Below are 111899 nucleotides of genomic sequence, written 5' to 3'. Positions count from 1 at the left end.
AATAATAATCCTCTTTATTTGTTTTTTTTTTTTTCCCTTTAAAAAGTGACGAGTATTTGTAGGGTCGATCTTGGTTTTGGATTCGAAGGTCTTATATATCCAAAAGAATCGGAACCGAACGTTTTATTTCAGTTATGATTTTGGGTAAATATATGAAACAGTACCAAACGATCCGTTGACACGTAAGCCTACCATGATCTCGTTTTGTATACAAATCTGATGTTGTGTGTATTGTAGTACACAGGATCATATACTCTTATTGGAGCGAGTGATACGGAGATGAGAGTGGTTATGGAGAAAGCTTGAAAGTCAGGTCGACTTCTACGGCTCTCCTCTCCTAACCGAAAAACAACACACAAGAGAGAGAGACAGAGAGAGAAAGAGGAGAGAGAGAGAGAGAGAGAGAGAATCCACCTCCACCAAACCACCACATCTGGTTGGCGGCGAACGACACGAAGAACCAACTCAGAAATATCTACTCTTCAATACCTTCCAAAAAATAGAAAAAAAGAAAGAAAGAAAGAAAGAAACCCCAAAATTTTAAAGCTATAAGCCTGCATCACCATCGTCATCTCTCTTTCTCTCTCTCTTTCAGTTCTTCGACGTTGGTGTTTGCAGGTAATAAATAATTTTTATTTTATCTTATTTATTTATATATAATTTTTATATGCAGTAGTAGGTCAAATCCGTCATCGAATCAGACGGTGTAGATTCCATCACAGAAGATGCAGCACAATATATTTGCTACGATGCGTAGTTTGAAGCTTGTTGATGGATGCAAAAGTTCTCAAGTTTACGCACTCAATACTTCCCCCGCCACCGCTGCTGGTGGTGCTTGTGGTGGTTGTGGTGGAGGCGGTAGTGAAGATAAGCTCCACAATGATCACCATCGAACCAATTCAATTCGATCCAAATCGATTCAATTGAACTCTGTAATGGAAATTCTTCTCCCTTATGGACTACCTTCAGTGGATCTCATAGAGCCTCCAATCGAACCCTATCTCAAATCCCTTAATTTCATTGAAACCCTAGCGGATTTGCATTGTCGCCTCGAGAATTCACCTGAATTTGAGAAATCGGGAATTTATCTCGAGCAAGGTTCGTTCTTTCGTGGTTTATCGGATCCAAAATTGCTTAGACGGAGTCTTCGCTTTGCTCGACAACATGCGGTTGATGTTAATTCTAAGGTTGTTCTCTCGGCTTGGCTGAGATTTGAGAGGAGAGAGGATGAGCTTGTCGGGTCGTGTGCTATGGATTGTGGTGGTGGCCGCGTGATTGAATGTCCCAAGGCCAGTTTGGTACATGGGTATGATCCGGATTCGGTCTATGATACTTGCCAATGTCGTCAAAACCCTTCGAACATGGAGGGCATGTTCTCGATTGAACAAGAATTAGAAAGAGAAGTGTGTTCAACGTCGGATGAAGATGGGGATATTTCTTTCTGCATTGGTGATGATGAGGTTAGATGCATTCGATACAACATTGCAAATCTTTCCATGCCATTGAAAACATTGCTTTATGGTGGATTTACAGAGTCATGGAGGGAGAAGATAAATTTCTCGCAAAATGAGATATCAACAAAGGGAATGAGAGCGGTTGAGGTATTTAGTCGGACTAGGAAAGTAGACTTATTTCCACCCCAAATTGTCTTGGAGCTTCTCTCTTTTGCAAACAAGTATTGTTGCGAGGAGATGAAATCGGCTTGTGATGCACATTTGGCCTCACTTGTGTCTAATATCGAGGATGCATTGATACTTATTGAGTACGGGTTGGAGGAGACAGCATACCTTTTGGTGGCGTCGTGTTTGCAGGTGTTCTTGAGAGAGCTTCCGAGGTCGATGTACAATTCCAACGTGATGAGATTGTTCTGTGGGTCGGAAGCTAGGGAGAGATTGGAAATGGTGGGGCACGGATCGTTTACATTGTATTACTTCTTGAGCCAGGTGGCTATGGAGGAAGACATGAAATCAAACACGACTGTTATGTTGTTGGAGAGATTGGGCGAGTGTGCAACAGTAGGTTGGCAAAAGGAGCTCGCTTTGCACCAATTAGGTTGTGTGATGCTCGAAAGAAAGGAGTACAAGGATGCCCAACATTGGTTTGAGGCCGCAGCTGAGGCAGGACATGCTTATTCTTTGGCGGGAGTCGCGAGGGCCAAGTACAAGAGGGGTCACAAGTATTTGGCATACAAGCAGACGAATGCCCTCATTTCTGAATATAAACCAATTGGGTGGATGTACCAGGAACGATCCTTGTATTGTATTGGGAAGGAGAAAATGACGGATTTGAACAAGGCCACTGAGTTGGATCCCACACTTTCATATCCGTACAAGTATAGAGCCGTTGCGATGGTGGGGGAGAACAAAATTGGGGCAGCCATCTCAGAGATTAACAAGATAATCGGGTTCAAGGTTTCTCCAGACTGCCTTGAACTACGTGCTTGGTTCTCTATTTCTCTTGAGGATTACGATGGGGCTTTGAGAGACACCAGGGCACTGTTGACTTTGGACCCAAATTACTTGATGTTCCATGGGAAGGTGCAAGGGGAACAATTGGTTGAGCTCCTTCGGAAACACGCTCAGCAATGGAGTCAGGCAGACTGTTGGATGCAACTTTATGATCGGTGGTCTTCTGTAGATGATATTGGCTCTCTGGCTGTTGTACACCAAATGCTGGCAAATGACCCCGGGAAGAGTCTTCTACGGTTTCGGCAATCCCTCCTCCTTTTACGGTATCATCTCTTGTACATAATTTTGTTATTGCTTCAACCAACTGTAATCTTCAAATGCTGTTTTTATCATTTCTCATGCGTAATGTTGTTGTCAAGATCATAAGCTTGCTTGTTTTCTAGATTATTAATTTATATCCATTGATGGTGGGATTCAGTAAATTGTGAAGTAAAACCTTACGCATTTTTAAGTGATTTGTGTATCAATTGGTAGATTTCTGTCCCATAAAGGTGTTCCAATCTGTCAATGTTGTGTCTGTTGGGGTTTCAATCCCCTGTCTTATCCTAACCACTCAAGGGAGATAGGGAAAAAAGAAATCTACGGTGCAATTTGGAAGTGATATAGATATGAGTATAAGAAAATCACAGTTGTATCCAACTATACTTATGCAGGTATAGACCCTAAATTTTTTACTAACAGTAAATCCACAAAAAAGGGTAACCAATTCTAGATTTTTGAGTCAGAGATCCAAGATCACCTCTACTTAACCATCACATAACACCAATTCTAGTTTTTCTTTACCTGCACATTATAGAGGGGTACACTAATAGCCTAACCAGAACTGACTTGAGTACGCCCCCTACTGGGAGGAAGTTAGGTGATCGTTGTGCAACAATCCAAAATCCAAACCTAATTAGATGACTGTAACAATCTTTGATATTCACGTTCTGTGTGATGTAATGGGTAGTGGGTCACCAATACTTTTGACATCATCAATTGTTATGTCATCCCTATTTGGTGTTAGCATGAAGACGTGATTTAAACCATCTTTATATATTTGTGTCATGTCATTTCAATCTTTTTTATGTTTTTTTATTCCCCCATTGGAACTCGAATTGTCGTGTGCCAGACACAGACACCATTTTGTTGACTAGTTTGTATCTGTAGTATCATTTGTTACCCCAGACAGCATCATCCTGTCGTGGATGCTATGGTTTTTTCTTCTTTAGTAATGTTGATTTTGATTCAACATGAGCAGAATGAGGTGAGTGAGGCCCACTCAATCCTCAGACAAGAAGGCACACAGAAATCTTGGGGGTCAAAATGTCAAACCATATAGGACTATTACTAGATTAGACATACCCCTGTAAAGGCAAGCTTATTTATAACTCCATTTGCATTGAAAATCTGGATTGAGATGTAAAACTCCTCCCAATTTCCTCCAACGGCCTTTTGCTAACCTGAATATACTTGGAACTCAACATTTTAAAGCTTCATCTTCCCTCCAACCAACCAAAACAAGTTTCAACTATCCAATTGAAGTAGAAGTGGGACACTTCTCTTGTTCTTATCCTCTAGTATAAAAGCATCTGACATAAGATGTGAAGAAGGGACAATAGGAAAGGATTTTTTTTCTTTGACAAAAAGCAGACCATAAAAAAATATAATAATTTGACACATAGAAGCTATGAACTGCTATGACTGTTACTTTTATGTCTATTATGTGACCTCTAAAGACACTTTTTATTTGTTTAAGCTTGATTAACTATATTTCGTACTGAAAAATCAAACAATTTTTTTCAGCATGATGGGCCTACATCGAATCTACAGCCCAAAAAATTGAGATTTAGATCACCCCTTAATTTATATTAATGCATCCCAACTTAGATCAAAATGTTATTTTAAACACATGGTTCTACCCTGATATGTCCCAACTTATAGGTTGAATTGTCAAAAGGCTGCAATGCGCAGTTTGCGATTGGCTCGAAATCATTCTAGTTCTGAGCATGAAAGGCTTGTCTATGAAGGATGGATTTTGTATGATACCGGGCATCGTGAAGAGGCATTAGCTAAGGCTGAGGAGTCCATTTCTATTCAGAGGTCATTCGAAGCTTTTTTCCTCAAAGCATATGCTTTAGCAGATACAAGCCTGGATCCCGAGTCTTCAGCTTATGTTATCCAACTTCTTGAGGAAGCACTCAGATGCCCTTCTGATGGCCTTCGGAAAGGACAGGTACATAATATCTATAAAGAAGTTGCTAAAACAGCCCTACTAGATTGATGATGTGGGCCTGATGACTTCTTTTTTTGGGTGCATTTGTGATACTTTTCAGGCATTAAATAATCTAGGGAGTGTTTATGTAGACTGTGATAAGCTGGATCTTGCCGCAGACTGCTATGTGAATGCCCTTAACATCAGGCACACAAGAGCACATCAAGGCCTGGCACGTGTTTACCATCTCAAGAATCAAAGAAAAGCTGCTTACGATGAGATGACAAAGCTGATAGAGAAGGCACGGAACAATGCATCGGCATATGAGAAACGCTCAGAGTATTGTGACCGTGACATGGCAAAGACTGATCTCACTACAGCAACACAATTAGATCCATTAAGGACTTACCCCTACAGATACAGAGCAGCAGGTAAGTTCGATGTTCATTTTAGGTTTGTCTTTTGTAATTTTAATTCTAATGGTAAGTCATTGTTATTGGTCAAAGTTTTATGTTTAATGGTTATCAAGAAATAGTATGTTTTAATCCGTTGACTGCAAACCTGTAGGTTATCTACCATTGTATATAGTCTATGTAAATTAGAAAAGCGAATCAAGTGATCCATCTAGTTGTTTGATTATCTCGTCTTTTGTGCCTAGCTGAAGAACTTCAATGTGTCAGTCTTATTTCAAGTTCCTTCTGTCAAGCTTGATGTATACAAGGCTATTCCAGTGGCCCATCTTTGGAGAGTAAGATTTTGCAAGTTATCTTGTGATGCTGTCTTACTGTCTATTCTCTTAATCAAATTTCTGTCTTCATTCTTAATCCTTCTTTTCCATTTTATATTCAAATCTCACTTTCAGCCTTTAGTACCTTAATTGAATCTTAAATCACCTTCCCGATCCAGAGCGAAGTTGATCATGATATTGTTTCTGCTAGTTGAATCATACATTATTGATGATTGATTGGTATTCAGATTATTCATTAATCCATTTGCATCCCATAATACCATTTTGCTTATCCCCAATTTTTTCCTATCATCAAGACCTTGTTGTTCTAACCCCACACTCTTTCCCCAGCTAAGGAAGTTGTGGGGTATGTAACCTTTCTTAGAGTAGAAACCTTCCTAGATGGAGAGAGGTTTTTTATATTGGAGTTTTGTAAACAAAAATTTCAAAATAGAAACATCATTTATATAGATATGCCCCTTGTTAATTTAGATTCTTGCACAAAAAAACACAAAAAGGAAGCCTCACCTGCTTGTTCTCATTTAAACTTTCAACATTCATATTTGTTTCTTTCAGTTTTCCTCCTCTCTTTTTTTTGGGTCTAATTTTAGATAATTATACTGGAGAAATTATAATTTACAATTGTTTTGGAAGGCAAGGAAGTGGGTCCGATTTACCTTCTGGTAATATGGTACAATGAAACTAGAAAGGGAGGAACTGCAAAACTAGTGGAGGGATACCTTAAAAACAAAGGGCTTTTAGATAAGTAGGGCTAAGACAGAATATATGCACCTTAACTTTAATAAGGAAACATTTTGTAGGAATTAGATTCAAGTTAAGATTGATGGGCAAGAAATATGCTAAAGTTATCACTTCTGTTATCTATGTTCATTTATCCATCAACTTGGATACTTTGGTGGATTGTGACCCATTTGATTAATGTTGGGTGTTGAAGTGGAGACACACTTTTGGAGTATTATGATCATCGATACTGCCGCCGTCCACGGAAAATCGAAGTCTTATACCAAAGTTGCATGGTCAGCTGTGACCAACACATACTGATCAAACCTAAGGGAAAAGTTACAGAACGATACTAAAACCACCATGCTTTATGAAGCTGACCATTGGTCAGTAAACCCTACCAGACTGATCTGCCTTAGGTCAGAGATGTCTTCCTCCCCGCTCTTTTTTAGATTAATCTTACCAAACAAGATGCTTATGTCTAGGAAAAAATTGGTGATGCCAGGGATTTCAGGATTGCTCAAGGTGCATTTGTGAAGGGAATAAAGATTTTAGATGGAGTTCTGATCACATATGCATGTATTTGATTCCAGGATAAAATATGGTGTGCAGGGGATTGCTTGTAAGATTGATCTTAAGAAATCCTACGACCATGTTAGCTGGAATTTCTTGAGATACATGTTAGGCAGAATGGGTTTCGGGGTGAAATGGATCAATTGGTTTAGGAGGTTTGGGTCTTGCCCCTCCTTCTTGGTCCTCATTAAAACTGTCTTCGGCTGGCTTCGTCAGAAGTTCTAGTGGTCTCCTGGGGACTTGTTGTACTAGATGGAGTGACTCTTCGACGTGAGCTAGTGGATTCATTTTCTAATTCAAACTTCAAATGTATGTTTGGTAAGCCCTAGCATCTTAGGGCTTAGGCTTTTACTGGAGGAATGGTAACGGTGGCATATCATTAGGTAGAACTTCTTAATTCTATCTGTAAGGAAGGAGAGGTTGAGGTTGGCCATAGAATTAAGGGAAAAATATGATACCAGCCATATATCTGGATTAGGATCTTGAGCAATGAAGTGGCAACATTGTGTATGTGTGCATACTTAGGCACCTACCTAAGTTTTTGGAATGGTTTGCCTCCTGCCAATTTGATTTGAGTTCTTTGGCCGTAGTCAGATATTTTTCCATTTTTGTTAGGGAACAGTTCGGTATGGACTGCAGGATAGCAGCAGGATAACAGATGGGTGAGAACCTGTGAGCAAGCTAACAGGATTCAATCCCTGGACATCCGTATCATGGTTGAGCAAAATAAACAGATCTATTTAAATCAAAAAAAAAAAAAAATTTGTATCCATTGAATCCCATAAGAATTTTTTTTTTTGTTTTGAAAACAATTAGTAAACTTCCAGTTCTACATGGTGTAAAATGAATGGATCCAGCAGAAGACTTAATGTGTTTCTCTGAGGAATATCAAGGTTCTTTTCACATTTTTATTTTTTATTTTGGAAAAAGTTAGAAATTATGGAGCAAGAAAAATAACAAATGTAAGGAGGAAAGTGTACCTTCTTTGTACATGAAATGGGCCTGATGTTTGTTATGTTGCATGAATGTTTTAAGTTGCTATTGTTTTTATATTTCTTGTTTGCTAATTAAGCATCAATATGTGGTCCTGATCATCAGCCATTATCATTAACAGTGGCATATCCTAATTATCTGACTTTCAACTTATTATCCGGCTAAATTCACAAATCTGAACTTGCACTTGTGATCTGAAATCTGAAACTTGTGACTAATACTTGATATTGGGTCCCAACAGTGTTGATGGATGACCACAGAGAAGCTGAAGCCATAGCAGAGCTCACAAAGGCCATAGCTTTCAAGCCTGACCTGCAGCTACTCCACCTTAGAGCAGCATTTTATGATTCTATGGGCGACTCGACTTCAACTCTCCAAGACTGTGAGGCAGCTCTTTGCCTTGATCCTAACCATGCAGACACACTTGAACTATATAATAAAGTGCGTGATCGAGCTCCTGAAGCACAACAAAAGAAGTAAAAGCCAGATTTATATTGCCCACCAAATCTCATGTGGGCAGACCCAATTGTTGCCTCTCTTTTTTCCCAATACAGGTGAAAGTAAAACTTGTCACCTCATACGTAGTTCTTCAGTTTTGGGTTCTGGACTTTGTCTTGTGAAGCATCCTGATGCAGACAACTGGTTGTGACCTTGAGAAGGATAAAGGGACAAAAAAAAAAAAGCGAGGAGGAGGAGAGTAATATGTATATATTGATACATTGGGGGTGGGTTATGAAATTGATGATGACGGTGGTGATAGTGCAGATACTGCTGTTGCCTGTTAGAAGGAATGTGTGTACACAATGAAGGGAAGCTTGTGATGGAGTTTGTCCAGTTGAAAGGTTTACCATCCTGTGTTTTTAACTTTTCCACAACTGTTTCTTGTAATGTTCTATTCCTCACAATTTCCCCTTTAGAGACACCAAGGTTTCATCTCTCTCTGAAAATCTCCTGGTAGTTGAATTATGATTTTGAATTATGGTCTCTCCTTTTTTATGTCTTAGATATTTTTCATGAAAAGGATATTTCTTAAATCACATTCTATCTCATAATAATTTAATAAGAATAATGTTGAAGTGACTTCAAGATTGTACCTCACGCCGTTGAAGTGTATAGGAACCATAGATGCTTTTTCACTCCAATATACGTGCAATGTGACGTACAATCTTGAGGTAAAAAACAGAACAAAAAATACTAAACTGACCCCCCCCCCCCCCCCCCCCCCCCCGCCCCTCCCAAAAAAAAAAAAAAAAAAAAAACATTAAAAATCTATGGTTCTATGTAATTTTCACGTCAGTTGAATGTATTTGAGTATTTTTTGAGTATTTTTTTTGAAGTCAAGTTAGCACAACTCATTAAAAAAAGAAGTCATACTCAAGTGAATGAGGAAAACGACCTTTTCCATTGGTAGATGAAATGATATATGCACAATTATCTATTATATTATGTTAGGAGAAAGCATTTACGATGCAATTAAGTGAAAAATTAGTAACAATAATTACCCCTCATGGACCCATTATTATACAATTTATATTTTCCCAAAAAAAAGGCTGATCAACCTTCAAGAAGTTTATATCTTTTAAAAAACTCTAAATATGAAGATATTTTGTTATGTTAAGGTGTAAGACTATTTTAATTAAAATTTAATGTTGCGTTAAGATGTAAAATAAAATAAAAATATGATGGCACTTTTGTAAATTAAATAAAATGAATGTGGATTTTCCTCAACCATGCCCACCCTTCTCTTATTATAATACTAGTAAAGTTGGAGAGTGAGACGTTCACTCTCAAAAAATTATTATACAAGTTATCCATGATAAACCGCTGTTTAAGCTATGAAATATATTTATTAAGTACAATAATGCTGAAGTGACCTTAGCCGGGAACCTCATCTTGAGCTTCTTGACTTGAAAGTGTATGAGAACGATAGATACTTTTCACCGAGATGTGAGTGAAAAACATCTATAGTTCCTATCCACTTTGACGTGAAGAAGTGCGCAATATGAGGTTTCAGCTTGAGGTCACTCTAGCACCACTCTCATAAGTATCTTTTAAGTCATCCAAAATTACAGTACTTCTAAACCATTACTTTAAGAGACCACATCCACCACTACATCTCTTCTTTAACCAAAATAGCTTCCATTTTTAAAGTTTTCAAAATTCTAAGAAATTTTAAAAATGATAATTTCTAATAATACTCTTTAAAACTGAGTTTATTTTTTAAATATCAACAATTGTTTATACAAAGTTTAATAAAATACCTACCCACTTTTAAAATAATAATTTCTATTGTTACTTTATTAATAGGAAATTTTATTTATAAAAAAAAAAAAAATCCTCAGATAGTTATATTTTCAGCTCACCATGCCAAATCAAATTAATAAAATCACAAAAAGAAAAAAAAAAAGGACCACATTTAGACTAGCTCTGGACTGCCTATAAGAGCAATGTATAACCACAGAATGGGTGACACAAGATGTCTTGAATGGTTCCAATCACCAATCAGTCCGTTGACATGGAGCCTATCGATGTTCATGACATGATCTTCCATCTAATCTGCCAGTTTTATCATAGTCAGACTAGAATTATGCCATTGATATTTTCTCGCAAGCACGTGCACAAGTAACCATCTCTTCAAGCTTTTGAACTGCACCCTCACCATAGAACTTAATAGCAGTAACAGTAGTAGCATATGCGACCTTGCAACGAAGTACAGGCAGTCACATTGAACAAACATTGAAACCCCTCCATTGCATCGAGGGCATCACATTCCAAACAGGTCATAACATATAAGAACAGAATTTAACCATTTTTATTATTCTTTCATGAACCAACACCACCTGACAGCCAAAAACGTCTGTTTTACGGCCTGCATCATCCATGTTTATGGCTATTTGGGTATTTGATCTGTATCTATGCAACATCGACCACCATGCCTTCCAAGAACTACAGATTTCCCATGTCCAAAGAAACATTGTGCTCATGGTAATGGAGACCCCAGGTGTTTATAATGCAAAAGGGTAGGCTAAGATGCTTAGTGATGGCATACTACCCAAAACAAAACAAAAAAAAGACGCTCAACAATGGAATCATAGTTATCAAATAGCCGAAAAAACTATCTAAAATGAAAGACTTGACGTGTCAATGTATGTCTGCCATAAATCCAGCACGAGTAAGTTTGATTATTATTTCAGCTTCTACAATGGAGAAGAGAAGCTAAACTGCACACCTGTCTTCCCACGGTCATACTCGAGTTGTTTCAGTATGTAACAGTAGTTAATCTGAAAACAAAACCGACTTTGTTAGAATAAACTCAAGAGTTGGTTATGTAGGAACGACAATCACATCAAAACATGCAGGGAACCACCATATTATGGATCTCCAAGTCAAAATTTTACTTCAGGATGAGTAGAACCTTCAGTCATTTTTCTCATTTTTTTCAGACTTATCATGATTTCGAAAAGAGAGCTTCTATTAACATGCCAACTTTCACTTAATTAACACACCAATGTTACGATGAAAATGATTCAATTTTCAATAGGATTGGTGCGTTGTACGTAAAATTTGGTGTGCCAATAGTATCTCTCTTTTAAAAATTCAACAGAACCGTTAGTGGATATTTAATCATCCAACTGGCTTAGTTCTATGGCCATGGGAAATTCAAGGTGAGATACTGAAGTAGAATGGTCCAGAATTCCTGCATGTATGCGGAATATGAAAGAAGGATCTGCTCCCATCCTGACCAAGTATTCCTGTCTTGCTAATTTAAAACAAATGTGTCAAGATAGATTACTAACCTCCATTCGAAACAGCTTTGTAGGGACAATAATCCCAACACCTGCAGAGCTTCGGAAGGACTCCCTGAATTTTCGAATTGAGAAATCACGAAACTCGTTCTCCGTTAATTTAGTGAGATTCCCAGCACTGGTAAACAGGTGTCCATGGATTCCAGCTTCTCTTAATACCTTCAATGGAAGATTGAACGAGAGATCTGCAAAAGCAGTAAGGGCAAGATCTCCTCCAAGGACATCCCTTCCAGGAGATGTATCTGAACTTCCATCGTCAGATTTATCAATAATCACCCTTCTCGGCTCAGTCGGACCTAGTCCCCGACACTTGAACCCCAACAATGTTGTTGGACCTCCCAACGTACATACAGGAGAAGAATGACCACCTAAGAAGAATCTATCAGGTAGAGGTGATGGTGTGTTCATAAATCCACTACCCCACGGAAAAATCACACCCATGGATATCCCAAAGTTGAGCGCTGCATTATAAAAACCCAATGGGAAAGCATAACGGAAATCGAACTCCTGTTCAGAATATAAAAGGAAAGCAGGTTCATTGAGCAATACTTGATTTTTAGGGAAAAATGAGTGGGGAGGGGAGGTGGAGAGAGAGAAGGTTGAATCAAAGAACATTTACAGGTATCACCCTCAAGATTAGGTTGTCACTACAAGGTGCATCGAAATTAATTGAACCAGTAAACAAGGATCTTTTTTTTATAGACAAAAAAAAAAAAAAATTGAATAGGATAGTAAACAAGGATCTTATACTACTTAATAAAGACCAGTCAATATTCCGTAATTGTAACAAATGCAAATCAACTTAGGAGTGCACCCACATGATAAAACCCAAGAAAACATTCTTTCCTCGGTTACTATGAGTGAAAAACAGGATTAAACCACTTTTTAACACTACAGGATAAATATTCAATATACTGAGGGATTTCCGAAGAACAGCAACACTTTGGGATGGACCCCCATTGATGCAGGACCATGCAAAATGTCTTAAGATGATGAATCTGAGATCATACTTAATCAAAATAGGCCATGCAAACATAAATCATGAATTCATGCAATCAAAAAGGCTCTGAGTACCTCTTCATCCTCTGGAACACTCTAAAGGGTGTGCTCGTGATGTCCAAATCACACACCTTTATGTACACTGTTGGAGAATGTGATGGAATCCTTCACATAATCCTAGATTTCTTCACTGATATTTTCCATTCTTAGATTTTGTCAATCGCCAACGCAGTTTGATTTGTCCAGACTTCTTCATATTAAGAATACACAGAAGCTGTAAATTTCCCTTTTTTTACTGCTCAATCCTTAATCCTATGTAGTTAGCCTAATCTTGTTCCTTAATTTTTACTCATCGGTGGAGCTAAATGGAGAACAATCCAGCCATGTTTAGCATTACCACCAAAAAACAGTTCATCTAACTTTTTTTTATATATGAAAAGTATACCTAATGGTTAATGCTATGGGTTAATTGGATAATCCGGATTGTTCAAATTCAAGCCAACTTTCATGTCATTAGTAACATGTGCACGGAGTGAAGGACTCCACACTACAGAGAGCACATTATGCTATTGGATTGCCCAACATGATACATCCATACAGACTCATTATCACTCGTGGTCAATTTTACATCTTGATATTTGAGTCAGAAATGGCTCAACCCCTATACTGAGCGATCCTTCCTGGAGTCCATTATTTGGTCCAAATCAATCTCTTCTAAAATCTCTTTTTTTGTTTGGTTGGCTTTCCTTGGGAAAATTCTTACGTTGAACAATTTGATTGTTCGAGGTTGAATCACAACTAATTGTTGTCCCCTTTGCTTGAAGGATGAGGAGTCTGTCGACCATATCTTAATACATTGGCCCTTTTCTTATAATATTTGATTGAATTTCCTTGGTCTTTTCCGTTTTCAATGGGTCTTTCCTCGTAATTTCTCCTCATTAATAGAAGGGTGGGCCAGTAATGCTTTCTCTCTTAGAAAATGATTCATTTAAGCTATACTTCCCACGGCTATTGCTTGGGGGATGTGGAACAAGAGAAATAACAGGGTGTTCAATAGTAAGTTGAGAAACTCGCAAGGCGTCTTCTTGGAAATCTTGGGTTTGATATACCTTTGGTTTAAACAGAACATAGAACTCACAGGGTTAACTTTTGATGACTTTGTTTTTAGATGGAACTCTTTATGTAATCATTGATGTTCTAGCTGTTCTTTGTTTTGTTGTTCTTTGAGAGACTTCCTCGGCCTCCTTGTACTTTGTTCTCCACCTTTTTTTGCAATATCTTATACTTAAAAAAAAAAAAAAGGTGATCTAATGAATTACCAAAAGGAGAAGTGGAAAACAATTGCATAGCAGCTAGGTCTTAGAACTAATTGATCATTCAGAAAGTTTTACCTAATAAATTGTGTCGAACAACCTAAAAAGGAATGAGAAATTTCCATCTGCACAAGCAGCCCATATTGGTTTTGTGAACAATATTTGGTACATGGAGGATGTCTGATTACTGCTTCAAGTATATTCTGAATGGTCTTTCAAGCAGAAAAAAATTATTCCAGGTCTTGCCATTGCAAGCACCCATTTACATGCAAAAAGTTCAATTTCCAAACAAAATATGAACATGCAACAACAAGCTATTTTCCAGGATGAAAATCTATTCAGTTTTCAGGATAAATTTGTGTTCACAAACAAACATGATAGCTGAAGCTATATATATATATATTCTTGAAAAGGATTGCGTTGTCTCAGAACTCTAGAGCTTTTGAAGGAAGTGGTTGGAGATCCGTTGACAAATGGAGAAAGAAGCTATTGAGAACTCAAGATGCCATGATCCAAGTCTTACATCTAGGTCCAAAAGCCCATTCTTGGTAAGTTTTTTTTTTTTTTTTTTTTTGCTTAGTTGTAAATCAAGAAACTCCAATTCACAAACCCATCAAAAAAGAAACTCAAATTCACATGGTCATAGGCCTTCGCTATGTCTATTTTTCACACGACTCTAGGGATCCTTGCCCTAAAACTCAAACCAATGCATCCATTAGTAATAAGAACCTCATAAAGCTCCCTCTTATGAAAGTCCCTTAAAATATGGAGATAGTTGAAGCCAATACAACTTTCATGATGGAAGCAAGAGCCTAAGAAATGATTGTTTTAAATCCCTCCAATCAGGCTTATCACCCAACTATCTTTAGAGGTATGTTCATATATTCTAAGGAATGAAGGTGATAAAGGTGGTGGTATGTTCATTCCTTAGAATATATGCAAAACCAAAGTCCTATAGCACATATTAGTTGATTCAATTACATAATTAAAGCATTGTAATAATAATAAAACAAAAACCTAAAAAGAACCTAATCCAGTCATTAAGAAAGAACTATAAAAAATCCAATTGAAGAGAAAATTGCACCTGGCGTATAAACCGTAAGCTCCGACTATCAGGAGCAAGGCCACCGATTTGAGATGTAGAAACAAAAGCATACCCTCGTGTTGGCCTCAGAGGTGAATCTCTCCGGTCAATCTTAAAAGTGTACTTTAAAGATGAGAGTAAACTATGTCCAAGTTGCGTCCTTATTGACCTGGAGGACATTTGTGATGGATCTGTCAGGGTACGCCATGTGAGATTGTAAGCCAAGTCATGATGCTTGGTTGAAATTAGGCCAACAGATAGTCCCAACAATCTCTCTTTGTAAGAGGAGAACTTCAACCAATCTTGGGAAAGTAGAGACATTCGAGCAGTTACCGGAGTTGCCAATCCTTTGAATCTGGGCAATAATACTCCTGCGCTTATCTCTGAAGTTTGGTCCCAACCATATGCCCCAGACCCATCCCAAATGTCACCATATCCAAACAAGTTTTTCAACTTGAGCGATCCTTCAAGTGACCAGGATCTAGCCTACAAAAACATGTATACAATTTTTTTTTTTTTTTTGATAAGTAAAAAATCATGTATACAATTTTGAACACCCATTGAGAGGTGATATGACGATACTCATAAACATTTCAAATAGAATATGCATCAGATAAAGAATGTTAAGAAGAAAATTTTCCTGCTTACCTACCGCTATGGATGTCATTGAATACAAATTTTTGTATACCTTTTTGGTAAGCACATTTGTACATGTATCTCAAATTTAGGAATTGGGTATGCCCTATAATTGTATGTACATGTCTCATCATACACGTTCATACATATCATTTCTTCACCAGAGGTTTATACGTATAAAATAGATGAAAGAATTTATGACTTTCTCAGTGATTCAACACACTTCTGTATTCCTCGACTTGCAAATATCTCTGTATGGAACTATTTAGCTCTCAGCATGTCTTCTATGGGTCTTTGTATGCCTCAAGAACACCACATATCACTTGTTCCGAGTTCAACAAATGATAAGTACATTTATCAATTTTAAAAAAAACATACATTGAAGAACTAGCAAGGTGAATGCAATTTGATCTTCTTCTTTTTTCTGAGTAACAAAACATTAATTGAGGGGAAGATTTATGAGAAAAGATCCAAGGAGGCCTATATTGATTTATGTACTTCAATACTTCAAAAGGATTGCCCTTAAGTCTCATAGCCCAGCCCGTTTCGATTCTATGCGTGACCTCTATATCGACACTCTGTTTGCTGTGCAAAACTTATCCTTTGAATGAAGAATTGGGAGTTTCATTACGAACTAAGACCCAACTCAGGGGCAGTGAGCAGAGAAATTTGTGGAATGGGGTTTTGAGGAGGAAGAGGAATGCAAGCTCCAAGCATCTCTTCCTTTTTTTTTCCTTCTATTTTTTCTGTAAATTTAAGTTCTACCCTTCCAAAAAGGAAACTTTTTTATCCCTCAAATCTCAAGAAATTTCCTTCCTCGTTCCAACTCGATAATTTTTTGACTGGTACCTAGAAGAAAATCTACACTCGTCAACAATAAGTTTCTCATCTCCACTTCAACGCATCTTTATAGAATCAAGCATTTACATACCCGATTCTACATTTCAATCTGCCTAATACCCAATTCAAAAACCTAAAATTAAACCGAAACCTAGCCAAACAACTCACAATACCCAATTCAAAAACCTAAAATTAAACCGAAACCTAGCCAAACAACTCACAATACCCAATTCAAAAACCTAAAATTGAACCGAAATCAAGAAAACCCATATCGTAGAATTAAAAAAAAAATTAACAATACCTCGGGCTTAGAGAAGATCCCAATGTCTCCAGTGAGAGGATTCTTAGTCTCGATGACATCAACAACGACATTCGCAGTGCCTGGTAACTCAGGTGGGCCCGAATCAAGCGTAATATTAACCGAATCAAAGATGTCGAGTCTCTGAAGACGAGCATTGACGATACTAGCTGCTTGAAGAAGCTCTTGCATGGTGGTTGCGTTCTTGAGGGCTTGGACCTCGGCTTCGATGAGTGATTCCTTGGTCTTGGAGTTTCCTTTGATGATGACATCGTGGACTCGAAGGGTAACTGGTTCTGTGGACAATCTACGGAGAAGATTGGTTAATTTGTTCCTCTCTGAAATCAATCTCGATTCTTCGGTTACTGGTTCTTGATCTTCTTCATCTTCGAAGTCTTCTTCTTCTTCGTCTTCTTCTTCGTTGTTTGATTCTTCTTCTGCATCTGTGATTGGGTCTTGTGTGATGACGGGTTTCTGCTTTTGTTGTTCTTCGTCTGAATCTGCCATAGTTTGAGAGAGAGAGAGAGAGACAAACAGACAGAGAGAGAGAGGGAGAGAAGAAGAAGAAGGAAATGCGAGGTGAAGTGAAACTTGGGAAATGGCCAAATGGGAGGGTAGCGAACTCTGAATAGTAGAGCTGTTAATTGGGCGGGCCTATTGGCCAGCTACCTTGTTCAGCCCGTTTGAAAAAAGTAGGGCCAGGTCCATAATTCTCAAACCCATTGAATCAGGGCCGGTCAAGGGCATATGGGATGTAAAAAACTAAAAGGGTCCGACTAGCCTTACTAACATAGTAAGATTTCAACTCTTATGTAGAGTCTTCGACCTATCTGATCCCACAATTATTTTTCACTGTTGAATTTTAATTTTAAATTTGAGAGTTCCGTGCAAGTTCAGTAGCCGTCTATTTTCAAAACCTTGGATCAAACCCAAAAAAAAAACATTTTTATTTTTATTTTTGTTTGGATTTGAGTTTTTACATGATTTCTAGAAGGTTGTCGTGTTCGATTGCCAATGCAGTAATCCATTTGGGCAAAAGGATCCTTAGTTAGGCTTAAAATCATACTAATATTTTGAAAATATATCGATAGAATTAATGAAATATTGATCAAGCTAACAAAGTTAAATTAGACAACTACAAAATGGGATGCCTACATTGCACCTACTTTGTGTGCTCAAGATCATGGTCCTATCACTGGCTTTTCTTCCATGGATGGATTGGGCTAGTAGACTAGTCCTCATGATTGACACTTATAGATGATCACCATCAACAACGGTGGGCTTGTAAAACAAATTGTATTGTTAGTCCTTTAATATGAGCATGGCACATGATTTTAAAACTCGTTTTGACGTATCATCTTGTCCATGAACAAGATCGAATCATCTCAAACAAATTTTCCAATATGTTTGAGTCGTCTCATTCCACCATAAGAAAAATGATGAGTAATGATTTTAAATCTCATCCAATACATTTGACTTGTCTATCCGTCTTGTTGGTGGAGGATACTGAAACGTATCAGATAAGTCATCTTGATCTCAGATGAGATTTAAAACCATGGCCTGGCATGAGCGTGGCAGAGAGATCATTCATTGGCTTCTCTTACGCATCTCAATGCATGTGGACAAGATCTAAAGAGATTATAAAAACAAAAAAAAACAATTGTTGTTTTACTCTCTTTTTTATTCATCTTCATCTTTATGTGTAATCCTCTTTGCCTTTTTCTCTTTAAACAAGTAAAGCATGAGTTAATAATAAATGAAGGAACTTTAATCCGGGTCCAACAACTAAAGATACTAACTCAATATACTACCCAAAATCATAATTTTGCAAAATTATGTGAAACAAAATTTTTCAAAATGATTCTTTGCAAAGGTTTGCAAGGAATTCTCCTACCATGATATTTTGTAAGAATGCAGGGAAAGGGTGGGGGTGCACAGAAAAATATGCTGATGTTTTGCTGTGGCAAAATTGTGAAGGGTTAACCAAGCACCAATAACAGTAAATTTTTGTTTCACATTTACTTATTAGTTTTTACAAAGTCAAGGTCAAATGATTCTGGGAGGATACTCGATCTATGAAATATTATGGTAGATCGCTATTGTTGTGGTTAGATCCCAAGTCACATATGAAAATCCAATTATCAAAATTAATCTCCTCCAACAATAAATTGATTAAAGTCAACAATCAAATTTCAAGAGTGTGTACAAAACAAGGACAAGTAACAATTAAGAAAGTAGTGAAATCAACATAATCACAACACAAGATATATATGGTTCACCTACAACAAGACTACATTCACGGACAAGTCTCCAAATACAAAATTACTTATTTCCAACACTTCAGTGAAATCCACAAAATCTTTATACCCAATTCTAGTAAGAACCCAGATAAGAAATTTCGATTTCACTCTCGTTTCACAAATTTATAATAACAATGTGACAATTACTTTCAAGAATCCTGAGTTTATAGGTTTTACAAGAGAATAAAAAGAAATAATGAGTCATAATGCTTTCTCGCACTCTTGACAAAAGAGGGAAAAAAAAAAACTCATTTTAACGAAAACCCTCTTATATGGACATTAACAACTATCTAAGAACCTATTTTTGTTTCTCATAAGTTAATGAAAGGAAAATACCAAAATACCTCACATCAGTAAAAAAGCTCATCAACCCATTGAAACAAAAAAGGTGGTGATTTTATATCACCAAACCCCAACAGTTACATCTCAGACATATTGAGTACGTAGCAATTAGACTAAAGATTTGATGTTAACAAATAATGATGTTAGAGTTGCTAAATCAACAACTTAACACATGTCCACACACACACACACACACACACACAAATCAAAACACTTAATCGACTCACTTTGTATATTTCCACATTTTCCTCTTACTTGAGAAACAATTTCATCTTTGAATAAGACACAAAAGCTTCTTGTTGATCTTAACAACTTAGCACCCTTATTTGCTGACAACAAATTCCCACTTTAGTGGCTACGATTTTGCTGAGTCTCACCAATAAACTTCTAAGGTTAAGTTTGACACATTTGGATGATCTTGTTTAAGAAAACTCAGTTAAAAAAAAAAAAAAAAAACAACAACAACAAAGTTTTGATGATCTCAATAGTCAGATCTACCTATATTTGTGGATTGCAATTTTAGAATATGCGAGCTGAGATGGTTTCAATTTTTCAAGATGTCTTGCTTGATTCAAATTGTTTCAATATTCCAAGATGTCTTACTTTCGTCTTACCATAGATTCTCCATGTCTGAACACCAAACAGGTGGCAAGTAAATGACCATATTCGCACCAGATCCGAGTATGTCTATATCTAGATCCAAATATTTTATCCTATTTCATATCTAAATCGGGTCCTATTAGTTAAAATCATATCCAAACCATTTTGCTTTCACCAAACCTATATCTGGATTTGACCCAACTGGATTACTTGATTCGGGTTTGTCAGGTTGGATAATTTTGAGTCGTTCAATATTTTTTTGATATATTTCTTTTTTAATTTCTATACCATTTTATTTTACTATTATCATGTCATATTAAAGTAGTAGAAGAAAAATATCTTGAAAAACATAAAAAATATAATTTTTAAAGTAATATATCATTTGAATCTAGACAAATATAAGGATGGACCCGCATCTTACCTAAATCCGACTCGGGTCAAGGGACATCAACCTATATTCGACTCATTTTCTTAGTCAAATATATTCCAATGAACAAAACTTGTTAAATTCAGATCACTAAAATTTTGAATAAGATCTGACCCATTTTATGCCCTGGTGACAAGCAAGAAAGTTGTCATATTTTATACTGATTAAAACATTTATTTAATTGGAAGCCGTTCATATACCCCTAATTAGTTTGAAAATTTTAGATACCCTTCGCTTCAATCTTTCATGAGACAATCCATAATCCAGCCATCACGAATAACATAAAATATCTTAGTTATATTTCTTTCAATCAAATATAGAATATTGTAATTTTAGGGGAAGTTAAAGATGATGAAATTTTTGTAAAAGAAAATACGAAATCACTGGTTATTGGTAGAAGGTTGGAAACAACGCGTTGAAAAGAGATTTCACTCCTATCAAAGGTTAAGGCAATGTTTTAAAAAAATCTTTGTCAAATCGATTAGATTGTAATTATCATTATTTTTAGATGAAAAAGAGAGTTCTTATAAAAGAACGAGGGTTCTTATATCACTCTACTTGCACCCACCATTTGTGTTCTATGTGTCCAGTTAAAGAGCCAAACAAACAAATAAATAAAAAATGGTGAAATAATCAAATTGATTCTAACCAAAACAAAAAAAAAAAAAAAAACTATCCACACCTATCTAAAAAAGACAAACTTTTCGTTCAGTAAGAAGTTATTGAAAATTTTCATTATAACTCGATAAGATCATATCAAATCCACTCAAAATGAAGTTGTTTGGAAATTTGCAATTGGGGTATTTATAGAAACATATTGAGTCCTTTCTTGTAGATTATGTAGAATTCTATTGAAACTCTTTTGAAAATTTTGATATTGGACTAACGAATGAAGTTTAATTTGATTTTTGTTGGGATTTCTAATACCTAGACCAAAAGTTGAGGTTTCCATGGCAATTTCAAATCTTTTTGTCTTTGCAAGTACTAAGGTTTTACTCTCCTGTATTGTGAAATCCATGTAGTTGCCAACAAGAAGAAGAAGAAACATCTGTGAACAAGAAAGAAAAAGAAGACCATCAAACAAGGTTCAACTGGGGTGGTGAGTGTAAAGAGTAACCAGAAAAGAAGGTAAGTGTGTTGAGATGGATGAATTTGAGGGAGGTGCAAAGAGTAAGTGGGTGTGAAAAGACTAAACAATGGATAAAAAATGATTTTAATATCTTTTGAAAACTACGTAGTCATATAAAATTCTCATAAAAATTGAATGGTATCTCAAATTACCCTAAAGTACGATGTGGCTAATTTTTAGTCCACTAACCCATCAATTTTTCACACATCCCATTTTTGGAGATGAGTCGCGACCCAGTACGATGTCTCATTCCTTTCCATGGGTATGATGTCTATGTGGCACATTTTGAGTGTAGAATAAACACATTGGACTACATGCACAACTTGATCAAGAGCCTGAGGTAATTTAAACTCCAATTAAAATGTGCCACACAATCATGGAAACAGCTCACTACAATGAAAGTATACCAAATAGGTGTTTGTTGATACCAAAATTTTTAGGACAAAAAATGCCCTGACATTTAAATTTAATCTTACTGTTATCAAGACTATTTTCGTCAAAAAAAAAAAAATGAACTTAGTTACAATCCTACAACTCTATAACTGCCTTAATTTTTTCTTTAAATTACAAAAATATTACAAAAATATAAAATTGAACCATCTACTTAAATTTTTTGAAATAAACTTTTAAAATAATTATAATTTTTTTAATGAGCATAAATCTTAATTTTTTTTTGGTAAATATGGGTTTGGCCTTTGCCACCTACCAGTATTTTTAAACCACAACCTTGATTCTTGAATTTGAGCATTTTCATCATGGGCTTTACTCAAGACATGGGCCCATTGATGAAAAATGGTCAAATCCATTTTTCTTAGATTCAGATGTGGGACCACCTTATGGGGAAATGAGCAGACAATCTTCGAACGTGTGAACGAGGAGAGATGATTTGAAATTGAAAATTTAGGGTTTCGAAGTCGGCGTTATCGGGCAGTACGGGCAGGCAAAATAGGCTGCCCGAGGTTGGTTTACTCGCCCGATGCACTCCCGCTTCTTCTACACATTCGAAAAACCAAAAAAAGAAAGGCAGCAGTGAGGCGGAAGGAATCTCTCTCATTTCATTTACGATTTGTCATCACGAGAGACACTGAAGCAGAGTGAAAACTAGGGTTCCTGAAGAGCCCCAAATTGTTACTTTTTTCTCTCTATTTCGATTCAACAAAACAAACCCTAGGTACTAAAATTCTCACTCTCTATCTTTCTGGTTCTACAGATTCAATTGGATATCTCTCTAATATTTGACCTTAGGGTTTAAGTCTTCTTCTGTTTGGACTGACTTATTGTTTTCTTGTGTTCATGATGGTTTTTAGGTTTTTGAAATTATATGATAAGCATCTGTATTGTTGGAGCAAGATTAGGGTTCCAAACTCTTTAATTTTTGTTTTTTCTTATTTTTATTTTAGGATTTTATGAAATATATAGATATCTTGTTGTTCTTCAATGGGTTCGGAATTCTTTTTTGGATGGCGGGTTTTTTGTAGGGGTTTCTCTTTTGCGCCTTGTTTCACTTGTATTTTAGGGTTTAAGCTTATAACTTTATTTTGATCTGATGCTTTAAAGGAGTTGGATTAATTTCAGGGTGTAGGGTTTTTTTATTTGCTCTTTTTTTCATCTCTTCTAGATCTATGGTATTCGTTGATTAATTTGTTTGCTTGTTTGTTTGAATTTCATATGTGGTGTAGTTTGGGGATAGAATGGCCATGGAGATTACTCAGATTCTCTTGTCCGCTCAGTCTGTCGATGCCAATGTCCGGACCGTAGCCGAAGGTAACCTTAAGCAGTTCCAGGAACAAAATCTTCCCACTTTCCTTCTCTCATTATCGCATGAACTCTCAAATGATGAGAAACCCCCCGAGTCACGGAGATTGGCTGGTATTGTACTTAAGAACTCTTTAGATGCTAAAGATGCCGTAAGAAAGGATCAACTCATTCAACAATGGGTGGGAATCGACACTTTGGTAAAAGCCCAAATCAAAGATCTGTTATTGAGGACCCTTGGATCTTCTGTGTCAGATGCGAGCCACACTTCATCGCAAGTAATTGCAAAGCTTGCGGCAATTGAAATTCCTCGCAAGGAATGGCCTGACCTCGTTGGATTATTGCTTTCCAATATGACACAGCAAGACAAACCCGCTTCATTGAAGCAGGCTACATTGGAGACTCTTGGGTATGTTTGTGAGGAGATATCCCATCAGGATCTTGTACAAGATGAGGTGAATTCTGTCCTCACTGCTGTAGTCCAAGGGATGAACCTTGCAGATCACGGTCCTGAAGTCCGTCTTGCGGCGACAAGGGCTTTATATAATGCTCTTGATTTTGCACAGACCAACTTTGAGAATGAGATGGAGAGGAATTACATCATGAAGGTTGTCTGTGAGACAGCCTTGTCTAAAGAGGCAGAGATTAGACAAGCTGCTTTTGAATGTCTTGTTTCTATCTCGTCGACTTATTATGAGGTACTTGAACCATACATGCAAGCTCTCTTTGAACTTACATCGAAAGCAGTGAGAGGGGATGAAGAGCGTGTTGCTCTTCAAGCAATTGAGTTCTGGAGCTCTATTTGTGATGTAGAAATTGAGCTCCAAGAGTACGATGGAGATGAGAATGCGGACTCCGCTGCTTCCCATTCCCGCTTCATAGAGAAAGCTCTATCGTCTTTGGTTCCTATGTTGCTAGAGACGTTGTTGAAGCAGGATGAGGATCAAGATCAGGATGATGATGTTTGGAATCTGTCAATGGCTGGTGGCACGTGTCTGGGCCTTGTTGCGAAGACTGTCGGCGATGCTGTAGTGCCACTTGTGATGCCTTTTGTGGAGGCAAACATTGTGAAGATCGATTGGCGGAGTCGCGAGGCGGCCACCTACTCATTTGGGTCTATTCTTGAAGGTCCTTCTGTTGAGAAGCTCTCCCCTTTGGTAAATGCGGGTTTGGAGTTTTTGCTTAATGCGATGAGGGATGGGAACAGCCATGTGAAGGATACAACTGCTTGGACTTTGAGTCGGATATTCGAGATATTGCATTCTCCTGCTAATGGGTTTTCTGTCATATCTCCTGCAAATCTCCCACGTGTCATGGGTATTTTGTTGGAGAGTATTAAGGATGCACCAAATGTAGCTGAGAAGGTTTGTGGGGCGATATACTATCTTGCTCAGGGGTACGAGGATGCAGGATCTAGCTCTTCCGTCCTCTCACCATACCTTCCCGATACAATATCTTCTCTTATCATGGCAGCCGACCGAACTGATGCTAATGATTCTAGGCTACGGGCTTCAGCTTATGAGACCCTTAATGAGGTTGTTAGATGCGCCAATATTGTGGAAACCTCCCACATCATTGCACAGCTACTCCCAGTCATCATGAGCAAGTTGGGGCAGACATCAGAGCTCCAGATCTTATCATCGGATGATAGGGAAAAGCAAGGAGACTTACAAGCTCTACTTTGTGGTGTCCTTCAGGTTATCATCCAGAAACTGAGTGCTTCTGAGGAGACCAAGTCCATAATCCTTCAGGCCGCTGATCAGATGATGCTCTTGTTCCTCAAAGTCTTCGCATGCCGCAGCTCCACTGTGCATGAAGAAGCAATGCTTGCTATCGGTGCCCTGGCTTATGCTACTGGGGCTGAGTTTGGCAAATACATGCCTGAGTTCTACAAGTATTTGGAGATGGGTTTGCAGAATTTTGAGGAATATCAGGTTTGCGCAATTTCTGTTGGGGTGGTTGGTGACATATGTCGTGCGTTGGATGACAAGGTCCTACCATACTGTGACGGGATCATGACACATCTTCTGAAGGACTTGTCTAATGGGATGCTCCATCGTTCTGTTAAGCCACCGATATTCGCCTGCTTTGGGGACATTGCTCTTGCGATCGGTGCACACTTCGAGAAGTACCTGCCCTATGCAGTTCCTATGATGCAGGGTGCTTCGGAGATCTGTGCCCAGATGGATACTGATGATGAGGAGATGATGGATTATGGAAACCAGCTCAGACGTGGCATATTTGAAGCTTACTCGGGTATCCTCCAGGGATTTAAGAATTCCAAAGCAGAGCTGATGTTACCTCATGCTGCCCATCTCTTGCAATTTATAGAAATGGTATTTAGAGATAAGCAGAGGTATATTTCCTTTCTTTTCAGTTTACATTCATGTTTTGTATATGGAGGATTATGGACTCGTACAATCTTAACCTAATGGCAATGGTGTCATGATGGTTGTAGGGAAGAAAGTGTTACGAAAGCCGCAGTTGCAGTGATGGGCGACCTCGCAGACACACTTGGTCCAAACATGAAATTACTGTTTAAAGACCTAACCTTCTATGCAGAGTTCTTGGGTGAATGCCTTGGTTCAGACGATGAGCAGCTCAAAGAGACCGCAACTTGGACACAGGGTATGATCGGGCGAGTTTTGGTTTCGTGAGTTGAAGTTGTTCAAGGCTCTCTCTTCTTTTGCTCAACCCGTTCTTTCTTGCATACATAGTACTTTTTTTTTTTTTTTAAATCTTTAAGTTGTTAAAGGTCAGGGTGGGAGATATGAGGTCGAGGACTGTCTTGTATCACACTTGTTAATCTGCAGCTTGTTTCTCTGTTTGTTCGAGTCGGGGAAGGTCCGTGGAAAAGTTAGCATTGATTTAAGGCCACTTAATAGTGGTGGTGGCTTTTGTTCTAAAACTTTGATCCATTAATGCATCCACTAATCAGTGGTTGGTTTTAGTGACTTCTACTCCCATTTTTTTTTCCCTCCGCTTGTTAGGGTTCCTTCATGCAGTGCCCCCCTCTGACATACTCCCCCTCTACTCTCCTGATGTGGCATGGGACATAACCGTAGTTTTTTCCTCAAGATATGTAACTACACTTGTTTATGGGGATGTACAGTTGTGCATCCCGAGGAAAGAAAATATAAGGTTCTGTCACATGTCATGTCAAGAGAGTAGAGGGCGAGTATATCAGAGTTGGGTGTCAGAAAATCACTAATATTTTGTTGAGCCTTCATGGGATTTGGAACCCAGATCTTTTTATCATAGACCTGTTCATAAAGTCCATGATGGAAATTTCTCAACGATCAATGCCCAGTGATGTTAGTCTCTGTCTTGTAGCCAAGCACCTATGCTTAGCCTTATATCAAAGCTTTGTATGGTCTACAAGCAAAGCACTGAAACTGAAAAAATGAAAACTTGTTTAGCTCTCAATAACCGAAGAGTTGGCTTTGGATGGTGTGCAATGCAGAAATAGGATTTGGTCCTTATGGTCCAACCCCAGTTTGTGGTTCACTGAATTCGTTAAAACAGCGAATCCTTGTAACCCTGCTTTGTTTAATTTTACCAGTGTTTCCACTTTTTTTTTTTTGTTATCAAAAAAATCAATATTATAGATCTCCTGTACTTTGCAATACCTCTTATGTTTTGGTTAAATATTAGAGATACCTCTTTTTAAACAAGTGACTTTCCTCTTTGACCTAGGTCTTCTTTGAGACTAGCATAAATGACTTAAATAACCTCTATGAATCCAAATTCGAGTATTCGAACGTAGGTTTGAGCCAACCATACTTGCAAAGCAGGCCATGGCTGATATAAATGAAATTTTGAGGAGGCCATTGGACATTTGGACTTTTTAAGAGCATGTGTACAAAATCACTTCCTTTCTGTTCTTGGATATCCATTGTTTGATTGAAACAGGAGACATAGCTTTTGAATGCTTATCCATTATGTCTCTAACTAATAGGTGTGTATGTTTGTAGTGTTATCTTAATGACGTTTCAGTAAGTATTGTTGGATGAATCAATGTGATTTTGATTAGCCCATCAAAAAAGGTGATTTTGATTTTATTTTGTAGATTCATAAGAAGAAATTCTAGTTACTTTTATAGTTGGTGCAATTGTGATCGTGTCTATTTTATTTATTTTCCGTTCATCTTCTGGCCAGAAGAGGAGCACACCACTACTATGATTTGCTTCTGAACCATCCAATCGCTTAATCATCATGGGTTGTTGATCATTAAGTATTAAATATAATAGTTCATTGTAGCACAAACCTCTGTTTCTTTAATCCGAATCTCATGCCTCCAATAAGATGGAATTGTTGAATCAGTATTTGTTAACAAATAAGATGATCACCCAACGTTAATGGCGATTAAATGAAAGATACCATTTTATTCAGACTAGAATTGCTGAATCAACACTTAGAAGAAAAGGCAAAAGGAAAAAACAAAACAAAAAAGATCAATCAAAAACTGATGTAACAATGCAGCAAGTGAGGCTAGGATCAGACACAGTGGGCAGGACGGAACGCCAAAGGTCCTGCAGCATACACCACTGCTTCATAGTTCTTTCCAAACAACCTCTTGTTCTCATAGCGAAGAGTGGACCCGTTGATTCCGTAATTAACATTGGTGACGTGGTTACAGTTGGGAAGGGGAGAGGAAACTAGATGAACATGGCACGAATGGAGGGGATGGTCCAAGATGTAATGGTCCATCTTGAAGCCTTCGAGTTGGCCATAGAAGTACCCATTTGCATCGGTGGCAAAGACCTTGTAAAGGCTCACTCGATCCTTATGGTCTTTGCAAATGACACTCACCTTAGCAGATGGAATGGGCTTGGCCCCGGATAAAGACCATGTTCCGTAGTGCTCACAGCTTTGGCAGTAAACCATGCCTTCCACCACCACATTGACCTTCTCATATTCTGTTACATTTGAGGCTTCATCCGTTGCGTTTATGGAAGTGAAGGCCAACAACAATAGAAGCAATGAGACAAAAATGTTGAGCTGTTGGCTTGCCATGTCTTCTTCTTGTGAGAGAGAATTAGTGAGCAAAGAGACTTGGAAGATGTTTGAAGGATGAAGAGAGGGAATACCTAAGAGTAGATTTATAATAGGAGATTTGGGTTCTTCATGTTTGGTGTTATACGTGAGGCTCACTATCATTGAAGTTCAATGTGTACGTGAAGGCCACCTTCATTTTCTTAACTCAATTATTAATGGTAGTTGAGAATAAAGTGTTAAAAAATTACAATTTGTTTATGGGGTTTTATGAGCTGTGACCACCCAGCCCAACACCTTTGTATTGTGGGGGCTCCAAAGCCCTCGCATTGGAAGATCATTTAGTCATGGGGTCCCTCATCAAATGGATGTAACAGGTGGCTATTGTGTAGGGGGTGATGCATATGCAAATCACTTGATTCATCTCGTTCTTTAGATGGTCTGAAAAGGTACAACAATTTTTTTCATAAAAAGAAAGAAAATATAAAATTAGTAGGAAATATGCATGGTTAATTATGCTCACAAAGACTGTATAGCCTCAAATCCTTCCTGTTTGATCACAAACTAGATTACAAATGATTGATCGTCCAATTGAGATCATCTTGTCCATTTTGCATAACATTTCTTTTTTTGGAGTATTGGAAAATTTTTTAAATGGGGAATGGAGGAACAAGATTCGTCTAGGCGGTCCCAAATCCTTGGGATAAGGCTTTGACAATGACGATGGTGGTTCATGTGTACTTGAGGGTGATAGTTTATGGTTTTTATTTATTTTATTTAATAAGTGTAAAATAATATTAAACAAGGGGAAAACAGAAAGTACAAATGGAGGAGGCCCACGTAGCCCTAAAGAAAGGAAAAGCAAGAAAAAAAGAAGAAAATGAACTTATTCTACGTATTACAAATACAATCCCATCTAAAAACAAAATCATTGACAGAAACCCCGAGAAATCCTTGCTTAATTTTGGACTATAGGTATAGATAACCCAATATCTCCATAAAGATGCCATGAGAGCTTCTTATCTAACCCTGGAACACTCTGTTCTCTTTCCAAAGACCTCAAGTAACGACTGAGGGTAGAATAGTCACAATGGTGCCTATTTTCATGGATTTTATGATGGGTATCTGTTCATTCGTGGCAAATATGGATTCCTTTTTAGATCTAATTGTAATGATTTTGGGTTTCTTCTGATTCTTACCTTCACACAAAATCTGGTCTTTTTTATTATAACAAATATTCTTTCATCTCCATTGCATTTGAAGTGGGTTGAAACAAAATCTCAGCCAGAAAAAATGAGAAAATTCATACACCCAACAAAAGAGAAAAAAAGAAGGGTAATCAACTCCTCAACATTAGTATGCCTCTTCAACCAAAATCACCAACCTAAAATAAAACCAGTGAAAACAAAAAAATGGAACCTTTTAATCAATTTCATAAGTATATTTGTTACTCTACATTTTCACCTCCAAATTCTACATAGCCAAACAAAGCAAACAAAATACACCCAATCCTTCCTACATCTATACAGAGAGAGCAATCCATTACTCAGGACCAGAAACAAGCAGTCCATAACTACATACAACAGCTATCTTTCCAAACAACAACGGCAAAAAAAAAAATAATAATAATAATAATAAACATTCTTCACAATTATAAGGCTCAGCTTCACCTCTTAGCTTGCTTCAGTAGAAAGAATCTCCAGTTCTGCCCACCAAAGAGGAGATAATTTTGGGGCTGCTCCATCTGGTGCCATTGCTGTAATCTCTCTCAGTCGAGCAGTAACCTCTTTCATCGTCAGTCTCTGCTTTGGGTTGGCATGGATACAAGACCTTATCACCTCACATAGTTTCTCGAGCTCTTCCTCTTGGAAAGATTTAAGGGTTGGATCCACCATGTCTTTAACAGGTCGCTCCCTTCTCAGATAGTATGATGCCCAGTCCACAAGTGGCCCATTATCCTCCGAGTATGCGAGCCTACCTGTTATCATCTCAAGAAATATTACCCCAATACTGTAAACATTGCTCTCTAGATTCGTATCTACGAGTTCTGTGCCGACAGATCTCATCTTGGCTGCTGCTGCCACATTCCAGAAACCATGATCCGAGATCTTCGCAGCATAGTCTTCGGTTAGATAGACAGTTGTAGACTGTAAGTCTTTATGGATCACAGGAGGGGTCAGCTGATGCATGTGTTCAAGGCAGTATGCCATTCCCATCATGACCCGCAAACGTACGCCCCAGTCCAAGTGTTCTGCTTCTTTTACTGCAGAATCAAATCGGATCGCAGAATCATAATGAGTTGTGCTCAAACTCAATCAGGTTTCAAACAGTTCAAACTCAATAATAATTCAAATCATTAGATTATAACCTTTTAGCTTCATTGAGATTTCTTTTATAAGTTAAAAATATAATATTTCAACATTTTAACAACAAATAATACAACTAACTACTTCATAGCTCATCATAAAAGGACAAGGTTTTGAAGAAACAATTGAAAATGATGACAAGCAATTTACCTGGCTATACACACTACAGAGGCACTGTTTCAAACTCGTAGTTACACAAATTAAAGTTTTTTCTCACAAAGAAAATTAAACGCATACATCATCATTTTGTCGTCAAACTACACAAATTCCATTCTAATCAATTGTTCAAATTCTCAAACTCTTTACTTGGTTTAGCTTATTTAAAGTAATTAATTAAAACACTAGATACTTTTCTTTGTAGTGATAAAGATATAGAGGAAAAAAAGGAACAAACATAGGAATATTTTTTTCACTACAAAATGTTCTCCATGATTTTGTTCAAATAATAACCTACAAACCGGCAATCAGAGTCCAATCATATCATTAGTAGTAACTGTTTATTACTGATGATAGTCCAAAAGAATGACATAAAACAGATGGTTATGACTAGTGATCATTTGAATCAGTTTAATTAAGGGAGATCTTCGAGGTGGGGTCCATTGAACGGTGGAATTCAGAGCCCGTTGCATGTGCACCACGTGTGCAGTGAAGGCACATAAGATATGAATTTCCATCTTTCAAGAATGCTGAAGATTCTTTTCTCAGAATATATACACTGGTTTCAGCAATCAACTGATAGAAAATTAACCAACTAAAGAATGGGATGATACAATAAATTTATATGAAACCATGTGGATTGAATGGAATACTCACTGTGCAGATGCTCAAAGAGTGTTCCATTTGAAGCATACTCAAAAACCATCATCCTGGTGAAAGGTTCGTGTTCCTTGCAATACCCAATAAGGTTCGCAAAATTTTTGTGGTTAACTTTTGATAGTGTGTCTATCTGAAACCATTAAAAAGGCGAGGGTTAGGGACCCTGACTGAATGATGACGATAAAGTTATGTAAAGTCAAGTTTGTCAATTACCATCTTCCTAAACTGCATTTCTTGCTGTTTAGACCAATTCTTGGCAGATGTCACTGCAGTAGATGTTACTGCTATTTCAACTCCATTTGACAGTGTTCCTTTGTACACTATGCCATCTGACGAAGAACCAATTATATTACTAAAATCTTCACAAGCTAATTCAAGCTCAGAGCGCTTGAGCTTTGGCACACCTGAAATGGAATCCCTAATCATGAATATAGAAGACGAAAAATAAACTTTGCAGAAAAATTACAAGCAGAACAATTGCACTACTAGCATGATGAAAACATGCATGAGATGGGAGGATTAGATGCTATCCCTGCCCATGTTGTACATGACTCACATGCAGTGGGGTTAGAATCCTCCATTCCATGGCCATCTTCAAGGAGGTCTTATAAGTCAAAAATTGATCAAGTTAGATTATCACAACTAGGGCTGCCAATGGGTCGGTTCCAGTAGAAACCAGAATCATTAAGTTTTCTAAGTTCCAGCTCCTATTGGTTCCGGATGCAAGCTTTTTGAAGTACTTCTCCTTACTCAGGAGAGGTCAATTTATAGGAAGTTTACCACCATCAAATAAGGCGTCCTCTCCCTTCTGCATATGCACCAAGTATTCAGTTAGGCTGTTGGTAAAGGGTAGTTTAGAAATAGCCCCCAATCAAATTGGTGATATTAGGTTTACCCCCCTTGACCGTAAGTCAACATTGTGTTTTCTTGATGATTTAATGGTAAAATTTTGAAGTCTTTCAAAATGCTCTTCAATACTTAAATTACTATATCAAAATTGGAAAAAAAAAAAATCACTGTTAAATCATCAAGGGAAAGCTACGTAAACTTACGGTCGGGGGGGGGGGGGTACCTAATCTTGCATTTTGCAAGGGGGTAAACTTACTATCACCAATCTAACAGGGGGGGTGTTTCTAAAATACCCGATGGTAAATTTTCCGGCATTAGACTTACTGGTACCTTAGATCTCCTCGAAATATAAACATCCAGAATGCTTTGATGTAAAGAAAATAATAATAACCTGTTAATAATGCTTTCTGCAGCTGCCCACTTAACCCCGAAGCCCATGGTTTGGCAATGAGCACCTTGGTTCTTTGATAGAGGAAAATGCCAATAACTGAAATGAGAAGAAATGAACCAACTACAACTCCAGAAAAAATTGGCCATCGAACTCTATGTTTTGAGTGAGAATTTGATCTTTCTGATCCTCGGCGGCTTGTAGAATAGGAGGGTGGTGATGCAACAAGAACAATGGGAGGATCCGGTGGAGCAGGGGAAGGCAGGTCCAGTGTTGGCGCAGGTGAGGGTGGAGGTGGCAGAAAGATTCTGCGAGATGCCTTAGGTGAAGAAGATGGAGATAGTGATGGAGATAATGCAGGAGAATGGGATGGTGATGATTCCATCTGTCTCCTTTTTCTTGCTTCATTTTTATGAGTATTGGCTTTGGGGGAATGAGAAGCATCAGCCACCTCCAGTAGCCTCCGGTAAGCTGCATCTCTATCTTGGGCAATGTTCCTAACGGAGATAAGATCCATGTCAGGAAGCCAACTGGGGGAATAATAAACTACTGAGATCTTTATTTACCATTCTATATGAATCCCACTAAAGAGGAAGATTTTTGAGAGGCTGGAGGACATTAAGAACATGTCCTAACTCCCTATGTTGTATGTATGGCACAAATGCAGGTGTGCTAAGACGACAATTTGATGGGCACCAGTCAAGAGATCTCGATCAAAATCTGATCTGTCTAGATGGTTCTAAGTATCAGGCATGTAGACTTTCCTTGGAGGCTTCCCCCTTTTGTCGACCAATCTGTTTGGCCACAGTCATGTTATTGTTCTATAGTTTAATTTTTTTTTTCAGTGCAGGAAATCTCCTAGATGAGATCAATTGTCCTAAATTTTTCCTATCTCACTCTTAAGTTCTAAATTGTTTTTCTTTCTTTTCTGTTTTTTTATCAATTAGTATTTCTTTAGTGACCAATCCTTTTTCATCGTGTAATGCTAATGCAATTTATTATTTCTTTCATAGTCAGTGCATCGTGTTCAACGCTGACAGTCATTTATCATTCATACATACTTTTGACATCTCATATTGATTGAAATAAATTTAATGGATAGTTTCTCAACTATACTTATTTATTGTATGGAAATTTCCTCCCATCTAAACCGTCAAATGTTTTTATGCCTAAAGCTTGGAACCCATGTCTCGTGTTGATTTTACATGGGTGTTCCTACTTATGGAAAGTATTAGTAGGTTTTTATTCATAACATACATTGTTGCTCATATTAGATTTATGAGACTGCAACTTGGCCCATTTACCACTATGACCATTGTACGACAACACAACAAAGCCTTATCCTAAAGATTTGGGGTTGGATAAATGAATCATGTTCATTCATTCCATTGCTTGTAGCCAAGTCTTCTGTAATTGAAAGTGAGTTCAAATCTGCTTTTCACCATCTCCATCCACATTCTTTTGGATCTTCCTTGCTCTTCTAGGACCTTGAACTTGAATATTTCTTCTCACTTGGATTACGATAGGTAGGGCTGCAACTTGGGCGGGAAAAACTTGGACTTGATGGGTTGAACCCGAACTTGGGTTGGGACTGGGCATAGTTAGCTTGGGTTAGGCCTCGGGTTCAGGCAAAAAAAAAAAAATTGACTGAATCAAATCAGGTTGGGTTCATGCATAGGTATCGGGTTGCCCAATTTACCCGAACCTGGCCTTAATATGATTATAATTTAAAAATATTTTCAAATATCTTTGTTTCTTTCTCATTCACAATTCACATTTCAAACTTTAGTTAATGATTATCATCTTCTTCTTTACTTTTGCTCATATTTTATGTATGTAAACTTTGAAATATATTTTTTAGGAAAATTAATTGCAAATTTTATACTTTTTACATACCACTTATCTTTTTATAAGCTCATATCATTACTAAATTATCTAGTATTAATGAGGAATTAACAAACCTGACCAACCCGACTTGGATTGGGCTCGGCTTGAGCATTTCATACCCAAGGTTAAGTTGGGCGCAGGCATGGGTTGGTGTTTGCCAAGTATGGGTTGGGGGACCATTGATCCCCAACCTGCCCGAGTTGCAGCCCTAATTATCGGTCCGTGCCAGTTGAAAAATGAATTTTCAAACATCAATACCCAAAATTAAAAACTGAAAATCAAATTCCATTCAGATATCAGACGACGAGCTCTATAACTCAAAATTGCAAGTCTTAGTGAAGAAAACCATAAGATCAGCTAAAAATTTGAAATTTGGGTAAAACTTCACTTACAGAATCACTTCTTCTCCATCTGAACACCCGACTCCGAAACACGAACACGGATCCTCCTTGTCATCCCTACGGTTCCAACTCGAGAGAGCACTGTATGGATCCCTCACTATTCTCTCCCGAAACCTCAACAATGCCAGCACTGCATTAAATTAATTCGTTCAGAAAAAACAGAGTCCTCCCAAAACCCTAAACAGTGCAGAATTTCAACAGAGTTGCTCCAAAGCTCTTACCTTCAGCATTGAGAGACCAACAATATTCCAAATTCTGATGCAACAAACACGAAACCAGCAACAAATCTAATCTAAACCTGAATCGATTGAATCCCCAAATCTCATCCATCCGAAGAAATAAAACCCCACAATTTCCCGCGAAAATCGATCGTCACCTCTGTTAGATTCGAACATAAGAAACTTTCTCTGCTTCTCAAATTCAACAAAAATTGAATTAATTTCAGCAGCTCAAATGTGAAAAAAGAAAATAAAAAAATATAATCTTCAGATTTCGAAGTTAAAAACTATATCCAAATTGAAGACAGAGAAATAGAGATCGAACGAAGATTTCGGAGATCTTTTTCTTCAAACGATTTTAAGACCCAGTCACCCAGCATGAAGAGTAGAAAGCGCAGTAATCGGTTTGACTAAGAGTTTTATACGGTCCAACAACGTTTGACAGTTGAAATGGGCCTAGAAAATGTAAAGCCCATTCAATGTTGGTAATTTGATTTTGATCTAATCCAAGGTCAAACCATTGATATTGGCTATCTGATCACCCGCAGTTTTAGACCTTTGGATGCAAGATGAATTAATTGAGAATTCTTGGATGACGACTACGTATCTCATTGTGTCTATATAGATTTAAAATATTCGTAAAGAATCAATCAATCTAATATAATATATTTACTTGAACATAATTAATCATAATTGATGTAAATTTAAGATCTTAAATATATGTGATGAGATATACCATAATATTGATATAGTGTATCTTATACATATTATTATAATGCATACACCTTATCTCTATCATTCTCCCACAATTACATAGTCTTTTATAGAAAGATCATGCAATTGGTTACATATGTTTGATCATGCTTGATGGTAGTCATCACCTATCTGTGAAATCCATCATTATTGCATCTCACCTATTTTTAAGTTTGTCGAAGTTGGTGGTTTACTAGATCATATCTGTCATGATCTCACCCAGAAACATACGAATAAGGATCGTACGATTTAAATACAAGAAATCTCATAGGAGAGATTTTAGAACAATACATCAAGATCGTGCTCTCAGTATAACTTAAACTCTAATACCATGTAAAAAATACTGATTTATTGAGAATTCTTAGACGATGATTACATATCTCATATCCAATATAATATACCTAATTAATGATAATTAATACAAAAGTTGTGATAATCTGACTTAGGCACGTGGCATACTTAATCGACTTACCTGACGTAACAATCTCAAAAATCGTAGATCTACTGTAATTGGGATACAAAATCACACCTTCTTATGAGGAACCACAGTTTTATGTCCCAAGAAGAGAAGTACGATTTTCGAGTCAGTCATGTCAGGTAAGTCGATTGAGTATGTCATGTGCCTAAGTAAGATTATCAGTAGTGATGATACAAATCTAAAATCTTAAAAACATGCAATAAGATATATCGTAGCATTGATATAGTGTATCTCATACACATTAATATAATGCATACACCTTATCTTTTTCAGCCTGAGAGGAAGAGTAACTTAGATGTCAAGATTATAGTATTAGGTGGTCGTTTTAAGTCGAGCTACACTCATTGCTGATTGCCCAGCCTGCACTTATTTCTTTTTTTTATAGAATAAAATAGACAATATTATCTTTGGATGGAAGAAAAGTCCACTAAGGGCACAAATATAAAAATAAAAATAAACCCATTTGACAATGGATGTAAATTCAGCCATCACCTACATTAAAATTATTATATTAATTAATTAATTAATTGAATATGACATGAATGAAATATAACAATCAATGAGTGAGAACACTTGAAAAGATAAATTAGGACTGAATTTATTTGAAAAAAATATATAAATAACTCTAAAGTCGATTAAGATGGGTTTGGACTTATTCAAATCTTTTTATCTTCCCCTTTAAGAGAAAGATTAAAATTAAAGGTATGGAAATATCAGAAAAGAAAAGGTGAAAGTGATTTAAAAGAATGTGGGTGGTGATGGTGAGAGAATTATATAAACTCAAATTTAATAAGAGAACTTAATTTTTAGGGATATGTATGAAAAAGTGAACAACTTTCGACGAATTTATGATTCTGGCTCTTTGTTCATTTAATTATCAAAACGTGAACGTTAGTGAATTTAGAGGTTTTTAAAGAATAGTCACTTTAAAACTGCCTAATTCGACACCATTCTGATTTTTTCTTTTTAACGAAAACGGGATCATTCATGTTTTGGTAATTAAAATGAACAGGTTGCCAGAATCGTAAATAACTCAATTTCAGCTTACATAATAGTAATTCACCCTAATTTCTAACAAAATTGAATGAAGGAACATGATTAATTTAGCCAATCTGAAATCCATGGAGAGGTAAGGCGTTGATGTTGTAATGAGTTGGGTAAACATGTTGACTCCCAACCCAATTATTGATCAGGCCTTGGCCAAAAAAATTATGGGGATACGTTAATCATGACTCTAATGCTTGACCTGAAAGTTGTGTAGCCATTAACACCGCCTTACGGCAATGCAAGTAAGTCGAGACCCATCGTTGTATTTGAGATTTATTGATCCCAGTCAAAAAATTCTAACTATCACATCTATAGTGCAATGCTCAATATAATTTTTCTAAATTTGGTATGTATGTGGGACACTGTTTTTTAAATGGATAGGGAGAAAGTGCAAATCAATCAGAACTAGTAAACTTCAATCTTAACGTATCGAACGCTCTGATACCATAGATTCAATCTCAATACAGATAGCTCTAATATTATATACAGAACATGGTCACCATTAATTTAGGTACAACTTTGTAGTGGTACAAATATATTACAATTACAGACTCAGCTATCAACTTAAAACACCACGATAATGTGTAATAAAACCCAACTGATACTATGGGCAGACAACCAATTAAAGGTATATAGAAAGCTGTGGAATGTCAATGTTGTCGTCATCATGGTCCTCACATGCAACCACAACATCCAAAAGGCGTCAATAAGAAGGCACCTACACCTTAGCCATGTCCCTGGTCAGACCCACCACTTTCTGATCCATCCAATCTTTGTGCCTAGGGAACATACTGTTGTAAAGCAAGCTTGTACCGCATGAAATGCTGTAAGCATTCAGACCCTTGTCCTTCAACCATTGCAAAAGTTCCCTAAGGGTTGGGTTGCCTCTTAGGATCCAACGATCCCACACTGTCCATGTCAGGTCCTTATGCTTCATTATCTTGGGTGGGATGGCCTCTGCCATGGAAAAAACTGGGAGCGCCAAGTTGGCAAAGGTGTTCTGATAGTCCTCTAGTTTGAGCCCTCCACCTAACACCTTGTAAATCTCTAGGCAGACGAAACCCATTGCCATAGCAGTGGAGGTCGCAATTGCAGTAATGATTCTTCCTGCAATTAACTTTGCCTTTAACTTGTCAACTTCAGGAATGCTGTAGTTCCTTGCCCGCATGTTAGCAAGGCCAGCTATCATGTCCATGTGGTAGTTTGTGTCGTCATCCTGTGAATTTAGAAAGAAACAGTAAGTCCAGACTCTTATAACAGAAGAAAATCAAATCTGAATCAGTAAATTTGATTTGGGCAAAAAGATGAAAAAAGGGTATTCTCTACACTACATCAAAAATCAATTAGATAACAAGACCTCAACTGCCCAAACAATAGGCCATTTCTTGACAGCTCCTGTTCTATCTCACAACTCAAAAGAAAGGTACAGATCAGTGGTGATGGGCCACCAATTGGGATCATTATTGACTTAGGTTGGACCTAGTAAACCATTATCGCAATCACCCAACATATACACCATGCCTATGATATAACAAGCTAAGAAGTGCTGGCCTTCTCAAGCACAGTGACAAAAATCTGCAATTTTTTTTTTAAATCGCAATTAAGCCATGATTTTAATAGTAGTTGATTAAAACACGATTTTTTTCAAAAAATCATGAATAATTGTGATTTTAATTGACGTTTTTTTTTTTTGTTGAAAAAATCACAGATAATTTTTTGTTTTTAGCATTTTCTAGGTATTATTTTTTTATTTAATATATTAAATACCATTTTTTTTTTACTTACAACAATTAATTTTTACTTTTTAATTTATCTGATGTTTTCTCGTTTTCTGAAGATTTCTCTTGTTGAATTATTGCCAAACCTCAACTTTGCCACTATGTTCTCAAGAAATAACTGTGGGTTCCAATTCAGGAAATAGGCATACCTTCTCTAATTGTATGGATGGTTTCATCTTGAAACCTGGAGGCCAGCCTCGTGATCAGTTCGTCAATAACCACAGCATCATCAATAGATGAAGTAGAGATGCTTGTGGTTTTCTCGTATGTTACAGTCTTAACTCCTTCCTATGGCTGGAAATCTGGAACTATCACTTTGTTAACAGCATCAGCCAACTTCATGGGATTCTTGGTCCAATCAGGAATTGGAATTCCAAATGTCTCAGCTCGTAATATGGATGCTCCCATGATGAAGTGAAGGTGACCCGGGTCATCGGACAAGAACTTCTGTGGTCCAGGAAAGCACTTGGGAGCCGATCAGAATGGACTCCCAGTACTGGTTGGAGAGTCCTCGGGAAACAAAGTAGTCTTCAAACCTGGTGGAATTAAAAGCACATCAGATATGGAGTTGACCAGACAACACCATATTAAATCTAAAGTTATTGGAAGAAATAGTGAGATCAATCATCATGTACTGTACTTTAGACGGGCCCAAGTGATGCAGTCTTGAAATGTTTCACATCTCTCCCTGTCAAGGAACTCGATTACATGTTCCAAATTATCCCGGGCCTGAGCGTCACCTGCATTTTTCATGGCAGAGGTGTATTTACTTGGATTGGACAGATACGCATACACTTCGGCCGGTGTCTTCTCAAGCAAGCCCTCGAACTCTGAGTGAGCCCATGTCAGACAGTGATCAATGTTGTGAGGGAAGTAGTGGATAGTGCACATGGGTGATTCCTTCTCAGGTGGATCCCTTGAGGCACCATAGTTCTCTGTCAAATGGGGAATAACAACCTGAGTATTGCATTTGTCACCTAGTGTTCCAGACTCTTGGAGCAGCTTCTGGAAATATAGGGACCTTTGATCCATGTACATTCTAGCATTAACGTTGTCTAGTACATTGATGACAACATCCGGATTCTCCCAAAATGTATCCTTAAACATGATTTCTGTCTTGGGGCTTGCACGATTTTGTAGAGCCTTGACATGGAGACGTGGGTTGATCGAAACAGCGACAAAAGTGGAAACCGTGGATTTGGCTTGCCCAATGTTTTAATTCCAAAAGAGAAACTGTTTGCTGAGGTTACTCTGTAAGGAATTTAACCCGAAATTCCCAACCTGTGAGAAATAAAAATAGAGAAAAAACACACGTCGAAAAAAGAAAGTAATCACACGCACAAGACAATATTTACGTGGTTCAACAATTTGCCTACGTCCACGGAGTTGCAGGGATTTCACTATTATCGAGAAGAATTACAAAGTGCGGCGTAAGTCCTAAAAACGATAACCAAAACCTTAAAAAATCCTAATCACTAAAAACAACTTCTATATACTGCGTAGAGGATTCACAATGGATTACAAAACGGGCCCAAAATTTTTTCCAGGAGGCTTGTCCATGAGTGCTCCAACTTGGGCCTCCCAAGCCTCCACTCCATGGACTAAGCCTCAAAAAATCTCCCATCAAAATATCACGTAAAAACATTATTCGGTCAGGTCATCAACCGGATCAAACATAACTAGGCTCCACAAAGCCCAACATACTCTTCTCAATGACATCATCATCCTTAATTGCTAGCTTCCCTTGACTACTACAACAAACTCCCATCAAAGCTAAATTCTTCAAGAACTCACAACCAAGTGCACCAGATCCTACAATGAACACCTTAGCCTACTCTAATGTCTTCTGGAGCTTGGATCCGAATACATAAATCTGGGCATCATACCTGCTATTCAGTCAGGGGCGGATTTAGAGCAAGAGTTTTCAAATTCTATGGATTAATGTGCTATTGAAACAGATTTTAGCGACGGATAAAGAAATCTGTCACTATTGCCCCCACATTTTTTTTTTCCACTTTTAGTCGCCCCCACAACTATTTTTTTCACTCTTAATTGTCCCCACATTTTTTTTCTACTCTTGGTTGCTCCCACATGAGTAAAATCCTGGCTCTGCCCTTGTATTCAGTGGTTTCAAATCAATGGGATCTAATGGTTTGGGAGGAAGAGATTCAACAGAGTCAAAGTAGAAGAACTGCAAGCAAAGAAAGTGACATGTGTGACATTAGAAAAAATCTAATCACAACAACCAAGTAGACATTATCCATTTGTAAGTCTTTCACCTGGAAAAGATGATGGAATTTTCCAGAGCATGCCTTCACAACCTCTTGTCCCATGATACCACCGAAAATGGAAGCCATTGGATTTAGAATAGTCCTGGCACCAAATGCAAAATGTCGAAGAAGTTTCGGGTTGATCTCCTCAAGTTTCCTATCCCCCGAGTTCTCATTTATGTTAGTGACCACGGAAATTAGTTTCTGAGCATCATCCTCTGACCCAGAAACAGGGAAGTGTCCTGACTCAAATATGAATTTATATAATGCTTGAAATGTTAGATGTAATAGAAGTGAACGATCAAACTTGGAGAAATCACTTAGAAGGAAATCACCGGGATCTTTGAGAGCCTCTCTCAATGGCTTGTAGCTCATCACTTTGGGTTGTTTCACCTGTGTGACAATACCACCTTTCACATATGCACCATAATTTGTAGTGTCCTCATGAAGAATGAAGGCATAGGGGCGAGTATTCTTAATCTTTCTCGGCTTTCCATCTTTCCCTGGACTTCCGAGAACACAATAAGATCCCCATCCTGAAACTCGAGCCTTTCATCATCAACACATGATACAATTGCAAGGTTGTCATTGCTAATACGTGGTTCCTCGCCATAAACATCAAGAATGGTAAACTTTGGACCGAAATCACAAAACACACTACCAAAATGAAGGAGATTGGAGGTTGATGATTATGGCAATAATCATCGAACTCAATTGGTTTCTCTAACCTGATATTGGTAAATACTATAGCCTGCACTACCACAAATTCAACATGCATGAGTGGTTAACAAAGTATCACCCAACTAGTAAAATGATTTGAAGACAGAGAGAGATGCAAGTATTGCCATTTTATTGTGAAGGGCTGAACTACAACCGTCACACACACACACACACATAGAAAGCACAGAGATAAATTACCTGGAAATCAGAAATTGTTCTTTGGTCAATCTACCTGAATAGGTAGAAATGACCACGGAATTTTCCAATACTTGCAACTTCTGGACAGAAGCAAGAGCTCGGTTCTTCCCCACATCATCCTCTGAGAAAATAAAATTGCTGGACAAGTCCCACAATTCCACCGTCCCTTCATCATGCAAGGTCACAGGACACCAGCAAGAACAAGGTTCTCTGCTGCGGGAACCAAGGATCACAGTAAGTCGGCGAGAGGAAATAAAAGAGAAACCTTGAGCTCCAATCTTGAAAAAATATAACAAATAAGCCCCTAGCACAAAACCAATTTCACCTCTAAATTTATGGCGCTAATTAATGGGGGTGTTACCACTCACATTCTTATTCAAGTAGATATTCTAAACATGATTACTGGTATAAAAAAAAACAAAACAAATACAAAAATAGTTCCTATCAAAGACAGAAATGTCAGCAAAAACAAATTAAGAGACTCATTGAGATAGCCAACAACCATATCACACGTCTGAACTTACTCTCGAATCCATAGTGAGGCAAGAGAAAGCTTTGGAGAAAGTCGGCAAAAGATCAATAGAGTCTGGAAAATATCAAATAAATTAAAATATTTTTTAAGTATAAAAATAAAAAAAATATGTATTTCATATATTAAATGATAAAATAACACTTAAAAATGCTAAAAATAAAAATAATATGTGATTTTTTTTAAATCGTCAATTAAATCACGATTAATCATGATTTAATCGATAACTATTAAAATCGCAGATTTTGTCACTATACCCAAATCACATAATTTTAGTAATCTAAAATGCAATTCGGATTTTCAAAAGCTCAAAGTCAATCCGGAAAACAGGATCCACACCAGATAAATTTCAAAGACCACCCCACAGTCTGGACTTGGGGACAAAAATCTGATAAATTTATTCCTAAATACATCATCTAAGTCATAATCTCTGGAAAATAAATCTGATAAATTCAAACCTAAATAGATCATCTAATTCATTTATGAAGTACAAGAACAGAAAGGGATGTGATATACAAACCGATTTCGGCACCAAGACCATGCATCCCTGAGATAGGACATTGGAAGCAAATAGCCGACACATTGTCTCCCAACCATAAACTGCAAGCTGCCTACTGTGCAGATCCTCATCCATATCTGGTGGGTTTCCATTGCCCAAGGCCATGGCGTGAGGATTAACAATGTCGCTGCCATTGTTGTTTTCGTTGCTGTTATCTGTTGTCGTAGAATTGGAGAACGAGGTCAACCAATCAATCCAAGGCTTCTTGAGTAAAGCTTCCGAATTTTTGGTGTTGGTGTCATTTTTTACAATCGCTCCTCCAACAGCTATCTTTCTAGGAAGCATATAGTGCAACAAACTGCCCAAAACCCTGCCACAACCCATCGAAAAGATTAAAAAAAAAAAAAAACAGAGTAATATTCATGAAATTGAGATTGAAAGAAGTCTCAAATAGATATCTTAGAATCACAGACGTCAAAATTGAAAATCCTAACCCTAAACATAATCTCAACCCCATCATTAATAGTCTAGCTTTTTTCAGAGAAATCCAAAACAGAATACCAACTCAAAGAAGATTTGCATACCAGAAAAATAGATTGATTAATATAGAAGAAAAGCAAATAACATACCCATTAGGACTTTGTTACAGCAAATAATAAGATTCTGATTGTGGGAGCGAAATCGAACTATTTTTTTATTGATTTTTCTTCCTTTTTAGTCTAATTTAGGTCTGTTCTTAGTTTCTGGAGTGAGGAGAGAGGAGAGACAAATAGATGTTGGCTCAGATATTTCTCCCTCGACACAGTGGACTGTTAATCGGTTAAATAACGGCCAACTGCCACGTTTCTTGGAAAATATAGTTAAACTCACTCTCTCAACTACTTTCAAGATGGTTTTAAAACTCGTTTTGGCGTCTCCTCTCGTCCATGGACGAGGTCGAGTGGGATGAGTTTTCGATACGTTTGAGTCGCCTGGTTCGACAATGAGAAAAATGAACCATGATTTTAAATCTCGTCCGATACGTTTGACCTGTTTATCCGTCTCGTTGGTAGACAATACCGAGATGTATCGGACAAGTTGTCTCATTCTTGAACTAGATTTAAAATCATGCCAACTATTTTTCTCGCAGAAGCATGAATCAATGTTTTAAAAATCAAAATGATAATTGAATGATTCAATTACTTGGAATATGAAATACATAAATGATTCAATCCAAAATGAGGGGACTAAAAATGAACTTTATAACTCATAATGGTAGAATCTATACAAGTTTGAGTTCCCAAAAGTTTGGGCTGCAAATGTTTTAGGATCTTCTACACCTACAATTCCTAATGAAAATAAATCAAAAGATCAAAATACCTTGAAATCTCCTTTTGTCAAATCTTTAAAGTTCATATCAAAAGTCCTATATACATACAAGGAGAAGAACAAATCAAATCTAAAGATAAAAGCAAAAAATATATTGAATTATTAAAAAAATTTGTTTAATATATTTAATAATATATCCTAACTTAAATGTTAAAGAATTGACAGTTCAAATCGTTGAACCCTAGATCTCGAAAAATCATTTGTACTTGAGAAAGTATCAATTCAAAATGAATTAAAACAACTCCAAGAGGGTGACCCAATGGTAAAAACTAGTGATAGTTAGGGATTTGCTCCCTCTGGTCGTATGTTTGAGGACACGTAGTAATAAATTAATTCCCTCATTTCTTAATAGGAAATTCATGCTCGTTTATCATTATGTGGTGCAACTTCAATGTACCAAGCTTCTGAGCACAATCGAAAGTTGGATCTTGCGCAAGACCACATTATTGAAATCTCATTCAAGATGGTTATCTCCATATTCATGTTCTCACCTCTAGTGGTCCTTGTATGAAAATGCTTTCTATGAGTCTAATGGGATGTTGACAAGATTTAAGAAGAAATCATTGGTGTTGGTGAAAAAAAGGGCCTCATATATGTAGTTGGTGCTTAATATTACATACTCAAGAATACTCTTTTGATCCAACTTTTGCCCCATTATTTTGTAGATTTTTTTAAGAACCGTGATAATATGCGCTCTCCTCTGACAAACCGTAGATCATTTGCCTTGGGATACACAAGACAAATATTTGTGGTTATGCATATCCTAAGGCAAATGATCTATGGTTTTGTGATGGAGGCGTTTGTTAGAAGGGGGTGTCATATTATCACGACTCTTTTTTTTAATAGATAAATCTATGGGAAATTCTACTAAAGCATCGTGTGTTTCAAATTGGTTTTCACTATTGATTCCTTACATGAAAAGGGTTGGGATCCGTTGACTCATGAAAAATGACTTGGAGAAAAAACACATTATCCCAATCGTGTAAATATAGATCCCGGCTGTTGGATTTCATGTTTACACGGTTGAGATCACGTGTTTTCTCAAGAGTCATTCTTCATGAGTCACCAAAATCCAATCCTTTTTAAGATTACTAAATTACTATTCGACAAATCCAAGAAACATTTAAAATTATCTATCTATAATAATATATAAAGAATAATGGATCTCTAAGAAATCTATGATGATCCCTAAGATATTTTAACAAAATATATTGAAATAATTCATGTTTTATGTTTCATAGCAAACAAATGTCTCAACCTCGAGGAGTTGGCTCAATGGCAATTTCAGATTGATAAGTGATTAAAGCTCGTAGGTCGTGAGTTCGATATCTAGCATGAGTATTACTTCCTTTGTGGCCACCCGCATGCGCACACCCTCACTTTCCTGGTGCATGTGATGTGCGAGCGTTGTACATTCCTTGAGACTAATCATTGGGTAAGATCATGGTCTATGGACTAGGCAAATCCTAGACATGGGCTTGATCCATTGTCTACAAGGATAACCAATTATCAAAAACAAATAAACAAACATCTGTAATTGATTTCACCGGCAATGGTCATGATTGGTGAAATATTGGCTACTAATTTATAATTGCAGTGATGGTACAATTATAAGAAGAATTGTGATAATCTAACTACCCCACATGACCCACTCAATCGACTCTCCTGATGTGACAAGTTTGGGAATTGTTGATCCGTATGCTTAGAGATACAAAAATATGCTTCCCCATAAACATGTGTATCCCGAGATATACAGATTTACGATTCCAAAACTTGTCAAGTCATGAGAGTCGATTGAGTGTGTCAAGTGGGGTAATCAGATTATCACGACTCTTAAGACAAACTTACATGAGTTGACATCAACCAGAAAATGGCGCCAAAGAGTGAGAGTTCAAATCAGTCTCTATCTCTATTGGCAAAATAAGAGATTTCCTTGGTCTTTTCATGGGTGATTTAAATATACTCCTTGTGTTTTGGTAAAGATTTGATTTGAGCATGATAATAAAGTTCACATCGGTTGTAGAGAATAAACATATGAAAATATCAAGAATAAGATTAAAAAAATTAATGCAAAAAAATTCAACAAAATATTAATGTAAAATTGTAAACAACCGATTGAACAAGGAACCCAATAAGTCAAAAATAATTTATTATAGATGTTGGAAATATTGAAAATGACAACTACAAAAATCAAAGGTTTCAACAGGTTAGAGGATAAACTAAAGGATAGTTAAGTTACTGTAGTTAATCTTACTAGTAGAGGGAGGTCAAAGGAAAATACAGTAACCTTGGAGGAGTATGTTTAAATCATTTTTTTATTAGGATGATATGCCTCTGACCTCAGTCTTCTCTAACGGATTAATGAAAAATAACTTATATACCCTAATTTTCAACCTACAGACAAGATTTATTGATTTTTCTTTTCAAAATCAGTCGACTTCAAACTCTTAAGTAAAATTTTTGTGCTACACATCAACCTTAAAGTTCTAATACACTTCAACCTTCAAATATTACTTTCACCATTCTCTTTGAAAGTCCAAATAATACTTTGAAATACAGTCTTATTCTGTAGTATGTGTTTATTGAAGATACATAGAGAATTTAAAAAGGTTGGTTCAACTACAAGAGCTTATTTGCAGGGACGTGTGGTAAGCATGATTTCAAAACTCAGTTTGGTGTCTCATCTTGTCTCGTCTAGGGATGACAATCTTAACACGACCTATGAATACAACTCAAAAACGACATAAAATTAATAGGTTTGGATCATAAAAGTGTTAACTCATCTAACATGATTATTAAATAGGTGGGTTAGGGGCATCAACCTGCCTAACCCGTTTTAACACATTTAGTTATTTTGTCATTAACCTGAAATTTTAAATATATCAATAATTTTTTTTTTTTTTTAAATTACCCATTTTTTTATTGGAATTTCCTTGAACTTTTTCAAATGATTTAAGATATATTTCAAATGATTAATGGTAAACTTTTAAGTTTGGGGATGAAAAAATATTTTTCTTACTAAATTATTTATTTATTAATATTTTTTTTAATCTATTTCTTTTTTCATTGAAATCTAGAGGCATATAGTGTTTGATTCCTAATATGGTGACCCATGTGGGTGAAATAACCCTTGTTAAGATTTAAGATCTTACTAAGTAAGGCTAATATGATTGTGATAATGAAATACAATTTACTTAGTTAATAATAATAATGAAATTAAAAAAATTTCCTTACTAATTTAGTAAGGAAACTTTTCTGACCATATCAACTTTTGGCATCCAAAAATATTATGTGATGACACGTGATTGTACAAACAAAATTATATGAACTTTGGAAGAAAAAAAATTCTTAAAATGGTTGTAAATAACAAAATTATATGGTTGTGTGACTTTATTCTTTAGTAATGGTATTTTATTTTTAGTGGTGGAAAAGAAATTTATTTATTTTAATAAAGATTAAAATTTTATTAAACAGGTTATACATGGGTTGGGTCAAGTATACATATTTCTAAATGGATTAGGTTTAAGTTTTAGACATGATTATTAAATAGGTGGGTTAGGGGCATCAACCTGCCTAACCCGTTTTAACATGTTTAGTTATTTTGTCATTAACGTGAAATTTTAAATATATCAATAATTATTTAATTTTTTTTAAATTACCCATTTTTTTATTGGAATTTCCTTGAACTTTTTCAAATGATTTAAGATATATTTCAAATGATTAATGGTAAACTTTTAAGTTTGGGGATGAAAAAACACTTTTCTTACTAAATTATTTATTTATTAATATTTTTTTTAATCTATTTCTTTTTTCATTGAAATCTAGAGGCATATAGTGTTTGATTCCTAATATGGTGACCCATGTGGGTGAAATAACCCTTGTTAAGATTTAAGATCTTACTAAGTAAGGCTAATATGATTGTGATAATGAAATACAATTTACTTAGTTAATAATAATAATGAAATTAAAAAAATTTCCTTACTAATTTAGTAAGGAAACTTTTCTGACCATATCAACTTTTGGCATCCAAAAATATTATGTGATGACACGTGATTGTACAAACAAAATTATATGAACTTTGGAAGAAAAAAAATTCTTAAAATGGTTGTAAATAACAAAATTATATGGTTGTGTGACTTTATTCTTTAGTAATGGTATTTTATTTTTAGTGGTGGAAAAGAAATTTATTTATTTTAATAAAGATTAAAATTTTATTAAACAGGTTATACATGGGTTGGGTCAAGTATACATATTTCTAAATGGATTAGGTTTAAGTTTTAGACATGATTATTAAATGGGTTTGATAAGTTTTCATAATATCCTTACCTCAACACAGTCCGATCCATTGCCACCCCTACTCCTGTTCATGGATGAGATTGATTTGTCTCAGATGAGATAAATTGTTTAACTCGATTTAAAATTATTAATTCATATATATACATATTTAAATGAAAATAATTATATATATTTTAATAAAATATAATAGATTTGAAGATGTTTAATCATAAAATCAACTTTTATTTATATAATAAATATGTAAATTCTAAAAAATTAATTATTTTAAACAAAATTTACAAAATCACAATTGACTCGATCAAGTTTTACTGGCTTATCCAAGATTTTCAAAATATTGTTTGAGTCATCTTATTCATCTTGTGAGATGATGTGAAGTTGGAGACACCATGTAAATCCAACGAGTCATCCCGATCTCGAACGAGATTTAGAACCATGGTAGTAAGTTGAGAAGATGTGGGTCATATACATGATGTAGACGGAGTAAGCATGCGAATAAGTTAGAAAGTGATTTCTATATGCTACAATCATGTGTAACATGTGGAGGTAATGTGATTGTACTAGTTAGAAAAAGTTTTGTAATGGAATCAATACCCCCCCCCCCCCCTCTTACTATCATATGCTCCTAGACGCCCTGATGTGGAATGTACTATAATCATAGATCTTTATTCTCGAGAAACACAATTGCACATATTTTATGGGATATGCAATTGTATATCTTGAGGAAAAATCAATGGTTTTAGCCCATGCTGATAAGGTCCCAATTATTCAATTTTGGGACCACAATTGCACTAAGATTACCATTACATAAATGTTAGTTCCTTTAAATAATTGCAAAATTATTTTATTTATCCAAATTAATAGAGCTAATGATATATTAGTGTTAATTGTAGCGCACGTGGAAGCTAACAAATCGCGAAACAAATACGGTTACAATACACGAGCCGAAAGGAAGCATCCAGAAAAACCTCGAAGGATTTGGGCGCCACGTCACCGCGCCGCGGCTAGCCATGACCGCGCCGCGGTCATTTCGAGGAATTGGCCCTCGAGATTTTCACAGAAGTTTCTAGAAGCTTCGGTGGTTGTAACTGAATGGGTAGTTTGAAGCGAATCATCCGAAAAATTAACCCGATTGCCCGAATACGAACATTATAAATTTGAGGGTTGATTTTAGAGAAAGTGCCTCTCCTTGCTCTCTTCTTCTCTAATTTTTGATTGTTCCTCTCTTTAATTTGCTGTAATTTTCTATTGAGAGTTCTCTTGAGTGTAGTGAGAACATCAAGAGTGTTCAATTCTTTTTCTTTGTAAATTGTTGGGAGAGCTATAAAAGAAGAATTCGGATCGATCATCATCTTCATCTTCTTCACCTATTCTCTCTTTTCTCTTTTATTGTTTTTCTGCAATTACAATGCTTGCAATGATTGGCTAAATTCTCATTAGAGAAGTTAAGGAAGCCATAGCAAATTAATCCCTCTAGTGTAGATTTAAATTCTTGCTTGCTTACATGTTTTAATTCCGAAAATTCTATTATGATTAAGGTAATCCAACTTATAATTTTGATCCAACTTAGATAGCCATTACTTAGATAAGTTCAAGAATGGCTATGCTATGTGAATAATCAGAATATAAATTGGGCAATCTCCATCATATTAGGATTTTCATGAATAGCTTCTAATTTCTTTCAAAAATTTAATTGATCCATCTTCCGATCCATGAGCACATGCCACATCAGGGCATTAGAAAATCATGACTTTTTTGAAATTAAAAGAAGATAAAATATTGGATAAAAAAAATCAAGAGTTTTTATAAGGGATAAAGGCAAGGTTGAAAATAATACATTAAAGATGAGGTTTAATAGATTAAAAATAAGAGTCTTACTTGTGTGACTCAAAATAACACTTGAAATGGCATTGTTTGTAGAGAACTATTGATTTTTCTCAAATATATAACACTTGTATCTTGAGGAAAAACATCAATTGTTTTATGCACGCTCAAGTATACTCTTAGTGCTACTTCAATTGTAATTTTAAGTCACTTAGCATTTTTCTAAAAATAATTCACCCCAAAAATTCAAGAGTTATAATATGACTCCCCCATCTCCTGACATGGGGTGTGCCAGAATTATAGACTTTATGCCTTAGGATATAGAATCACACATCCCCATAAATTTGTGCAGTTATGTATCTCGATGAAAGGAAATCTATGGTTCTGGCACACTCCACACCAGGGGAATCGGATTATCACGACTCTAAAAAGAAAAAAAAAAGTTTTGAGGAAATAAATTAAGGTTGAAGACGATGGCATATAGGTAATTTTCTTATTCTATAAGACGAGACCGATGTCAAGGAGTATATCATCAGGTAAAAAACACAGCGTGGTATCTCAAATATTCACTAAAATATTGAGAGGCATCTCTAAATCACCAAAAAATCATGTCAACGTCATCATACTTCGTTCTTTACTCAGTAATATTAATATATCCATCTCAAAGCCAATACGCAGTTGCATACGCTTGTAATAGTGCAGTATTGTCTTGTAGAAGTAGAACTGCAAATTTTTGCAAATCCATCAAAATGTTTCACAATCGTTCTGTTGTGAATCTCCTTCTCTTCTTCCTCTGTTTCATTCATCTCTCTTCATCTCTTCCCGACCGTTACTTCAAATCCGTGCCAACTTCCCTCCATGAAAATGTATCAGCCGAGTACTTCGAGGTTACAAAGCCTACACCATCTGACCCACTAAACCCTTCTTGTTCTTCTCTACTCCTTCAACATGACTTCGCCAACACCATGGGGTCACCTCCGGTTTCCGTCATCTACTCTCCACCGCTCGATTGCCCTCAACCATGGACTCAGATCTTCCTCGAATTTCGCGCTTCTTGTAAGGGAGAGCAGTACGACAGGATCGTTGGAATCTGGCTCGACGGTGTCGAGATTCTCCGAACCAGTACTGCCGAGCCTACAGAATCTGGAATCTTCTGGAAGGTGCGTAAGGATGTCACCAAGTACTCATCTTTGCTCTTAAAGCCTTCTATCACGTTAACTGTGATGCTTGAAAACGTCGTTAATGAAGTCTATACTGGCATTTACCACGTTAACGTTTCTTTGCTGTATTATGGAGGGAAAGAAACTAGGGTTTTGCATCAAGTATCAGAGGAAGATTTTGCAGTTGCATTCGTTGAAAATTTTGGGGGAGAGGGAGAATTGGGGTTATTATCTGAAGAATCTCGTGGTAGATCAAATACAGCACAAAAAGGAGGGATTTTTTCTGAAAAACCTGCAGATTTGATAATCCCCATTTCAGGTAATGGAGATGGGGGGTTCTGGTTTCGAATTGAGGACGCAATGGGTGTGAATTCAAAGGATATTCAAATTCCCCTAAATACCCATCGTGCTGTATTGGAAATTTATGTCTCATTTCATGGGGATGATGAATTCTGGTATTCAAACCCTCCGAATGCTTATATCGAACAGAACCAATTGTCTACTGGGAGAGGAAATGGAGCTTTTCGTGAAATTATCGTAAAAATGGATGGGGTTTTTATCGGATCGGTTATGCCCTTTCCAGTTATATTTACTGGAGGGATCAACCCATTGTCATGGGAACCTGTTGTGGCTATTGGGGCATTCAATCTTCCTTCTTACGACCTTGATTTGACTCCGTTTCTCGGGTCTCTTTTAGATGGGAAGAGTCACTCTTTTGGACTGGGAGTCACCGATAGTATTCCCTTTTGGCTTGTTGATGCAAATTTGCATCTCTGGTTAGATCATGGCTCATCTTCTGTGATGGCGATGCCCATTATATACCAAGCTCCCGCTATTACTATCCAAAGAAATTCGAAATTCAACAAATTAGATGGATCGTTTAAGATAGAAACAAATAGAAGGGCCACTTTCTCTGGATGGGTTAAGTCATCGGCCGGGAACCTCACCACCCAAGTCTCACATGAATTCAAGTTTAAGAACAAAATAAAGTTCAAGGGAAATGGACAGGTTAAGGAAGTTAAGCAAAAGATAAAGGCGAAAACAGAAGTGACGGTCGAGTCCCTAGGTGCAAGGTACTTGATCAGTCGAACATTCTTCAAGAGAAAGTATCCTCTCAAAATCATAATTTCAACTCAACCCGGTTCTCAGACTAATACATCTTCATCCTCCACTAATGTCTCTCATTCCTTAATTGAGAGTACTTCCCTTACTTTGCCTAGTGGACGCTATACGAGCTCCATTTCTAACAATCAGGTTTCGGTGGGATGGATGGAGGTCCAAGATCACTCTGTTCTTTCTGGTGGGGCAAGCACACACCAAACTCTCAGTTATAGAGACGAGTACGGTTGCTACACGCGAGCTGTTTCCACAACCAATGGAAAGCTTTTGGAAGACAATTCAGACAGTACTTGTGCTCACACTACTGATTTGGGTTCAGGTATCGTTGATGCCGTGAAATATCTATTCCATAAAATATTCTAAATAAGCTACTTGTCTTTGTGTGCTTTTCTGTGCATATAAATAAGCTAGTGCGTGTGCTTTCCTTGTATGTAGTTTCAATCAACCATATGGGTTGTATGTTTTGTTGTAATTTTTGTACTGAGACATATTTATCTTATGTAGAGACTCAGTTTAATATGTGTCATCTACTTCAAGTCCTCACTAACAGAAAAAAATAAAAAATTGAAAAATCATTAGGCTCTTACTGACCTCAGAGAACGGTGCGCAACTGTATTCCATAAACATGCATTTTGTTGTAGAACTTACAGTTCTAACATTACTTCTATAGTGAGCGGAGGAAGTTTAACGATCAATAATCCAATAGCTTTAGTAGTAAACAGTGAGGCTCATAAAATCTGAAAATCATCATTGGTGCTGCTCTGCTCATGGAAGTTCTTTTTGGGCATACTTCTGGGCTAAATTGCATGTCAACATTTCCTGAAGCAGTTACTAAGTGATAATCCGGAGTAGGGATTTTGAGACAATTCCGATTATATGGGACTTTTATTTCTCTTTTTGTGGATTTAGATGCGCTTTTGATCTTTGGTTACTTTTTTTATATTTTCTTGCATTGGCATCTTTTCTTTCTGGTTGTTGGAAACGTCCTTATCATACGCTTAATCGTAGACATTAAGGTCGACACACATGAATCCTATTTCACCATTAAATTTCTTGGTACACAAGAGTGATTTTTTTTTCCTCTTTAACTTTTTCATTCCTTCCAAATCTTTGGGACAAGGCTTTGTTGTTGATGTGGTGTGGATGGTGCCGTCTTCCCCAGAAGCCTTTGTACCAAATGAATTGGAAACGTCATTGTCATCTATGCGTTATAATAAAGTAATAAGCAATAGTGGTGATGATGAAAGCATTGAGGTCACTTTTCATTAGTTCATGAGAGAAGACCGAGGTTAAGAGGATCATGTCATCAACTTGAAACCAGAAGGAGATATCTCAAATATTCACTACAGCATAGAGGGGCATACATCAGCTTGAAAACATAAGGTTATCTAAAATATTTACTCTTGTCTTCAAACCTCGAGGTTCTATCTCCTTCAAGCTTCAAATCATAAAAACATATTTTTTTATAAAAATAAAATTAAAAATTCAATGAAATTTTGGATAGAAAAATCATGAGTTTTCTACAAGAGATCAAATAAGATTGAAAACTATGGCATGAAGATGAGTTTCATTATATCAAAAATATTTATTATAGTTGTTGAAAAGATTTCTGCAAGAGATCAATATAAGATTGAAAACAATGGAACAAAGAAGAGTTTGAATACGTCAAAAATATCTATTATTCAAGGGTTTTGATGAGTATTTGAGATACATATTGTTTTTTTTTTCAAACTGAGATCGTATCCTCATGGCCTCAATTTCTTAAGAGATATAGACATAAAAATATTTTTTTATTTACTAATCAAAAAAAAAAAAATATTTTTTTTATTTATTCTTTTGGCTAAGAAAACGAGAGATTGGTGGTTGATGGAGGTGAAGATGGCTTCAAAGGGATTTAAACATAAGTCATGGAATCAACTCTCCTCGAGCCTTTACTACTTAGTTAAGTGGCTCCTTTAAAATGACATTATATTCATTTGTAGTCTCTAGCTAAAGAGGGGGAAAAAAACATAATTTTCCTACATGAGAAATACACCGTTTTCAACTTTCCCAAAAATCCTATCTTGTTCTTGCACTTAAATGGTAGGGTAAAAGAGTGTTGATAATTTGACGTACTTTTGACGCACATTGACGTGAAAGCACATAATTTATTTAAAAAAAAAAAGAAAAAAAATTTCTCTCTCCTGCCTATGGTGAAAAAAAGAAACTTTCAGATCTAATTATCTTGTGACATAAATCATAATCCGATGAAATGAGGTTGTAGAGGATAAAATTATATGAACTTTTTTTAATTAAAAAAAAAAAAAGAAAAATAGTTATTCTTCACCATTGAATTTTATTTTTAAATTTGGGTGCTCGTTAGCCATCCATTTTAAACACCTTCGATCAAGCTCGAAAGACAAATGTTAAAAAAAAAAATAATAATAATAATATGAATATTTTATTGAAATCTAGATGGTTGTATTGTTGGATTGTTAATGTGATAACCAATGTGGGCTCAATGATCTTTTCTAAGATTTAAAATCTAAAAAATAAATATGTCGGGCAAAAAAGAGAAATTTTATCTCTTTTCCTTAATAACTTATATGCTTCCACATTAGCATGCGCGAGCCAAAAGTACGTCAAATTATCAGCACTCAAGGTAAAAATATTTTATGATGGATTTTTAATAGGGCATTTAGGTCATTATCTATAATAAATGATTACATATTCAAGAAGACTGAGGTCAAGAGTTATATATACATCCATATCACATTGTCACTAGTTTGAAAACATAGTGGTATCCGAAATATTTGTCAGGAGGGGTTTATCTAAATCACCCTGATTGAAAAAAGTTGGAATCTAAGGAAAGATTCGATCTCTCATATAAATTCAAAGGACCAAGGTTCGTTGCAGCTTCGCGCCTTTTGTTTGTTAGTAATCAGGAATTTTAGGGAGAGACAGAGTGAAATTGACGTAAAAACCGAAAGTGTGGATTCGCTGCAGCTTCGCTTCTATCGTTTGCTTGCAATTGCAAATAAGTAACGTTTTAATGTCAAAAAGGCTAAAGGCGCAGAGCCAATAATACTTCGGAACACGAATACTTGATAGAGAGGTGTCACCTTAAAAATAATAATAATAAATAGATAAATAAATAACACCTCAGCCTTTTAGTACTCATGATCTAGATCAAAAAAATAAATCTTTTTAAAAATTTGATCGTAGTCGTAAAAAATAATTGATAAATGAGCTCAAATTCAAATGATGGGATTCTGCTATCTTGTCAATCTGTTGCTTTGTTAATCGTCGAAAAAGACTTTAGGAATCTAAATGAAAAATGTGTTCCAGAGGATCCGCTCCCATCTTAGCGTACTAAGAAAGTAACATTAACTTTTTTTTAGAATAATAATTATTATTATCCTCCCTGTATAACCATTTTATTAAAATTTGTTTTTTTTATATTATTTATTAGTGAACTGTTGCACATCAAGTTACTTAGTATTTACATAAGATTAAAATTATTTAGAAATTTTCAAATAAATAATCTTACTCTTAAGACCATGATTTTAAATCTCGTCTGAGACTCAGATGATTCACCTCGAGTCATCTTAGTCTCGATAAGCAACAATATTGATTTGCATGGTATCTCAACATTCACATCATCTCACGAGATTAACAAGATATCTCATAAGACATTTTAAAAATCTCAACCAAGTCAACTTGGTCTTGTCGAGACCAGACGAAAACCGAGTTTTCAAACTATGCTTAGGAGTATGATTGGCCCCCAATTATAATTCCCTGTAGTGGTTCAGGTTGGGCCCAATTAGTGGGATGTATCTTAGACTAGTACTAAACTTCCCCTATAGTGGTCCAATATTGATTCAAGTTGAAAAACAGTTAAGAGATAAAAGTATTTGCTATTTTATGATATGGTTTTGTAATTTTTTTAATTACAAAATCATACATGTAACTTCATATGATATACAATAATGGGTCAAATCGGGTTGGGCACAAATTTTAATTGGCTGAAATTTTTTGAATCCGACCTATCTTTGCAGGCACAAGATCAAGGCTATAAAACTTATTTTCTTCGGCCGGGTCGGGTGCCAACGGGTCAAATTGACAACCCATAGTCTAGCTTTATAATAAGGTGTAATATAGTATAATGGAACATATTCTTTAACATACATCTTTAATATTATTTCTAGCAAAAGCAATTACACCATTATGACAGTTTCTTGGTGTGACAATAGTGCTCTGATTTTACTAAGGATGATTTAAACATGAATAATGGTTTTCTGATACCCCCTCTAAAATACTCTCCCATACGCCCCTTGACGTGTCATGTACTATAATCATAGATCTTTCTTTGGGATAAATAATTACACATATTTATGGGGATGTGCAATTGTGTATCTCGAGGAAAAAGATTTGTGATTGTAACTCATGTCACGTCAAGAAGCGTATGTCAAAGGGGGTATCAAAAAATCATGACTCTTAAAACATATCCCATCACATTTTGGTGAATATTTGAGATACCATATTTTCAAACTTATGACATACCCTATGGTCACACTCTTCTATTGTAGACTAATGAACGATGAACTAAATGCTCTCTTCCTAAACTAGTACCCAAAAATCCTTAATATTTCTACCTTAAACCAATCATCCTCAACTTCTCAAGTAATTTTCTTTTATTACCAAAACTACTTTTCAACCTTAGTATTCAATCAACTTAAACCTTTAATCACAAAAGAAAACAAGATAGGATTTTTAAATAGAGGAAGTTTTGGACACTTGAGCGATTGGCACATTAACAAAACATTACATCCACACCGTTTAAATTTCAGGTTTCAATGATTGTTTGTGTTTCAAAACTCTTGATGGTGGCTAAAAATAACTCTTTTGGAATTTTTTATTTATTTTAAGAATCGTGATAATCTTACTTACCCACGTGGCATACTCAATCGACACTTTAACGTGATAGTCTCGAGAATTGTAGATCCTTGGGATATAGAACTACAGTTCCTTATAAAAAGGTACATTTTTGTATCCTAAGGAGAGCATATGTCTACGATTTTTGAACCTATCAGGTCAGGGGTGTCGATTGAGTATGTCACGTGGATAAGTCAGATTATCATGACTCTTATTTTAACTATGCTCTATTCTCTGTATGGTAGAGGACTTGGGTGTTAATTGATTCTCAATATGACCTAATCTCTATTGTGGAAAAATCACTACAGAGAATTATACGAAAAAGTACTAACTAATGATAATCTAATGCTCTTTTTTCAAATGCTCCCTAACTTAGAAGTTCTAGAGTCATAAATCTTTTTTTTGTGTATCTCGAAACAAAGGATCTACGATTTTGTGATAAGAATGTATAAAGAGCATCAAATTATCACAACTCAAGAGTATTATCGAAAATCCATACTCATACAAACAAGATTGAAAATAGTAAGTTGAAGATATGTTCAATGGATTAAAAATAATTTACCCTAATACTTAAAAGATAAATGATTTTGAGAAGAAAATTCAAGGTTTTTTTTTTTTTTTTATAAGTAAAAAAAAAATAAATAAATAAAATAGAGGGTGGTATCTCAAATATTCAACAAAACATAGTGGGGTATATTTAAATCACTCAAATAATCAACTCAAGTCCAATCATCCTTCCTTCTATAAATTTCAAATCCACTTGAAAGGCTAATGAAGCTTATAGTTCATACTTCTTAGTAGTAGAACACTAGAAGTCTAGAACTGCAAAAGCTCAAATCATCAGAAATCAAACAAAAATGTCTCATAAATCTGTCTTTCTCATAAACCTCTTTCTTCTCCATCTCTTCTTCCATCTCTCTTCCTCTCTTCCTGACCATTACTTCAAATCCTTACCAACTTCTCTCCATCAAAGCGAATCAGAAGAGTACTTCGAGATCACAAAACCTCTCCCATCTGACACACTAAACCCTTCTTGCATTTCTCTCCTCCTTGAGGAAGACTTCGCCAACACCAGTGGTTCACCTCCTTTTAGCACCTCGTTCTCTCCGCAGGACGAATGCCCTGGATCATGGACACGTGTCGTCCTCGAATTTCAAGCTTCTTGTCAAGGCGAGCAGCACGACAGGATCGCTGGAATCTGGCTCGATGGTGTCGAGATTCTTCGAACCAGTACTGCCGGGCCTACAGAATCTGGAATCTTCTGGAAGGTACGTAAGGATGTCACCAAGTACTCTTCTCTGTTCTTAAGGCCTAATCTCACGTTAACTATAATGCTTGAAAACGAAGTTAACGATGTCAATAGTGGCGTTTACCACGTTAACGTTTCATTGTTGTATTATGGAGAGAAAAAAGTTAGCGTTTTGCATGAAGTAACAGATCAAATGTATAAAAATGGGAAATTGAAGGTCATAAAGGAAGATTTTGCAGATGATGTGGTTGATGATTTTGGGGGAGAATTGGAAGAATCTCTTGGTAGATCAAATGCAGGACAAAAGGTAGGATTTGTTTCTGAAGAACCTGCAGATTTGATAATCCCGATATCAGATGATGGCGATGCGGGGTTCTGGTTTCAAATTCATGATGAACTCAACGTGCATTCGAAGGATATTCAGATTCCCCTTAATACCCGTAGGGCTGTATTGGAAATTTATGTCTCATTTCATGGGGATGATGAATTTTGGTATTCGAATCCTCCAAATGCTTATATTGAACTGAACAATTTGACTACGGGGCGAGGAAATGGAGCTTTTCGTGAAGTAATTGTAACGATGGACCATGTTTTTGTTGGGTCGGTTATGCCTTTCCCAGTTATATATACAGGAGGGATTAACCCATTGTTTTGGGAACCTGTTGTGGCTATTGGGGCATTCAATCTTCCTTCTTACGACGTTGATTTGACTCCGTTTCTCGGGTTTCTTTTAGATGGGAAGAGTCACTCTTTTGGATTGGGTGTCACTGATAGTATTCCATTTTGGCTCGTCAATGCAAATTTGCATCTCTGGTTAGATCCTAGCTCAGCTTCTGTGTCAGCTAAGTCTATTATATACACAGCTCCCGCTATTTCTGTCCAGAGAAAATCGGAATTTGTTGATCTTGATGGGTCATTCAGGATAGAAGCAAGAAGAAAGTCCAAATTCTCGGGATGGGTTAAATCATCAGCGGGGAACTTCACCACCCGTATCTCGCATCAGTACAAGTTTAAGAACAATATAAGGTTCACGGGAGGCGGACAGCTTAAGGAAGTTCGACAAAGAATTGAGGGGAGAACACAAACGAGGGTCGAGTCTGATGCAAGGGTCTTGCTTAGTCGTTCATTCTTCAAGTGCAAGTACCCTCTCACTATTGTAATTTCAACACTACCCGGTTCTGAAAATGATACATATTTATCGATCACAAATGTCTCTCATACCTTGAAAGAGAGATCGTCCGTTTCATTGCCTAGTAGGCGCTATTCGAGCTTGCTTTCTAATATTCAAGTTTCTGGGGGATGGATGCTTATCCAAGATCACTCTGTTATTTCTGGTGGGGCAAGCACTCAACAATCTCTCAGTTATAGAGATGAGCTTGGTTTCCACTCCCGAAATGTTACTGCAAGCGATGGAAAGGTTTTGGAAGACAATTCATCCTTTACTCGTGCTACTTCATTCTAATTTGCTACCATGAGACAACTACTTCTGTAGAATACTCTAAATCAGTTAAAGTCTTTTTGTGTCCTTGTGTGGTTTCCTTGTATGTAGTTTCTAAGTTTAGTCTTTGATGTGTGCTTGTCTGGTTTCCTTATGCATGTTTCGATCAACTATGGTTGTATTTTTTATAGTAGTTTTTAAATAGTAACCAGTGATGCTCACAAGGATGCTCAAAGGGTGTTGATCTGCTCTACCCACCTTAGTTATCTAAACATGAAAGTTCTCTTTGGGCTAAATTTCTTGAAGCCTTTGTTTTATTATTGTAATCTCTTGTCATCTTGGTTAATTTGTTCTATATTTTCCTGCATTGTCACCTCATTTTTTAACATTATCAGTAGACATTATGGTCACCCAAAGAATCCTATTTCGCCATTAAATTTCTTGGTACTTGGTTTAAGTAGAGTTACCCTCATAGTTAAACCAAGGATATATTGAATGATTCAGATGAGAATATAGATCCATCTTATTTATTTATTTAACTATATGGATCCAACTAGCTGTGAATCTTTTATCAGCCTATGAACAGATTCAAAACCTATGTTATCCAATTCGTTGCTACTGGTCCAAACCATGAACCGCTACGAAACGAACCAGTTTGTAAAATCAAGTGAACTATGAACCCATCGAATTTTGATTGGGTTTGACAAACCGAATAATTTTTTAATTGGTTCGGTGAATCAAATCAATTTATTATATTTTTTTTAGGTGATTTAGACTTGGCCCCTCACTTTTTAGTGAATATTAGAGATAACACCCTATGTTTAGAAACTGATGACACTTCTCCCTTGACCTCAGTCTTCTTGGTACACTAACATAAAAATACCCAAATGCCCTCGATTTCAACCACCAATCAAAATCCCTTGATTTTTCTTCTCAAAAATCAGTCATCTTCAATCTCTTTCGTTAAAATTTAAAATCCCATCTTCAACTTTAAATTTCTATCTACTTCAACTTTCAAACTTGTAGGTGAACGATAGAATGTTTTTTTTTTTTTTCTTTTGAAATACGAAATGAAGGAATTTGGGTTGAAAAAATCTAGGGTTTTCTACCATGGGTTAAAGCAAGGAAGAAAATGATGGACAAGAGCTAATATTGAATAGATTAATTGACTTTAATAGGAAAGTTGAAGCACTTGAAGATTTCTAGTTTGGAAGAAAAATCAAAAATAAGGTTTTTGAGAAGAAGAAACCTATGAATTTTTCGCTAAAAAAACTCCAGGTTTTCAACAAAGGGTTAATCTTAAGTTGAAAACGATGAATTAAGGATGAGATTAGGTAGATTACAAAAGAACATTATAAAGATTTGAGAGCCCGAAGATGATGATGAGGGCATTTAGGTATTTTCCTAGTAATCTATTAAAAAACCTGAGGTCAAGAGATGCATATCATCAGTTTCAAAACATAGGGGGTATCTCTAATATTCACAAAAAATGGGGGACCATGTCTCACCCACCCTATTTTTTCATTGCTTATGTTTAAAATTTGGATTATTATATTGATTTATTTTTATTTAACTAAGAATTTTTAAACATTACAATCGTACTTATAACTTGTATACTTGAATTATATATATGCACAAGCGAACCGATCTAGGAAACCAAAGTGAAGCGAGAAACGAATTATCTCTACCCACCCCTACGAACCGGGTTCATACTAGAATGGCAAACCACAAACCCAAATTCAAACCGATGAACCAGGTAACATAGGGCAAACGAAAAAATCTTTTGCATGAAAAATTTGTTGATAACCTAGAAAAACCAACCAATGGCTAAGGATTAGAATGTTCTTCCTGCAAAACGAGAGATCGATTGAGAGATACTACCCAGCTGTGAGAAAGACAAGAGGGCCCATTATCCACTAACTCACAATCAGAGCAAAAAAGAGGTGAACAAAGCTTCATATTACTCAATTTTGTAGGCCCCTGTCTCAAGTCCAATGGAAGTCCCCCACAATCTTCGGTTCCTTTTGTTTTTTTCTCAATCTGAAAAAAACTTTTTCAACAAAAGTCTCAAAAGAAGGGGTTAAACCTTCAACATCCATAAAGACACGTAATGAAAATGGACCTACGACCATCACCACTCATATCCCCACAGAAAGAAGCCGACAAAAAGAAAGAAAATAGAAGAAACAGCAAAGTTGTTTGAGAGGGACAGAGAGAAATGTAGATTTTATGTATTAAAGGGCAGTAGATCCTTCATTTCTGCCAATAAAACAACATACAACTTTAATCTACACTTGGGCGTGGCAACAACTACTTAACAAAGGCAGATTAGCATTCATGGATCTCCAAAAGTTTCACCATTTCATCACCTACTGTTGTTATTGGATCGTAGCAATGTAGCTAAGATTTCGGAGAACTGAGGACGCTTAGAAGGGCTACTGTTCCAGCATTTTGTCATCAATGACCGTAGGACTTGAGGACAATCCTTGGGGATCTCTGGTCTTAGCCCACAGGCAGCAATCCCCACCGCAGCCTGAACAGGTGAATAAGTAGCATAAGGTGCTTCCCCAGTAACCATCTCCCAGACTACCATCCCATAACTGTACACATTGCTCATCCACGTCTCTGTAACACTCTCTGGATCACCCGCAATGATCTGTTCCCCACAAAATAAAGCCAACAAAATCATTACTTGATAGCTTAGCTAAACCCAAAAGAATAAGGATTTAAGTTTAGAGGGACATGACTTACAATTAAAAATGTAATCTTGGGAGCAAGTGCAGCGAATTTGGAAGAAAACTCTAATTTTACAACTTAGATAAGCTTAACGACAAAATCTCATCCAATTTTAATCCTGGGTATCCTTCAAAAAAGTATGTAGGGTGGGACCACAATTTGAGTGGAAGTGGCACTAATGAAACCAATTCAATTTGTTTAATGAAAATCCTGGGCATGCTTCGAAAAAGGAAACAGTAATATTCAAGTGTAAAGCAAAAGCAATTATGAAAACAAGTTTGGCATGCTTGATCAAGATAAGCATCAAGAAGGGGACAGAAAGGTTTAATTTAAGTGAGCTGTGGTTTGCACTTGGTAACATGGAGTCTAAGCTGCTTAGACAATAGAAAGGGTAATGGGTTTTGGTAAAGTTACAGTAATTCAGTGTTTGGGTTTGGAAAACTATGTATAGCTGAAAAGATTAGCAAAATCTTGTAACAGTAAAATATTTTTGTTCAAGGTTAGTAACTAAAATGTGCATCACTGAATGGGTTTGTCAGGTAGAGTTATTATGGTTAAGTATAGTAATTTCTAAGATACAATGTGGGCAGTACTCTGTAGAGGAAGCTGTATGCTTCCTTCTATCTTCTGCCCAATGAAAGCTGTATCTTCCATAGATACTCGAAGTATTTCACCAACTTGATAACGTTAATGCAAATCTATTGGATGGCTACAAAGGCCTTGTTTGCTGTGATATTTGGAGCATGGCCAAGTCAATTGATAGACCATCAAATGGATGGTCCAGACTCCAAATCAATGTTTGAGACCAATTTTTGTTAATGCAATTAGGAGTACTTAGGCATGAATGGTAGAAGTAAGAGGGTACAAACCAACCTCGGGAGCTAACCATCGGTATCCATCAGTTTCGTAGTCCGTTGCTTCTCCAATGCTCTTGCAAACTGTGACAATACCCATGTCCCCAACACAAGCATTCCCCTGCCGATCAAGTAGGATCCTTTGTGTGTTGAGATCTTTATAAGAGACACAATGATCATTCATGAATTTGAGCCCTTCTGCAACATCGGCAGAAATCCTAATTACGTCTTTGACCTGAAGTTTCTTGCTCTTTTGCATAACTTCATGAACTGATCCCCCTTCCATTATCTTCGTCACCACACACAACCCATGATTTTCATCAATGCAAACCCCATGGAATTGTAGAATACTCTTATGCCCACAGCTCATCAACTCCAACAGATCTCTTCGGAGCTCAAACTCATAAGCATTCCCTCTCTCACACCCTCTAAACTTTTCAATTGCAACCCGTTTTCCCTTGTAAACACCCTTGAAGGAATTTGTTCCAATCTGATCAAGGAACTCTATTTCATCAGAGTTCAATAGCCATTTTCGAATCTCGTCTCCCCCAGATTGTATAGTCTGCCACTCATCGACAGATACAATGAATGCCGAATTGGGTAAGGGAGTCTGCAGCTGAACCATTGGGATTGAATTCTCAATGCCATTTTCGTAATCATGCTCATTGTTGTCATCAATCTCTCCTATTTGTCGGCCTCGAGTGTTCTCCTCTTGGCATCCACAAAGCCCAAAAGGGAGCTTCATTGTTGTTGGTTTCGGCTTCTTCAAAGCAGATTTCAGGGCAGTTTCGATTCTATTCTTGAAGGATTTCTCTTGCCCAGATTGAACAAGAACAAGAACAATCCCAAGAGTAGAACTCTTTTTTTCAAAGATCTGGATCTTCTTGCAACAAATGGCCGCACTGTCCAATGCCCCCGACATCATCGGCCACGAAATCGTAGAATTACAAGCAAATGTGAGCTTGAAAACAGATCCATGGTTTTCATTATCAGATACTTCTTGAATCAAAATCGCAGGATGGTCATCAACCACTGATTGTTCGATCAATCGAATGTGAAGAAAAACATCTTTCATGTCGAAATCCGCTTGAGCATAACTAAAAATAAAAAAATAAAAGAATAAAACAAGAAAGAACCCCCAAAAAGATTCAAACTTTAACCATTTGAGACAGAAATTCAAAAAACCCATTAAAACCCAAATCCGAATTCGTTCAAATTGTCATTAATTTTCAAAATACCTGAGTGGTAACGAATCGAAATGCTTTCGAATGTTGGAGAGAAGTTTCTCAGGGAGCTGACTACCAGGGTAGAGCTGGGTAAGATTCCGTAGAACGCCACCCCACACAAGTTTCCTGCAACTATCGATCCTAGCCGTTGGTGAATCACGAACCGAATCCAGATTCAGTGAGTTCTTGAGGTTCGCAATGGCTCCAGAAAAATTGCGACTGAGTTTCTGTAACCTCTTCTGTACTGCTGAAGAAGATGAATCTTTAACACCTCCAGCTAAAGAGGTCTCTGGAACACCTTCTGATCTGTCTTGGGTTTTCATCAAAATCTGCTCTACCATGTCTTCTTCGGTGCTGGCCCGACTCGACCAACATTCAAGAGCTCCCGCCATGAGAGAGGGAGAGTTGCAGAGAGAGAGAGAAACTGTTATTTCTTCAGTTTCGCCATGAGAGAGAGAGAGACAGAGAGAGGGACAGAGACAGAGAGAGATGATGGATGGTTTATGGGAAGGTGTGTAATTTAATATAAGTGAACATGAGGTATGAATCATGATTGATTGATGGCTATGGTGATCCTCTGATCACGTTAGCAATTTAAGAAAGAGACGAGTGTTGTGGGTCCCATCCTATTTATATCAAATTGATCAGATCAGATCCAAAACATAAATTGATAAATATCTATGAAGCTTTTTAGGTGGGACCATACTTGGCTACACACTGATAGGTACCTTACGATTGGCCTTAGTGTGTGTGGGACAGTGAAATGGTAATATTATAGAACATGTGTTCACTTAACGACAAAATAATTAAAAGCTTTTGTTAGCCTAGCTTCCCATATCTGTTAAACATTTTGTAAAGAGTCACCTAAAGCTTGTTTCCATCGATCTACTAATATATACCAAAGTACTGGGATTCTTTCTTCATTGATTTGAGAGATCCGTTTTGCACATTTGGTAATTTGGTGGGTGTTTTGGTGCTGTTTTTTGTTTTTTTTTTTTCAAATAGTTTCTTTAGAATTTTTTTTTTTAAGTGATAGGATTTATATTATTCATTAACGAAAAAACTCAAAATCTTATAACAAAATTTTTGATGATCTAGAGAAAAAGTTAATGGACCCAAATCAATTGGAGTAAATTCTCGTTTCTTGTATATGGGTTGTTTGTCAATTTAAAAATAATAAAGATTTTAAGTACTGAAAACTCTGAGCATTAAGTAGAAATACTTAAAAGGGTCAAGAGATCTGTAAACTCATAAAAGTGAACTCATATGTTCACACACAATCTTGATCGTGTATTTGTGAGATCTAATGGTTAAGACATATTTTAGAGATCCATAATATATTCTCAAGATACATCTTTTATTTCAACCATTGGATGTATAGCATATACACAGTAGGAATTGTGTGTGAACATATGAATTCATGTCTCATGTGTCTACAGATCCTAACCCATACTTAAAATTCTATTTGATAGACTGTCTAAACAATGTTGAAACATTCAAAACAATCCTTTGTTGCAGAGGTACTTTGGATTTCAAATAAGTTAGAGGAAAAAATTTGTCAAAAGATAAATAAAATACCAAGGTGTTAAGTGCATTCTAGACTAAGCATCAAGATGGTGGTTTTCAAAAAGATTGTGACCAACAATCTACGATAATCAACTCTGAGGGGTTGGCTCAATGGCAGTTTCTAATCGATAAGCGATTAGTGCCCATAGGTCATGAGTTCAATACCCAGTATGAACAGTAATTCGTCAAGGGCCACCTACGAGGGTGCACTATCATTTACCTCGATGCGTGTGATGTGCGGGCGTTGCACGTGCCAGGGACTAATCCTTGAACAAGACCATGGTCTATGGACTAAATAAAGCCGAGATACATGCCCATTGTCTACAAGGATACCTGATTATCAAAAAAAACTACGATAATAAGAAAGGCTTACAAGGTCCGATGTGAGAATCTCCAAGCGAAAACTATATAAAGGTGTTAGAGATACTATGGAATTGGAGAATTTATGACAAAGAAAACCACTTCAACGACATCCAACTTGAACGTGATGACGATCAATTGTTTACGATTGTGATGTACCTCAAGGATGATAGGGGACTTATTCGACATATCTTCACAGCATACACACATGAGGAGATGCATTACCAATAATTCTAGCACATGCAAAAAAGATTCTCTAGAGACTGAATCACACAAACTAAACTTCAAAATATGTTTAGCAATTTTTCATTTTTTCGCTCAATATTACCAATCTGAGCAAAACATATAGTTCATCCTTCATCAATAATTATTTTTTACCATAAGCATAAAATGAGTTGAATTAAGGATTTGTGAACGAGACTTAGCTTCAACCATTTTCACGAATGCGTAGCAAAAAGGGTGAAAATAATTTCAGTGGGGTCGAAGGGGATTACTTTTTTCAAATCCAATTCATTATCTATAATTTATATTTAGTTTTGGTTAGATTTAATTTGTAGGATGTTGTTCACTTAGGCAACAAAGTGATCGATGGTTTCGGTTGATAGAAAAACATGAGTTAGACAGAGGTAAATTAAGTCAAAAGATATCATAATTACATTTAGTGGTTGATCCATCCTTAATAATAACACTTTAGAGGCTTATTCCTTTTCATAGCTGTCTCTACCTATATGGTTATGAAATTTTATTCACTGTTTAAGACAACAATCCAAATGATAATATTTATGAATTTGTCATAAAATTTATCTAATTAATAGGACAATTGTTGTGAAGAACAAAAATTCGGTTGGGGAACCCCGAGGGGTTGGCTCAATGGTAATTTCAGACCAATAAGCGATTTATGCTCATTGGTCGTGAGTTCAATACCCAATGTGAACATTAATTCCTCAGGGGCCACTTGCGAGGACCACCCTCACTTATGTGCAGTCCGAGGACTAGTCCTTAGACAAGACCATGGTCTGTGGACTGGGCAAAGCCCAGATCCGGTGCCGGTCTGGTCCGCTGTCTATATGGATACCCGGTTATCAAAAAAAAAAAAAAAAAACTGGTTGGATAGGTGTTGGAATCAAATACGGTAAGGTGAGCTATGCAACTCCAGTTGGAGGTTGGAGATCAATCCCAACTCAAACAGCTCTTCCAGAGCCCAACCCAATAAGAGCTTTGGCCCAACATACCAGTTCAATTTTGATTTTCAAAATTGGGTTAGGTTTGAAATCTTTGCAAGAGCCCAAAATAAATTAACGAACCCCAGCCCAAGTAAGGCCCAAGACTGTTTTGGGTAATTTAAGCTCGAGTGGGTCTTAGATTTTGGTTATTTTACACATCTAATAAGACAATTTGTCAAGCACGTTCCATAGGAGAGATTATGTGTGTCCATGGTTTTAAATCTCGTCCTAGACCGAGACAATTCGTCCAATATGTCATGATATCATCCACCAACAAGCCAGATAGACAAGTCAAATGTATTAGTCGAGATTTAAAATTATAGTTCATTTTTCTCATTGTTGAACAAGACGATGCAAACATATCGGAAAACTCATCTGAGACAAGACGTCAAAACGAGTTATAAAACCATGTGTGTCTGACCTTTTCACATGGCGTCTCTATTCTATTTTGCTTTTAAGTAGTTAAAATATAAAAGAATATAATGATTACAATCATTTTCATTCATAATTATAGTAGTCAGATTTTTTTTTTTTTTTTTTTTTACTTATTTATAAGTTTTTAGAATTGTCAAACAAAAAACTTTACAAGTTTTCAATTTTCGTGAAAAAATGTAGCATTCAACGTTGATCGAAATGAATGATTGATATGGACAATGAAATTGAAATTAATACCTTAGTGAAGGTCAGTAGAACTAAAAAGCTCAAATCAATTGCATTATTCTTTCCGATTCAATGTATTACCAACTAAGCTAGTTGGCACCTTTTTCACTGTGTAAAATGTGACACAATCAGACATCTTGAAACCTTTCACCAGTTGATAGAGAGTGTTCCTAGACATCTAATGTATCTGTAAACTAATTATTGAATGTTATTCAATTTGGAGTTTTCCAACCATCATAATCATCTTCTCATTATTACAAATATTGAGGTCGACACATGAATCGATTTCATCGTTCAAGCCTATTTGGAGTATATGAATGGATCCCATACATGAAGCAGATGTCACTAATAAATTTGGAGTCCGCTGAATTTCAAATCAAGTGCTCATCTGTTGGATTGATGTTTAGTTATTAGTTCTAGTGACCCTAATATCAAATAGTAGAGAAGAGATCTTGAATTGGTTCAGTAAAAACGACGCAGAATGATCTAGTAAAATTCATAGGTTCAATGCCTATTGGATGCACACCAATGGGAACGTTCAATATATCTATTGGAATTGGTTTTATATCATTGGCATTTCCTCATCTTAGCGAATTGGGGGCCAATGTTATTGGATTTAACCGTATTTTTAGGTTGGCTTTTAGCGTGATGCATCCCTCTCACGTCATACTGGCTTACGACCCACAATGCAAGCCTACCGCTGGCATCCAAAGCGATAATAATAATAATTTTTTTTTTTTTGGATCACCACATCAGGATGTTTAGTCATTGCTTCGTAACAAAAAACTCAGCGGACTAATATTTGTATCACACATAAGAAGAGTGGAGCTAATCTCGCTCTTGGCCAAATAAATCTAAAATCTTTTTGTGGGGGATAAAAAAATACTTCTTTTTATTTATTTATTTTTAATATTTAAAAATAGAATATATTTTTAACTGACTCATCCGAGTTGATTCGCGAGTAGTCAATGTCACTAATCTCAATGGACCTTCGATTCGAGTTTTAAAGTTATGATTTTCAAGAAAGGCCAACACATGAAAATTCTTCTTGTTGGATAAATCCTTTTATGTGGCTCCAAAGGGGGGATTTGAACTCAAGACTTCCGTTTCGTGAGACGTGGTCTTAGCCATATCGACAGTCGAATAAAAACTGGAAACCTGATGTGTCGGTCACAAACATTCATCCCACATGTTAACAATCAAGAGAATCTGATTGGTGTGGCTTTAAGACAATTGTGGAGCCCATTTTTGTCATGACCTGACATAAGGGCAAGTATCCCTTTGAGTTTGGTGGGCACTGTGTAAAATACCAAACAATAGGTAATGGGATCAGATGACCGTTATGAGTTGGGTAGGGTAGCATCAACTGAGCAAATTATTGAACTCAAATAACGTTGTGGTTGGCTTTAAAATTGAACCACCCGAGCTAGAGTAGAAGCAAGGCCTAGAGGTTAGTGAGTCTCATCAATCAAAAGGATATTTCAAATTGATAAATTCACTAACTCGGACAAACAAACCTCGGGTATAATAAGACAAAGAATTTATGATGATCAATAATGACGAGAGTGACATTCCTTGATTCACCTTCCCTCAAATACTGAAATCAAATCAACTTAGTAATTAATACGTTGAGACACTATTAATCAAAGAGTTGTGCTGGAGTGATCTCATTTCGTACTTTCCTACCATGCATGTGTGCACAAAATCATATATGCTTTTTTACTCGTATCTCAATGAAAAACATCTATGATTCGTACCCACCTCCACGTCAGGAAAGTGCGACATGAGGTCAATCTTTGAAATCATTTCAAAATTATTCTTAATCAAACTTGAGTATTAACATTTGTGAGGGAAGGGGCAACACAATTGATGTAAGAGTCAGTAGCCTTCATTCAACTCGGACTCCACGTGGTGGAAACTTGGACCATTAGTGCGGTGACATTTGTCCCAGTATCTGCAAGCTCCAAAAAAATTAGGATTCATCCTCTATCGCAAAAAACCCATTTTGCAACTCATTTTTCATCATCTTCTTCCTTAAAATCTACATTCATCTTTTATCAATCTCTACTTTCTTACTAACTTAATAATCAGAGGATTTTTTATAGGCATTACACCAGAACCTCATCCTTCAACCGTTCAAAAAGTTAAAATTCAACTTGACCATTACTATTCAAGGAGGGAGATCGAAAGATTGAAAATCAAATGAAGATTTGAAGACTTTACAACTTTCGAGGGGTGGGACCTATAAAAAACCTTCACAACTATGATTCATTCAAGATATGATATGGCAATTGAGTAAGTGGTGGAGGGCATGGTTAGGGTCATTCTTTAAGAAATCAACATGGTCAAATTAAAAATCTTCCTATAAAGTATTTTTTTCATGAAAATTAGATTTGCAACCTTGGTGTTGTATCCTTTTTTTTTCAAAATAAGGAAGCATTGGCTTTGTTATTTTCATGTTGAAGTCCTGATTTGATTATTATGCCACCCTTATCATTGTCATATTAATGGTTAATCTCAATTTGGAGGCTACTTGCATTGGAATTGATTATTTATTAGGAATCACATCTAAGTCGCTGCACGTGATTTCTTACTAAATAATTTATCATACAACCTATATTTTAAATCAAAGTAGATTACTGACAAAATATTATTTACATGAGGTAAGATGACCTAATTATTTGAAAGCCTATTTTCCTACCTAGCTAGCTTTGATTGCTTTAATGGAATCATTTGTGGTGGGGTCTATTTCACCATACAAGAAAATATGCTAAAAATCATGTGGGGTAGTGAAAGTTGACATCTTTATTTCAAATGTTTGATTCGCTCCCCTTTATTAGAAAAAAAAATATGCAACTATCACCTCCACTTATGCAACCTCTAAAATATTATATATATATATATATATATGAATAATGATTTTTTGACACCCCCCCTCTGATACATGCCCTTGATGTAGCATGTGCTAGAACTATAAATTCTTTTTCTCAAGATACACAAACATATATATTTATGGGGATGTATATTTGTGTATCCCGAAGGAAAAAATCTATGATTTTAGCCTATGCCACTTCAGGAGGTGTATGGGGGGTATGTGTCAAAGGGGATGTCAAATAATCACAACCCCCCCCCCCCTTTCTCTCTCTCTCTCTCTCTCTCTCTCTCTCTCTCTCTATATATATATATATATAGGGGGGCGTTCAATGGCCAACTTTTTAGCAAACTTTTTGACAAAACATTTTTCAAAACATGAGTTAGAGGTTTTGGAATGGGCTGATTTTTGGTGAGGATGATCTCTATGGTGAGGAGATCATCATCACCAAAAATCAGCCCATTCCAAAACTTCTAACCCCATCAAAAACAGTTTACAAAAAATGGACGGTCCACAATTATATATATAAATATAATTGATCCAATACGATATCAAATCTAAGTCCTGTATAGTGAATCATAAATTTCAAATTTGAATCTCAAGTCATCAATCAATATTCAAGTATTAACGGATCCATTGATAGTGTGGGACACTTTCAAATCATAATTATTTGATTTTGACACAAGGAAAAGTTATTTTATCACTTAGTATCCTTGTTTGCTATTGTGAATTAGAGATGAATAGTGGATTTTTAAAGAACAAAATAAAGAAAATTATTTCTTTATCCATAATTTTCTCACTATAATCTTTTTATTATATTTATTATTTATTGTTTCTAGAATAATTAGACAACATTAATTAAATACACTTAAAAATGTTCTTTATAACAGTTCTCTTTGTAAATTAACTAAGCAGATGTGGCAGTGTCCTCTTATTTCCTTTTATATTCCGATTTTATCATTTTTCAAACGTAAGCATAGCTGATTTTTTCCTGACAAATGGAATCCTGTAAAGCCCCACCGTACGGAAAACTATGATTTGAAGTCATGACACACTCTTTAATGGTTTATTTGATAAAGTTTCATGGTTGAATAAAAAAAAGTGTTCCAGTTATATTCTTGTAAGTCTTTTCACCTCTTCATGTAAAGTTTTACACGAAAAGTAAAAACCATATATTTCTGTAGAGTCGTGATTATCGGACTCTCCCACGTGGCATATTCAAAATACTCTACTGACGTGGCATGTGTTAGAATAATAGATTTATACTGTCCTGACGTTGCATGTGTTAGAATCATAGATTTTATGCCTCGGATACACATCTGCACATCTTCATAAATATGTGCAATTGAGTATCCGACGAGTAAAGATCTATGGTTCTAGTGCACGTGATGTCAGGAGAGTATTTCGAGAATGCCATGTGGGAGAGTTAGAAAATCATTACTCATTTCAATAATAACTAGAACTCTTACCCTAGTCTTCTCTATTAAGATTGCATGTCCTTAACCTTGAAAAAAAATGTACAGCAAAATAAATAGTTCTTGGTACTTGGGAGAGACGATGATTATTTCAAAAGAAAAATCTAGGGATTTTTTTTTTTTTTTTAACATGAAAATAATGATATATAGATGATGTCAAAGAGCTCAAATAAACTAATCTAAAATGAAGAGGTTGAAGATAATGGAGGTTTTTGAAAAAAAAAAAAATGTAAATTTGGTAAGAGGTTAAAGATAATAATATAATGTAAATCCCCGTGAAAAGATCAAGACATTAGGTAAGTCATCAATTTGAAAGAAAAAAAAAATAGGACGTTTCTAACAATCGTACTAGGGTGACTTTAAAATTTACTATGTCACACTTTGTTGTTGCGGAGGTGCATAAAGAGCCATAGATGCTTTTTTACTTGTATTTAAATGAAAAATATATATGGTTCTAAACACACTTTCATGTCAACAAAGTGTCAAATAGAGTAAATTTCAAAGTCACTTCAGAATTTTCCCATTTTTAATTCTTCGAAAATCTCAAGAGTACCTCAACAGAACTCATTAGATATATTGTATCCTCATAAACTTTAAGTTGATAGGAATTGTAGATTCGTCCAAGAGCATCACTTTGCTTATCTAGGAACTATTAAAGATTAGCATGGAGAGATTAAGGAAAACATTATTAAAACAATAAAATATAAAGAAAAATATTGAAAGGATTGCGTAGGACACTGTGTTAGACGCTCTACTAACATGGAGGTGCACAAAACCATAAATGTTTTTCCTCAAGATACAAGTGAAAAAATCTATGGCTTTGGGTGCACCTCCACGGCAATGTAATGTCTAACATAATGTCCTACATAGTCAATCCAACACGACTCAAATGTAAATGATTAAAGTGGAACTGTGCTTATGTGGTGTTGTGTCACAAACACATTCCAATTAAATGAGTGAATTAAATTGTATATGATAAAAGAAGACCAGCTATGCTTTACAACACTAAATTATATATATAAGTAGTTTGAATAGATCAATCTACGCGAAAGTTGTTTGAGACACTTCGAAAATTTTAAAGAAGGTCAATTATAAGCTTAGTTAGAAAAATATTCAAATTGAAAGTCTTAAAACAGTAAATAGAATACCAAATAGAACATAAACTGAGACAATGAAAAATGATATGAGTTCTTTCAATAGTTATAGGCTTAGCTCTTTGATTGAATAGAATGAAGGAACATGATCAATTTATCGATTTCAAATCTTTGGGATAAGGCGGGTTTGTTAGTATTATTAATGTAGTTACAACAAAATATGAGAACTGCTATTGTCACAACAACTTTTACTAATGCCACATCAATTTTTACGTAAATCATCAAAGAATTACATATAGTTGGTGTGGTGTTAGTAAAAACTGATGGGGGCAATAGTAACTCTCTAAAATATATAGTTAGAGAATATTTCTAGGGATTCCTAATGAATGTATCACTAGGAAATTTATTTATCTCCATTTTTTTTTCTCTTTTGTACCCCCAATTAGGGAAGTTTTAGACATTTAGCTAAAAGTTAAGTGTAAAATTGGAACACTAGGATATATTTCTGTATTTTAAAACAAAAGATCTTCTTGTCAAGGATGGATTTGCCGTTACGTTTACGTGCAGTTGATAACAGAGTTCTGTAAATATTCGGGAACCAAAAAAAGGATGGGACTAGACATCTGTCTTACACTTTGTCACTTCGAACTGTCGAAGGGTAACGTCCGTCCAATCTGTTTGATACCAGGGTGCTTTTGTAGAAAGAAAATGATTATGAGATTTTCCATAAATATTTTAGTTCTGAGATTTTACCTATCAATCTCAGAGTTCATGATGGTACATAATATGGAGAAAATGGGTTTGAAATAAAAAAAATGGTATAAATATTCAAATTCGATATGACTTTCGTCTAAATCAATATCAAAAAATCCAGTTAATTTGATACAATAGGACATGTTTAATATACCATATTAATAGGGAATTAAATGCTTATGAAAAAAAACAAAGAATGGTGATAGTCTGACTATCCCATGTGGCACATGCAATCAACTCTCTTGACGTGATAAGTTTGAGAGTCGTAGATCTATACACCTTGGGATACACAACTGCACTTCTCCATTAAAAAATGTATCATGAGGGAATTGTGTATCTTGAGATGTACAGATTTACAACTCCCAAACTTGTTATGTTAGGAGAGTCGATTGAGTATTTCATGTGAGGTAGTCAAATTATCACGACTCTAAAATTAAAAAGGAGGATAATTTACAAAAGGGTAATAAACAATCATCATAGTGTCATCTGTGAATGAGACGAATGATCGAGTTCTTCTTCTCCTTCTTCTTCTTTTCCTTCTATATAACTTATAGAATTGCAAAAAGTATATGTGGTGGGTATCTTTATTAATCGAAAAAAAAAAAAAAAAAAGGTTGAGAAGTTATCACAAAATCAAGATAGGAATTTAATGATGTTATACTAATCACGTCTTAAACTTTTCTATGATTTGAAATATTCCATCTAAGATGGAAACGAAACATTGCATGTTCTATAAATAATTTACATTATCCCATAATATTTTGGTTGAGGCTTTCTCAATTTTTTTCTTCTAAAATGTAACTTGAGACAAGATTGCTCAACACTCATTTTTGTTATGCTATACTATTTTATTTTGATAAGCAAACAAGTTTGCGGTTGGTAATCAATGGATGAAGGCAATATTTGAACGCAAATTATGGTATCAACATTCGACGTAACAGAGTCAATGTGAATCACCCATCACATTTACTTGACTCATTCGAGATCTGAGATAAATCCTTTGATATTATTGATAAGAAAATGTTAAAGTACTTGTGTAAAACATCCATAGACCTAGACCTCGATGATCTTCATAACCAAAGCGTCATGACATAATCCAAAGGTGACCTTTCTTAAGAGGAGGGAAGGAGGAGCACATAGGAATGTCGACCACTACATAATTAAGCCACTACTGACTGAGAAAAAGCGAGCAACAAGCTACAATTGTAGCTAGCGGAGTTTGAAGAAGATAATCATGATAGTCAACAAACAGAGACTGCACCCTGCAAAACCACCTAACACACTATGTTAGACAATGAGTTGACGTGGAGATGTGCACAAAACGATAGATGCTTTTCCTACATGTGTGAAGCATCTATGATTCTATGAGTGTCTAACGCAATGTCATGAGCAGTCACTCTGACACAACTCTTATTGAAATGAAAGGTTGAGTCGACTAATTTGATTATTTCTTGATAAAATATTTATTTTTAATATTACAAATATTTATAAATTCAGCTTATTAAAATATATATTAACGAAGTGAAACCGGATTTGAAAACCATGGAATGGAAAGGGGGGGACAATAGTTCTCCTTTGAGACTTGAGAGGGTCCACCACCTTGATCAATTCTCCCATTCATTCATCTCTCCACTTGAGAGGGTCCCATCTTCTCTTCTTCCATTTGTTCTTCTCCCTAAAATCCTCTCCATCTCAAAAAATAAAAAAATAAAAGAAGAAAGAAGAAAGAAGAAAATAGAAATTAAATCATCATCTCTTCTAAGTTCTAATCAGTACTTTGTTGAAAGCTATTCTAACAGCCTAGCTAAGTTCACAACCTTACTTCAAGAGAATCCACAAAAATAACAAAGAGGAGACAGAATCATCAACACAATATCATGGATTCAACATCAAGTGGAGCATCAGATTTGAACGTTGTTGATGGCCCATCATCAGAGAGATCATCACCAGCGCCACCGAGTCGTTACGAGTCACAAAAGAGGAGAGACTGGAACACCTTCTTACAATACCTGAGGAACCATAAACCACCTTTATCTCTCTCTCGATGCAGCGGTGCACACGTGATCGAGTTCTTGAAGTACGGAGACCAGTTTGGTAAGACTAAGGTGCACCAATCTGGGTGCGCCTTCTTTGGACACCCGAACCCACCAGCACCATGTGCGTGTCCGTTGAAACAAGCTTGGGGAAGCCTTGATGCGTTGATCGGACGGCTGAGAGCAGCTTATGAAGAGGATGGAGGGAGTGCAGAGACGAATCCGTTTGGTGCGAGAGCTGTGAGGATTTATTTGAGGGAGGTGAAAGATGGGCAAGCGAAAGCTAGAGGGATACCCTATGAAAAGAAGAAGAAGCGGAAGATATCTAGTACGACTGTGCTGGTTAAGAATGCTTCGACAGCAGTGGTTGATGGTGGTGGTGGATCTTCTCATGATGCTGGTGCAGCTGCACTTACTATTACTTCTACTACTACCACCACTACTACTGCTGATTCTGTATAGCTTCACTTATTATTCTCTATTTTAATTGTTATTTTGAGTTTTAATATATAATTTAGTTAGAACTCTCTCTCTCTCTCTCTCTCTCTCGAACCCATTTCTTTTGTTTTTTGCAATCGTCGACATATAGTCCATCAAATTCAACAAGTCAAGTAAGAATTATGAAGAAGTAGGTAATAAGGTATTGCTGGATACATATGGTCCATCACTTGACCACTGAATAATGGAGAAGATTTTAAAGAGTTTGGCAAGTTTCTAACTTAATTTTCAAGAACCTTTCAAATTCAGAGTTTTGCAGATAGATAGCTTAAGGTGCAATTATTGGTGATCGAGTAGTATAATACAGAATAATGATAAACTCAAGTATGTTCTTCTTCGTCATGACTACTTCGTTTGTTTTGTCGCTAACCCTAGTACTAAAAGGAAACCCCATCAATTTCTTGTGTTTAACAAAATTCTTCTCAGTTGATCAAACGTGAAACACGGAGAGAAGAAATCCACACAAAGATCCTACTGCACAACAAAGCTAGCATCAAAAGTCGTATTCTCGATCGGCTAAGCATAAAACCCAAAGAGAAGAAAAGCTACATACACTCTTTTTGTTGTATTTAACTATTAATCATTTGATAATACTGAGATATGTATTATCATTATTATCAAATCAATAAAAAATCATTTGCGATCTTATTTCACGTATCTCGAGTGCTAAGTGCATAGGTAGTGGTGGCAAAAGTAGCTTCCGGACACATCTTTGCAGGAAGTCAACACCTCACCACTCTAACTTCATGATCTAATGATTTAAAAAATAATAATAATAACCTTATAAAAACTTCGAAAATTGATGGTTATTACTGAACTCCCAAATTTAAAACTCAAATCCAACGATTGAAAATTTATTTATTTTCAAGAATGATTTTTTAGTACAGAATTAGGGCTGCCAATTGGGCCGTTTGCCAGCTAGAAAAAAAATCTTTAGGGCCTTGATCTTGAGCCAACAAAATAAGCCTGGTGTCAAAATTTCAGCCCATAAAATATCAGCTGGGTTAGGCCTGTCAATGCCCCCAATCCTGCCAGTTACTAATATATATAGACTCGGATGTGTGATTTTATAAGAAAAAATAATTAATTTTTGGCATACATGTAATCTAGCTGTTTTTTTCTTTTCAATTTGATATAAATTTGACCAATATTTTGATGGAATTAGTACCAAATGGTTCCAAACCATTTCAAAATAGCATAAATTAGTCCCAAATTGAAATAACTCCCCCAAAATATTGCTTTTTTCAACTTATAATGACGTAAACAGGTAACATTTGGTCAACAATTTATTCTATTTCCCAAAAATCCTGTCTTATTGCAGAGATCAGATCCAAGGAGATGAGATATTTAAGGTTGAAGACGACAAAAAAAAAAAAATTACTACCCCACAGATTGAAGATGATTGATATTTTTGCTAAAGGTTGAAGACGACGGCATTTTAGGTCATTTTCGATTGGTCTCTAGTAGAAGATTTGAGATCACTGTTTGAAAACACAGGATACATCAAATAATCACCAAAACGTAAATGTTTAAATCACCTTTCGTTTTCCTGAGCCAATAATAAAGATCCCTTTCAAGCCAAATTGAAGAAAAAGTAAGCAAATGAAATCCATCTGTTTGATAGTTGTATCCTTTCGGACAATAGAAAAAATATATCAAGAGACCATAGCTCAGAATGGCGAAAGACGCTTATAAGCAACTGTCCAAAACACCTTAATCATCAATTTGTGCCAGTGGCACTCATCTTCCAATGGCAATTTGGTCTTTTTTTTCAAAGAAAGAGAAGGAATGTTCAACCACCTGTCATATTATTTTTTTTCTTCATATATTGCCATAAATGCAGTAGTCTGATAGAGGTTGATTCTTGAAGAATAGAACACAATATAAGTTATACATTCGTAAGGCTAGAAAAGAGTCGTTCAATTGTACAATAGGAGAAAAACACCACCTTATTCATCCTTTTCTATTAGTTGGACGCCAAAAACCTTTCTTACCAACAAGGAAGCGCTCTTCATAGAGGGTGGTCTCCCAATGCAGTGATCGCAAGATGGGAGTTAGCTTATTAATCATTTCCATGGTATCTTGGACCACAACCCACCCACCTGGTCTCAAAATCCGATCCATCTCAACTGCTATGTCTATAATGTCGCATCTGATAATGAAAAAGTGAAAAATAATCATGATCTGAAATCAACATCATCAACCAAGAAACCTTGAGAAAATCTCTACCCATATTTCTAGACTTAATACAATGATCATTTGTTCTCAAAATATAATATAAAGTGATGTTAGCCATGGACAAGGAATTTTTGTTTCAAACATACCCTATCCAATCACATAATTGTTTTTAACTTGACCAAACCAAACATAGATTGACTTGCTCAGTCTTGCAAATTTAGATTATACATCCAGGTAGTAATTTATGTACCTCATTGTAAGATTTCCTAAGAGATAACTGGCGTGCAGGAGATCATAAGTTCGAGGGTACGTATTAAAACTCTCACACCAGTCGTGATATATTCCAATCAACCCCCTGTCGAAAATGATAGGTAGAGTATCTGGTACGTTGATTGGCATGACATTCATCACCCATAGAGGATGATCAATCAGTGCTGCAGCAAATCTGATAAAAGGTGGAAAATCTTTGTCAAGTTCTATAATTAAATTCACATGATATTGTCAAAAAAAATCATAAATACTGAAAACTTCAGGCTAAGGCACAATACCTAACCAACTCAAACTTTTTATTCATACAATATTCTCAGAAAAAGCCAAGACTTGTAAAGAAGATAAAAATAAAAATAATAATAAAGCATAAAAGGTCTTCTGGGGAAACAACATTAACGATGACATGGGACACATTTGCCAGCATTTAACATGGTACACAGACAACCAAAATTTTCTGAAGTTGGGGGGTTAAGGTGGCATTCTTCTAGATTGGAATCCCTACAAGCAAAAGAGTGGAAACAGTGAAACAAAGGAGATTCCATTACAAAATGCAATATTGCTGAGTAATTCACCATTGAGTGTGAGCATCATAAAATTTACAGCAGATCTCAAATCCATTCAATTTTTCTAGCAAGCTTGTACATAATTTATTCAGTAAGCTCATACATAATTTAATTTTTCTAGCAGACTTCAAATCCGTTCAATCTTTTCCTTCTTATTCCAAAAGTTGAAAAATTAATTTTTGCTCGTACACCAATTTCTACAGGAAAAAATTGTAAAAGTTGGGTTGGACAAGGAATTGACCCAAGTATATGAGAGTTGTTCTCAGTCTCACAGGACAAATTTTCCTTTCTCACTTATGAGTGACATGTGTCTTCCCTGTTTATCAAGAGACTCGCGGTGTGGCTTACAGAGGAATGAGCTTTATGATAGATGGATTCCATGCTTGATAGGAAAAAAATTGAAAGCTTGTGTCTTGTAAAAGATTATAATTAGAACAGAGCACTGATGCACGGCAAAACAACTGAAATGAAAATAAAGCAGTCATCGAGGTTTCACACAATCTAGATTGACATCACACAGGAAAAATCTAAATATACTAAGCATACATGCACAATGAAAAACTAAGAAAAATGGGAAAATATATAAAATTATGCATGACAATATATATGCAGACAAACAAATCAAACTAAACAAAGGCTTCATGACTATATAGGCTTAACTTTAATCTAAGAGAAGAAGAAAAATGAGAATCTACATATGTAAACAGACATCAATCCAGAATAACATAGGAACCAACTTCATTTATTTAATGCGTCTTACACTCTTACCCTCCATAACCAGCATTCATATCCATTACATTCCGAATGCTAGTCCAGCTGATAGAAAGGCCATGCAAGTAAACATCCGATACAAGTGCAGACCAGTGTTTAGTGTCCTCATAAAATATTTCTTCAACACTTGGTTCCATTACTAAACTTTGAGGTCTAGCATTAAGCCTTTCAGGCCAGGAGATGGGCCAGTTGCACTCACTACCCGAGCCAACTAGTGGAAGTTTGGGAAGACAACCTCCAAGGGGTGTATACCTACCTCGCAAACAAAGATGAGAAAACTCTTGTTAGAAGGGAAAAAGAGTAATACAGAAATGACCAACAAATGCCAGTTTTTTCTCGCAGAAAAATACCACGAAGTATTTTGCCAATCCTTTTGATCACACAAAGGGGGGTTAGTTTCTTTCCGTTCTTCATAGCAAGAATTTGAGACGGGCTTCTGATATATTACAAGGCCAATTCCAAAAGCGTCTACAGTCTTCACTACTGCCTTCCAGCAGATAGATTCTGTCAAAGCTACCATAGCTGCAGGGAGCATCAAACATGAATCCATGAATTATCTCTCAAACCTAAATGGCACCCTAACTTATTCCTTTTTTAATTATTAGATTTATTAATCACTAGAATAAGAAATCAATAATAAAAAGTACACTACTTCATAAAATCACAAGTTTAATGCTCAGTCAAGCTAAAGATTCCATAAGCAATGGCAACTACCAAAGGAAAAGTCAAGCCATAAAACAATTAAATTATGTCAAATGCATATAAAGTATTTAAGAGAGAACAAAGATCCGAGAAATATGAGGTTTAATAGAAGTATATAAAGCCTGAAGACACAGTTTGGATCAAAGGTGGAATGAATAAAGTCAACCCAAAGATTTGAGTGGTCTACCACCAAAAATACTAATAACATGCCTGGGAATCATACTTTGATGACATGAAAGGTAGAGAAACTGAAGACATCATCATCAAGGTTCCACATGCACATTTAACTGTATTACAAGGAACCCTATTTGCAAAAAGAAATTTCTGATCATATGGTCCGCCTTCAAGCCAATCCAGACCATTGATCAGCCACTCAGGTTTTTACTTATGTTCGCTCCTCAATGGATATATGACATGATTTTGCACGGCATGGTCTATTCAGAAGTGGTCATTATTTGAACAGTCCACGTCATTACATGATTATACCAGTTTTTCAATGGTGTTAAAGCCACCTAGAAGTCTTATCTGATCTAGCAGGGACATGAATAAAACCAATTTTGTAATCAAAAGGGACATAAGCTATCACAAACCATTCCAGACATTCTGATCTCTTGTATCATCACGATAAACTGGTGTTGCAGACCATACGAAAAATCCTCCAGGCCTAAGTATTCTGTTTAGCTCCATCAATGGCTTTCCACCTACAATTTCAACCAAATGCATAATGATTTGTACATTTAATGAATTAAATTTTGTATATATATAAAATGTCACTCAAAGTACCAATATTGTAAAATTCTAACCTACCATCTGCATCCCAGTGGACCCTGCATCGGGCACAATGAATTAAATCATACACATTATCTGGAAATGTAAGCCTTTGGGTGCCAATAACTGAAAGCACAGCAGGAATTCCTCGCTCAAGAGCGAACTGTATTTGAGCTTCATGCTCATCCTTTGGAGCAAATGACATAGAAATAACATTTTTCTCCATTAAGTATCCACCAAAGCTGGCAACACCACAGCCAACATCTAAGATAACCCTTGTACGCTTCCCCCATTTGATGGTACGAAAAGTCTGTCGAAGATCAAAGGAAACATAGGCCAATCCCAATCAACATCAATACATAGTCCAAATAGTATAAAATAATAATAATAATAATAATTTAAAGCTCGTGACTTAGCTAAATACAATCCAAATAAGATAAGAATAAAAATAAATGATCAGAAATAATGATTGAAGTTAAGGCTCAAATATCCAAATCTCAGCATGTAGTCAACACAGAAACCAAAAGGAGACACAAATATTTTTTGGGTTGATTCACGAAGTGAACTATGCCATGCTTTAACACTAATGAGAACAGCCTTTACAATAGGCCCGAATCTGAATTCTTGTAAAGTTACATTATTTAATAAGTTATAGGTCTAATATCTACTTCCATAAAGCTTTTCAAGTCAAATTGACATAGTTGGCAAAATTAAAATTTTTTTATTAGTAAGAAAGTAAGCATTTCATCAGAAAGGAGGTTGAGGTGACAAACCACAGCCAACAAGACAAAAACAACTGAAGATCAAGAACCAAAAAGAAAGAAAGTCTACACAAGGAGTGGACATTGTTTCAAATTTGGAAGGAGGAATACGGCAAATTCTTTACACGAAGCATAGACAAAGTACCTTCTCTATGAACTCAATGTACTTCGTTACCCCTTCTTTAAATTGAGTACCACCACCGGGGAACAAAAAATAATCACCAGACTTCTCCACCCAATTTTGTCCCTTCTTGTATTCAACAAGTTTAGGGTGAGGAACATTCTTATACCAAATCTGCGAAACAGAAATTATCAAGAAAAAATGTCAATAGATTATTACTTCCTCTTGAGATAATTTTGTTATCTGATTATTGAAACAGAGATTGATTAGTTGTTCTTTGAAGAAAGCATTTTCTAAGACATGAACTTAAGAACAAATGCTTTCAACCTCTTAGATTTAGGGCTTAGACCCATAGCTCAGTTGGTTTGACACGTTGCAAAGCAACATTGAGATCATGGGCTCAAGTCCAGCTTCCCCATAAAGAAAGTAATTAATTAAACCCAAAGAATTTGAATAATATGCTAACAAATATTGAATGTTGCAATGAATCATCGATGCGATGCCAATTTGAGTTGGCAGTATATCAATTTGATCATTGTAAACATACATGCATGCACACCAATTGTAGTAAGAGATGAAACGAACACTAGTTACAATGGCAGTCATCACATGACATTATATGATTTGAGAATCTTTATAGCCTCACCCAAAATCTACACTATCCTCTTATTTTTGCAAGGTTTTTTACTAACAAATAAATGTCTTATAATTCAAAATTAAATCAAATAAAGATATACATGAAACTTTATTGAAATGCTAATTATTTTTTTTTTCTCATTGAAATCATATATTTTCATGAACTAAGTTTTATAAATCTTTTGGGGATGAAATTAATGGTATGTTTTATATTGCTTAACAACACCAATTAATCAAAAAACTTCAACTCCTCAAAATCAAACGATGTTTCATCGAGGCACCGGATTTAATAATCGTGAAAGCAAGAAGGAAGAAACAATGAATCCAAATCGCAACCCAATTGACTCTTACCAAAATACCAATCTCACCATGTCCCTGCTCTTTGGCCATGGAACCGAAATCTTGTAATCCCGAGGAAGAGGAACCAAACACCTCGGACTCGGAGTGGGGCAATGCCTCTCCCTATGCTCCATGTGTCTTCTCCCTTTCAACGCCTTTATCGCCTGCGTGTTATCGAGACAGGGTATGTAATCTGCAGCCAACGATCTATTACAAACCTCCCAATTCAATTTTACCACATTGGGGATCTTATCAGACGACATTGCATCATCTGTTGGTTTCTCTCTCTTAGGTTTTGTGATTGGAGGTTTTGATTCTGCGGTTGGAGGGTTTGAATATGTGATTGGAGGTGAAGAAATCGAAAGCGATTTCTCGAGATCGAATGAAGAAGGGTATGGGTATCGATTGTTGGTTAAGAGAAGAACTGAGACGCAGAGAAGTAAGATGAAGAAAGCGAAGAGAAATGGATATTTTCTCTCATTTAATAGTTTCTGAAATGAAGGCGCCATTAAATATCAGAGTGTTTGAAGGTCTGAAGGTTCTGTACCAGATCGAGAGAGAGAGAGAGAGAGAGAAAGAGAGAGATCTGGCTCCACTGAGTACTGTTGGAGGACAAAGATTTCAGTTGTTCTGTTAAAATGTACAGCCAGAGAGAAATCTGACTCCACTGAAAAGTGTAGATGTCAGACGAGGAGTTGAGTTGCTAAGAGAGAGAAAGAGAGATGAAGTAAGAGATGCAATAAAAAGGACTATAGATTTGATGTTAGTGTAAAGTTGTTAAATTAACGAAAATCTAAAGATTATAATCTTGCTGAGATTGAGAGCTCGAGGGACTTTAATTGTCATTTTCGACATTTGTTGGATGAGTCTGTGATAATCTGACTATCCCACATGGCATACTCAATCGACTACCCTAATGTGACAAGTTCGGAAATTGTAAATCTGTGCTCCTTAGATTACACGACTACATTTTCCCATAAAAAAAAGTGTATCTCAAGGGAATCGTATATCCTGAGGAGCATAAATTTACGATTTTCAAACTTGTCACGTCAGGTAATCGATTGTATATGCCACGTGGAATCAATAGTCGAAATAATCAAATGATTCTATTGATATGTTCGAGTAATTAAACGTTTCACAATTAATGAACTAGATTTTTTGTCATAACCTAAATGAAAATTTTCCACAAGAATCAATCTATTTAAACCATGATTATGAACAAGTGCATAAATATACTCCTGAAAGAGAAGTGGATACTAACTATATCTAAATATCTTTGTACTTTTCATTTGAAATTAAATTTGAACCACAAATAGCGGATTTTATGGGTTATCAAATAATACATAATGCAATACAGTCAAAACAAAGTATAAGGTATATAGTAACAAATGCATAGATACCTCGTAGACAGATAGGCTAATGCGTGGATTCTCTTTTTTTTTTTCATTCAATTTATGTTCATTATAAGATATCTAGATGGTTATAAATCCTTTATTTTTGCAACCTGATCGCTCCTTGTCTCTGAGACCTTCTGTAGTGGCTAATGACCTTGATTCATCCGTTTCTGATCTAGAACATGGGAGCCAACTAGCTCACTCCGAATCTCCTGGTGACCTTGGCTCCCCATGTTCTGATCGACCAACCCCAGAGGATGAAGCAAGTTACCCAAGTCCACCTCTTTCTGCATCCCTCTCTTCCAGGGTTGACTATGAACACCTAATAAGCGATGGAGTAGATCGGTGTTGTAGAGCTAACAGTTGATTCTATTGTAGTCACATTTCGATCCATATTTGATTATCACGAATCTTGTTGGATCATCATAATACGAAGGAGTCGTGATAAAATGACTCTCCCACGTGGCATATTCAATCAACTCTCCTGACTTGACATATGCTAGAATCGTAGATTTGTAGTCCTCGAAATACATAACTACAAATTGTGTATCTCGAGGAATACAAATCTACAGTTCTAACATGTCACGTTAAAGAGAGTCAATTGACTATGCCACGTGATAATCTGACTCCCCCAGTGGCATATGCAAAATACTCACTTGATGTGGGGTATGGCACAACCATAGACTTTTTATGCCTTGGGAAACACAACCACACATTCTCATAAATCTTTGGTGTTGTGTATCCCAATGAAAGAAAATCTATAGTTCTAACACAACCCACGTCAAGTGAATATGTCACGTGAGGGTGTTAGATTATAATTACTCTAAATCATATTTTATTTTTGAATAATGATTTTCTAACGCTCCCCCTCTGACATATGCCCTCATCACAGAACCATAGATCATTTGCCTCGGGTAATGTAGAATCATAAATTTTTTTCTTGTGTACTCCAAGGCAAATGACCCACGGTTCTGTGATGGGGGCATATATTAGAGGGGGTGTCAAATCATTACAACTCTTTATATTTATATAAAAAAGTAAAAAATTAATACCAAACTAAAAAAAAAATATATTCAATTGAAGTGAAATGTGCATAGAACCATAGATTATTCCTTGTGTATCTCAAGAAAAATAATCTATGGTTATGTCTACATTCTACATTATTTGAGTATTTTTTAGTAGTTTAGCAAGGCTTTAAAGAAAAAAATCACCCCATAAGTGAATATATAATTACAATTATGAAATCCAATTTATATATGATTTATGATGTGTGAGACTTTATTTTCTTCAGTTGGCATCTTATGATTTCAGCTATCAACTTAGGGGAAATTTAGGTTATGTTTGGTAACATTTCTGAAGTTAGAAGTTTGAAACTTAAAAATTCTTGAATTTTGATTCTGAAATTTGAAATCTAAAATCTAAAATGAAACAAACGGAAATAAAGTTTCTAAAATTTAAAGATGAACTATCTCAATTCAGATTTCAGAAATGTTACCAAACACACACTAACTAGTTGGATACAAATTTCACTTTTGATATGCTTTTCATAGGAGTTGGAATTGTGTTGGTTGGTGATCCAAATAGGAGATATTCCCATAATTTCATGTCACCTACCTCGATCTATAAAGCTTGTTTTCTTCATAAGATGATGAAACTTAACAATAGAGAAAATGGATGAAAGAGATTGCAAAGGACTTCACACTCAAGAAAGTAAAGAATAAGTAAAGAGAGAGGGAGATGAGTGGAGATAGAAAATGGTGTTTGTTTAGTAAATTTGACTAAGACGACAAACTTGAAGTTTATGGTTTGATTTAATTCGAGGATTAGTTTGTCATTTTGAAGATAAATTAAGGTCTTTTAGGGATTTCATATAACCCAAAAATTTAAACCCATTAGTCGAAGTCAATGGCACTGATTTTAGCTTTGATTTTTCAGCTTTTCGCCAAAAGTCACCATCTTGCTGCCGACAGATTTCGTATAGGTTAAAGATGAGGTCATGCAGGTCACTTTCTGTAGTCTATTAGAAAAGACTGAGGTCAAGGGGATGGGTAGATGAAGTTATAAAAATCAAACCCCAAAAGTCTCATAGGATCGTCGACAGCAGGATTCGAACCTGCGCAGGCAAAGCCCAACAGATTTCGAGTCTGTCTCCTTAACCACTCGGACATATCGACGATTTGCTTAAAATATTGTCATTATATAAGTTAATAAAATTTAATCTTCTCACTGCCTCCCTATCAATTAGACATGTGTCATCGAGTTGTCCTCAAAATTCATCAAATACGATACAGCATGAGACATATGATACTTGCTTCCCAGAATTGTGAAATTATTCCATGTTATTAGGAACACTTTAATACGATACTCCTACTTCTCCCTCCTATTTTGGAGTTTGAAAGTTGAAACCCAACTACCCAGGCCGAAGCAGGGTTTCTCAAAAGATTGAAAAAAAAAAAAAAACCAACTTTTGAAGCTCGACATCTGAATCTCTTTCTTCCTCAACTTATCAGTAACAGGTGTTGTAAATCTCTCAGGTATCTGCTTTTTTGCACTTGAATTTGTTTGGATTTCTGTCTTTCTTTTGGTTCTGTTGTTGTCCACAATAGGTGCTCTTCGTAATTTGATCTTAAGGAGCACTAATTAACAAACCCTAAGTCTTCTTTCATCCCATCTTCAAAAAACCCTACGATGCTGAATGAATTTTGCGCGTTGTCTTTATGTGCTTAATTTTGTTGCAAATTTGGTAACTCTTTTGTCCAAACTCCAACCTTTAATAATACCAGTTATGAATTATGGGGCAAAATGTTGGGAAATTATGAAACAAAACTTTAGTAGAAGTGAGTGTAGAGATATGAGGATGTTGAGATGGATGAATCACAAGAATTGAGAAGGAAGAATTAGAAATTGGAGCTTGAGGTGCCCTAGGAGTACCTATAATATGTGATAAAATAAGAGAAATTCTACTGCCACACCAACTTTTATTTACAACACACCAATCCTCTTGGAATTACATGTTACATATGGATTGGTGTGCTAATAGAAGCTCTCTAAATATAAGTGAGAGTGGATTGACATGGTTTGATTGTATGGGGTGAAGGGCAGTGGCGGAACCTATGAGAAAGAGCACATTGGTGCATGGTAAAGCCATTACTGACAGATGGGTGAGTCCAAGAAGAACATGGTTCAAATTCGAAGTAGTGCAAAATGATTCAGAGTGCTTGTAATTGACCTCGGTTAGTTGGTATAAGGCAGTGATGAACATGATGCAGACTGATACAAGGTTATGTATGAATAAGACAATTTTGATATTAATTTTGATACTAGGCTCGGCAAGACGAGCCCAATTTTCCATTCCACCCATCTTCAGAATCATCGGGTTTGGAACCATGGTAAGGGTATGGAAAACATTTCACTTTTGATGTCAACTTGATGCAATCATCCTTGTTTATTTGGGCTTGGAACTGACAATGGAAGCCTACTGCTCACACAAGACAGTTTTTACGTACAAGTATTTAATATCTAATATTCTTTCTTTCTTTCTCTCTAACTCATGCACGCGAGCTTCTGTTAGCGTATTTCTACCTATTGAATGTCTGTTTTTGTCATCTTACTTACGTGAATAAATTTTATAATGGAAGATCAAACTATAGATAGACTTGAAGTATGTTGCTGGCCATAATAGTTGGGATAATGCATTGTGAATCTTGACTCATGAAGCTCTTATTCAGTTTCTCAAATGTTGAGTGATATAAAATTTTAAATGCGCAGGTCTTACTAGCCTTATTTTTAAGAAAAGATTTGGGCATGAAGTTTATGTGGAATTGTTTTTGTCAGAGAGTTGCTAAATCAGGAGACTGAAGCAAAGATCCAGTTCATGCATTTGAATCTAATCCTCCTTGCCTTAATATTGAATTGTAAACAGTGGGTCGGGTCAATTAAAGAGAGAAAGAAGCAAAATTCGGCTGCTTTCAAATGGAAGATTGCTCTCTGAAAATTGATATTATGAATTTCATTTCATATAGTGACGATCTTGTTGCAGTCCTCAAGGACAAAAAAGACATCAATAACTTGATGCAGACTCTCGAAGGGGATAAGATGCTTCGATCATCTTGTGAGACTGACTTGTCTGATGTTCAGAAATTATTGGAAGGTATGTTCCTCTTTTCTTTATATCTATTGCCTGCATCCATATGTGCCCTCTAATGGTCTCTCAGTTATTATTATATTTGTTAAAACTGAATTTTTGGTACTTCAATTATGAAGTTAATACGGCAAGTAGCTCAGACATTGTTTCTGAAAAATTTCAATGATTTTCCACAAAATATTTTTGCAAATTTTATATAGTGGTGATCTTGGCATGTTATTCTTCTTAACAAGATCTTCTTTGTGCAGGTTATGAAAAGAATATAAATGCATGCAAACGAAAGATAGATGAGGCGAAAAATGACGTTGTGGCTGATGAAGATCTAGACTCCCTTCAAAAGGAATTGGAAGAGCAACTTCAAAGGGAATGTTTACTTAGGGAAGAGTTTAGATGAGTATCTGAATGCTTTCCTCCTCTACTTCTAATATATGTAGTAGTTAGAAATATTAACCACATTGATTACTGATAGATTTCTCATTTTGTATGAACACGATTGTCAGGGATGAGATTAGTAGCCTAGAGCATCAGGGGGCTTCTGTTGAAGAAAGGAAGCGGATCGTAAATAAATCCGAAAATGATGAATTTAAGGCACAGTAAGTACCTTGATGATTATATGATTTTGATAGTTTTACTTTTTAAGTTTTAAGTGGTAATGTTGTATTTCATTATTCCTTATGTTGCTAAATGGACTTAGTGATTCTCTAACTAGTCATATTCATAATTGCTTTCTCAAATGGTTTGAAAGATGCTAGATGAAACCCTATTCCTCCAACCTTTGCTCAAGTACCCATTTTCATTCAATTATCCATAAAGAGAGGGAGATTAAAGACGATAATGTCCATAGATGCCTCAGGAGTGGTATATATGGCAGACATTGATCAAAGTAAATGGATATTTTGCAAGGTACTAGTAAGACCAGCTATATTTTGCCTAGTAGATGATGTGAAATCAAGAACATCGATGCACATTTAAAACTCTAAAAAGGAGTGGTGAAGATTGAAAATGACATGGACTGAGGTAGCAAGAGAAGATTTGAAAACACATGTAGACTTGAATGACGAAATAGGATTCATGTTGACGAATCTCAAACTGTTTCTCTTGTCTTTTCATTGTAAGATTGGGACTATGAGGTGTAACATCTACATAACTTTGTTTTACTGTGCAGGAGAATGCTTTCAATGTACGCTTCAGTTACAAATATCATCCCAAATTTGGGTTACAAAACCAAAATTTCTGGTCGTATCCTTTTTTCGAAACATGCGTCATGAAGTACATAATAATTTATATCATTGTTTTGGTCTCTCGAGATTTTGGTAAAGTTTTCTATCCTCTTGGAATTATGTTCTCCTTGATCTGATTTAAGACATTGTAGAAAGGGATAAAAAGATGGTTGAGATGTTTGAATTTGAGTCAGAGAATGCATCCTCCACGGAGTTCTGCAACAACCTTTGGAAAATGATAAACCTGTGAGGAACAGTTGGTTTTCTTTGATTGACATTGTATAATCAAGTTTAGAACTATATATCTATATGTAAATTTTGTTTCTTTGTTCTCGTTCTTCTAAGTACTCTGATGATTTATGAAGACCTGGCCTCGCGTGCTATTGTAATTTATGGTACTTAGTCTATAATTTGAAATTTCCATTGTAATTTGTAAAACTCCATGAATATTTGGACTTGTGCCAAATAGCCAAATATTCATGGCAGTTTGATTTGGGTTAAAGAAAATTTTGCTCTGATAATCTGTGTGGTTGCTGTAGAAAAATTAATATATTGAGAATTGTTGGATGAATATCCCAATAAGGTATTTATAAACATTATATCAACTAAGATATATGGAAATTATCTTAATATAAATATTCTAGAATATCCTAATTCATATATTGTAAATAAGTCGTTATTATTTGATGCCCCCCTATGACATACGCTCCCACCACAGAACCGTAGATCATTTGCCTCGGAATACAACAACAACAACAACAACAAAAAGATTTATGATTTTGTGTATCCCGAGGCAAATAATCTACAGTTCTATGATGTGGGCGTCAGAAAATCATTATTCATATTAAATATATCATCCTCCATCACAACCCTCCATTTGTGATAAGATACAATGCATCGTATTCCCTAATAGTTGCCTCACTGGGAAGACAAGTATTACTGTTATCTACTTATAATTGAATCGGGCAAGTGATCATAGCATCTACCTATTCCTTCGTTTTGTTTCCCAATTCCAACCAAAACTGGTTAGTCTCAGATTTTTTATTTTTTTATTTTCAACTTCTTCATTTGCTTGTTAATCAAGAGATTATTCCAAGAGTTTTATTTTTTTTTTTTAAATAAATAAATCCAAACTTCAATGAGGCCATAAATCAGATTGGATGAGGAATTTCTACTAAGATCAGTTTCTCTTCTCTCCAACAAAGTGTGAAAGTCAAATGTTTTATAGAAATAGAAAATAATTAAAATAAATAAATAATAAAAGCATATAATGCGCCCACCATGGGGCTCGAACCCACGACCACAAGGTTAAGAGCCTTGCGCTCTACCAACTGAGCTAGACGGGCTTGTTGTTGAAGCACCCTTTCAGTTTTTATTATTTAAAGCATATGAGTTGCTCAGTAAATCAATAACCTAACGCACGCACAAGGTGTCTGATCCAATATGGCAACATCAGATTTGAATCAATGCAGTGGGTCCCACGGATGATGGATCTGGTCTGGAAACCATTTAAGTCAATAAGGCTCAACATCTACCCTGATCCCAGATTGAATACCGAGCTACCATTTCAATTAGAGTCACGATATTCGGACTCAAAAACTTTCACTCGGTTTGTAATCGGTCAATATGGCACCTGTACAAAACCATTGATCTTTTTCTTTGGGATACACAAAGAAAAAGATCTACGCTTCCATGTCACCCGACTACAAAGAAAGTGAAAATTTTCAAGTCAAATTATCATTAGTATTTCGATTATATCTGCTATTTTGACATAATAATTTATATATTTTGTTTTCTCTGCATAACATGTCAAATATATTTATTGGTCGAGTAGCTTATAATGTTAAATCGGATATCCTTTGGATGGGGTCTAAAAAATCCTATTTCAATAAGATTCTTATACTGTCGTGATTGATCCTAATTTGAACTGGTAATTTACACAAATTAATCGACCACTAATGAAAATTTACAAAGCCAATTCGAAATATCTAAACAATTAGTTTCCATACACACCCAAATCAACAACGCTACATTGCCCACAACAGTCTTGAACACACCTACACAACATAAATAGAGCTTCCAATGATAAAATAAATAGTTGTGGACTAGCCATGATAGATAAAGCTAAAGGTGATGAAATCATTCAACCTCCTATCCTAAACTGAACTAGCCATCTTCATTTGTCGCCTCCACGAAGTCAATGAAGACCTTATTTTTGTTGTTGCTGTGGTTGATGATGATGAAGACGTTGCCTTCTCTGCAAAGCAGACATGATGGATATCGTTTGCTTGCTCCTTGGGGATGATTTGGAGGGTTGGTTCTTTACAAGCTTCAGGCAAAGGAGTACCCTTGTAAGCCTTGCAGACAAAGGTTATGAAGTACTCATAGTCCTACACAAAAGAACAGATGTCAGTTCAAGAAATACATCTCCCTAGTCCTATACCAAGGGAAAAAAATGTGAGGGTCCTTTTGGCGGGAGTTGCAGACATTTCGGGAGTTGGAACTCCCAGGAGTTTGTGACCCTAATGGCGGAGTGGAATTGTGTTGCGGGAGATTCAGGGTTGCAACCACAACTCCAAAGAGGCCCTCATTGCATGATGAACATCTCCTTCGACACACTTTCACTCTTCATTTGTCTTCAAAACAATACTAATTTTCTAATGGATTAAACGAATAACATAGGGCTCTGTGTGCCCATAAAAATAAGTAACATCAAATTCAATTTCAATATGGTAAGCGTATATTTCAAGTTCGTCACCAGAAAGGCAGGGATTAATGAACGAACATCATAAAGTGGTTGTCCATCCACGACCACCCAAGGTACATATGTGTGAGGAGGCTGAAGGGCGTTGGTCTCTTCTGCATATTGTAATTCAAGCTGCATAAAAATTACAAAATCCAATGTCAAACCAAAAAAATATTATGAATTGTAAATAACTAAAATGAGACCATTAGAAGAAAAAGAAGAAAATCCTTTAATTTTGTATCAGTATTGTTTAATCGACTGTCGGATGATATCAAAGTGTTTCCAGTACTCATGATCCATATATTGACTGGAAGAGGGGGTAAGGTCCAACCTTCACAAGCCCATTTCTGGTTTAAATGATAAATAATGAAATGTTTATGCAATAATAAATAAATAAACAAACCTGTTGCCCATATCCTCTGTTGTAGCAATCTGCGACGGGTTTTGAGTCCAACCCCAATTTTTCGAAACAGGATTCCCAATCAGTGTACTTGTTCTCCACAACTAGGCTCTCAACACAATAAATAAAAGGGAAATGTGTATTCTGCATCGAAGTTTCATGTAGTAGTTAAAAGGAGTTGAAGAAGATTTGAAAAGAAATGACGATATCATCTTTATACGAAATTTCCAAGTTTTACAATTTTTTCTTATAGGTACATTTTACCAATTTATTCTAACAAAGGTTATTAAACAGGTCGAGAAACCCAACTAGATGCCAGTATCATTGAAGTTAACTCCAAATAATCTAGAAAAAAAGGGGGGGGGGGGGGGGGGGGGGTTCTCCCATTGATTCTGCTAAAAGCATCGATCCAGCCAACTAAATCCAACTAACTTAACACTTCTGACATGATTATAAAAAGTGCAATCACAGCAGTAAAGTAGCATACAGATGATTTCTTGTCATGGACATCAGGTTCTTCACAAAAAAATTTCAGCATGAGACGTGTCTTCAAGAACTTATGCATCGAAGATATTGATCCAAACTCTCCAGTTAAGATCATCATGTTTGCCATGTGTTTGAGATGAAAGACTTCACTAGTGCCATAGATGAATTTAAAACAATGTAATTTCAAAGATCCAAACTCACTACATCAGGTATGGAACGGGCGGATTTTGGGTCAAACCTCATTCCATTCATGCCCTAAAAAATTGCTGATCCGCTATCCAAATGTTAGAATTAGAACCCTCATTGGATTGGACAAGAACCCAAAGAACTTGTTTTGCTATGATCATAACCATTTGTCTAGAACATTTAGTTTGATCGGAAAATGAAGGCACAAAAGTTCATTGATCAGAGGATCAAGATATTCTGAGTTGTGAGAATTTGGGCTGCATCCACTGGATGACCTATCCAATTAGGGGTGGCGATGGGTCAGGTCATGTCGTGTTCGTGTCATGTTGAGGTAAGGCTATTATGAAAATTTACCAAACCCTACTTATCAAAAAAAAAAAAATTTACCAAACCCAACCCATTAAATAATCGTGTCAAAAACTTAAACCCTAACCCAACCCATTTATAAATAGGTATACCTGACCCAACCCATAGATAACCTGTTTAATAAAATTCTAATCTTTATTGATAAAATATAAAGTTCCATTTCCACCACCAAAAACAAAATACTATTACTAAAAATAAAGTCACACAATCATAAACCAAAATCTACCAATACAAATTAAGTATCATAAAGCATAAACTAAGTTTGTCACAAAAAATGGGTAATTTAAATTTTTTTAAATAATTGTTGATATATTTAAAACTATATGTTAACGACTGAATAACTAAGCATGTCAAAACTAGTTAAGCAGGTTGACGCCCGTAACCCGGACCCGACCCATTTAATAATCATATTAGACGGGTTGACACTATTATGACCCAAACCCACTAATTTTGTGTCATGTTCGCGGGTTGAGTTAAGATTGCCACACCTAAATCCAATATCCAAAAAGATTGAATTGGCAACCACGTGCCCATGTTTGTGGCATTCAAAATACAAACATATCCAGACTGCTTTGTTCTTCATTAAGAATCGTATGATATACACATACATAGGACATAAATATAGGAACACCCCCATGGGCCAATTCGAATGAATCGCAAATACACAAATGTACCAAACAATTTATGTGCTATTTAACTAAAAAAAAAATTTATTAAATTGGGGGTTTACCAGATCAGGCCAGACATGGATGGCACATGCTTCCACAGTATTTAACAAGCACTCATATGAACCATGCTGCAAAAATTGAACAAAATAACAAGTCCATCAGAAGAATTAAAAGAAAAATTGGTATTACAAACAGCCCAAGCTTCGGTTATTAGAAATTGCAATTGCACGATTAACTAGAAACACAGCTATATATTTTTTTAATTTTTTTATATTTAAAAAAAAAAAAAAAAAAAAAGATAAACAAACAGCCAATCTTCGGTGAAAACTTTGGATCGAAATTTAACTATAAACAAAGTTCTAGATTAAAAAAAAAAATTAACAAATTGCACGAATTTTGTCTGAATTATCAAAAATAATTCTGTGATCAATACTAAATTACAAATCTGAATAATTAGCAATGGCAAATTAGTAATTATACTTGAAAGTTGAAAAAAGAAAATAAAAAAGAAAAAGAAAAAGGAAAAGAAGAAAAGGAGAGAAACCTGGCAGGTGATGGTGTTGTTGGATCCGATTTTGGCGTTTCCGTAAGGAACAAGGTTGAGATCGATGATGGATATGAGTCCATTCTCGAAAATCTTCACCAAGTGATTCACGATGAATTTCGAGCAATATGGACACAGGGTTTCGTAGTACAGAGCAAGCGAGACTTTCTGAGAATTTGAATCAGAAATCCTAACATCTGCAGAAGTTGATGGAGAGATGATGACGAAGAACAGATGAGAGAGAAGAAAGAGAGAGAGGAGACCACGAGAAGCCATCGCGAGAAGCTCTAGAGAGAGATAGAGAGATTAAGATATTGAGGGAGAAATGTGAATTAGGAAATTAGGATTTCTGAGATCATTGGAGAGAGATTACAGAGTATAGAGCAGAGGAGTTAGGTTCGCCATTTCTTTCTGGAATTAGGAGTCAAAGCAGAGGACGTGGAGGAAACTCGTCGACTTGGACACGAGAGGCTCTGTGAGCTTGTCTCGTCTATTTAACTCACTCATCAGTCACTCGGGTCGTTTTAGAAATTAATTACGTGACGAAAATACCCTCCATATTTTGAGGAAAAATGCTGAACTACTTACCTCGATACTGCATTGAGCTGACGTGGCAATGTATAGAGTATCATAGAAAAAAATTTACTTGTATCTCGAGAAAAGAAATCTATGGTTATTTGTGCATTGTCAATCAGGGAAGAGTTGAATGCAATGTCCAACGAAGTTAGTGTAGCACACCATTTTGAGACACGTGCCCATATATTTTCAAGGAAATAAGAAAATGTTGAACTGACTTCGTTCGACACTACGTAGGCGTTTGGATAGGACTCCTTGGCTACTTCTGACTCTTGCGGGGAGTTAGAAGTCGTTTGGATGCATTTGTATGAACTACTCTTTCGAAGAGTTACTCCGCGCAAGAGTAAGAAATTACTCTTTATGAAGAAGTCAAGAAAACCTATTTCTCAAAACTCTTCTTGCGGGGAGTCAAAATCTAACGGTTCGTTTTACCAAAATACCCCTAACTTTATTAATTTTCTATGAAAATATTTCTAATTCATTTGCCCTTAAATCAAACAAAAGAAACATTTATTAATATTAATTTTTTTTTTTTTAATTTTGAGTATAATGGATTTAAACACATTATATTAATATTTAATATTTAAAATATTATATTATATAATATTTATTATATTATATTATATTAATATTTATAGTTAAACACATTATATTAATATTTAATATTTAAAATATTATATTATATTATATTAATATTTATTATATTATATTATATTAATATTTATAGTTAAAATGTTAAAACAATATAGTTTGAAGGCATATTATGACACTAAAAGACAGTCTGTCAATTTTTTTTTTAAATTTTGAGTATAATGGATTTAAACACATTATATTAATATTTAATATTTAAAATATTATATTATATTATATTAATATTTATTATATTATATTATATTAATACTTATAGTTAAAATGTAAAAAACAGTATAGTTTGAAGGCGCATCTTATGACACTAAAAGACAGTCTGTCAATTTTTTTTTTAATATTATGTCAAAAATAGTCAGTCAAATTTTTTTTTAAATTTTAAATATAATAGATTTAAACATATTATATTAATATTTAATATTTAAAATATTATACTATATTATATTAATATTTATTATATTATATTATATTAATATTTATAGTTAAAATGTCAAAAACAATATAGTTTGAAGGCATATTATGACACTAAAAGATAAAAAACAGTAACTGGTATAATATAAGGGTATTCTAGTCTTTTTTCTAGAAGTCATGAGAAGTCAGTATGGTTCCCAAACAAACTTCCAGCACAAAAGTACTTCTGCCAGTACTTCATAGAGTTGATTGCCAAACGCCATTTCTGCACATAATTACTTTTCCAGCTCCTCCATAGAGTACTTCAGCTCCTGTTCTTTGGAAGAGTAGTTCTGCTCCTGGTATCCAAACAGGCCCTACATTTCGCTGACGTGACAGTGTGCAGAGAACTATAGGTTTATAAGTCATGCTGGAGACCTAGAAATTCATTGCATTTCATACTGCATTGGCATAGAGGTGTGTATAAAATCATAGATACTTTTCACTCGTATCTCAATGAAAAGCATCTATGGTTTCTTACACACATCCAAGTCAACATTGTGTGAAACACAGTTAATCTTTAGGTCACTTCAGCAATTTCCTAGATTAATTCCTTATATCTCGAGAAAACAAATATGTGATTCTCTTCTCATTGCAACAAAGTGTCGAAGGTAGTTTAAAACGATTCAAAGAAAAATATTGAACATACAAAAACACTTAAAAAGACATTTGTCAATAAGCACTAAACCATTGATCTTTTTTCCTTATATCTAGAGGAAAAAATGAAAAATGTTGAAATGATTACACAAGGGCATTGTGATGATGTAGAGGTATGCACAAAATCATAAATGATTTTTCTCAAGATACAAGTGAAAACGTATGGTTCACGAGATGCCCTGCACAATCACTCCAACACGATTAAAAAAAGTATGGTTCTATACACATTGCCGCATCAGCTAAGTGTGTTTTTGAGTCAATCTAGAATGACTCATATTTAAATTAGAGACACCCCACCATGCTTCAGTGAATATTTAAGATGAGTCGTTCAAATTTACTCAAAAAAAAGTACTCATTGATGTGGTAGTGCGTACAAAATCATTGATTAATTTTTCTTGGTAATGGACAGAGAACCATAGATTTTTTTTTTTCTCGAGATATAAAGAAAACAATCAATGGTTCTGTGCATACTACCACGTCAATGAGTGTCTTTTCTGAGTTAGTTTAGCATTTTTCATTTTTAAGATATCCCCTATTTTTTTTGTTAAAAAATGATGACATATACACCTTCTCTTATAAATTAATTAATTAACTAGAGTTTACCCATGCCAATACACAGGCATCCTCTTTGGAGTTAATGGGGTATTAGAGAAAAAAATAATAAAGGTATTCTTGAAAAATAGGAAAAATAGGAAAAATAATAAGGTTGAAGAGGTAAAAGATGAAATAAAATAAAGTTGAGAATTTTCCACGAGATTCATCTCGTGGCATAAGTAAATCTTTAATTTGTATAAGGGATAAACATCAGGAAGACATTATCATGTTTTATTATATAAATGAAAAATGATCTGTATATGCTTATCTTCAAGCATTAATGAAGAAACCCTCAAGATTTTTCCTAAAAAGAATCATCTTCAAGCTCTTCAATCTTTATTTATTTTTATTTTTTTAATTATTAATTATTAATAAAGGTTATTTGGGTTTCAACAAGATCCCAACTATAATTACAACCTAAGAAACAATTTTCTAAACTTATCATTCTCTAAGATCATGTGAAGCTCATGACCCAAGTCCTCTGAGGAGGGTTCATAGATCGCCAAGAAGGAAGCTAGAGCATTCAGTGCTCTATTAGTTTCTCTAAATACATGTATACAGTAAAAAATCATGGAGAAAAAAAAAATTAAATAGTTATAATAAAGTAAATTGACTGAAATCCATCTTCTAATTTTAACCTTTTGATTTTATACAATTTCAACCTCACCTTAATTACTAAGTAAAAAATTATATATCTTGATAAATTTGGGGGGTTCAGTTCAAAATCAATTGACAATAAGTAGAGAGGCCCAAGAACTTATGAGGAGAGAGACAAGGCAATAAGTGTCTGATGTAGGACTAAACTCAACATATTTTACTATTCTAAATTTCATCCTATGATTAACTTTAAAAGTTCAATATTAGTCTTTTAAGTTTGAAGGTCGAAGGGGATATAATTCAAGGTTGAAGAGGATCTTAAAATATTTTTTGAAGGTCAAAGAAGATAAGTTGAAGAGTAAGGTAAAAAAATTATTATCTAAGAGGTTTATTTTGTATTGAAGTCATTTGTATTTATATATTAGAGATTAGAGATGACTAACATGTTTGACAAAGCAGATTGTAATTCAAATATTCACAAAAAATAAAAAATAAAAAAGATAAAAAACGTGGAGGGATATATCTGTAAATTTAAAAACTGATAAGGCAACGAGTTCAAACTCAGTGAGTAGGAAGTACACATAGGACCTATTAAAAAGCAGTTCCTTCCAAATTTTGAAGTGGGCAGCCCGCTTCTTCACTTTTCTTTTTTTTTAGCTTTGCTTTTCGAGAAAAATACAAAAATAATCATATACTTTGCCGAAATTAATGGTGCAATTGCCCAACCTCGTTTTAAGAAGATCATACATCTTTTCTAGAAAAAAAAAATTATATAAATTTAGGTTAATGATTTTCTTACTCGAATTTTTTCACTCTAATAGGCTGACATGACAAAGACAGAACAGTTGGTATTTTTCTTGTGTATCCCGAAGAAAATGATCTATGGTTTTGTATGCCCTTGTTACGTCAGCCGAGTACAAATCAAGTGAAAAAAAATTGAGTCAGAAAATCACGGCTCAATTGTTTTTACCAAACAGATATCCACATGGTGTCAACATTAGGGGTGTCAATTGAGCCCGTTGCCTCGTTAACGGAGAAGGCCCGCTCCAAATTTTTTTTATAAAAAAAGGGTAAGGACCTAACAATACACAAGCCAACTCAGCCGCTAGTATAATTTAGATACATATATTAAGCATAGATAGATCTACAATGTTATAGGTTGGGCGCCAGTGACCCATGAAGAATGACTCATGAGAAAACACACAATCTCAACCGTGAAAACATGAAATCCAATGATTGGAATTTACATGTATCCAAATAACACAAATCTTCTAGATACTTATTTTGAGGATAAATCTCAACAATTGGACTTTACGTTTACATAGTTGGGATCATATGTTTTTTCTACAAGTCATTTTTCATGAGTCCATTAATCCCAACTGTATGCTATTTTAAAGATAGATGAAACAAATATAAATAATAAGTTTACTTTCATTTCTCGCTATTTTATCAATTAGGTAGATACTAGCTCTTTATTTTGAAACAATTTCAAATGATTAAAAAATCCAGGAATTTAATTTTTCATATAAATTGTAGATGTGGGTCTGATTCGGTTCCACTAGGGTTGGACATAAGCGCCATTCGGTGGTCCGGATGCTGCTGTTCATTTGACACTCTCGTTGAAGGCGTGCCTGGAAGGCCCATCGACGTCGGCTGAAAAGCAGTAGTATCTTGCCGGGGACTTTGGAGAAGAGGTTAGTTCCGTGGAGAGGGGAAGAGGGCCAGGGGTGGACTCAAATCCATAGCTTGCTGGGCCTACTTATTTCGCTCCTGAACCTCGTCTCGGTAAAGTGGATTGAATCTCATCCCATCCAGCATAGGCGGGTAGAGTTCACTCATCCGGTAGTGAGGATCCAAAGGGTCGATGTAATTGAGAAGAAAGGAGGTGTAGTCAGGATCGATGTAATTGATTTACTGTGCAAGTACGGCAACTATGAGTAAACCATCACACAGGGAGAGGGAAGCCAACTCAGTTTACGGCATGAACTACTTAATCTCGATAGGGGTATATAACTAGCTAAGATATAGCCCACCCATTTGGGGTTGATTAGGGCTCAATCAAGTCTAGTCCAAACTCGTCCATTGACAGTCCTAATCAACATTTATTGTTCTACCTTTGCAACCTTCTTATGAACCTCAAATAAAATTTCATATCAAAAAATAGATTTATATTCAATGAAGTTCGTATTGAATCCTTTGATTGCACATGGAAAATAGGGTGGAAAATTAATTTCCATGAAAAATGACATTTTTCAAGTGTTTGATTGCACATGAAAATGGAAATTTATTTTTCACTTCAATCAAAAAGTCCACTAAAACATGGATTTCATTTTCCCACCCATATGGGTGAGAAAGTGAAATCCACCCATATTTTTCATTCTCAATTTTTTCACACTTATATCTTCTTCTTCACCACCACCACTACCATTACACTAACCTCGTCGTCGTCACCTTCATTGTCGCTGTTGCCGTCATCACCATCTCCGACCACCTTTCCCCTCTCTCTCTCTCTCCATCTCTCACCTCCGCCACCACCACGACAACGTTCTCCCCTCATCTTCTTCCTCACTTATCTCCGTCGCTATTGTCGCCACCGCCACCACCACCGTCGCTATCACGACCATTGCCACCGTCACCACCACCGTCGCCACTGCCGCTATCGCTACCACCGCCACCACCACTCATCTTCTTCCTCTCCCCCTCCTTTCATCTTCTTTCTCCTCCTCTCTTTTTTCTTTTTCCTCATTTAATTTTCCCATGATTTTATCCAAGTAAAATCAAACAATAGAATTTGATTTTCCAACCCTATTTATTTTCCATCACAATTTTTTCATAGATTTCAAATTTCATGGAAAGTCGTTTTCCATGCAATCAACACATACCTTAAGAGTCTGTTTGATTGTATGGAAATTGAATATCCATGGATTTGACATTGAATATTTTATAAACAATTATCCTAGAGTTTTAAGAGCTTGAAAATTGCATTTTTTTTTGGGAGAAAATTGCATTTAGGTCATGTACGAATTAGTTTTCCAGTGTAGACCTTAGTCAGAGGAATGTCATCAATTTATAAACATAGTGGGGCCTCTAAAAGATTTACCAAAACGTTGAGGGTTATGTGTAAATCACCCATTATCCCTGGGTTTCGTCTTTTTTTTTTTTTTCCAAGGATCCTTGTCCTCTTCTCCAAGCTCAGTCTCTCTACTCGACCATTTCTCTGTGTTTCGCTTCCACTCAAAACCCTACTCTCCTAATGGAAACTTTGTAGGGTTCAGGCTCGTCTCTGAAAACCCTAAAAGTCATCAATGGCGACAATGAACTTCGGCTGGTTTGGTGAAAACTGGTTTCAGAAACCCCCAAACCCTCTCTCTCTCATCACTCCCATCTCATTCAACCACATCCATCTCCCCAAATCCTCAAACCATCCAAATTTCGCTTTCATCAGCGGTTCCAATGTCTTTGGAAAGCCAAAAAAACCCGAAAAACCGCCTGAATCCTCTGGAAAGTACAAACGCATGGTCGATCAGTTCTTCTGGGAGTGCGAAACCCTCCCCGATCATCGACACACCCCAGAAGTCGAAAGAATTCTCAACGAAGATCCAATTTTTGAGAAAAAGGAGAATCCAAGCGAGGAAGAGATTAAAGAGAACGCTCAATGGTGGGAGGAGTTTAGAAAGAGCCCCGTCATTAAGTTCTTGAGGCGAGCGGAGCAAATTGCGGATAAAATTAATGAGATGGAGCTCAAAGAGAATGAATTTCCATACATGAAAGAGGATCGAAAGCTTTGGAAGGCTTTACCTCATGTGCCTGGGTTGGACGGACGGCCAATGCCTCGAAAATCTATTAAAACGCGTAAGGAGTCGGACGATAAGTTTTGGGATTTTGCAAGGCAGTTCTTTTTTGGGTTATGGGGCTTCAAGCAGAGGTCATACCCTCCAGGAAGGCCAATTGATGTTGCCCAGGCAATTGGGTATAAGCGACTCGAGAAGCGTTACTACGATTGTAAGTTTGAGCATTAGAATTTTAGAATTTCTCATTTTAATCTAAGATTCTGATTTTGTGTGATTTATTGTCTGTAATGTAACATATGAAGATTGAATTTTAAGGATTGGTTTAGTGTAAATGAAATATAGGTGTGGTGGAACATGATTCATTTCGCCAACTCCCGATATTTGGGATAAGGCTTTGATGATGATGAACCATTTAAAAGAATGGTGCAGATGCAACTTATGTCATCCCTTAAATATAATATGTAGCTGCCCCTCCAACCCACCCACCCCCCCCCCCCCCCCCCCCACACACATTGTATTAGTTGTCGTTTATGAGTTTTACTTGTAGAATGTTGGTTCTTGTTATTTTGTTGTAGTTATCATGAGGAGTGGTGGTTGGTACTATAAGGATCGATTGGGTCGTACAAGGGGACCTTTGGAGTTGATAACACTTAAAACTGCTTGGGGAGCTGGAATAATTGATAAGGACACCTTCATTTGGGGTGAAGACATGGATGAATGGGCACCTATTCACATGATTTACGGCTTGGAAAAAGCAATTGCCACTTGGGAAGGTTTGTAAAGTGTTCCATTTGCATATTTATTACTAGCAATGGTGTTATATGTAGATGTACTTGGGAAGGTTTGCAAAGTAACTCGAATTACTTAGGAAAACCTCTATTATTATCTGATAAGCATGCTTTGAACCGAAAAGTGTGATTGTGTCTAAGAAAAATTGTTCATTAGCATATAATATGCAAAAGTCTTGATCTAGTATTTTTGGTTATCTCAGTTAGACTAGGCGCTGCTGCAACAGCTTTCATTCATAAACTAAAGAGAGGTATACCTCCCTGGGTTCCTGTCAAGGGGCATGAGAAGAAGACCTACAAGCAGCTCCAAGAAGAAGCCATTGAGAGCAAGAAACGTGATTTAGCTGTACTAGAAGCAAATGGTGGCATTTGGCCTGGAGTAAAAACTCCTAGTCATGCTTTGTTTCTATGGGCAAGTGGTTCTGAACTGACCACGATGTTGGAAGCTGACCATATGCCTAACAAATACATCCCCAAAGATATTAGGTATAACTTCGTTCTTCATCCTTTCTTCTTTTGTTTTCTCCTGTATAATGTACTTCCAAGCTAGGGGTGCAAATGGTTTGGTGCAAGAGAAATTTTGTTCAGGCCAGTATTTGAAATATCATTGGTTGGGATTTTTTGGGCTCATACCCATTTATGCCCTTGTTTGTACTAACTATTGTTTCTACTGTTAAGTTATTGCTATAGCTTGGTCTATGTTAAGTTTGAAAACTTCATTAACTTCTCTGTCCTACTTCATTTATCTGGGAGTGGCAAATAGTTGTAAAATTGCCGTGCAATGTACAGTGCCGTTATTTTCTTCCTCTTAGGGATGTTACGTACTTTCTCGTGAGAACATATTTTAGATGCATCATGTACTTCACTTTGATTATCTTAGCTCAAACTCTTATAAAAAAAATGAGGAAAAAAATACTTGCATGGGGCAGGTATACTTTTAGATAAAGATTTCACAGTGTTGTGATGTTTGGAGAGTAACCACTAGGCCTTTCCCTACTCACTAGCTTTAGGAGAGGATGGGGTTAACTTTATCAGGCCTTGCACATCCGAAGTGGGAGTAGATGAGTGCATCAAAAGACAATTTTGAGAAAAATTATATTAATTGCTATAGGAAATTCTTGATGGGTAAAGGATCATCGTAGTGTAGGATGCTTAAATGGGCATCTAGAAAATTAGAGTTGACAGGTTCATGCATGACAAGGTTCTATAGAAAGAAATAAGACAATGATGAATTATTGAATTTGCAATGGTACGTGATTTGTCATGATGCATTGACTGAGTGTAGCAGAGATGTGGATGAGTGGAAAACTAGGAATGACAAGGAAATGCAGCCATTCGGGAAAAATGTAGGGGTAGCTCCAATTGATGATAAACTATGAGAAAGTTGAACGAGATGGTTTGGTCATTTGCAATGGAGGCTGATTACTGCCCCAATTTGAGGGAATTTGCAAGTTGAATGGTAAATTAAGATTCGTTCAGCCGACCCTATATTTGGGATGGGACTTTGATGATGAGGATATGATTTTAGGCCTATTAGTTTAGTGGAATCGGTGTACAAGATGATCTCCAAGGTGCTGACAAATAGATTGAAAGAAGTTTTGAAGAAAGTAATTGGCTTTGAACAAGGTGCATTCCTTAGGGGAAGACAAATTCTGAATGGTATTTTAATGGCTAATGAATGTCTAGATTTTAAGATTAAAGATAAGAAGGTGGGGCTAATAGGAAAAATCGATATGCAAAAGGCCTATGATCATGTGAGCTGGGATTTTTTGAAGTATATGTTGGGTAGGATGGGATTTGGTTCTAAGTGGATTGGGTGGATTATGAAGTGTGTAGCTTCGGTTTCTTTTTCTATCTTAGCCAATGGTAGTCCGACAGGGTATTTTAGGAGCTCCAGGGGATTGAGATAAGGTGATCCGTTATCCCCATTTTTATTTCTTATAGTGATAGAGGCCTTGGGGAAACTGTTCAGGAGGGGAGTTGAGATAGGGAGGTTATCCGGTTTTAGAGTAAACATTGAGGACCCCTTGATTTCGTACCTGCAATTCGCAGATGACACCTTAGTGTTTTTAAATCGTTCTAGAGAACAAGTGAAAGCTCTTTGGGTTTTATTATGTTGCTTTGAAGCAATTTCAAGTTTGCATGTCAATCTGCAGAAAAACAAGTTGTTTGGTGTTGGTGAAGTGTCGAACCTTTCAGTCTTAGCAAATACTTGGGGGTGCAATAGTGATACGCTCCCTTCTTCCTATTTAGGTTTACCTTTAGGGGCTCTGTATTGTAGTAAAAACATCTAAGAGGGAATTATCGAGAAGATGGGAAAAGAAATTGAGTATTTGGAAGGCAAAATATATCTCCAAAGGGGGTAAGGTTACGTTGATTAAAAGTACTTTAACGAGTGTTCCGATTTACTTCCTATCTCTGTTCTCATTGCCTAAATCGGTGGAAGTTAAGATTGAAAGACTCATGAAGAATTTTCTGTGGAATGATAATAATAGTGGTAGAACATATCATTTGGTGAATTGGAAGATGGTTTGCACTTAAAAAAAGAATAGAGGCTTGGGATTAGAGGGTTAAGATTAACAAACAAAGCTATCCTAGGCAAGTGGCTTTGGAGATTCGAGGGAGAAAGAGACAACTTGTGGAGGAGGGTGTTTCAGGCTAAATGTGGAGAGAAAAGGTTTGGTTGGTATAGTGATGAGGTTAAAGGAACTTATGGGTGTATTGTGTGAAGAGGTATACTAAAGGGTGTTGATAATTTTGATAGAGAGATTAGATTCAAAGTTGGGTTGGGGGACAATGTTAGATTTTGGGAGGATTTTTTGTGCGGAACTTCATCTCTGTTTATTCAATTTCCATCTTTATACGCTTGTTCTTTGAAAAAAAAAAACTTAGTAAGACAGTGTCTAATTCGAGAAGGCAACACGGATTCTTGGGATCTGAGATTCAAGAGGAATTTTAATGATTGGGAATTGACGGAGGTTACATATCTTCTTGATCTCCTTAATTCGATCCAATTAAGAGAAAACGAGCAGGATAGAAGGGTATGGTTTAAGGCTACGAATAAGAAGTTTTCTGTCAAGTATTTCTATTATTGCTTGCTTCCGTCGTGTGAGGTATCTTTCTCTCCATCTATCATTTGGTCCGTTCTTGTTCCTTCTAAGGTATCTTTCTTTTTATGGCTTGTCTTTTTGGGTAGAATCCTCACCTTGAATAATTTGATTTGTCGGGAGTGGATTACCCCAAAATTTTGTCATCTTTGTTTGAGGGATGGGGAGTCCGTCAACCACATTCTTATTCATTGTTCTTTCTCCCATGTTATTTTGGATGTTCTTCTTGTCTCGTTTCCAGGTGAATTGGGTTATTTCTTTATCTTTCTTTGCACTTTTAAAGGACTGGAATTTCAATATTTTCTCTTCTAGAAAGGGGTATTTTTGGGTTATCCTTCCTTTCGCCATTACTTAGGGTCTCTAGAGAGAGTGCAGCAACAGGGTGTTCCATAGCAAGAAGAGCTTGTCTCACACGGTGATTTTAGAGATTTTAGGATTTCTTTTCTTTTGGTCAAAGATGAGTAAAGACTTTGCGGGAGTGTGCTTCCAAGATTCTGTTTTTAATTGGAAAACCTTTTGTGACTCGTTGTAACCCCCTGCTAGGCGTGTATTTTTTTTTTTTTTCTTCTTTTTTTTTCTTGTTGGTTTTTCTTGTTATGTTGTTTGGGGGCAATCTCAGCCTCCTCTTCTCCTTTTCTTCAATATTAAAATTTATATTTATCAAAAAAAAAAAAAAATGTATACTTCAATGTATATGGACCCCACTCCCTTTATCCCCCACATGAAGTGTTATTGAGATTTAATCTCTCTATGAATCTTGAGAACAACTTTTAATTTTATTGTCTTTCCACATCTCTTCCTTTCCAAGAAAATCCTTCCACCTTTATTGCATTTCCTCGTCTACCCCTCTTTCCAAGACAACCCTTCCAACGTCATTGTATTTCTTCTTCCTCGTCCTTTATTGAAAAATAGGATTCATGTTGCCTACCCAAAAATGGTTTGAATGGGGCATACAATGATGAATGAAGTTTCTAGATTAATTTGCGAGGTGAAATTAATATTTTTGAGTGAACCCGAATGATATTATTCTTCTCAGGAGCATGTATTGCCTTTTTGTGTTTGTAACTTGTTGAGGTTAATGACCGTCCTTGATGAAAAACAATATTGCCATTTCATCTATAAGATTTTGCTTGTTAGTCATAGCTTTCTCATGTTTCATGACTTTAAATTATTGCTCAATATCTGTTTAGAATGATGGTAGCACATCCAACCTCAGTATTATTTGACTACTTAAGAAAGTTGTTTTGATGGCTTACATGTGGCAGGATCCAACTGGCTAAAGCTATCCCAGGTTTAAGGCCATGGGAGGTTCTAAGCATTGAACAAGCAATGGATAAAATTACATATAGTGGAGAGTGGTATCGTGAACCATTCGGTACATACACAACCGGTCCTCCATATATCAGGCATTGGAATAATGATGTCTTGGTAATTTTATGCTTCCATCTCTCGTTAGCTTTGGTTTATGGATTTTCTGCTTGTTTTACACTTGACTATTTAGTCTGAATTAATTACAAATGCTTCAAAGTTTCTGGTGATGTTATCATCACTGAGTGTAGTTAGAATAAATTCTTTCTTTTCTCGACAATGACAGTAAAACAGGACATATTTCGAGTTAAGCAGTTGAACTCCCCCCTCTCTCCCTCCCTCCCTAGAAAACTGTTCATATGCGATCTGTATAATATACTGAACTCCATTTATTTATGTCTTAAACCCTATTAATATCCTGGCTTAGCAAGCTTATTTTACTTTGAAGCTATGTGATGTTCTTTATCTTTGTTTTTGTGCAGAGAGTGTTTCAGATTTTCCACAACCTGAGCCAACGGGTTTACGACAAGTTGGAGAGGACAATCCCTGGTTTTAGCGAAGTTATGGACAAAGTCCGTGCTGATGTTGCTGCAAGGGATGCACGGAAGAAGGCGATAAGAAAGGCAGATAAGAAGGCCGAAGAGATCGCTCTCTATGGCCGACCTCCAACGGATCAACGCACTCTGTAGTCTCCTAAGTGTACGAGGTAAACAACAATTCGGCGTCTCCTTTTTCTTCATCTCATCTTTTCGTTTACCATTGCGATGGTCTTTGGATTTCATGACCGATTAACTCTACTCCTTTTTTCTGGTCTGTGCTGGCTGATCATTTTCAGTACTTGCTTTGTGCAAACATGAAGAAAGCCTAGGAATGCACGTCTTTGCGCGAGGGATTTTTTTTTAATAGGCTCCCTTGTTGTCGATCTCATTGATATCAGCCATCTAAGGTATCTCAAAGAGATCAAAACGAAGAGAAAAATTTTCCATGCATGGATAGCTAAGGGAACTCCACTTCAAACAGGATGAAGTTGTATTTTTTCACTACCATAAACTTGCCACCTTGTAATTTGTTGTTCTAACCGCATGGTTAAATGAAACTGGGCCTTTGTGATGTTCAAAGAACCCGATATCCTGAACTTATGGTGGTATTATTATTTGGGATAATTTTGTTATTTTAGAATACCTTTAGAATATATATTTGGATTATTGTGTTAAAGAGAATTGAGTACTAAAAATTTGCAAAATTGCCAAAGTTACTTGATTTCAACCATCTAACCAAGTTTCTCTTTTAAATTTTTCTAAATGTTTTAATTTTTTTTTTCTTTTTTAATGATTGGTTGGCTTCCAATAAAAATTGACTTACACAAAATTAGTACTATTATCAGGAAGCTTTGACCTGATATTTACAATGACATTTCATTGTGAAGTATAACTTTTTTTGGGTTGGGATCCTTTGACTCCTAAGAATGACTCATGAAAAAAACCAATGATCCCAATCCTTTAAACACAAAATACAATGGTTGAGATTTATGAGTATCTTGATAACACAAATCTCGGAGATATTTATCGTAAGGATAATCTCAATCATTGGATTTTGCATTTAAACGAGTGGGATCATGTGTTTTTTTCAGGAGTCATTCTTAGGAGTCAAGGGATCTGACCCAATTTTTATTTTTTATTTTTGAAGAAAAACTATTATATGTTAGTTTAATAAAATATCTTTACAATAAATACTAAATATCCAGATTATGGCAAAACTTTTGAATGCTGATTTGAGGATTTTTTTTTTTTTCTTCCACTCATATGACAATGTAAAAAAAGTTTATTTTGTTTTGAAGATTTGTTTTTAGGAAGAAAAAAATGCTACAACCACACCACTAGAACAGGGTAATTTTGAGGTATCCCTCTGTATCAAATTGCCCTCAATGACAACCTTTTGACAAGGACCAGTTTTCCTTGAGAACACATTGTCCTCAACATCTATATATATGC

At 35.9% G+C, this 111899-nt stretch overlaps 10 protein-coding genes, 2 non-coding genes and 4 pseudogenes across 19 annotated transcripts; 7 read left to right on the top strand and 9 right to left on the bottom strand.

Annotated features, from left to right (window-relative positions):
- Window positions 1-255: 255 nt before the first annotated feature.
- Window positions 256-8701, top strand: ETO1 (tetratricopeptide repeat (TPR)-containing protein). The gene is made up of 4 exons (XM_086444832.1): window positions 256-2731; window positions 4392-4683; window positions 4784-5093; window positions 7938-8701. Exons 1-4 carry the CDS (start codon window positions 726-728, stop codon window positions 8174-8176), a joined length of 2847 nt encoding a protein of 948 aa, XP_086300958.1. The 5' UTR covers window positions 256-725; the 3' UTR covers window positions 8177-8701.
- A 1720-nt stretch (window positions 8702-10421) lies between these two features.
- Window positions 10422-17272, bottom strand: LOC147399467 (Outer membrane OMP85 family protein). The gene is made up of 4 exons (XM_086444831.1): window positions 16676-17272; window positions 14899-15384; window positions 11494-12009; window positions 10422-10977 (listed from the first exon to the last, which is right to left on the bottom strand). The coding sequence occupies exons 1-4, from the start codon at window positions 17177-17179 to the stop codon at window positions 10894-10896; spliced, it is 1590 nt and encodes a 529-aa protein (XP_086300957.1). The 5' UTR covers window positions 17180-17272; the 3' UTR covers window positions 10422-10893.
- A 5084-nt stretch (window positions 17273-22356) lies between these two features.
- On the top strand, window positions 22357-26175 carry LOC147399466 (ARM repeat superfamily protein). The gene is made up of 3 exons (XM_086444830.1): window positions 22357-22641; window positions 23150-25581; window positions 25684-26175. Exons 2-3 carry the CDS (start codon window positions 23162-23164, stop codon window positions 25880-25882), a joined length of 2619 nt encoding a protein of 872 aa, XP_086300956.1. The 5' UTR covers window positions 22357-22641; window positions 23150-23161; the 3' UTR covers window positions 25883-26175.
- Window positions 26176-27722: 1547 nt separating this feature from the next.
- MOP10 (Pollen Ole e 1 allergen and extensin family protein) lies at window positions 27723-28354 on the bottom strand. Its single transcript, XM_086446529.1, has one exon. It carries the CDS (start codon window positions 28239-28241, stop codon window positions 27723-27725), a length of 519 nt encoding a protein of 172 aa, XP_086302655.1. The 5' UTR covers window positions 28242-28354.
- A 1258-nt stretch (window positions 28355-29612) lies between these two features.
- Window positions 29613-35530, bottom strand: LOC147399464 (putative inactive receptor-like protein kinase At3g56050). The gene is made up of 6 exons (XM_086444829.1): window positions 35149-35530; window positions 34919-35057; window positions 32643-33136; window positions 31616-31806; window positions 31400-31532; window positions 29613-30483 (listed from the first exon to the last, which is right to left on the bottom strand). The coding sequence occupies exons 1-6, from the start codon at window positions 35255-35257 to the stop codon at window positions 29894-29896; spliced, it is 1656 nt and encodes a 551-aa protein (XP_086300955.1). The 5' UTR covers window positions 35258-35530; the 3' UTR covers window positions 29613-29893.
- A 2348-nt stretch (window positions 35531-37878) lies between these two features.
- On the bottom strand, window positions 37879-43816 carry LOC147399463 (ubiquitin-activating enzyme E1 1-like; annotated as a pseudogene). Its single transcript, XR_015179069.1, has 8 exons — window positions 43439-43816; window positions 42390-42602; window positions 41481-42222; window positions 41310-41392; window positions 40902-41087; window positions 39842-40450; window positions 39351-39737; window positions 37879-38639 (listed from the first exon to the last, which is right to left on the bottom strand). The product of XR_015179069.1 is annotated as a ubiquitin-activating enzyme E1 1-like (transcript).
- Window positions 43817-51495: 7679 nt separating this feature from the next.
- On the top strand, window positions 51496-53700 carry LOC147399462 (peptide-N4-(N-acetyl-beta-glucosaminyl)asparagine amidase A pseudogene; annotated as a pseudogene).
- Window positions 53701-58853: 5153 nt separating this feature from the next.
- LOC147399461 (peptide-N4-(N-acetyl-beta-glucosaminyl)asparagine amidase A pseudogene) lies at window positions 58854-61102 on the top strand (annotated as a pseudogene).
- Window positions 61103-62993: 1891 nt separating this feature from the next.
- LOC147399460 (uncharacterized) lies at window positions 62994-66087 on the bottom strand. Its single transcript, XM_086444828.1, has 3 exons — window positions 65611-66087; window positions 64392-65469; window positions 62994-63438 (listed from the first exon to the last, which is right to left on the bottom strand). The coding sequence occupies exons 1-3, from the start codon at window positions 65988-65990 to the stop codon at window positions 63148-63150; spliced, it is 1749 nt and encodes a 582-aa protein (XP_086300954.1). The 5' UTR covers window positions 65991-66087; the 3' UTR covers window positions 62994-63147.
- Window positions 66088-77162: 11075 nt separating this feature from the next.
- On the top strand, window positions 77163-78127 carry LOC147399459 (protein LIGHT-DEPENDENT SHORT HYPOCOTYLS 6 pseudogene; annotated as a pseudogene).
- A 1718-nt stretch (window positions 78128-79845) lies between these two features.
- On the bottom strand, window positions 79846-86025 carry LOC147399458 (S-adenosyl-L-methionine-dependent methyltransferases superfamily protein). 2 transcript variants are annotated; one of them, XM_086444818.1, is made up of 8 exons: window positions 85271-86025; window positions 84291-84440; window positions 83424-83694; window positions 83207-83317; window positions 82265-82436; window positions 81912-82166; window positions 80561-80755; window positions 79846-80284 (listed from the first exon to the last, which is right to left on the bottom strand). In XM_086444818.1, exons 1-8 carry the CDS (start codon window positions 85748-85750, stop codon window positions 80086-80088), a joined length of 1833 nt encoding a protein of 610 aa, XP_086300944.1. In that variant the 5' UTR covers window positions 85751-86025; the 3' UTR covers window positions 79846-80085. The 2 variants fall into 2 exon arrangements, with proteins under 2 accessions (XP_086300944.1, XP_086300945.1); XM_086444819.1 differs by having other exon boundaries at window positions 85254-85436.
- A 2702-nt stretch (window positions 86026-88727) lies between these two features.
- TRNAS-CGA (transfer RNA serine (anticodon CGA)) lies at window positions 88728-88809 on the bottom strand. Its single transcript has one exon. It is a non-coding gene; the product is annotated as a tRNA-Ser (tRNA).
- Window positions 88810-88958: 149 nt separating this feature from the next.
- LOC147399456 (kinetochore protein SPC24 homolog) lies at window positions 88959-92497 on the top strand. Of its 5 annotated transcripts, none has more exons than XM_086444827.1 (6): window positions 88959-89169; window positions 90404-90785; window positions 91028-91169; window positions 91271-91372; window positions 91945-92018; window positions 92152-92497. In XM_086444827.1, exons 2-6 carry the CDS (start codon window positions 90608-90610, stop codon window positions 92247-92249), a joined length of 594 nt encoding a protein of 197 aa, XP_086300953.1. In that variant the 5' UTR covers window positions 88959-89169; window positions 90404-90607; the 3' UTR covers window positions 92250-92497. The 5 variants fall into 5 exon arrangements, with proteins under 5 accessions (XP_086300953.1, XP_086300952.1, XP_086300951.1 ...); XM_086444826.1 differs by having other exon boundaries at window positions 88964-89151; window positions 90558-90785; window positions 92143-92492; XM_086444825.1 differs by having other exon boundaries at window positions 88964-89169; window positions 90558-90785; window positions 92143-92492.
- Window positions 92498-93272: 775 nt separating this feature from the next.
- Window positions 93273-93345, bottom strand: TRNAK-CUU (transfer RNA lysine (anticodon CUU)). Its single transcript has one exon. It is a non-coding gene; the product is annotated as a tRNA-Lys (tRNA).
- A 588-nt stretch (window positions 93346-93933) lies between these two features.
- Window positions 93934-97866, bottom strand: LOC147399454 (gamma-interferon-responsive lysosomal thiol protein-like). Of its 2 annotated transcripts, none has more exons than XM_086444820.1 (5): window positions 97396-97866; window positions 96914-96979; window positions 95149-95289; window positions 94758-94877; window positions 93934-94389 (listed from the first exon to the last, which is right to left on the bottom strand). In XM_086444820.1, the coding sequence occupies exons 1-5, from the start codon at window positions 97669-97671 to the stop codon at window positions 94156-94158; spliced, it is 837 nt and encodes a 278-aa protein (XP_086300946.1). In that variant the 5' UTR covers window positions 97672-97866; the 3' UTR covers window positions 93934-94155. The 2 variants fall into 2 exon arrangements, with proteins under 2 accessions (XP_086300946.1, XP_086300947.1); XM_086444821.1 differs by having other exon boundaries at window positions 94785-94877; window positions 97396-97864.
- Window positions 97867-104066: 6200 nt separating this feature from the next.
- LOC147399453 (histone-lysine N-methyltransferase ATXR3-like protein) lies at window positions 104067-111128 on the top strand. Its single transcript, XM_086444817.1, has 6 exons — window positions 104067-104916; window positions 105281-105478; window positions 105697-105979; window positions 109866-110028; window positions 110391-110614; window positions 110744-111128. The coding sequence occupies exons 1-5, from the start codon at window positions 104220-104222 to the stop codon at window positions 110595-110597; spliced, it is 1548 nt and encodes a 515-aa protein (XP_086300943.1). The 5' UTR covers window positions 104067-104219; the 3' UTR covers window positions 110598-110614; window positions 110744-111128.
- The last annotated feature ends 771 nt before the right edge of the window (window positions 111129-111899 follow it).

This window comes from Akebia trifoliata, chromosome 6 (assembly GCF_017979445.1).
Source record: "Akebia trifoliata isolate Shusen 1 chromosome 6, ASM1797944v1, whole genome shotgun sequence".
Lineage (NCBI taxonomy): Eukaryota > Viridiplantae > Streptophyta > Magnoliopsida > Ranunculales > Lardizabalaceae > Akebia > Akebia trifoliata.
The sequence above is the reverse complement of the archived record's forward strand: the minus strand, read 5'-3'. Positions and strand labels throughout refer to the sequence as shown.

What these genes read in the sequence shown, in the direction of transcription:
- ETO1 (XM_086444832.1), top strand. Translation starts at nt 726, where the DNA reads ATGCAGCACAATATATTTGCTACGATGCGTAGTTTGAAGCTTGTTGAT. An exon ending in CAATCCCTCCTCCTTTTACG is followed by an intron (nt 2,732 to 4,391) that starts GTATCATCTCTT and finishes CCCAACTTATAG; the next exon opens with GTTGAATTGTCAAAAGGCTG. An exon ending in ATGGCCTTCGGAAAGGACAG is followed by an intron (nt 4,684 to 4,783) that starts GTACATAATATC and finishes GATACTTTTCAG; the next exon opens with GCATTAAATAATCTAGGGAG.
- LOC147399467 (XM_086444831.1), bottom strand. Translation starts at nt 17,179, where the DNA reads ATGGCAGATTCAGACGAAGAACAACAAAAGCAGAAACCCGTCATCACA. An exon ending in GCTTACGGTTTATACGCCAG is followed by an intron (nt 12,010 to 14,898) that starts GTGCAATTTTCT and finishes TATTCTGAACAG; the next exon opens with GAGTTCGATTTCCGTTATGC. An exon ending in CAAAGCTGTTTCGAATGGAG is followed by an intron (nt 10,978 to 11,493) that starts GTTAGTAATCTA and finishes TTTTGTTTTCAG; the next exon opens with ATTAACTACTGTTACATACT.
- LOC147399466 (XM_086444830.1), top strand. Translation starts at nt 23,162, where the DNA reads ATGGCCATGGAGATTACTCAGATTCTCTTGTCCGCTCAGTCTGTCGAT. An exon ending in GTATTTAGAGATAAGCAGAG is followed by an intron (nt 25,582 to 25,683) that starts GTATATTTCCTT and finishes TGATGGTTGTAG; the next exon opens with GGAAGAAAGTGTTACGAAAG.
- MOP10 (XM_086446529.1), bottom strand. Translation starts at nt 28,241, where the DNA reads ATGGCAAGCCAACAGCTCAACATTTTTGTCTCATTGCTTCTATTGTTG.
- LOC147399464 (XM_086444829.1), bottom strand. Translation starts at nt 35,257, where the DNA reads ATGGATGAGATTTGGGGATTCAATCGATTCAGGTTTAGATTAGATTTG. An exon ending in TTGGTCTCTCAATGCTGAAG is followed by an intron (nt 35,058 to 35,148) that starts GTAAGAGCTTTG and finishes AATTTAATGCAG; the next exon opens with TGCTGGCATTGTTGAGGTTT. An exon ending in AAATGCAGTTTAGGAAGATG is followed by an intron (nt 31,533 to 31,615) that starts GTAATTGACAAA and finishes TAATGGTTTCAG; the next exon opens with ATAGACACACTATCAAAAGT.
- LOC147399460 (XM_086444828.1), bottom strand. Translation starts at nt 65,990, where the DNA reads ATGGCGGGAGCTCTTGAATGTTGGTCGAGTCGGGCCAGCACCGAAGAA. An exon ending in TTCGATTCGTTACCACTCAG is followed by an intron (nt 65,470 to 65,610) that starts GTATTTTGAAAA and finishes TTTTATTTTTAG; the next exon opens with TTATGCTCAAGCGGATTTCG. An exon ending in ACCGATGGTTAGCTCCCGAG is followed by an intron (nt 63,439 to 64,391) that starts GTTGGTTTGTAC and finishes TGTGGGGAACAG; the next exon opens with ATCATTGCGGGTGATCCAGA.
- LOC147399458 (XM_086444818.1), bottom strand. Translation starts at nt 85,750, where the DNA reads ATGGCGCCTTCATTTCAGAAACTATTAAATGAGAGAAAATATCCATTT. An exon ending in GATTGGCAAAATACTTCGTG is followed by an intron (nt 82,167 to 82,264) that starts GTATTTTTCTGC and finishes TTTGCGAGGTAG; the next exon opens with GTATACACCCCTTGGAGGTT. An exon ending in ATGAATGCTGGTTATGGAGG is followed by an intron (nt 80,756 to 81,911) that starts GTAAGAGTGTAA and finishes ACCTTTTATCAG; the next exon opens with ATTTGCTGCAGCACTGATTG.
- LOC147399456 (XM_086444826.1), top strand. Translation starts at nt 90,608, where the DNA reads ATGGAAGATTGCTCTCTGAAAATTGATATTATGAATTTCATTTCATAT. An exon ending in TGTTCAGAAATTATTGGAAG is followed by an intron (nt 90,786 to 91,027) that starts GTATGTTCCTCT and finishes TTCTTTGTGCAG; the next exon opens with GTTATGAAAAGAATATAAAT. An exon ending in CAAAACCAAAATTTCTGGTC is followed by an intron (nt 92,019 to 92,142) that starts GTATCCTTTTTT and finishes ATCTGATTTAAG; the next exon opens with ACATTGTAGAAAGGGATAAA.
- LOC147399454 (XM_086444820.1), bottom strand. Translation starts at nt 97,671, where the DNA reads ATGGCTTCTCGTGGTCTCCTCTCTCTCTTTCTTCTCTCTCATCTGTTC. An exon ending in ACAGAGGATATGGGCAACAG is followed by an intron (nt 94,878 to 95,148) that starts GTTTGTTTATTT and finishes ATTTTTATGCAG; the next exon opens with CTTGAATTACAATATGCAGA. An exon ending in CATTAATCCCTGCCTTTCTG is followed by an intron (nt 94,390 to 94,757) that starts GTGACGAACTTG and finishes TCTTTTGTGTAG; the next exon opens with GACTATGAGTACTTCATAAC.
- LOC147399453 (XM_086444817.1), top strand. Translation starts at nt 104,220, where the DNA reads ATGGCGACAATGAACTTCGGCTGGTTTGGTGAAAACTGGTTTCAGAAA. An exon ending in AGCAATTGCCACTTGGGAAG is followed by an intron (nt 105,479 to 105,696) that starts GTTTGTAAAGTG and finishes TGGTTATCTCAG; the next exon opens with TTAGACTAGGCGCTGCTGCA. An exon ending in TACATCCCCAAAGATATTAG is followed by an intron (nt 105,980 to 109,865) that starts GTATAACTTCGT and finishes TACATGTGGCAG; the next exon opens with GATCCAACTGGCTAAAGCTA.